Raw genomic sequence first — 142,666 nt, 5'->3', positions numbered from 1 at the left:
CTCCTCTCCCGCCACCAACCCTCCCCCGCTGACGTTGTTTACCTTTGCTGGTGGGGGACCTCAACCCCCGCCAGCCGAGGTCCACTTCCGCCTGCTTTTAAAAATAATTCTTCAGCTGGCGGGGGACCCCAACCCCCGCCAGCCGCCGAGGTCTTCAAAGTTCTTGTTCGTCGTCCTCCTCCATCCGTGGCCATGCTGTACGCTGTTGATTCGGAGTCTGACGTTGCACCACATTGTACGCACATACAACGTAGTGCGACGTCAGACTCCGAGTCCGAATTAAATACCAACTTGAAAGAGTAAGACAAAAGTACTGTGAAGCGGATAATAGGGCTAGCCACCTATTGGCTCATCGACTTAAAGTCCAGCAATCAAAAGGGAACATACTGTCCATTAGCAGTAAAGAAGGAGAGCTATTTATTTATTTGTTACATTTGTATCCCACATTTTCCCACCTATTTGCAGGCTCAATCGTGGCTTACATATTGTTTAAAGAAGCTGATATTAAAGAATGTTTTAGAGCATTTTATGAAGATCTCTACACAACAGAAAGTCAAGCAAATCCAAAGCCTATAGAAGCTTACCTAGAAAGGATCAAATTGCCTAGTTTGACAGATACAGGAATCCAGATACTTGATGCTGATATCACAGAGGAAGAGGTGTTAGGGACCATCAAGGCTTTGAAGATACTATCTCCAGGTTTGGATGGCTTTACCAGGCTTTTTTTTTTATAAAGTATTCCAGAATATGGTGGCGTCTCTACTCGTTCAGTTATCTAACTTCTTCCATACAGGAGAGACATTGCCATATTACATGAAATTGGCAGGCATCACGGTGCCACCCAAACCGGGCAAAGATCTTATGGAATGCAGAGGATACAGGCCGATATCGCTGCTGGGTATTGATACCAAGATAATGGGGTGGGTATTGGTTGAAGGTCTTGCCTAGTTCATGCCATCATTTGCTAACCCTCATCAATTAGGCTTTATTGCCAGGAGGCAGGCAGCTGATCGTATCAGAAAGGGTTCTTAATATTTTTTGGAAAGCACGTTAAGAGAAGACTCCCATGATAGCTGTGGCAGTAGACCCTGAAAAAGCGTTTGACAGAGTAGACTGGGAGTTTATGATTGGGGTCTTGAGGATGGATTGAGGGGGGGGGGGGTTCATCATCAGCTGGATAATGAATCTCTATACCCAGCCAATAACTTTGTCAGGGTAAACTGCAGCTACTCTCCCTTTTGTTCTGTGGCAGGGGTGCCTTTTGTTTCCCCTGCTGTTTGCGCTGGTTGTTGAACATCTAGCGCAGAAGCATAGGGACAGCCCTGACATCGACAGACTAGTTCTGGGGGGGGGGGGGGGGGGGGGGGTAAGGAACACAAGCTGTCCTTGTTCTCTGATGATCTCTTGATATTGACTAAGGGCACAGAAAGGTCCTTGGTGGCCTTGCAGGAGCTAATGGCAGAATATGGTGGTTTGTCCAGATTTAAAGCTAATCTTACAAAAATGGACATCTTGAATATGTCAGTTCCTATGGCATAGGAGACATATCTTAAGAACATATTCCCATTCAGATGGGTCACTGCCTCTATACAATACTTAGGGGTTCAGTTAGGGGCGGATTGGAAGACACTAAGTGGAATTATGAAGCACTCATGGCAGGCATAAATCAGGATTTGGAGAGATGGGATAAACTGATATTGTCCTGTATGGTGAGGATGGAAGTAGTGAGAATGATGATTCTTCCCAAATTTCTTTATTGATTCCAGGTGCTCCCTATTGAAATACCAAGTATAATGTTTCAAGGCTGGCACAGAGAGATTTTTCTGTTTATTTGGGGAGGTAGGAGATCCAGGGAGGCTCATGAGGCTATGTTCTAATCTAAGGGGAGTGTGGGGGGGTATGGGACCCTGTTTACTAAGCAGCATTATATAAGTACATAAGTACATAAGTAATGCCATACTGGGAAAAGACCAAGGGTCCATCGAGCCCAGCATCCTGTCCACGACAGCGGCCAATCCAGGCCGAGGGCACCTGGCAAGCTTCCCAAACGTACAAACATTCTACACATGTTATTCCTGGAATTTTGGATTTTTCCAAGTCCGTTTAGTAGCGGTTTATGGACTTGTCCTTTAGGAAACCGTCCAACCCCTTTTTAAACTCTGCTAAGCTAACCGCCTTCACCACTTTCTCCGGCAACAAATTCCAGAGTTTAATTACACGTTGGGTGAAGAAAATTTTTCTCCAATTTGTTTTAAATTTACTACACTGTAGTTTCATCGCATGCCCCCTAGTCCTAGTATTTTTGGAAAGCATGAACAGACGCTTCACATCCACCTGTTCCACTCCACTCATTATTTTATATACCTCAATCATGTCTCCCCTCAGCCGTCTCTTCTCCAAGCTGTATAGCCCTAGCCTCCTTAGTCTTTCTTCATAGGGAAGTCGTCCCATCCCCGCTATCATTTTAGTCGCCCTTCGCTGTGTTAATCTTTTTAATGCGCATAAACCATGTACGCACATTAACCATATATGTGCCTGCACAGGCATCTACATGGTTAGCACGCACACTAAGTGGAGGCGCGCTAAAAACACTAATGCACCTTAGTAAACAGAGCCTTTAGATAGCTATTACCAGGCTGTGCAAATTAAAGCATTATTAGAACGGCAGGTAGAACAGCCTAAGCAATGAGTTCTAGAGGAACAGGGGGGGTGTTGATCACAAATTGTGGTTTCTTCCTCAGCGGAGTGGAGGAGTAGCCTAGTGGTTAGTGCAGTGGACTTTGATCCTGGGGAACTGAGTTCGATTCCCACTGCAGCTCCTTGTGACTCTGGGCAAGTCACTTAACCCTCCGTTGCCCCTGGTACAAAATAAGTACCTGAATATATGTAAACCGCTTTGAATGTAGTTGCAAAAACCTCAGAAAGGTGATATATCAAGTCCCATTTCCCTTTCCCTATTTGAGATTCTACATGGAATGCTATTCCACTAGTAACATTCCATGTAGAAGCCTGCCCTTGCAGATCAGCAACGCGGTTGCACAGGCTTCTGTTTCTGTGAGTCTGACGTCCTGCACGTATGTGCAGGACGTCAGACTCACAGAAACAGAAGCCTGTGCGGTCGCGTTGCTGATCTGCAAGGGCAGGCCTCTACATGGAATGTTGCTAGTGGATGAGTAGCCCAGTGGTTAGTGCAGTGGACTCTGATTCTAAGGGAACTGGGTTCAATTCCCACTGCAGCTCCTTGTGACTGTGGGCAAGTCACTTAACCCTCCATTGCCCCTGGTCAAAATAAGTACCTGAATATATGTAAACCGCTTTGAATGTAGTTGCAAAAACCTCAGAAAGGCAGTATAGCAAGTCCAATTTCCCTTTCCTTGGGTTGCTATGACAGCCAGGGATATCCACAACATTCAAAACCCATTTATCCAGACCACTATGGGAGTGTAGTTTAAGACTCACCCTCCTTTTGCTACAGAGGAAGACATTGGCCATATTTACAACTTTTGTGATGCACAGATAAATTTCAACCTGGGCGACAATAGCAGGGTCTTATATGCTTTGGCCAATTTATAGAGAATGAACAAATTGTGCATTTTGGAACTATGCAGGACAGGTAGCAGTTAGCATCTGGTGACCTATTTCCTTACTTTCAAGTAAAGAATTTTATTCAAGTGGAATGATTTATAGCAAGAGGAGGCGGAACTAAGGCTGCTTTTGAAAAATTGGTGGGCCAGTGAGTTAATAGTGGATGTATCTCTTCAGTACTGTATAACCTCTAATATTTCCCTCATATATTGGCACCAAATTATTTTTCTTTATGTATGACTATGGTTCTGTGAAGTGCATTGCAGCTATAAGGTTCAATATTTCCTTTTGAAGAAAAGGGGAAAAAAGCCTCAGCAGAAAGCCCAACCAACCACCCAAAAACAACGCTGAAGAACGTGAGTGGAAAGAAATCAACGGGCTGTTTAATCTTCACGGGCTCCAAAACAACCCCTTCTAACTCCAAAACTGCAGTGTAAAAATGCTGACTTCACAGAACTGAGTTGAAGTGGATCCCCAAACATGGAAACAATTTCTACTTACCTTAATTATCAAGTAGAACAGGTAATGTACAAGTGGTCAGTCCATCACACCGACTTTGGCCAGAGTTTCGCAATCAGCTGTCTCAAGGCATAGAGGACCATTGATATGAGGCACATTTAGCCTTAGTATAATGGGATCACAGCCGGAGTCGAAACAACCACAGAAGGTGATCTCTCCAAGGGAGAAATGAAGAGCACCAGGTACACACAGTGGATCCAAAAAGAGTCCTCTCTCATGTGATGTCTTCCCAAACAATGTCTTTATTAAAATCAATAAAAACCCGACACGAATCGTGTTTCAGCCAAGGCAAGGGAGGTGTCTCCAGGGGTTAATCAGGAGGAGGAGGAACAGCTGAAAGACATCCTGGCCTTTTACAATTTGATTGCAATTCAGCTGTTTCACCTGTTTCAACTAAAGCTGATAAACCCCTGATGCAGGCCGGTGTGGCCGAATCACGATTCGTGTCGGGTTTTTATTGATTTTAATAAAGACATTGTTTGGGAAGACATCACATGAGAGAGGACTATTTTTGGATCACAGCCGGAGTCGCCATCTATGCATCACTCGACACATCCACACACCTGCAGCCATATAAGTTTAGGTATTTTATAACTTCCATTTTCTAATTAGAGATCCTCTGTGTTCATCTCACACTTTTTTTTAATTTTGTCACCATTTGTGTCGCTACCACCTTCTTAATGGAGACTTTCTGCATCTGTGCTGTTAAACAAGGAGGAGAAGAAGGAGGAGGAGACAGAACTCAAAGAACTTGGTGCTGAGTAGGTGAGAGGCTGGCCCAAGTGCAGCATACACTTCCACAGGAACCCTGCAAGAAAAGTCCAATGGACTTGGGGAAACTCCACTGCTTATTTCTGGGATAAGCAGCATAAAATGTTTTGTAGTTTTTTGGGATCTTGCCAGGTATTTGTGACCTGGATTGGCCACTGTTGGAAAAAGGATGCTGGGCTTGATGGACCTTTGGTCTGTCCCAGTATGGCAACACTTATGTACTTATTGTGGATATCCTAAAAACGTGACTGGCTGGGGTGCATCCAGGACCAGGTTTGGTAACCACTGCTGTAGACTAACAGCACTGCAAACCCACAAGTGGAAATACTATCAAGAAATGTGGGAGCAGTTTCCTCAGTTGGAAGGGTAAAGAGTGGGACTAGGGAAGGAGGGAGGGAGGGATGGGGAGGTACTATGAGATGGAGAGGGTTAATTATTGATTGATACTCTTAACTGAGGGTGGTTTTAGTACTTATGTTTCTGCTGTTCATGATTACCGTCTGTTATGTTTGTTTCATTTCAATAGATAGTTATAAATAAAATACTGACCACCACCCACTGAATATCGACCATTATAATCTGGAATATACTTGATCAAAAACGAAGCCCTTGCTTTCTTTCTAACATATAAATAGCAGGTTTCACTCCTCAGCTCAGGTGGAACAGAGTTCCAAAGTATTGGCAAACAACAGCTAAACATAATAGATCTTGTGGTAGACACATTGAAGCAGGGGTTCTCAACTCAGTCTTTGGGACACACCTAGGTGGTGAAGTTTTCAAGATACCCAAAATGGACATGCATGAAGTAGATTTACACGCACTGCCTCCATTCTATGCAAATCTGTCTCATGCACATTTATTTATTTGCTGCATTTATATCCCACATTTCTCACCTATTTGCAGGCTCAATGTGGCTTACAATCATATTGATGGAATAGAAAATCAGAGTATCAATATATATAAATGGCGAGTGTCGAAATCACTCGCAAATGCGCAGTAGAGACCCTCTCTGCCCCACCCCCGCGTCAATACGTGATGACGGGGGCGGAACAGAGAGGGTCTCTACTGCGCATTTGCGAGGGACACCGCTGTCGCTAACGCTCCCCCCACCCGGAGTCGCCGCCGCCACCCACCTTCCACCCAGTCGGGCCCTCGCTCCGCTATTGAAACAGAGCGGGCACGCAGCTCTGCTGAGCTGTCGTCGGCGGCCTTCCTTCTTCTTTTCTGCCTTTGTCCCGCCCTCGACGACATTACGTCACATGAGGGCGGGACACAGGCAGAGAAGAAGAAGGCCGCCATGGCAGCTCAGCAGTAGAGCTGTGTGCCCTCGCTGTTTCAATAGCGGAGCGAGGGCCCGACCGGGTGGAAGGTGGGTGGCGACGGCTCCGGGGGGGGCAACTCGGAGGGGGAGTGGCAGTGGTGAACTCGGCAGCGGGGTGGGGGGCCTTTCAACCCCCCCCCCCTTCCTATACTAGCCCGTTTCTACGGGCTGAACGGCTAGTATTTAACAGATAAGGAGGCTTATTTTCAAAGCACTTAGCCTCCCAAAGTTCCATAGAAACCTATGGAACTTAGCCTCCCAAAGTGCTTTGAAAATATGCCTCATTGTGTATAGGAATATTGTGGCAATCATATTAACGGAGAAGAATTTTAGAAATATTGCTATTAAAGTGCATACGAGAATTATGTTGAGTAAGAAGTGGAAGAATGGGTAACAATATAACATAATGATATCAGGACATCCATTCATTGTGGATATCTTGAAAAGCATGCTGACTTGGTGTATCCTGAGTACTGGGTTGATAATCTCTAGAGCAATGATTTTTGAATTGACTGTAATGTTCTTGTTGACTCCTATCTAGTCAGATGATGGGGGCATAGCCCTGATGCAAACATTTTTTTTTTGTTACATTTGTACCCTGCACTTTCCCACTCATGGCAGGCTCAATGCAGCTTACATGGGGCAATGGAGGGTTAAGTGACTTGCCCAGAGTCACAAGGAGCTGCCTGTGCCTGAAGTGGGAATCGAACTCAGTTCCTCAGTTCCCCAGGACCAAAGTCCACCACCCTAACCACTAGGCCACTCCTCTCAGAGTCTTAATTTCAATCTTTTCTCTGCTGGAAACCAATGAAGCTCATAGAGGAATGATATAACATGGTGGTTCCTTTTTGTTCCAGTTAGCAGTCTTCCTTCAGTATTCTGGAGCAATCGTAACTTAACATCTGAGGCTGGTTTCTAGTGATGCACAATACAGTGATATGTGGATTAAGAAAGCCAGGTCCCTGTGCTCTATATAAGAGCACTATTGTCTGTCTGTCATAAACAAAATGATGAAGTAACTACTGAAGAAACATATGTCACTCAGAACACTTGGAATCCAATTTGACACCTAAACCAGATACCACCCTTTGGAATAAATTAATCTCTAACACCAAAGGATGTGTTAAGTAGCAGCTTAGATCTACAGCTCCTCCAGAGAGATTTTGACTTTAAAGGGTTTAATTTTAGTCTGTCATGATCTAAGCAGCCAGAAATAGTTCCTAAACATTTGTTTAGGGTTGCCAGTTCAGAGGACTGCTATGCCACGTGGCCTATTATCTGTATGTCATCCCTGTGCTATTGTTACACATCAATGATCACAGAAGGCTAATTATAGAACCAGTAATACCAAAAATGTATGCAAACCAAAGGAGTCACTTCTGACTAAATTTTATTATGTTACTATAAACTAGTTATCCTCAAAGACTCATAGCTGTTTCTTCCTACAAAATGAGTTTCCTCCAAGAACTGAGTCAAGGGGTGTGAGGGCTTATGTATTAAAGAATTTTTGGCTTCTAATGTTTCATTACTTTTTAACCCACTTGTTTACTACTACTACTACTTGACATTTCTAAAGCGCTACTAGGGTTACGCAGCGCTGTACAATTTAACTTAGGACAGTCCCTGCTCAAAGAAGCTTACAATCTAAAGGACAAATGTACAGTCAGTGAAATAGGGGCAGTCTACATTTCCTGAAAGGTATAAAGGTTAGGTGCCGAAAGCTTCTAATGTTTCATTACTTTTTAACCCACCTGTTTACTAAGCCATGCTAGAGGCTGCTGTGTGGCAATGCCGACACAGCCCCTTCTAAGTGAATGGGCTGTGTCTGTATTAGCACAGGGCTTAGTAAACGGGGGAGGGGGTAAATGTTTCATCAACTGTTCTTGCATTTGAAAATGTAGATCAGTAATATATCTACATTAACAATAAAATTGCACATCAAAGAACTGCAGTAAATACTCCAATACAACACTCTCCGTGTGGTGCACATTAAGCCGACATCATGAGTAATCAAAAAATGTTTTTTGAAAACGTTTGTGCTCAGCATAGATATTATACTGTCTTAATAATATCTGAAATAGGTATTAGAATGTCCTACTTCAATTCTATAACTGAGTGATCATTTTGAAGCAGATGGACATCTCAAAATGGCCAAAAAAAAGTCCATCTGTCAAAAACATGCAAATCGAAATTTTCAAAAGGCAGAATTTGGACAACCTACACTGCAATTCATCCACACAGCATGGGATTGTGATTAGACCGGGACTAGGGAGGGCCCAAATTCCAACAGCGATAATTGAATGAGAAGTAACATCCAAGTAAAAAAAAGAAGGGTGTCCTACGTTAGACCTGTTTCAGTCACGTCCAGGGTATGAAGAGGTATACGGACTGAGTAGTTGACCACTGGAGGGATTAAGGCATGTTTTATTTATTTATTGGGATTTATTAACTGCCTTTATGAAGAGGTTCACCCAAGGCAGTGTACAGCAGATATAGGTTAACATAACTTACAATTTTGATAACGGCATAACAATAGTAAAATGGCCAAATATAAACAAATACAGTCAGGAAACGTCAAATTTAAACCTAACAGGACTAACATGAAACAATATCAGAAATATATACATTTAAAAACATTGTAGAATAATCATAACAGAAATTTGATAAATGTCAGTGCAAAACCGTAATAGACAGCACGGAAGAACATTCAAATAACAAAGATATAATACAATGTCAGCATGTTTAAAAAAAAGCCTGACATTGGCAAGCTAAATGTTTACTCATGCAAACTGTCTTTCTAAATCTGAAAAAGTTAATCTTTATATAATTTTGTGTTCACAATGCTCAACAGCCAACATACTACAACTGTGAAAAAAAACCTCATTTACGTTCATCTACATATTGCTTTTGCACAAAGTTTCATGCATGGAAAAGAAGAAATGGTCAGTAGGTGGCAGCAAATCCCCATCACAACCACATTTCTATGTAACATTCTTAGCACACAATAGAGCACATGGAGGAGTGCTTCCAATTGCCCATAATGCTGCAAAATCGATAAGTTCATTATACCTGTGGTCTTGACACCAGATTGAAAATATGTATGTGTACCTTTACTTTAAAAATCGAATAAACTACCTACAGCCATTTGTACCTGAAGATACTTTTTCCCATAATGCATCTAGAATTGAAAATGGAATGCATGCACATAAATTTCTCCTTCAACCTAAACATGCTCAAGAGACACCTCCTGCTAATGTGGCTACAAGTGATTTCCTGCATACATTCTTAGACAGAGGATGGACAATTTCAAGAAAGGCCCAGATGAACCATAACTATCTAGATAAATGACCTCTGAACATTTCATCCAATGGAAGTTTTACCACAATATCTAGAATCAAACAACCTGTGAATAGAGACCATGGCAGTCCTGAATTGACATGATCAAGTTTTGCAGGTGAAAGCCTCCACCAGGCCATACTGAGGACACGAGTTGAGGTTGTGGCAGGCAGGGCCACCGAAAGACTGAACCGGGCCCCCACCCAAGGATCATCACCACTGCCGCCCCCCCCCCCCCCCGGATCGTCACCACTGCAGCTCTCCCCAGGATCGTTGCCGCCGCTGGGGCCCCCCAGGATGCACTGCCCCACCCTCCCCGATTGCTGCTGCTGCCGCCTGCCCTAGGTACTTTGACTGGCGGGGATCCCAAGGCCCCTCCAGCAGAAGAGTTCTCCAGCACTGCTCTTCTTCCATCTGCCGAGTGGCCTTCCCCTGTGGCTGCTTTTTCTCTCAGGTCACGCATGCGCGGCCTGAAGGGAAAAGCAGCCGCAGGGGAAGGCAATGCAGCAGACTGGGAAGAGCAGCCTGCTGTGTCTGTTCCTCCCGGTCATAGGCGGTCGGTGGCCCAACTGTTTGGGGAGGCTAAAGGGGGCGGGTTAGGGGTGGGGCCAGGGGTGGAGCTTAAATCCATAATTGTCTGATAACACACAGAAAAAATAAAAATAAAAGTCACAATTAATACCCTTTATTAAATTTAGATATTAGATATGTATCATATGTCAAAGAATAAAGTGGTTGCTCAAAGCATATTCTAAGCACAATCGCTCAACTGCAAAACACTATGCACAACTTTGTGCAAAAACACACTCAGAATCTTACTGTACCATAAATATTACACTGGGCAGAACCTAATACACCAATATACCACCCATACGGAAAATGCAGACCGTCAACAATATGAAACAAGGGATCATATCATCACAATTCTCATGTAGAGCCACAAAACACCCTAATTAATATGGGATAAAATGCCATAAATAAGTAAATAACAAATAAACTTTTAATGTTGAGCATCTGATTCTCAAAGTGGACATATTCCAAACACTATAATGAAAATAAAATGATCTTTTCTACCTTTGTTGTCTGGTGACTTTTTCTGATCATGCTGGTCCAGTATCCGATTCTGCTGCTATCTGTCCTCAGTGCAGGTCAGGAAGTCATCCTGGTTAAATATCTCCCTGGCAACCCAGGACACCTCCAGCCAACCCCCCCCCCCCCCCCCCCTCTCCCAGCAGTAAGGTAAACAAACCATAAACCAATTTCTACAACTGATTTACAAGGCTAGAGGGCTTTCACTGCAGCTCCTGCTGTGAGGATGGAGGTAAATCAACAATTTAAACCCCTCAGAGCACAGCAGTGGAGGCTTAGCCTCTCCAAGCCTCTTATACCGGGCGCCTATGCTCCCGGTCCTCCCAAGCCTCCATGGGTGGCCCGGCGCCAGAGTTTTCTCTCTCCTGCTCCTGTCGGGACACAATCTCCCAGGTCCTGTCAGGAGCAGGAGAGAGAGAGACCCCAGTGCCGGGCCCCCCTTGGAGGCCCAGGGAATTTTGCCCCCCCCCCTCTTGGTAGCCCTTGTGGCAGGGGTGGACTGACACTGAACTGGACTCTGGGCAGTAAAGGTCATTGGATCCCCCTAGCTGCTCTCTCCCCCCCCCCCCCCCCCCACTGCGCTGACTCCCTCCACCACTAAGGTGCCCTTGCCCCCCTCCCACTGCAGCTGTCACCCACCCACCGGCCTCCTGCACACTACAGTCCCCATGCTATTGGCTACACAGTGCACAAAAGCAGACCAGCAGTATGATCTGAGTGTAATTTTCTCAGAGGTGGCTGACATTCTAGTCTTGGCACAAGATAAATTGGACTGTGGCAGCATGTTCACTGAAATCCTGTTGGAAGGAGAGGATCCTCCACCACAGAAACAATACCTAGTACCTTATCAGGCAATAAAGCCAGTAACTAAGATCGTAAAGATACTGGAAAAGAGGGGTCTGATTAGACCTACATGCAACTCGCCAGCCTGGCTGATGGGCTCCTTCAGACTCACTATAGACTTCCGGGCCCTAAATCAAGTTTCAAAATCTGTAGTAGCCTCCTACCCTGAAATGATCTCTAAATTGAACCCCAACTGTAAAAAAAAAATTCTGTCTTATTATTATTATTAGTTACATTTGTAATCAATAAGCGAATCTATTGTAACCAGATGCAGGATATCAAAAAATTAATAGAAGGGGGGAAAAGACCTCAGACAGGTGATAATCAGCCAGATTGCTGAAATTACTCATGGAGAATCACCATACTTCAATCATCGGTCACAATCCAACCTCCTCCCTTATACTGGACAAATATTTTTAAGAGAATTTTTATAAAAAGAATGCTACATTCACTGTGCAAATCAAAACTTTCAAGACATCAAAATGCAAAAACACTTAGCTTGAAGCAGTGTAAAGGATGGGCTACCCCGCCCAACAGACCCGTTTCGCTGGTGGGACTTCTTCAGGTGAAAGGACGCCCAATTGATGATCACTGCTCAAATAGCAATTAGTGATGTCTACTTGACAGTCTGGCTGGAAGCTCAAAAAGGGGCTGCTACCCCACATTTTCCCACCTATTTGCAGGCTCAATGTGGCTTACATAGTACCATGAGGCATTAGTCACCTCCGGTGATGAAACAAATACAAAGTGATGTTATTATCAGAGGTTCATATGTTACAAACACATTAGGAGAATCGTAGAGAAGAAGAGTTATAAAGTGTTCATCATGGCTTTGGTTTCATTGTGTTGCTGGGTTCAGGCACCTAAGTTGGGTCAGTAGGGTATGCCTTTTCGAACAGGTTGGTCTTTAGTGATTTCCAGAAGCTAAGGTGGTTGTATGTTGTTTTTATGGCTTTCGGTAGTGCATTCCACAGTTGCGTGCTTATATAGGAGAAGCTGGATTCATAAATTGATTTGTACTTGAGTCCTTTGCAGCTAGGGTAGTGAAGATTTAAGTATGCTTGTGATGGTCCGATTGTGTTTCTGGTTTGCAGGTCTATAAGGTCGGTCATATGTCCCGGGGCTTCGCCATAGATAATTTTGTGGAACAGGGTGCAGACTTTGAAAGTTATATGTTCCTTGATTGGGAGCCCATGCAGTTTTTCTTGGAGGGGTTTGGTGCTTTCGAATCGTGATTTTCCAAATATAAGCCTGGCTGCTGTGTTTTGAGCAGTCTGTAGTTTCTTTGAGTTGCTCTTTGCATCCTGCATAAATTCCATTGCAGTAGTCTGCATGGCTTAGTACCATTGATTGTATTAGGTTACGGAATGTTGCCCTCGGAAAGAATGGTTTCACGTGTTTGAGTTTCCACATTGAGTGGAGTATTTTCTTAATTATGGAGTTAACTTGGCTCTCGAGTGTAAGATTCCGGTCGATTATGACACCGAGGATTTTCAAGCTATCTGAAATAGGGAGGCTGTGGTCTGGGGAGGCTAAGTTTGTGGGTATGTTCATGTTATATTGAGATGAGAGGATGAGGGAGTGTGTTTTTTCTGTATTGAGTTTTAGTTGGAATGCATTTGCCCATGAGTTCATGGTGTCCAAGCCGAGGTTGATTTCGTTGGTGATTTCTGTCAGATCATGTTTGAAGGGGATGTAAATTGTAATGTCGTCTGCATAGATGATTGGGCTGAGGCCCTGGGTGGATAAAGACTTGGCTAATGGGGTCATCATCAGGTTGAACAGGATCAGTGATAGTGGTGACCCTTGAGGTACTCCGCAGTCTGCTTTCCACGGTGATGATATATTTGAGTTCGATTTCACTTGGTATGTTCTGGTGGTTAGGAAACCCTTGATCCAACTGAGTACGTTTCCACTAATCCTGAAGTAATCTAGGATTCTTAGTAGTATGTTATGGTTTACCATGTCAAATGCACTGGACATGTCGAATTGGAGGAGAAGTATGCTCCAAAACCCATTAGACTCCATTAGACATATCTAATGGCATCCAAATGCCAGTACAAGACAGCATTTCAGTGTCTGAATAAACAGTATGGATGGACTGTGCTGTCCCAGGGTTACAAAGATTCTCCATCTATTTTCCACAAATATATGCATGAAGCCCTGGCACAGGTGTCTTGTAGACAGAATATGTCATACAATATGTGGATGACATTTTAATTCAGTCCAAGAATGAAACGTCACACTGGGCACATGTAAGAGAAATTTTAAAAGCTCTCTTAGAAGCTGGTCTTAAAGTGAATCCTGCCAAAGCCCAGCTGTGTTAGCCACAAGTTTCCTTTCTAGGGGTAACCATCAGCCAGAATGGTAAGTCTGTACATTTTCAAAGAGTAAAGCTGATACAGACACTGCCACTTCCTACAGATCAGAAATCACTCAAATCCTTCTTAGAACTCATGGGGTTCTGCCGGGAATTTATGCACAGTTATGCTTAAGTGGCAGCTCCACTGTACTCCCTGCCAAAAAGTAAAGATTATGTTTGGGAGGAGGAACACACAGAGGCTGTGACTAAACTAAAACACACTGACGTCTGCCCCTGTCCTGCCCCCCCCCCCCCCCCGGATCACACACAGAATTTTTTCCTATACCTAATAGTTGGGGAAAACAGTGTGTCAGGGGCGTAGCCAGACCTCGAGGTGGGAGGGGGCCAGAGACTAAGGTGGGGGGCACATTTTGGTCTGCCACCCTGCCACTGCCCCCTTACACCACCCTGCTGCCCCACCTCCACCCTGCTGCTCTCCCCCCCACTACTGCCACTGTGCATATCTTGGTTGGCAGGGGTCCCCAACCCCCTCCAGCTGAAGCACCGCTGCCGCACATACCTCATTTCACTAAAATAAGCATGCAGGACTGTGAGGGGAAGAGACAGCAGGGCAGGCAAAGCAGTGGCGGCGCCAGAGACCAGCGCTGGATGAAGGCTTCAGCTGGCGAGGGCTGAGGACCCCTGCCCACTAAACGAGGGGCCCAGAGCAAATTTGGAGTGCCCTGGCCCCCGTGGCCCTAGTGTAGGTGCAGCCCTGACAAAGTGGCTAGGAGGTGCAGGTCGCCCAATTGCTTTCTTTTCAAGAGTTCTCACTTCTCCTGAACTGAAAATGGGAATCTGTGAAAAACATGTACTGGCTGCTTATGCGGCTATGCAAAAGTTTACGTACATCATTGGGGCGCGAACCACATCCTTATGCAGCCACCACACCCCACTTAAATCCACTGTGGAAGGCAAGTTGGCCTTTAGTAAGATTAGGACCCTGATGCTGCAGGCACGGAATGTAAAGTTTGAATTACTAAAAGAGCCTAAAGCAGCATTTCCCAAATTGTGCACCGTGGCACTCTGGTGTGACACAGCAAACTCTCAGGAGAGTCACGGCACATCTTGATCTCCCTCCACCATCCACAATCCAGCATAGCTCCCTACTTTCCCCTCCCACAGGTCCGGAATCTGCCGCTTCCTGCAGTGTTTGCAGCTTACATTTTCAGGCCGTCCACGACTCACACAGGCACTTCCCTCTGCCGTGTCCGACCCTCACAACAGGAAGTTGCATCAGAGAGGGCCGGACGCAGCAGACTGGGAAGGCCCCGGAGTCCTGCCTGTCTGAATCATGGATGGCCCGAAAATGTAAACTGCAAGCACTGCAGCGGCAGTGGGGGAAGAAGGAAGCAGCAGTGATCCTGGACCTGCAGGAAGGAAGGAAGCTAGCAATGCTGGATTTGGGGAAGGCAGAGGTGTGCCGGATTTATGGGTGGAGAGGGGCTGCAGGGAATGGTGTGCTGGACTTTCTGGGAAGAGAGGGCTTCACAGAAAGGGAGACCTATGTGGCTGGGGGGGGAGAGGTGCCATGAAAAATTGCTCGGACACTAATAGGCATATTTTCAAAGCACTTTGGGAGGCTAAGTTCCATAGGTTTCTATGGAACTTTGGGAGGCTAAGTGCTTTGAAAATATGCCTCTAAGGGTGCCATGACCCGAAAAAGTTTGGCAACCCCTGGCCTAAAGTACAGGTTGCAGCAGTCTTACTGGAGGGGCAACCACATGACTGTCAGTCCTCACCCAGTGCCCCCATTCACATAATCTTTGAAGAACTGGCACTGGACAAAATATCCCCTTTTCTTCCTACAATATATATTGATGGCAGTAGCCAGTGTGAGGAAGGCAGGTGCTTAGCAGGTTTTGCAATTGTACAACTAGACCCAGATAACAGGTGATTCGGCAGAGACAGTACTCCTGTGGATCAGCTTCAGCACAGTACTGTGAGCTGGCTGCATTTGTGGCCTGTTTACATATAATATAGTAACATATCAGAATTTTCACCCCGAGATACAGATAATTTTAGATTCCGATTATGTTTAGAAGCTTCATGGCATTACTGCCCTGGTGGTTAGGTAATAACTTTAAATCCACAGATGGTTTCACTGTGAAAAATTCATCACAACGGGCAATGGCACAAAAATTATGTGAGCAGTTTCAGAGACTGCACCTTAGTTAAAGTGAAAGCACACAGAAAGGGCCTTGAGAAAAAAAGAAACATATTAGCCGATTTACTAGCCAAAGACGCATGCCATGTAGGCCCAGCGGTGTACTAAGGGCGGGGTTGTGAGGGCGGGCCACCACGGGTGCACACCGCTGGAGGGGTGCAGAGAGCAGCCGTGTGCCTGTCAGCTCCGCTGGCTCCCTCTGCCCAGGAACAGGTTACTTCCTGTTCCGGGGCAGAAGGAGCAGGGAGCCAGCGGAGCCGAGAGCCGCGCGGCTGCTCCCAGCAGCTAAGAATGCACTGGGGAGGGGGGGGGGGGGGGGGGGTGCACATCGGCGATTCGCCCTGGGTGGCAGCCAACCTAGGAACATCACTGTGTAGGCCCTATGTGGACCTAGTATGAGCAGACTCGTATGGTGGCCATTGCCACACGTTCCACAGATTATGATCATGTGGTACCACCAGACTACTTCATCACACTGCAGAAAAATGACCCTGCGCTTTCCAACCTGAGGCAGCTAGTGCAAGACACCCTAGATAACATATACCAGCACATAACCTTTCTCACACTCACTATACTGAAAGACATGCTGTGTGTGAAGAGGGAAGAAGGCTTAATTATAGCTATCCCCAGAACTCAAGGTAAAGATTGGATGCATTGGGTTAATGGTGCACGGGGGAGTTGCATGGGAACAGAAATCTTACCCATTCTCACCCATCCCCGCTGAAATCTTACCTGACCTCACCCATCCCCACAAGAATTTAACCTATCCCCACCCAGTCCCGCAAGAATTTAATGGTACATTTAAAAAATTCTGGTCGGCTCTCTCAGTCTCTCTCTGGGTTCGAGCCGCAGCACTGCAAACAAGGAAGGAAAGGAAGTTGGAACACTCTGGTGCACACATGTAAGACTAGTCTCTGATTTACTGGCACTGTGTGCTCAGAGGTCGCCACATGCACGCGCCAGTAGGTCAGGTGACATCTGATGTTCGTGCCTTTGTCAGAACTGAGGGCTGCGCATCAGCCTGGGAGCAGAGAGGATTAATAGTAACATAGTAAATGACAGCCGATAAAACCAGAACGGTCCATCGAGTCTGCCTAATAGTCACACTCATTATCAATTCCTGATTAAGTCAACAATTAATGTATTATATACTTGATTATGGTCTTTCTGTGGAGATTCTGGGACATATATCATAGAAGTCCACCTTGTCCTATCCTTATATTCCAATTGCTAGAGTCGACCTCAAAGCCCACTCCAGCCTATTCATCTTCTCATTTGCGGGACACAAACCTTAAAAGTCTGTCCAGCAATGTCCTCATGTTCCAGCCACTAAAGTTGCTGTCTAAGCCCTTTCCAGCCCATCCTAAACCAGAATGCCATATATGAGACAAAGACCATACAAGTCTGCCTGGTATCAGCCCTATTTCATCACAGCCGGAGTCGCCATCTATGCATCACTCGACACATCCACACACATGCAGCCATTTAAGTTTAGTTGTTTTTTTTTTAATTTTTTTTATTTATAACCATTTAAATTTTTACAAGCGATAAAACAACTTGCTGGAAATACAGAAAAAATAATATGTAGGAATTATTTCAGTCAGGTAATTCTATTCTCTTCCTTAGACCACTAAATAGGGAGAGTGAAACAAGATAAGGAGATCAATTAAACAGTAAACAGAAAAAAACCCATGGTATTAACCTGATTATCCCCAGATATTACTCGTCTAATTCATTATTCCACATTGATCATCTGGTTGGCTTCTTCAAGGCCAATACGGTGTATAGTCAAATCATTTCATTGTAAACATACTTATTGTCCAATATTAGTTAGAAAAAATACATCTGATTACATTCTTTCTCTTTTAAAAACCAGAAGTTATTTAACAATACATATACTTAAGTCTCTAATTCAAATCCCACTGATTAAAGTAATCCCAGTTTTCACAGGATTCACTCCTTTTAAAGTAATAATTTGAGGAAATTAAGTTTAGGTTTTTTATAACTTCCATTTTCTAATTAGAGATCCTCTTGTGTTCATCCCACACCTTTTTGAATTTTGTCACCATTTGTGTCTCTACCACCTTCTTAATGGAGACTTTCTGCATCTGTGCTGTTAAAGCAAGGAGGAGAAGGAGGAGACAGAACTCAAAGAACTTGGTACTCAGTAGGTGAGAGGCTGGCGAAAGTGAGGCATACACTTCCACAGGAACCCCGTAGAACTGCTTCCGTCCCCACAGGAACCCCGCAGAACTGCTTCCATCCCCGCCGGATTCCCACGAACCCCGTTCCCATGCAGGTGTCTAGTGCAGGCCCTATGAGACCAGGGCCGTGCCAACACGGTAAGCGTGGTAAGCGCCGCAGGGGGGCACCTGCCTTCAAGGGCACCGCGTCGTAGTTGTATTAAAAAAAAACCTTACTCCTCCGCTCCTTTCCCGATTCCCCGGCGCTTTAAATGTACCTCGCTCCGCCTCCGACGTCTGTGCAGCGTCAGTGAAACGCTGCCTGTCTGACGTCTCTCCACCAGCCTTCCCTTCGCTCGTTCGTTCCCTCTGTGTCCCGCTCACAAGGAAATGACGTCAGAAGAAGACGGGACACAGAGGGAACGAACGAGTGAAGGGAAGGCTGGTGGACAGACGTCACCCAGGCAGCGCTTTCACTGACGCTGCGCAGGCGTCGGAGCGAGGTAAATTTAAAGTGCCGTGGAATCGGGGATGGAGCGGAGGAGTAAGGTTTTTTTTTTAATACAACTACGGCGCGGCGCCCTTGAAGGCAGGTGCCCCCCTGCGGCGCTTACCACGCTTACCGTGTAAATTTAAAGCGCCGGGGAATCGGGGCACGCGCGCTCGCCAACTGATGGGTCTGCAGGGGGGCACCAGAGACCCTAGGCACGGTCCTGTATGAGACACTCCAAAACTGATGAAATGTTGTCTATCCTGAATATGTTGGTATGGTGGCCAGAAAGTAAACACGACATACAGAATCAAGTTTCCTCCTGTGTAACCTGTGCCTCATTTGAGAGACAACCTAAAAACAGAAGGGAACAATAATGAGAGCGCCTCCATGTGGCCTTCTTCCTTTAACAGCTAGAAAAAATAGATTTTTGCTCACTGTTGTGGATTCCTTTTCTCATTGGGTAGGTGTTCCTGGTACCAGATCAAACTGCCAGGACTACAGCTGAAGTCCTAAATATGCAATTTTTTTTTACATGTTGGGGAATTCCTAAGACTATTGATTCTGATAATGACCCTCTGTGGGGAAACAATCTCGGGTCAGAGACGCTGAGCATTTCCCACCCCTGCTGCCGCCCCCACGCCGGCATTGTCAGAGGTCTCCGTTCCTCAGGGCTAAGCGTGGTATCTACCTCAGGCTGGAAAAGTGAAGCACCTCCTATCGCCCCTTCCAGCAGCGAGGAATTCATCCCCGAATTTCCTCTAGGCTCCATGAAGCGGTCCATCGGGCCCAAAGGTTTTGCAACTGTGGAGGAGATCACTCGTTGCTTCCCTCTCCATTTCAGCATTTGATCCAGGTAATAATATTAATTTAAAACAGGAACAGGCAGAGAACCACTTTAAAGTGTGTTCTTCAAGATGCCATTTTGCCTCATCCCTATGGTTATTCTTATGTTTTTATGGTTCATATTTGTATCCAATTTGCTACACAAAATTTCAATTTCTCCAGAACATTTAGCAACCGAACACTCCAGACTCACCACGGCCAAACCACACAGAATCTAAAGTTACAATCTGGGGTTTCACCAGTCTGGGTTGTACAGCCTTAAACACTTCGGTAGGCCCAGATTCACAGGTAGGAACGTCCAACAGTATCTACATCAACCTTTACAATTTCATTGGGGTAACAAGTTGTAGAGTCTCTGAAAGCACAAACAATTCCAGGTTGAATCTTTAAGGCAGTTGATGGTCCACCAAAGGAGGATATTGCTTCCCCACTTTCCACTCCAAGCAGCTGCAAGCCGACTAGCTCACCTGCATTTGGCAGTGTGCCCTGCATCAACGCAACCCTGGAACTCGGCGGGGGGGGGGGGGGGGGGGGGGGGGGGAGTGCTTTGAGCTATTGGGCTCAAAGAAGCCTCAAGCAGCATCCGAGTCATCAACTCATTTTGCAGCTCCGCATTCCCTGCTTGCTCTCCAGAAGTGGGAACAATGAAAGATGTTATCAGCTGCTGCTGCTGTTTCACTTCAGGCAAGGCAGGTTTGGAGAGATGGCTTCTAACTTTGCCTTTACGCTTCAGTCATGCCCAAAAACCAAGAGAAGAAAATCTAAGAAAAGCAAAGCACAATGGTGAGCTCTGGAGCACAGCTGAATGCGTTTGATCAGGTACATGCCATCATGAATCTCTCCGGGCATCTAGTTTTCATTTAATTATGTTATTGAAAAACATTAGAGGCTCTGGCAGACACCCATTTACGAAGTATATATTCTTCCCAATATTTCCAAATAAGCAAAGGCACTTTATTAATTTGTAAATGTTAATTAGGAAGAAAACATACTTTGTAAATGGGTCTCTGCCATTGCCTCTAATGTATTTTGACATGTAAGGGTTCAATCTAATTCTCCATTAAGAATACTTTGAACTGCATATTTAATCTGTGTTCACTCTAATTGACTGCACTTTTCACTACATCAAAATATAGAAATCTTAATGCAAGAAAGGCAGATCATACATAAAAATAAAGAAAATTCAAAATAGAAAAGTAGAAGAAAAACTATCATTACATTGTACAAATGCTTAAGAACACACCTGTACCAGAATGAACCACCAGAAAACTAAATCCTTAATCCTACAGGAAACCAGAGGAACAGTAACTATGGCAATAAAATATGTTGGCTCCTGCCAGGCTAGAACTATATGAGCACGAACAATAACCATCACCAACAGAACTTGGCACTGTCTTTGCCTTTATAAATTCATTTTACTGTTACTATTATTTTATAGATTCTTTCGTTCTTTCTTTCTGTACCACTAGCTCATATTCAGGGGTTCCATTCATTTAAATTGCTTCACTCAGTATACATGGTTAAAGTGATATGATTGTCTGTTGGTCTATTTTAAAGCACAAAAATAAACATTAATAAATGAAAAACAAGAATAAAGTGATACTTTTTTTATTGGAACTAACAATTCATATAAACACTAGCACCACTTTTCAGGGGTGGGATGATCACTGAGGGACCCACCCCACAATGGCCAGGTCCCCTGCAACCAGTCACAGAATCTATGACAAGGCAGAATTGGTGTGTAGAGCCTGAGCTCTTTCATTAAAACTTGGGGACCATGGGTCAATTTTAATAGACAATGGAAAAGGTGCAGGTACTCAGTACCCCCTCAAAAAAAGCCCTGGGTAGACCTTTTATTTAGTTAGCCTGTTATATTCAGAACAACTAAATTTCATGCTCTAGTTTGTGTAACCTATGCTTGTGGCCCCCCAGTCTGCCCTTAAGTCCACCACCAAGTCTATGCATACCATTTTATACATAACATTATTTGTAGAAGTGGCGCGAATTTAAAAAAAAAAAAAAGCGACGACTTGTGCATTCAGCACCGGTGCCAATGTTATAACTCCCAGTGCAATATTTAACACTGCTTTGGTGGCAAGCCATAGTTAACTAGCACTGCACTATACAAGTCCTCGTTTCAATAATTCAGCGCAGCCACACTGTCTCTCTGCCTAGGCTCAGGCCGATGCACCAAAGCTGAAGCTCTCACAACTGAGACACGCACGGTCCGGCAAACGACATCAGTCATCATCACCTGATCTAAGGCACGTGGTACGGCGACCTCCACGTGCAGTATGCGCCAGTAGATCAGGTGATCTCTAATACAGCTTCAGCCCAGTCAAAAAGGAAGTGCGGCCGGTCACCAAATGGCTCGTACACTCCCACTGGAACCCCGCAGGTGCTACTTCCATCCCTGGAAACCCTGTTCCTGTGCAGCTCTTTACTTCTACTTTCTTTATCTTTAAAATAAATCGCCCACTACAGACCCCAGACACCTTTTCATTCGGTGCCCGCCCACTTCTGACGTAACTTCCTGTTTTTGCAAGGCGGGGCTTATCAGAGTGTCAGAGAAGATGGGGAACTAAGAAGGAAAGGTACAGGATTGATGGCGGGGGCAGCCTTCGGCATGTGTTTGATGGTAGGATCATGGGTTGGTGGGGTTGAGGGAAAGGTGTCGGATTGCGGACAGGGAGGAGGGGGGAGATATGCTACACAGAGGCGAGCGAGAGAGACAGACCGGCCCCCGAATGTGTGCGAAAAAAGGGTGCTCGGCGTGTGAGAGCAACGTAGTGCGTGTGTCTTGCTATCTCTGGATCATCGGATCATATCGAGGAGGTTAGACTGAGAACAGGAGACGGTGCGAGGGTATCTAGCCCAGTGGTTCCCGGTCCTGGAGGCACCCCAGCCAGTCAGGTTTTCAGGCAGGGGCGTAGCCAGACAGCAGATTTTGGGTGGGCTTAGTCAAGAAGTGGGTGGGCATCAAGTGTTCTCCTACACCCCCCCCCCCCCCCCCCCAATGCGATTAGGCCAGTATCAGCAGCTTAGGAAGCTTAGACTGCTGAAGTGGAGATCAGTGTTTTCAGCACCATCAGGGGGAGGTCTTCAGCTGGCGAAGCTTGGAATCCCCACTAGCTAGCACTAAATATGTGCTGCTGTTGGGTGGGCCTGAGCCCTAAGTGGATGGGCCCCGGCCCACCCAGGCCCACCTGTGGCTACGCCACTGTTTTCAGGATACCAATAATGAATATTCATGACAGATTTGCATACACTGCTTCCACTGCATGCAAATCTATCTTATTAATATTCATTGTAGTTACCCTGAAAAGCTGGGGTGCCTCTAGAACCAGGTTTGGGGACCCACTGAAGCCTGTTATGTGGGTTGAAGCCAGTAGGCGGAGTCACAAGTACACTCAAAACAATAGTAAACGCTATTGAAAGCAATAGTAAAAGATCGTTAGAAATAATGGTCTCTGCCTATGCATGGTCCATCTGTAAAAAGTCAAGAGCTGTTCCAGTTGGATAGGCAGTGCCTTAAAAGTTGGAGGACAAAATATTTTTTAAATTTTTTACTTATTTGACAACTTTTTCATTTATTTGAAAGTGTCCCATATGTAGGTATAAATACCATAAAATCAAAACTGGATATCACTAAAACAGCTTCAAAAATTATTGTAGCAGGTGGAAGCAGCACTAAAAAAGGCTGTATTTTGTTCTCATTTTAATGCACTGTAATACATGGCCACATTTCAGTTAGGATATCCTGTTTACTGATTGGTTTACCTTTACTGTTATCTTAATCTGCCTGGGAAGCCTGGTGTTCTAAAGATTGGAAGTAAAATTAAACTCTCCTTTCATTGGGGCACATAGAATCATATCTTCACCTCATCTCTTTGTACAAATGGATTATTCTGTTTTGAGCATGTTTCAGGGGAAAGTGGTTTTCATAAGTGGAGGAGTGGCCTAGTGGTTAGGGTGGTGGACTTTGGTCCTGGGGAACTGAGTTTGATTCCTACTACTACTTAACATTTCTAAAGCACTACTAGGATTACGCAGCGCTGTACAATTTAACATGGAAGGACAGTCCCTGCTCAAGGAGCTTACAATCTAAAAGCACAGGCAGCTCCTTGTGACTCTGGGCAAGTCACTTAACCCTCCATTGCCTGCCGCATTGAGCCTGCCATGAGTGGGAAAGCGCGGGGTACAACTGTAATAAAAATAAATATTTTCTTTCATGCAGATCTCTTATTTGTTTAAACATAACTAAATGGGCTATAAGCCCCTAATGCAGTCCATTGGTTTTCTTATATTTTGTCCTTGTGATGACTTAAACTGTGCCAAAACTGAAAATACAGTGAGAGAAAAATATAATTCAGTAACATCCAAAACTTATTAATTAACATTATAATTGTGTTTGGGTAATAACTGAGAAAATGCTGTTCAAAACTGATGAAGAAGAATAATTAAATATTCATCACAGAACTGGAAAATGGCACATTTAGACTCATTCTGGACTTCTGCATGAAGGTTTTGCCCTCATTTAATATCTTTATTTTAAATAGTAGCAAATGTTCAGTGCATTTTTATAATATACCACTGCATTGGAGCAAGTTCCATCTTTCTTTTTTGATCTAAGCACATGGAAAAAAATATTTTAAATGCTCCCAGGTTTCAGCCTAATTCATGTTTAATGTGGGATATAACTACTACCAATAAGTAAATAAATAGAAACTCTGAATGTTGAGCACCTGATTCTCATACGTTTTAGTGACCAGGAGAAGAAAAAAAAATTCTGCATGAATATAACACATGCTAGGGTGTCAATTCCAAATGACACATTGATTACGATTTATAACAAATTACTACTCTACCTATGTAAAGTTATTCCGTTATTATACTTCCTCTGTGTACATCTGTATGCTGCACAAGCTGGCATGTTTGAAAATATAAGTGAGAGCAAATAATAATGCTACCAACAATAAAGAACGACAGCGTGGATGCAGCAGCTCATAGGTTTGTTTGCTTTGGGGGAGAGGAAACAGAGACTAAACTAACTGGCTTCAACTTTTTGATAAACTCCTATTCTACAGACCATATATTTTTAATATGTGGGGACCCAATATCAATACAATGCTTACAGTGTTCCTAACTATACCCTTTAGAATAGTATTATGAAATTCTTTAACTGTAGGTAATGTTTAGCATATCAGAATTTCTTCATATCAATATAGATGAATGCAATCAATTTTTTGAAGGGGATCTTCAGAGTCTACTGCAGTACACACCATACGAACATTGCGTTCTTTTGAGACAATGATTGTGGCGCAAATCGTCATTGATCCACCTAGTTTTACTTTTTAAATTTATTTTTGTGAATTTAACTTCATTTCTAGCATCATTCCAAGCTTATAACGTTAGCATATCACATATGACATCACTTAGTTTTAGCTGGCAGCAAAATTTCATCGAAGGAGAACCTCCACCAACTTGGCCAGGTTTCGAAAACTTTCCTCAGGGAAGAGGTTCTAACTGCATAAAAATCACGCTCCTGCATAGGGAGAAAAATGGCAGCCACGTTGAAGCAGGTTTGGTCTTGTCTGACACCGAAGAGGAGCACTCATGGGATTCAGAGGAGGATCCAAGGTACTTTTCCTCTGATGAGTCCTATGGAATTCCCTCTGAACCCTCCCCTCTACCTGAAAGGAGAAAGTCTCTTCCAGAGAGCCTTTCATTTCCATCTTTTGTGAAGGAAATGGCTGATGCCATTCCATTTCCTTTGGAAGTGGAGAATGAGTCCAGTGCTGAGATGGTTGAGGTCCTTAACTACACATCTTCTCCTAAGGAGGCTGTGACTGCCCCTTTCCACGAGGTACTCAGGGAAGGCCTCGTCTGGAACTGGGAGTCCCCTCTGTTAGTCCCTGTCACTTCCAAGGAGATTGACACCTAGTGTCAGATCCACAGTGCACCTGGTTTTGGTAGGCCTCAGTTGCCTTGCAATTCCATGGTGGTGGAATCTGCTCTCAAAAGAGCCAGGAGTTCCAGGGTCTATGCCTCGGCCTCTCTAGGCAGAGAAGCTAGAACAAGTGGTTCTCTCATTTCAGTAGACAAAATGTTCAGCACTCTGAATAACTTTCCTAATTTCTTTTCCTTTTCCATATCTTTAGAATGACTAGCTTTAATCCAGTATTTCTATAGTTGGCTAGCTCAGCCTGTCACAGCCCCACCCACAGGGTAGCTCAGAGCAGGTTTGCTAACCTTAGCTGTGAAAAGGAAAAGTTCGCCTGGGTTTACTTATGATCCAGGACCTCCATTTCTTCCCCACCTTAGGGGTTTCTGGTAATCTTTAGCGGTTTCCAGTTCCATGATTCAAGCTTGGCCTCCTCAGCAGCTATAGTATTTTTAGGTTATGGTGGTGGAACAGCTTCACCCCACCTATACCCCGATGCTCAGAAGCAAATGCAGGCACTACAGCCCATTAGCACCGGACTAGCACCCACGTTTCCCTGCGCACCATGCTTGAAGTCCCACACCACAGGGAATAGCGAACGTGCTGAGGGACAGTTCATCAAGCAAATGCATGTTGATGAACTAATTCCATATTTCTCCCCGATGCTTAGCAGGCAGCACGCCAAACATGGGCACTCCTCCTGCGGCAAATCCTACGCCAGCTTGGAGCTAGCGTTAGGGTTTGCCAAGGCATTGGAGCAGAATGGGGAGACTGGGAAGGGTCAGGATCACTCCCTCCACCCCCACCCCCAAAAGACGTGAGGGTCTGGTCGTCCAGTGGACGCCAGGCACCCCACCCTTAAAAATAATACCCTGGCCAACCCGGATAATAGCAGTGGCCCCCAACCCCCTCCTACCTTGGAGAAAGGAGGAGGGACTAGGACTCCCTCCTCCACCTGGCCCTGCCTGGTGCTTCCTGGGGTGCACTGTGTAGTACACCGCCATTTTGTGGAGGTGCCCAGCAGGAGGAAGAAGTCCTAGTTCCTCCTCCTTGCTTCAGAGTAGGAGGGGGTTGGGACTACTGTTGACCATCAGGGCTAGCCCTCGGGGGGAATCGTGGTCCTGACCATGGGTTGCAGTGGACCATCAGGGTGTTATTTATTTTCAGGGGGCGACCTTCAGGGGTGGGGGTGGGGCTGGAGGCCACCGGACCACCAGGGTTTTAGGTTTTGACAGGTCGGACTTTGTCTGGACATTCGCTCAAGAGCTGTGCTTATCACACAGCTCTTGAGCGCGTACCCAGGCACAATCCTTCCGCGGTTGTCCCTCGTGCTCAACGCTATTACCATGCTTAAATTTGCATGTCATTAGCGTTGAGCATAAAGGAACTGCTCGGAGTCGGTGATCGGATGTTATTTTTCTGGTGCAGTTCGGAACAGTGCCAAAGTTTTAAGCATCTGGATGCTAATCCTGGAATGCAGTCTATGGCTCCAGAACAACTGAAGCTCCTCCTCTAAGGTGATTGATTCCCTTTTAAATGCAGGGAGTGGTCTAAGTAACTGGACTTTGGAACCTCCCCCTCCCTGGTTCTGCGAGAGTCCTTTCATTTTATGCAGTTTTTTTTTCCTGCTGGGGAATTTTCCTTTTACTCTTGCTTCCTCATCACAGTGTGTAAGTGTTGTTCGCCCATGTGAACACTCACCTGTAAAGTACACGCCATCAAAGATATGCACATAATTACAGAATGGCAAGTAGCCGAACTTTTGGTGTTTATGTACAGATATGTGCACGCATATGTTCAGGTATTCCAATCTTTTGCACACGTATTTACCACACAAATGTTAGCACCTTTATAGAATTACCCTCCTTCCCCTCCCCCAAGGGTTAGGGGAGAAGGGGTCAGAAAGAGAGAAGGCACCAGGTTCGGGGAGGAGGAAGCAGCCCCATACCAAGTGCTGTATGAGCAATGCAGCTGCATAGAGTCCAAATATGGAGTGGCATAAAAATTTCCCCTCATTCCCTTCTCCTGCCCCTCATTGTTGGTGGTGAGCATGTGGTATGGGTGTACCAGTTGGTGAGTTGCGCAGGGAACAAATGTAGGCCTCGTCTACTCCTGAGGGAGAACTGGTTTTGGTGTGGGGTGGTGGGGGAGGAAATGGTTCTCATTCTTCCCCTTTCATTTGCTCTTTCTGTATGAATTTCACTTCCTTTTGGTAGCTAGTGAAATGTGTTTCCAATTTTATGAGGTCTAAAACTGTCTCCAGATGGATTTAAGTTAATAAAAGGGCATTTTCTTAGGTGTTGAGATCGTTAAGTCAGGTTAAATAATAGGTGGCTAGTTTTGTAGGCACAGCTTAGAAGTGGTTATGAGAATTACCATTGCTGGGCGCTCTTGTCATTCTAAGTTTGAATCCCTTTCTGGAATCTTTTGGGCTCATTTTCAAAGCACTTAGCCTTCCAATGTTCCATAGAACTTTGGAAGGCTAAGTGCTTTGAAAATATGCCTCTTTGTGTCACAATGATCATTCCATTCTTCATTCTCTTGTGTTGCCGTGATGTGATTGAATTTTCACCCAGTCTTGGATACATTCTCGGGGAGGCTGATTAGATCTGGGGGATTTTGAAATCTGCCCTTCTGTCCATGTATGCCTTTGCTTTGTTTTCTGGATATTTATAGTTTTAATCCTTTTTTTTTTTTTTGTTATCTTGCTAAGTTTTATTCCAGCCATGTGCTTGGAATCATAGGTGTGTCACTCTGGTACCTTTTAGCAGCAGTGAATCATGGTGTTACTGTGGGAAGCTGCTTGCTGTCGCCATTACAAAATTTTGCATTGCATTCAAGATAGGTTGTTCAGTCTATGCGTTCTTAATCTAAGCAAGAAAAGGCTGTTTTTTTTTCTCTGTGGTCAATCAAAATTATTGGAATGTGCTGCTCCCATTGTTGGAAACTCTTGGCGTTTTAATTTTTGTATCTTACACAGTGTTTCCATGGCACTGAGCCACTTACTTTGACACTGTGCTTCCAATTCTGGTGGGGGGGGGGGAGTTGTAATCAGGGGTGTGCTGGTAAATTTTTAACAGGCTCTTTCTCCGGACGTAGCCAGCTCTGTAGTTGGAAGGGCCAGGGGTGGCCGGGGGGGGGGGGGGGGGGCGGGGGAGGCAACACTTGCCTCTCTCTCCTCCCTCCCTTCATGCGGGCACGCTAGGCATACCTTTGCTGGCAGCCAATAAATGGACTGCCACCACTCCCAACGTCTTGCTCTGAGCAGCATGCTGAAGAAGTCCCAGCCTGCTGCCCAGAGCTGGAAACAAGGAGCGGGGAACAGCAGCAGTCTATTTACTTGGCTGGCAGGGCTCAGCATCCCCACCAGCAAAGTAAAAGATAATTCAGCAGGGGGCCCAAGCCCACATTTTGGGAGCCAGTTGTTAAAGTAGCCATGGAGGGCCCTACTTTAACAACCGGCTCCCAAAATTCTTAAAAACTTAACAACCGGCTCTTGCGAGCCTGTGAGAGCCTGCTCCAGCACACCACTGGTTGTAATACTTTTATGGTTGATAGTGTATAGTGAGACTATACTCCAGAAGGGCAACAAGATAAAGGGGTCATTGGTGTACTGAACAGTGGAACTGGCAGAGGTCAGGGGGTAGAGAAAGAGGAGCATAGATGTGGGGCATGTGAATTGAGGTGCTCTCCTCACAGGCATTAAACTGCACAGTAAACCTAATTTGGAGAGTGATCTGCTGTCTCACTGATGCCCCAAGACCTTGCCACAGGAAACAAAACTTCCCGATTAGCAAGCCCCTGATTGATTCTGCAAGGGGTAGAAGACAGAGGCAGACTCCCAGCTTGTGGATATGGTGACTGTAGCTCTGTCAATAAGGAGAGACTAAGCCTGTCCTGGATTTACCGTTTCTCCTCTCCTTTTCTGTCCTCAGCCCTAGTCGGCTCTCTCTGAACATCTAGATTATGGAGAATATAACATCTTGTTAGAGGGGGATTTTCTTTTCCGTTCAGAGAGCAAATATATTGTAGCTGAAATGCATCGGATTGTTTTGTGTGCATGCTGCAGTGATGACTTTTTCTCAGTTAGCCTTTTTATGTGTAAGCAGTATGTGGCTTTCTACAAGGCTTCTCCCCAAATGTCCGTAACTGCAGCCTCATCACAGAAAAGCATGGCCATGTGCATCTTTCTAAAGTGTGTTTGGCTTCTAAGATCTGACTGGTACATAACACAGCTATTGTTCTTTTTATGCCTTTTTTCCTATAACATGTAGGAGAAATATGCGTGATATCCGTGCTGCAGACTATAGTGACCTTAATGAAAACATATACAGTTGGATTGAAGGTAATGACTTTGAAGCTAACATATACAATTGGACTGGAGATAGTGACCTTGGAGCAACAGTGAACAGCTGGACCACAGAAACCAACACCAACCTTGAAACAACCATATACAGTTGGACTAAAAATAGCGACCTTGGTGCAAAAATGATTAGTTGGGCTGCAGAGACCAACACCACCAGCGGCAATGGAAGTGGTCTGGCTGTTGGCTTCATTTCTTCTACGATATCTGTCGTACTCTTTGGGTCAAACTTTGTTCCAGTCAAAAAATTTGATACTGGTGATGGTAAGGAAACTATTAAGACACTTCGCTGCTCTGTGTTGATGCTTTATCAAAAGAAAAACATCCCAAATGTTATTTAACAGTATATTAAAAAAAACATTTTAAAGGAACTTTTAATCACTTTTTTTTTTTTTTTTTTAATTTGTGAAAAAAGGGAAAGGTGTGCTTAAAACCTAGAAACTGTACAGCTTAAGGTGGGAATTCCAAGCCACCCTAGACACTTTTATTCCAGTCATCACACACCAAAACCTTTTTAACATGGCTCAAAAAGGAGCAAAAGCATAGGTTATTTAACACTTTTGGCACGTGTTGTGAACTAGGTTCCGAATGAGTAGAAAGGGAAAAGTTTTATGTGGGATTAATTGGTGGGGAGAATTGAAGTGTTTGTTTTGAACTTTCCTGATAGCTCTTGTTCATCCAGTTTTAATTGTTTGTTATACATGGTGTTTATATAAAAATATATTAGCAGTTCAGAGGGTTTTGGAAATAAGCCCTTCTAGTCCAATTTAACTAATACGGATTTAGCGAGTTTCGGAAATAAACCCTTCAATTTTACCAGTTTTACCTGGATTCAACCCTTTTAAAGCTGTCTCAAATTAGAAAACATACTTTGACATTGACTGTTCTTAACGATGCCGAGACATATAAGTGCTCGTTTTCAAAGCACATAGACTTACAAAGTTCCACAGGTTGAAAATGAGCCCCATAGAAACCTATGTAACTTTGTAAGTCTATTGGGCTGATGCTCAAAACGTTACACTGGCACTAGAGGCAATTAGTGCTGGACTAGCGCTGGCATCAGTGAGCACAGAATGCCCACAAGGTTCTAGTGTGGGAGACAATGAGGGGCATAATTGAACGAAAACATATATCTCCATGGGCGTTTATCTCCGAGAATGGGTCCGTGAAGGGGCATACCGAACCGTATTTTCGAAAAAAATAGACGTCCATGTTTTATTCGACAATTTGTGAGCTGGGCGTTTTTGTTTTTCAGTGATAATGGAAAATGAAAGCTTCCAGCTCAAAAATGAATAAATCCAAGGCATTTGTTCTTGGGAGGGGGCCAGGATTCGTAGTGCACTGGTCCCCCTCACATGCCAGGACACCAACCGGGCACCCTAGGGGGCACTTTTACAAAAACAAAAAAAAAAGGTAAAAGAGCTCCCAGGTGCATAGCACCCTTCCCTTGTGTGTTGAGCCCCCCAAAACCCACTGCCCACAAGTCTACACCATTATTATAGCCCTAAGGGGTGAAAAGGGGCACCTACATGTGGGTACAGTGGGTTTGGAGGGCTCCCATTTACCACCACAAGTGTAACAGGTGGGGGGGGGGGGATGGGCCTGGGTCCACCTGCCGGAAGTCCACTGCACCCCCTAACAACTGCTCCACGGACCTGCATACTGCTGCCAGGGAGGTGGGTATGACATTTGAGGGTGAAAATAAAAAGTTGTGAAACATCATTTTTTGTGGTGGGAGGGGGTTAGTGACCACTGGGGGAGTCAGGGAAGGTCATCCCAGATTCCCTCTGGTGGTAATCTGGTCATTTAGGGCACTTTTTGGGGCCCTATTCGTGAAAAAACAGGGTCCAGGAAAAGTGCCCTAAATTCTAGCTACAAACGCATGCTTTTCCATTATCGGCGAAAGGCGCCCATCTCTCCTCGGCTGATAACCACGCCCCAGATCCACCTTCGCCACGCCTCCGACACACCCCCGTCAACTTTGTACGCTTCCGCGGTGGAGTGCAGTTGAAAACGTCCAAAATCGGCTTTCCATTATACCGATTTATTTGTTTTTGTGAGATAAACGTCTATCTCCCGATTTGGGTCGAAATCTAGGCGTTTTTCTCTTTCAATTATAAGGTGGAATGTGCCTGCCAAAGATTAGTTCAAATAGCATTCAAATGTAGTCAACCAGATGTTAATGAGGTCACATCCTATTTCATCCCAAAGCTCTAAAGATCAGCACATAAAAAAAAAAAAGCCACCCATACCGCTGAAAACCTAACGCCACCTCAGAGTGCATAAAGGAGTCCTTTTACTAAGCTGCAGTAGTGGCGGGTGCCACGTTTTTCCCGTGCTCCAGGGCCCTTTTTACTGTAGCCGATAAAATGTCCCCCCCCCCCCCCCAAAAATAAATGGCCACATGGTAAGATAACTCTTACGTGACCATGCGATGGGGAGCACTTACCGCCACCCACTGAGGTGCGGTAACCGGACAGCACATGCGATGCCCGATTACCACCGGGTTAGCGCCACGCTAAGGAAAAAGAATTCCCAGAGCGGCTGTGTTTGGTTGGTGGTGGTAGTTTTGTTTTAGCGTGTGGTAAGCCTGCGTTGGGCTTACCGACACTTTGTAAAAGACCCCCATAATTTGAGTGCTATTTGCTTTGAGGATTGGCAAGCTAGTTTTCTGTGCTGTTCTGACGGTATGGGTTCTGCACTGTTAGCTTTACCACGGGAGTTCTGAGCATCGGGGCATATGTGCTTTGAAAATGAGCCTCATACTCAACTGTCCTGCTACAAAAAAAAATAAAATATCTCCAACAGAGACTGTAGGGGGTCTTTTACTAAAGATTAGAGCATGTTATCTGCAGCAGGACCTGTAGGAATAAAATGGGTCCTTTTTCAGATAAGTTGCACTAATTTTTAGTTAGTAATAGACCCCCCCCCCCCCCCCCCCCCATGTTTCACCCTAAATGAGCTGCTTCAGAGAGACTCAATTTGCCAGTCAGCAGAGAAGAAAATCAATTGACCGATGTACTCATACCACCCCTCTCCTCAAGTCACTTCAGTGGCTTCCGATCAGTTACCGCATACAGTTCAAGCTTCTCCTAACCTACAAATGCACTCAATCTGCAGCCCCTCCTTACCTCTCTACCCTCATCTCCCCTTACGTCCCTACCCGTAACCTCTGCTCTCAAGACAGATCCCTCCTTTCAGTACCCTTCTCCACCACTGCCAACTCTAGGCTCCGCCCTTTCTGTCTCGCCTCACCCCATGCTTGGAACAAACTCCCTGAGCCCATACTCCAGGCCCCCTCCCTACCCATCTTCAAATCATTGCTCAAAGCCCACCTCTTCAATGTCGCTTTCGACACCTAATCACAACACCTCTACTCAGGAAATCTAGATTACCCCAACTTGACATTTTAGATTGTAAGCTCTTCTGAGCAGGGACCCTCCTTAGTTATTAAATTGTACAGCGCTGCGTAACCCTAGTAGCGCTCTAGAAATGTTAAGTAGTTGTAGTAGTAGTAATTACACAGATTTGAAAAACAATAGGCGAGTGTGATTTCCAAAAGCACTCTGAGACAGGAGACCAGTTTTCACCAATCCATGAGTACAACCTTTGGAAAAGACATGTCAGGCCCTGGTTGTTTTTCCTTTAACTTTTCAGTTTCTGGGGATACACCATTCCTTGGGAGTTGGTGCTCTTCCCAGGACCTTTACTTGGGTGCATCACCTGCCTCATTTTACTGACCACCCGGGCAATTTAACAGACAGTTTTTTTAATATTATGCTGTACTCCCACTCTCCCAACTGGTTACTACTTCAAGCCACCCAGCTGGCAAAAACCTTTGGGGGAGAACACTAGGATTAACTCCATAAGTTCACCACCCTTTCCGGGAAGAAAAATGTTCTTTAGATTAGATTATTTGAATTTAATCCAGTCCACCCTCGTATCATATAATCCCTTGCTCTGGAATTTAGTTTCGTGAAAAAAAATGGGTGCCTATTGTGTTTATACCCATGAGGATATAATGGGAGCCATTTGAATACTTCTCGTCTGCTCCAGGGTATACATATTTAATTTTTAGTTTAATTTAGGCATTTATAATCCGCTTAACTATGAAGTTCAAGGCAGAGAACAATCACATTATATGCAGTTACTTACATATGTAGTTCTGCAAGCCTCACTGAAATCAACTAGTGCAAACTGCACTGTTTGTAGCCTTCCTCTGGTTTGTTCTTACTTTATAATACTTGGCACCTTAGATTTTATTTCTTGGTACAGAGTGTATTTTGTGCCTGGTCCTTCCTGAGATTTGACATACCAAACTGGAATTCTATACATCACAGTACTGTATAGCACAGTTCATTGTCCAACAGGCCTGTCCTGTTTGGTGTGTTGGGCCTTCCCTCCTTCTCGTCTTTAGAGGTGTAACATCTGGCTGGAAGGAACTTGATAAAAAACAATAATGAGCAAAGCTCTCTATTTCAGTCTAAAACTTTTAATTAGTAAATACACCACTCGATATGTTTTGCACACTTGACATGTTTCGCCAAATAAGCTGTTTCAGGAGTTAGTGTCATGTATCTTAAGTGAAAGAACAAACACATAGGGGGAGATTCTATGGATGGTGCCTAAAAAAATCGGCACAGAAATCAATGCCAACTAAGCATATTCTATAAGCAGCACCTAAATTTAGACGCGGTATATAGAATACGCTTAGTTGATATATCAGCGCCTAAAACTACGTACCTCAATTTACACCAATGAAAATGTAGTGTAAATCCTGGTGCGTAGATTTATTTATTTTATTTATTTACTAGTAAAAAAGGCCCGTTTCTGACAGAAATGAAACGGGCGCTAGCAAGGTTTTCCTCGGCGTGTGTATGTTTGAGAAAGATGGAGTGTGTGTGTTGGAGAATGAGAGAGAGAGACAGAGTGTGTGTTTGTGTGAGAGAAAGACAATGTCTGTGTGTGTGTCAGAGAGAGTGTATGTGAGAGACAGTGAGTATGTGCCCCCCCTCTCACAGGTCCCCCACCCCCTCTCTCGCAGGGCCACCCTCCCCACCCCCACCTCTCTGGTCTCAGGACCCCTTTCCCCCCCCCCCCCCCCGGCGCATCAAACCCCCTCGCCACCCGCAGCTGCCACTGGTAACGCTGTCCGGCCGCTGCTGCTTCTTCTGTTGAACAGCAGTGGCCGCTACAAAAAGAAAAAAAGCAATAAATGTTTTTAAACATCAAGCACGGCACCGAGACAGCCATCATGCATTGGCCGTCGGCTCTGCAGCCGCTCTTCCTCTCGCCTCTCACGTCGCTGCGCTCCTCCGGGGTCTTACTCCAGGGGCAGTGACGTGGAGGCGAGAGGAGGAGCGGCTGCAGAGCCGACAGCCAATGCCTGATGGCTGTCTGCAGTGCCGTGCTTGATGTTTAAAAGCATTTATGGCTTTTTTCTTTTTGTAGCGGCTGCTGCTGCTCAACAGGAGAAGCAGCAGCGGCTGGTCAGCGTTACTAGTGGCGGGGAGGGGGTGTTGATGTGCTTCAGGGGGGGGGGGGGGTGTTTGATGTGCCGGGGGGGCTTGGATGATGCACCGAAAGGGTGTTTGAGCGGCACACTCACAGCTGATTCCCAGGCAGGGGGAGGAGTAGGGAAACACGCTGAGCAACTTACCTGCAGGACGTAAGGTGTCAGAAACAGCTGATCACAGCAGGAACTTCCTTGAACGAAGGCGCTACTCCGGCGTTGAACTAAAGAAGACTCTCTGGCTGCAGCAAACGAGGTATCTGATGCGGCGGGGGAGGGTTGGTGGCGGGAGGGGGGGTTCAAGGGGATCGTCACCAGGGGGGCCAGGGCCAAATCTACGGGGGCCCAGGCCCCCTCAGGCCCCACGTAGCTACGCCACTGTATCCCGGTGCCTCACCGTAAAGTATTTTATGAATGGTCGTGCAGATTTTGAAAGTGATACGTTCTTTGATTGGTGGCCAATGCAGTTTTTCTCGGAGTGGGTTGGCACTGTCAAAACGCGGTTTTCCAAATATTAGCCTGGCTGCTGTGTTTTGGGCGGATTGAAGTTTCTTTATTATTTGGGCCTTGCATCCCGCATAGATTCCATTACAGTAGTCTACGTGGCGTATTACCATTGACTGTTTCCATATCATCATGCTGATCAATCCATAGACTGGTGGGTTGTGTCCATCTACCAGCAGGTGGAGATAGAGAGCAATCCTTTTGCCTCCCTATATGTGGTCATGTGCTGCCGGAAGCTCCAGTATGTTCTCTATCTCAGCAGGTGGTGGTCACACACAGCAGCAGCTCTGGCTAGGCCTCCAAGCCTAATTTTTAGGTTTTGTTGAGTGCCTGGGGTTGAGGGCTCTTCTTGAGCAACTGCAAACCTGGTGGCGCCAGGTCCCTCCTTTTCTCCCCCCTCCCGCTGGCTCCGTAAAAAAAAAAAAAAAATTTTGGACGTCCTTAAAGGCGTTTATTTCGACGTTTATTTAAACGTTTATTGCAGCTACTCACTGGGACACCAGGTCGTTACAGCTCGGAGCGAGAAGCAGGTAATTTTTACCTTTTTTATAGCGGGCAGGGGGTTCCCCGATTGATCTCCACGTGGCCTATGGCGTCGGAGGGCGAGGGCGCGAAGAATCGCTCCCTGGACCGCGTGTGCGCTCCTAGCGGAGATACGGGGGCGCCCTTGTTGGGTGTCAGTTCGGAGGCCGGTCAGTGTCCCGGGTCTTTCTCCGGTGCGGCAATTTTTCCCGCCATAAACGCCCATCCCCCGCTGCTCGCCTCCGCCATCTTGGCCGGCCACTCTGCTCGGACGGCTTCTTCTTGGGCCGCCCTTGATCTGGGAGACGTTCATGCCATGGCCGCCCTTGATTTGGGCGACGGCAAAAAAGCGGCTAAAGTTAAGCGCCGTTCTTCCCGCGCGGCTCCTTCACAGAGTGTCGCGCCGGACGCCACCTTGGATGCGCAGCATGTTTCTCCCCCACTCTTACGAGAGACGGTTGAGGGTGCGTCTAGGGCTGTGGCCCAGGCTGCTGAAGTGCACAGTCTGGGGGGTTTCTCCTCCGAGTTTATTTTGCTGCTGCATCAGGCCTTCCTTATGCAGAACGCTGCCCCTTCTCCCTTGTCCGATAAAGGGGTTGAGGCCCCCGGAAGTAAACGCCCTCGGGTGGATTCCCAGGCCTTAGAGGACGCTGTTTCCTCTGATGTAGATGAGGGCAGCGTATCTGAGTTCTCCCAACGGTCCTTTGGGGATTCCTTGGAGGAGACGGATTCCCGCTCGGATGGAGCGGATGACCCCTCTGCAGCACGGATCTTTCGCTCAGAGGATTTGCCCAACCTGTTAATGCAGGCCATGAGCATTTTAAAGATTTCCTCTCCGGAGGACGTCTCTCCCTCAGCCCCTGTTGGCTCCGCCATTATGCTGGGGACGAAGCGCCCGCCTAGAACCTTCCACGTACATGATGCCATGCACACCTTAATTTCGGCTCAATGGGATGTCCCGGAAGCGAGCCTGAAAGTGGCTAGGGCTATGTCCCGCCTCTATCCTTTGCCTGAAAGTGAACGTGAGGCCTTTCTTTGGCCTACCGTGGATTCTTTAATCACTGCGGTGACTAAGAAAACGGCGTTGCCGGTGGAAGGTGGCACGGCCCTAAAGGACGCCCAAGACAGAAGATTGGAGGCGGCCTTAAGGTCGTCCTTCGAGGCGGCTGCCTTAAGTTTGCAGGCCTCAGTTTGTGGCTCCTACGTGGCCAGGGCGTGCCTGACGATTGTGCAGCGGGCTTCCCCCTCGGATCCTTCCTTGAGGGCTGATTGGCCGGCCCTGAAATCGGGCTTGGCTTATTTGGCAGACTTGCTGTATGATGTCTTGAGAGCCTCGGCTAAAGGTATGGCTCAGACAGTCTCTGCGCGGCGGTGGCTTTGGCTGAAACATTGGTCTGCGGACCACGCCTCTAAGTCCCGCCTGGCTAAGTTGTCTTTTAAAGGCAAGCTGCTCTTTGGGGTCGAGCTGGACAAAATTGTGACCGATCTCGGCACGTCTAAGGGCAAGAGGTTACCAGAGGTCAGGGCTCGGGCCAGTGCTCGCCCCGGTATCTCCAGAGGACGGTTTCAGGAAGCCCATCGGTACCGCCCGGGCAAGTCGGGCTCCTCTGCCCCCTCTTCCTTCAAGAGGAATTTCTCCCCCAAGCAGCATTCCTTTCACAGAGACCGCCGTCCCGGAGGTGCGCCCTCCGGTCCTCCCCCAGGGTCTCGTACCCAATGACGGGGTCCTGGTCCATGGCCCAGTGCAAATTGGAGGACGCCTGTCCTCGTTTCTGGGCGAGTGGACCAGGGTAACTTCAGACGCTTGGGTGCTGGAAGTCATCAGAGACGGCTACAAGCTAGAGTTCTGCCGACCCTTAAGAGACTGGTTTGTACTCTCTCCCTGCAAGTCTCCGGTCAAAGCTGTGGCAGTGCAGCAGACCTTGGACAATCTGATCCGCCTGGGTGCGGTCGTTCCGGTGCCAGAAAATCAGCTTGGCAAGGGACGTTACTCCATTTACTTTGTGGTACCAAAGAAAGGAGGTTCTGTACGGCCTATCCTCGACCTCAAAGGGGTCAATCGGGCCTTGAAAGTTCGGCACTTTCGCATGGAGACCCTCCGCTCTGTTATAGCGGCAGTGAAGGCAGGGGAGTTCCTGGCATCCTTGGACCTCAAGGAAGCGTACTTGCATATTCCCATCTGGCCTCCTCATCAACGCTTTCTGCGTTTTGCAGTCCTGGGCCGACACTTCCAGTTCAGAGCCCTCCCGTTCGGGTTGGCTACTGCTCCGCGGACCTTCTCCAAAAGTAATGGTGGTCATCGCGGCCTTCCTGAGAAAGGAAGGAGTACAAGTCCATCCTTATCTGGACGACTGGTTGATCCGAGCCCCCTCTTATGCAGAGTGCGGCAAAGCTGTGGACCGGGTGATTGCTCTTTTGAGCTCCCTGGGGTGGATCATCAACTGGGAGAAAAGCCAGCTGCGCCCGACTCAGTCCCTGGAGTATCTGGGAGTTCGATTCAACACCCAATTAGGCAGAGTGTTCCTGCCGGACAATCGGATTGTCAAACTTCAGGCTCAGGTGGACCAGTTCCTAGTAGCCTCTCCGCTCCGGGCTTGGGACTATGTGCAGCTGTTGGGCTCTATGACGGCCACGATGGAAGTAGTGCCCTGGGCCAGGGCTCATATGAGACCACTACAACACTCTCTGCTGCAGCGCTGGACTCCGGTGTCGGAGGATTATGCTGTGCGCCTTCCCTTGGACCCAGCAGTGCGCAAGGCGCTGAGCTGGTGGCTGCAGACAGACAAGTTGTCTGCAGGGATGCCTCTTGTGACCCCGGAGTGGATTGTCGTCACGACGGATGCCTCTTTGACGGGCTGGGGAGCCCACTGCTTGGGAAGGACAGCGCAGGGGCTCTGGTCTCCTGCAGAGGCAAAGTGGTCTATCAACCTCCTGGAACTCAGAGCCATTCGGTTGGCGCTTTTGGAGTTCCTCCCGGTACTGGCGTTGAAGCCAGTACGGGTCCTGTCGGACAATGCCACGGCTGTGGCCTATGTCAACCGCCAGGGAGGTACCAAGAGCGCCCCTCTAGCCAAGGAGGCCATGAATCTATGCCAGTGGGTGGAAGCGAACCTGGAACAGCTGTCAGCGGCCCACATTGCCGGAGTCATGAATGTCAAGGCGGACTTTCTCAGTCGCCATACCTTGGATCCCGGAGAGTGGCAGCTATCTGCTCAGGCGTTCTTGGACATCACGAAGCGCTGGGGCCAGCCGAGCCTAGATCTGATGGCGTCATCGGCCAATTGCCAAGTGCCACGCTTTTTCAGCAGAGGACGGGACCCTCGATCCCTGGGAGTAGATGCTCTTCTCCAACAGTGGCCGACACAGGAGCTTCTCTATGTGTTCCCGCCCTGGCCCATGTTGGGCAGGGTGCTGGACCGGGTGGCAAAGCATCCGGGCCGGATAATCCTGGTGGGTCCGGACTGGCCCAGATGTCCCTGGTATGCGGACTTGATCAGGCTCTCAGTGGACGATCCTCTGCGGCTGCCAGTGGAGCAGGGCCTGTTGCATCAGGGTCCCGTGGTGATGGAGGATCCCTCCCCCTTTGGTCTTACGGCCTGGCTATTGAGCGGCAGCGTCTGAGAAAGAAGGGCTTCTCAGACAAGGTCATCGCCACTATGCTAAGAGCGAGGAAGCGCTCTACTTCTACTGCTTACACCAGGGTTTGGCGTACCTTTGCAGCATGGTGTGAAGCAGGCTCACTTTCTCCCTTCACTGCTCCAATTTCTTCAGTGTTGGCGTTCCTGCAAGAAGGTCTGGAGAAAGGCCTGTCGCTCAGTTCCCTTAAAGTCCAGGTAGCGGCTCTGGCTTGCTTCCGGGGCCGCCTGAAGGGCGCTTCCCTGGCTTCGCAGCCAGATGTGGTGCGCTTTCTCAAGGGAGTTAATCACCTGCGCCCTCCTCTGCACTCAGTGGTGCCTGCGTGGAATCTCAACCTGGTGCTAAGAGCCTTGCAGAAGCTGCCTTTTGAACCCTTGTCAAGGGCATCTCTGAAAGACCTGATGTTGAAAGCAGTCTTTTTGGTGGCTATCACTTCAGCCAGAAGAGTTTCAGAGCTCCAGGCACTCTCATGTCGAGAGCCCTTTCTGCAGTTCACTGAGGCAGGAGTGTCTATTTGCACAGTGCCTTCCTTCCTGCCCAAGGTTGTTTCTCGCTTCCATGTGAATCAGCAGCTCTGTCTCCCTTCCTTTCGTAGGGAGGACTACCCAGAGGAATACTCTGCTCTCAAATATCTGGATGTGAGACGAGTCATCATCAGATACTTGGAAGTGACCAATGATTTCCGGAAGTCGGATCATCTGTTTGTCCTGTTTGCAGGTCCTCGTAAGGGTCTGCAGGCTGCTAAGCCTACAGTGGCAAGATGGGTCAAGGATGCCATTGCAGCGGCTTATGTGGCCGCGGGGAAGGTGCCGCCTATCCAGCTGAAGGCTCACTCCACTAGAGCTCAGGCAGCCTCGATGGCAGAGGCCGGGTCTGTCTCCTTGGAGGAGATTTGCAAGGCGGCAACTTGGGCTTCGGCCCATACCTTCTCCAGGCATTACTGCTTGACTGTGGCTGCTCGGGCGGAGGCCCGGTTCGGAGCTTCAGTGTTGCGGTCAGGGATTTCTATGTCCCGCCCTGGGTGAGTACTGCTTCGGTACATCCCACCAGTCTATGGATTGATCAGCATGATGATATGGAAGGTAAAATTATGTATCATACCTGATAATTTTCTTTCCATTAATCATAGCTGATCAATCCATAGCCCCTCCCAGATATCTGTATTGTTTATATTCTGGTTGCATTTCAGGTTCAAGTTTAGTCTTCAGTTCCTGTTCAGGAGGACTTCGTGTTCAAGTTTTCAATGGATTCTTCAAGAGTTGAGACGAATTTGTGTTACAGTGAGCTGCTGCATTCCTCTCCCCTCCGTTTTACGGGGCTGGATTGAGACTTAAATTCTGCCGGCGCTCCCTCCCGCTTCGTGCGGCAGTAGGGCAGCTTTATACCCCTCCCGCTTCGGCGGTGTTAGGGTCAGTCAGCTCCTCCCACGGTTGCGGTTGCAGGATAAGCCAGATCCCCCCCGCATCGGCGGGGTGGTGTCCCTCCCCCGCTCCGCGGGGATGAGCTGGACGGATTCCCCTCCCCCACTTGTGTGGGGATGAGTTGGGTTAATTCCCCTCCCCCGTTTCGGCGGTGGTGAGCTGGGCAGAGTGTCCCTTTGTGGGTGTAATTCTCTAAGTGCTGAGTCCTGCGGATGGAGCTTGGATATCGACATACTGAGGAGTTTCCGGCAGCACATGACCACATATAGGGAGGCAAAAGGATTGCTCTCTATCTCCACCTGCTGGTAGATGGACACAACCCACCAGTCTATGGATTGATCAGCTATGATTAATGGAAAGAAAATTATCAGGTATGATACATAATTTTACCTTAGGCGCACTGGACCATATTCTATAACTACACGCACACATTTTGGAATGCCCACGAAACACCCATTTCCCTGCATATAACCACGCCCCTTTTTGCCTGCGTGCATTAGAAGTTAAGCACACTGCATTACAGAATGTGCTTAGCCAGTTGTGCTTGTAAATTCTAATTATTGTCAATTAGTGCTCATTGCTTGTTAACAGCTTTTTATTGCTTGTTAACAGCTGTTAACACCGATTAGCTTGTTAAGCCAGTTAAGTTATGCGCATTGTTATAGAATACGCTTCCATTTTGGCATGGATCTCTAGGCATGCTTTATAGAATCCGGGGGGGGGGGGGGATAGTGGCTTTCTCTTAAGAAGATACATGACACTGTAACCCCTGAAGCAGCCTGCTTCGCAAAACATGTTGGCTTTTGTATTTACTAAATAAACGTTTTTAGACTGAAACACGGAGCTCTGTTGCTTATTGGGGTTTTTTTTAGTCTGTGCGCACACTTTCATTTTATTTTATGGTGCACCTGCCTTTTGTTTTGTTTTTTAATCTTCTGGGAAGAACGTGAGTAAATAAATGCAGGATACAAACCTCTAAAGGAAATAAATTTAAATGTAATCACAGCGTGAAGTACTGCTATCAGATTTTGGTCCTAGATTATGTACTGCCAAAGAAAATCAAGCTGTGATATTGTCCTCTAAGCTACATATGTATGTATTTTCCAGGCATGTTCTTTCAGTGGGTTCTTTGTGCATCCATATGGCTGGTTTCTTTAGTGGTCAATCTTGTTCTACGGTGCCCTAAATTTTGGCCCCTTGCCATGGTTGGAGGATGTGTATGGGCTACAGGTAAGGACTGAAATAGTTTCTTCCTCAAGCTTAAAAAAAATAAAGCCTACTGTTCTTAATGGGCTGTTTCCTATCATTACATAGTTCTGGGGCCCTTTTACTAAGCCGCATAGGTGCGTATGCACGTTCTACATGCGTCAGTTTTGAACTACTGCCCGGCTACCAAGTGGCCCGGCCGGTAATTTCATTTTTTGACGCATGTCCGCTACGTGCGGCGATAACCAGGCAGTAATTGGCATTGTACGCGCTCTGACAATTACCGCTCGGTTAATGTGTGAGACCTTACCGCTAAGTCAATGGGTGGTGGTAAGGTCTCGGGCCCAAACACTCGCCAATTTTCATTTTGCCGTACGTCCATTTTCGGCCAAATACAGGCGTCTACACCAACGCAGGGCATTTTTCAGCACACCTTAGTAGAAGGACCCCTCTATTTGCTAAAAAAAATATATATTTAGGAAAAGGTCATATCAACTTGGACGTTTATACTTCTGTCTTAAGTTGTTTGTACTGCAGCAAACATCTAAAAACGGGATAGATGTAAACAGAAATAAATACATTTAGATCGCCTCTCAAAGTGGTTATCAGTATATTTTTAACAACTGAAAACATAGAACAGTGTTACAGAGACCAAGCCACACAGATCATAATGCAACATGAAGCACAGCAGGAAGGAAAATGAAAAGCACAACAAAAATTCTTCCAATAGTTGTAAAACTTAGCTGAAGAAAGTAAACATTTCTCATCTACTACTACTAATAATAATTTCTATAGTGCTACTAGACATAGAGGGCTCACAATCTAAGGGCTCCTTTTACTAAGGTGTGCTGAAAAATGGCCAGTGGGGGTGTAGTAGCAGGTTTTGGGCGCGCATAGAATCATTTTTCAGCGCACCTGTAAAAAAGGCCTTTTTAAAAATTTTTGCCGAAAATGGACGTGCAGCAAAATCAAACTGCTGCGCGTCCATTTTGGGTCTGAGACCTTTCCGCCAGCCATTGACCTAACAGTAATGACCTACGTGCGCCAAGTGCCACTTGGCGCACGTCCAATACATGCAGCAGAAAATAAAAATTATTTTTCGGACGCACGCCAAAAATGAAATTACTGCAAGAGCCACGCGTTAGCCGTGCGGTAACTCCATTTCGGCACACGTCAGGCGCATAGATGCTTATGCGGTTTAGTAAAAGGGCCCCTAAGTTTTTGTACTTGGGGCAATGGAAGGTTAAGTGACTTGCCCAAAGTCACAAGAAACTGCAGTGGGAATCGAACCCAGGTTGCCAGGATCAAGATCCACTGCACTAACCGTTAGGCTACTCTTCCCTTATGTCTGTAAAAGGCTGGTCATTTATGTATTTATTTATTTTTGCTTATGATATGTGTTTAATGTAATTAATCTGATTATTGTTTTGTTCTTATTTATCAGTTGTGAACATTTTCAGTGTACTCTATAAATTTAAAGGCTCTGTTCATTTACTAAAATTGGTACCATGGTATTGAACAGCAAAGAAGCATTCTTAATAAATCCCAAGGTTCAGTGGTCATTTGCGTTTCCACTTTCTTCACTTTTAAATTTTAAAGGACTTTTTATTGTTTCAGTATGATTTGAGTACATGTTTAAGCACCTAGTATGAGTGTTAGTGTGCTTTAGCTGTTACCACATACCTGCGCTAATGGCTACTGTACACAAAAACCAGGTAGTGCAGTAAAAATCCCATATTAGCTGTTTAGTGCGAGTAGGGGCAGGATAAGGGCAGAGACAGGTTATGGCTGGCACTGACAACTAGCATGTAAAATGGTACCACGTGTTAGCTGTCGTGACTTCCAAAAGCACTGCTGTACTTAAAAACATACAAAGAACTTCCACAACCACCATACTGGGACTCTCCCTCATCCCCAAGACTAATGCGGGGGGTCACTCTGGTAGTTTTGTGGACAGGGCAGATATGGTCTCCCTCCGCTCCTGCCCTCCAGCTGCCCTGGGGCCAAAATGATGGATGCGACCCTTAGTGGTAGTCTTGTAGTAATAGCAATTACTGTAGTCCATTAGACTACCAGGGACATGGAAGATGGGAGAAGGGTCCCTGGTTTGGTGATTGGAGGGGTCCTCTGGATGGAAGGGCTTTTGTTAAGGGAGGAGTCTGATCATGGGGAGAGGATTCGTGTGGGGGCTTGGGTACTATGGGGGAGTGCTTCTGTTTGTGGGAAGCTTTGATGGGGGGAGGGGAATGTGCACTCATCATGTGCCTCCATTCTAGCATCTTTCTTTTTCACATTTGCATCGGGGCCTGCGTCCAATGTCTCTGCTGTCTGGGCACACGCCTTCTATAATTACTGCATTTTAGGATTTAGTACTTACTGCACCTTAAGTGTAAAACTTAACTGCACTTTAGTACACTGGTCCTTTTAATGTGCTGCCAGTATTGTTAGTTGTTCTATCGATGAAAAAATGTTTTTCACAATTAATCTATTCTAAATAAATAGATTTATTGTGAAAAACATTTTTTTCCTTAAAATGTTGTTTGTTTACTTTACAGGTAACATTACTGTGGTCCCAATTGTAAAAGCCATTGGATTAGGCCTGGGTCTCATCCTATGGGCTTCTGTCAACCTGCTAACTGGCTGGGCGAGCTCAAGGTAAACACTCTGCAACCATCACGTTCACTGAAATTTCCATTGTTAAAAAAAAAAAAAAAAACCTTGTCACCATAGACAGTTGTAGCTCTGGTATCTGTGACTGTGGAGTAAGACAGTAAACATAGACTGGTAGTAAGAACATCACTACTTTGATGTCCATTTTACCATCCAATGAAAACATTGCTCATAGTAATGTTTTATTGTCATCCTCTTTACTGCAGTATGTAATGTATTTATATGGGGGGTTTTTTTGTTTTAAGCAATTTATATTGTTCCAGCTTCACACCTGTGCAAGATTTGGCACAAAATACATCCATAAAATACATTTACAAAAACATGAAAACTTGCAACTCTGAACTCATATGGTAGCCCAGATCAGGTCAAGAGCTTGAGCCAAATGGAATAACAGGGTATTAATTACAAACCCATCTCAAGAATCCAAGCAGACCTTCTAAACCTCTGCTGCCTAGTCAACAAAGATGCTACATATTTACATGATTAACTGTGTGAGTTTTTTCTGCATTGTTGAATAAAATGATTACTTGTAACAGGGCCATGTTTACAAGCCACGCTGTCGGTGTGCTAGTGCTTTTAGCAAGCTCTAACACTAGAGACACTCATATATTCCTATAGGTTTATCTAGCGTTAATGCTCGCTAAAAACGCTAGTGCACCTTAGTAAACAAGGCCCTTAATGTGCAGGTCGATATTCAAAGCGATTTCACTGACCAGAAATGGCTCCTAGCTGGTTAAATCACTTGTTCGGGGCTAACCGGTAAATTTTAGCAGCATTTAACTGCTTAATGATGCTGAAAATGTCCAGTTAGTGCTTGTTTCAAAACAAGCAATTTTAGGGGCGTTTGGGGGTGGAGTCAGCACTTGGTCAATTAAGTATTGATGTTCAGCACTTGACCGGTTAGGGTAACCACATAAATAGGACTGACTTTATGTGGTGCCCCATAGCTAGTTAAGTGCTGAATATTGCACTTTCTTCAAGGATAAGCAGGCCATATTTTCACATGTGGGTGATGTCATCCACGTCAACCTGTGCGGAGCTTAAACAAGCTACTAGAGCAGGCTTGTTCAACCTATTTTTTATTGGGGGCTGCATTTAATATTTTGTAACATTCGGGGGGCCAAGACACGTGTGTGCATGTGCAAGCACACTCATACAAACTCTCTCTCTCATGTTACCTTCCCCACCAGCCTTCACTGAATACGCTCCATGAATTAAGTGCCAAAACAAAAATCAAAATAATGCAACAGTATTCACGAAATACAGTGTAATCCGCTTAATTGCAAGGGTCTGGGACCAAAGAAATACATGCAGTTAACCGGAGCATGCACTTAACTGTTGTGACCCAAAGAAGCTTAACATCTGATAAACATATGTACATTACTGTTTATTATACGTACAGTATACAGTCTCCGTTAACTGACGTTAGGCTTGCTTGAAGTAATCAATCATAGTCCTCTGTACACTCTTGTGTCTGTGAGTTCCATAGACTGTCTGCCAGACGGTAAAAACTGTCATAGCACTGTCATCCAGTGGCCTCCAGATAGACCCGCACGGTGTTGACTCTCCAGCGCTCTTGTAAAAGTGACAGGAAGTTGTTGAATTTCGTCAGCATGTGCCTCGCTGCTCATTTCATTATCTGTTTCATCATCAGCCGTTGCCTGCATGTAGGCGCATATCTGAACATCAGTGCTGTCATCAGCTATTTGTAGATTGTAATCAACAGCTACGTACTGATGAAACTCCTCTTCAGTAACACCAGCTGGAATGTTCATCTGACGCATTTGCAACAGCTGCATCTGTTTCGTCCCTCTCCACATCCCTAACAAAGCTTGTCCGCTTGTAGCAGTTCACAATGGTTGCCTATGTAACATGATTCCAGGCTTCTTTCTGCATATGTAGGGAATCCAACAGTGATAGATTACGAGCCAGTTCAACAGCACATTTATCCTTGCCAATCTGGTCATCCATAACACTCATCAAGACGACGTAGCACAAGAGCCCGATAATGTTGTTTGAAATTGGCTATTATGCCCTGATCCATAGGTTGGATCAGAGAGGTAGTGTTTGGTGGCAGGAGGACCACCTTGACGTTAGACAGCCTGACATCATCCCTGTGTGCAGCACAATTATCACAAAACATCAAAATCTGACACTTTTGTGCCCGCATTCTAGTGTCTAACTTTAGCCACTGCTTCCAAATTTCCCCAGTCATCTATGAATTTGCATTAGCCTCGTATGACACAGGAAGTCGCTAAACATTCTTGAAGCAACGGGGCTATTTGTTCTTTCCAATGACGAGTGGTTCCAACTTCTCACTCCGATCCATATTGCAGCAAAGGAGGATCATCAGTTGGTTCTTCAATGTTTTACTTCCTCTAGTTTCGGCTTGTTTGAATGCAAATGTTCCATCAGGAATCGCTCGCCAGTGGAGACCGTTTTCGTCAGCATTGAAAATGTCACGAGGTGCAAACTCGTTCAAGATGGTAGGAAGAACTGAACAACCCAATTTTCAGCAACAAAGTCATCAGCGTCTTGTTTCTTGAAACACCATGCTGTTTCTTGAATTTTATGTTGTTCCTCTCCTTCCATCTTTCCAACCATCCAACAGTGGCTTTGAATTCAGTTATAGTCCAAGGCTTTCAGCTAGCTTTCAGGCTCTTGACAGACTAGCATCAGATGCCTTCCTCCTGCATTGGGGGACAGGTCTGCTGTATGCGTATCCTCCCATTCCTCTTGTGTGTAAAACTTTATTGAAACTCAAGCAAGACTGTGGGACCATGATCTTAGTCGCGCTTTACTTGCCTCGGCAGATCTGGTTCCCTCTTCTGGAGTTGTCCTCCGAAAAACCGTGGAGATTGGAGTATTTTTCTGACCCTTATCACGCAGAACGAGGGATCTCTTCTACATCCCAACCTTCAGTCTCTGGCCCTCATGGTCTGGATGTTGAGAGCCTAGAATTTGTTTGCCTCTGTCTGTCAGAGGGTGTCTCCCAAATCTTGCTGGCTTCCAAGAAAGATTCCACTAAGAGTTGTTGTTCTTTCAAATGGAGAAGGTTTGCCATCTGGTGCCCTAGATCCTGTTTATTGTCCTACACAGTCACTGCTTTAATACCTTCTTAATCTTTCCGAGTCTTGTCTCAAGACCAACTCAGTAAAAATTCACCTCAGATCAATTAGTGCTTATTATCAGCGTGTAGAGGGTAAGCCCATATTTGGGCAGACTCTAGTTTTTCGCTTCATGAGAGGTTTGATTTTGTTAAAGCCCCCTGTCAAACCTCCGCCTGTGTAATGGGACCTCAGTGTTATTTTCACCCAGCTGATGAGAGCTCCTTTTGAACCACTGAATTCCTGCCATCTGAAGTACTTGACCTGGAAGATCATTTTCTTGGTGGCTGTTGCTTCAGCTCGTAGGGTCAGTGAGCTCCAAGCTCTAGTAGTGGATGCACATTATACTAAGTTTCATCACAACAGAGTAGTCCTCCACATACACCCTAAGTTCCTGCCAAAGGTTGTGTTGGAGTTCCATCTGAACCAGTTGATTGTCTTGCCAACATTCTTTCCCCGACCTCATGCCCATCCTTGCGAGAGCAACTTGCACACTTTGAAGTGCAAGCGAGTATTGGCCTACTACATGGCGAGGACAAGGCCCCACAGACAGTCTACCCAACTTTTTGTTTCTTTTGATCCCAACAGGATGGGGGGGGGGGGGGGGTCACCATCAGGAAACGTACAATCTCTAATTGGCTGGCAGATTGCTTTTATTTTACTTATGCCCAGGCTGGGCTGACCCTGTTAGAGCCATGGCTTCGTCGGTAGCCCACTTGAGGTCAGCCTTCATTAAAGAAATTTGCAAGGCTACGACATGGTTTTCAGTCCACACATTCACATCTCATTACTACCGCCAGCAGGATACCCGATGTGACAGTTGGTTTGGGCATACAGTGTTGCAGAATCTGTTTGGGGTCTAGAATCCAACTCTACCCTCCAGGCCTGTTGTATTCTGTTCCAAGCTGCACTCTCACTCAGTTTGTATATAGTTTCAGGTTAATCTAAGTTACGGGGCCCAATTGACCAATATTTGTTGTTTTCGGTGAGCCTGGATGCTAGGGATACCCCACTTTGAGAATCAATGGCCTGCTTGTCCTCTGAAAAAGCGAAGATACTTAGCTGTAGCAGGTATTCTCCGAGGACAGCAGGCCTTATATTCTTGCAAGCCCTCCCACCTCCCCTAGGAGTTGTCTCCTATTTTTATTTTTCTTGCTGTAGTGTTTAACTGTGGTAATCGCGGTGGACCGGAAGGCACCCGCACATGCTCTTAAATCTTATTATACAGCCTGGACCGGGCAATGCAACAACGCGTTACTCACTTGTGAGAATATAAGTATCTTCGCTTTCCTCAGTCTGTTCGTGTTAAACTGCTCTGAATAATTTTGACATCTGCAGATTTGATCATATCACTCATTGCTTTCTTTTCCAGATGATTAATGAATAAGTAAGTGTATGCTGATCATGGTACAGATCCCTGGGGCATCGTTCTTCTTTAGAGAATCTGACGATGTAGTCTTGCTCATTGTTTATCTTTCAACCAGTTAAACCAATTTAGAATAGGACATTGGCTTCTCTCACTTGACTTCAGCTTTCTAAAAGAAGCCTTTAATGAAGGACTTTGTCAAATGCTTTTTAAAACTCTAAATGCATTATGTCAATTTGGTTCATCCTTGCCCCATACTTTTTTGCAACCCCACCCCCCCCCAAAGAATTGTAACAAATCAACACTTTTACCCTATCTTGTTCCCTTCACCTAATGGAGACTTGATCCCCTGCTGTGAGTGGCCCGCAGAAGCTCTGGGTGAAGTCCTCAGATAGGATCTGCTTCCCTGCCACGACTGGTTTCACCACGAGGTTGAGCCACACGGCACCGGCAGTTAAGACTGTTCCTATGGTATCAAGTCCCGAGAACATAGAAACTTGATACCGCAGGAAAAGCCTCAGCTTCTGGATCCTATCTGAAGCCTTCACCCGGAGCTTCTGCGGGCCAAGAAAGAGGTTGGTGGACCATGGGTTGGGCAAGCCTGTACTAGAGGTTTAAGAGCACGTGCAGTGTCCCCACCATGTGTGTGCGAGTGCCATCCCACCTGCTGCGAGAGCATGAGACCAATCTCTTCTCACCTGCAGTGAAGAGATAATGCGATTGTCCTGCACTTCTCACAGCATCTGGTGCACGAGCTTACTTTTTAGATTTTCGTGCCTGCCTTTGGGTTTCTTGCTCTGACTTGTTTTCTTTCTTCGGAAAGATCCCTCTCCCTTCCCTTTTTTTTTTTTTTCTCCCAAGTTTAGGTTTCCTTTATTTTTGGCGTGCTCAGTAGGCAGTCTTAGACCTGAGCTCCATTCGGGTATTTCTCCCTCGTTTTTTCTGGTATGTGCCCCTTTTTTAGTTATCAAGCCATTTGATTTAGCCACGGCTGTTTTCCCTTCTATGTCATCAAAGATTTCAAGTGGCTTTCAGCGCTGTAGCTGGTGCAATAGGACCATCTCTGGCAAAGACGCTCATTCTTGGTGTCTTCAGTGTTTGGGTCCTGAACGTACCCCTTTTCAGCTGTGTTCTTTGCCATCGTATGAAGAAAAGAACCCAACTGACCAGAGAAGCTGTAAGGGAAAAGATTTTTGGATCCTGGTTCAAAACCTCGGTGTCAATTTTGGCATTGATGTTGATATTGATGTCAAGAGTTACATCGGTCCGTATGACTGACAAGCCTGTCTTGGACATTGGGAGTGGATGCGGATCAAGTCTCCACCTGCCTCGACACTGGCCTCTGTGCAGGGCTCCCCAGACCAGTCTGCATTGGACCCGTCACCGAGGAGACGTGAGGATTCGACTTTGTCTTTGTCAGCACTGAGAAGCATCAATGACCAGCATCGAGCGAAGGCCGAGAAGCATCGGCATCAATCCCCCTCAGCACATGGTGCTGGGAGCTTGGGGGCGCTGAGGGATTCAGTCCCCAAGAAGCATTGTTGCCGGGAGGACCGCTCCCCCTCCATGCAGGAGGTGCTGATGCACAGGTCTCCTTGCAGCTAAGACCAGGCACCCATCTTGACCCCGGCAATTTGTCTCTGAACTGGCAACCCAGCCTTTCCCAATGATCTCTCTCGATAAGTGCATCTGGGCCATGCTCTATAAGCTGTTGTCAGGGTTTTTACAGTGGTGTGCATCTGGGGTGCTTGCACCAGCCATGCCCCTTCCTGTTGCCCCACAGGGCCCTCAACCTGCAGCTGACGGTGTGAGCACCCCCTCAACATTGGTGGAGGAAGCTTCACTGGAGTCTAGGCTGGTGCCCACTCCTCGACGCCTGTCTCGAGGCAGGCTCGGTCTCGGCCCTCCCTTGAGATTTTTGCCGACACCGATGAGAAGCGCTTAAGGGGGTCTGATGAGGATCCATGGTATTCCTCAGAGAAGGAGTCCTATGGCATCCCATCCGACCCCTCCCCTCCAGAGGAAAGAAAGAAGTCTCCACTTCCCAGGTTTTGTGCGGGAAATGGTGGCTACCATTCCCATTCATTTCTCGACAGAGGACAAGCCCAGGGCTGAGATGTTCAAGTTCCTGGACTACGAATCTCCTCCTAGAAAGGCTGTGATGGTCCCTTTTCAGCAGATCCTGAAAGATGTTCAGGTGAAGAACTGGGAGACCCCTCTGTTAATCCCGGTCCTGCCCAAGAAGATAGACATTATGTATTGGATCCAGAGTTCCCCAGGGTTTGAAAGCCTCAGTTGTCTTATCATTCCCTGGTGGTGGAATCTGCGCTCAAAATAGCCAGGATTTCTAGAGACTATGCTTCGGTGCCTCCTGGCAGAGATGTATCAGGTCTCTATTCTCATCTCCCGTATTCAATCTTACCAGTTCTACACGAGGTTGCACTTGTGGAACTTGAGCGCAGTATGTTTTTTGATTTGGCGGATTCTCTCCCACAAGAGGCCGAATCACTTGCCAGTTGGTCAAACAGCAGAAAGCACGTAGAAAGTTCTTGGCCAGGGTTGTCTATGACACCTTTGGTGTGGTGTCCAGGATCTCTGCCCAGAGTATAGCAACGCACAGACTCTCATGGCTGCATATCTCTGACTTGGACTCTGTGGTCTAGCAGAGGTTGGTGGATGCCACGTTCCAGGGAGAGAACTTTTTTGGAGAGAAGGTGGAGGAAGTCGCTGACCTCCATTAAGAAACACACTGACACCATTAACACTTTCTACCATTGGACGTCTTCTGCACCTTCCTCTTCATGTAGGAGGTTTTTGGGCAAGTCAAAGAGGGGTCCCTACTACTCTGAGATGTAGGTATGCCCCTTTTTCTTGCCAGCCTCAGCAGGCTTAGTTCCATTGCACTCGTTCTTGTCAACGGAATGCACCCAGGTCCCAGCCAGCTCCCCAGATTGGTAGGTTCTCCAAATAGTCCGTCTCATTTATGCCCTGCTTTGGCATCAATGACCACCAGATTTCCCACCGAGAGTGTCTTGCTTCAGCTGTCAGCACAAGCAGGTACTTGCAGAGGAGCTCCCTGCCCTTCTAAAGACCCATGCAGTCGAGCCTTTCTACAAGGGGAAGAAGGACTCGGATTCTATTCCAGGTACTTCCTTGTGCCCAAGAAAACAGGAGAGGGATGCGACCCATCCTAGGCCTAAGGCCTGAACAAATTCCTGGTCAAAGAAAAGTTCAGGATGGTTTCACTGGGTACCTTTCTCCCCATGATTCAAGAACAAGATTGGCTATGCTCTCTGGACATAAAAGATGCTTACATTCACATCCCAGTACTTCCAAATCATAGGAAATATCTGCAGTTTCAGCTGGGGACACATCACTTCCAGTATCGTGTGTTGCCTTTTGGCCTCATGTCGGCTCCCAGGGTTTTCACCAAATGTCTTGCAGTAGTTGCAATATTGCTGCGCAGACTGGGAGTCCATGTGTTCCCCTACCTGGGCAGTTGGGTGGTAAAGAGCACGTCGAAGGACGGTGATCAGGAGTCCATGCAGAGAACTATTCAGGTATTGGAGCTACTAGGGTTCATTTTAAACTACCCAAAATTCCATCTTCATCCCGTTCAGCAATTAGAGTTCATCGGAGCCCTGCTAGAAACTCAGCAGGCACAGGTTGAGATTGTTGGGCCACATAGCCTCCACTGTCTGTGTCATGCCAATAGCACATCTTCACATGAGATCTGCCTGGTGAACCCTAGCTTCACAGTGGTTCTAAGCCTCGGGGAGCCTAGCGGATGTCAACACCAGAGTTGACTCAGTCTCACCTTTGGTGGACAGTTTGGTCCAATTTGACTGTGGGACTTCCATTCCAAATTCCTCAGCCCCAGAAAGTGCTGATGATGGATGCATCCCTCCTGGGGTAGGAGGCTCACATAAATGGGTTTCACACCCAGTGTGCTTGCTCAACGTAGAAATCAAACCTTCAGATCAACCTCCTGGAACTACCGGTAACCTGGAATGCTCTAAAGACTTTCATAGATCGACTGTCTGGCCAAATTGTACTCATTCAAACAGACAAGCAGGGTGTACTGGATCATGTCCACTGTGTCAGGAGACCGTCTGGACATGGCAAACGGGTACTTCAGCATAGGATGCTTCTCAAGGCCACTTACCTGGTGGGCAAATCCAACAGACTGAGCAGGGTCATTCAACCGCACGAGTAGTCACTCAATATGGGCGTTGCGTGTGAGATTTTTCCAAGTGTGGGGCACCCCTTCAGTGGACCTCTTTGCCTCTTAACTCAATCACAAAGTCCTGTTCCAGGCTTCAGGCCCACAACAGACTAGCGTCAAATACCTACCCAAGTCCCACCTTCTGGTCCAGTGATTTTGGAGTACATAGGAGCCCTGTTCGATACGTTGCAGGCTCGGGCTTTTCTTCCACAAGCGAAATTGGAGACCTTGACAACACTCGCCTCGCAGGTCTGAAGCAACAAGCAGGTCACAGCTCAGGAAATGGGACCTTGGCAATCAGAAGGTTGGGCCATGACCCTGCTGCTGTGGGTTGCTGTTTTTAAATTATTAAAAAGCTGTGTTCAATGAGTAAGGTATTGGATGTGAACAAAATGGCAGGTCATGTGTGTTCATCCCCAAAAATTCACTGTAAAATTCTTTGGTCAAATATTCCAGGTTTGGCATGTTTGGAATAGACCCTGAAGAGGCCGCCAAGCCTTACCTGAATTATATTGGAGCTGGACTTTCAGCATTAAGGTAAGAACATATTTTTATTCTTGATTCTAGTTAACTAAGAACAATTTTAAGACGTTAGATTGATGCATTGAATTCACAAATGTCATTGTTTAAGTAGACCTAACTATGATGATAGGCGTGATTTTGGAAGAAGGGAAGGATACTTGAACCCCCACAAATATTTCCCCTGAAAAAGCATAAGCTAGAATTCTACCGCTACAGTATGAAGAGCTGAGTATTACTGTCAGAACCAGCCAGGGGATAATTCTACAAAACAGTTGCTCACATTTACATGATTGTGAATGATTAGAATGCTTGCATATATATGTATTGGGTGCACATACGGCATAGATGCCAAAATTCCAACTAAGCGCTGTTCTGTAAACGTGCAAACCTTAATTGGCATACCTTTTACAGGTGTGTGCATGCAGATGCAGAGTCTTGGCAGAGCAATTTTATTGATTTTTATTTATTTTTAAATGGTAACGTACCGCAGTATGGGGTCCTTTTGCTAAGCCGCGTAAGCGCCTACACACACCCAACACGCGCCAGTTTGGAGTTACCGCCTGGTTACCGTGTGGCCCTTGTGGTAATTTCATTTTTGGCAGGCGTCCGCTACATGCGTCTGAAAAATACTTTTAATTCTCTGATGCGTTCCAGCTACACTCATCAAGTGGCATTTGAAGCGCGTGAGACCTTACCGCTAAGTCAATGGCTGGCGGTAAGGTCTGAGACCCAAAATGGACGCACACCAATTTTTATTTTGCCACACATCCATTTTCTGCACAAAAGTTTTTAAAAGGCCTTTTCTACAGTCACACTGAAAAATGGATCTGCGCACTCCAAAAACCCACGCCTACACTACCACAGGCCATTTTTCAGTGAGCCTGCAAAGAGGTGGGAAAACGTGGGATACAAATGCAACGAATAAAATAAAGGACCCCTATATGAGTCTCTTGGTTCTCATCTCTTCTTTTTCAAAAGCTCGAAGGTTGAGAACACAGTTGTCATTTGACATCCCTAGTTTTAAAGATAAAAGATAGAAGGATATATTCAACTGAACCTGGGCATCCCAGGCTGCTAAGCTTTGGAAATTATTGCCAGGTAGTATACACCAAACTAAGGATTATCACCCTTTTTTAGAAAAAAAAAACTTGTAAACTTTTTTTGTATCAAATGATTTTTTTAAACTTATTGTTTTTAATTGTAGTTTTTAATTTGTATTCTTGAAAGATTTGTTTCCATTCTCTTGTATCTGTGAACCACAGTGAACTTCTTTTAGAGGTATTTTGCGGTATAGAAACATTGAATGTTATGGACAGGATGAGCATTCATATCACCAGCACTTAGGTGCACACACACATAAGTGCATACACACGGATCAGTGAAGGAGTAGTCTAATGGTTAGTGCAGTGGCCTGAGAACCAAGGGAACTGGGTTCACTTCCCACTGCAGCTAACTGTGAGACTGTTCTCGCGGCCCTAGTGAGCGAATTACACTCACATTTAGACACCTCCAGCCCCTCTGCTGTGGAGTTCCTCAGGGCTCTGTCCTCTCGCCTCTCCTTTTCTCAGCCCTCTTGTTAGTCTTATTCAGTCACACGGTATTTCAGTTCACATTTATACATATGATATTTTGTTAATTTTTCCAACCAGCCCTCATTCCCCTCTCATCCATCCTTTCCAAAACTGTCTTTCAGATGTTCATAATTGGCTTATAGAGCATAAATTGGCACTAAATCGTGGTAAAATAGGTGCTTGCTGAATTACAGAAGTAGACCACGTCCTACTGCGGCCCTGAATCTTTTTGAGACATCTGTCACTCCAGTTTTTTCCTTTCGGTATTTGGAGGTTATCTTAGACTCTCATTTATCATTCCTACTGCAGATTGTGACTGTTAGTAATACTAGTTTCGTTATCCTTAGACAATTACGTCAAGTTCGAAAATACTTTGATCACAACGCATTTCACTCATTTATTCTGTCATTAATTTCTAGACTAGATTACTGTAATAACATTTATCATTTAAGTGCCCCATGTTTGTTTATTATTTATTAGGATTTATTTACAGCCGTTTTGAAGGAATTCACTCAAGGCGGTGTAAAGCAAGAGTAAGTCAAACATAAGCAATAGACAAATACAGCAGTAAAAATATTCAAATAACAATACAAAGTATGACATAGTATACTACTTACAATGTCAACACAATACGTAATAGAACATTTTAATTGATAGCGAAGGGTAAAGCAAAGATGGAACATATGGATAGGTAAGAGAGTAAGAAGAGTTAGAGCGTAAGGTGACTGATTTAAAGAAAGTTGCACATGAGGTCAGAGAGATGGTTAAATACTATCTGAGCTAGGGTAGGAGTGTTTAAACATGGCCCGCTGCAGTATGTGCAGCCCGAGTCAATCCTTGTGTGTGTGAGTGACACTAACAAGTTAGTTACTTCTTCCGTTAAAGGCCTGATTGAAGAGCCAAGCTTTCATTTGCGTCATGAAGTAGAGATAGTCTTGTATAAAGCAGAGCCTTTCAGGCAGTGCATTCCAGAGTTTGGGGTCTACTCCGGAGAATGCTCGCTTGCGGGTATCACATCGTGTAATGTCTTTTGGAGAGGATGTGGTTAGTGATAGTCCTTGAGGGGTGCAAAAATTGCTCCCAGTTCAGCATTTCCTATCCTTGGTGGGGGTGAAGCACCCTGTGCGTCTTGTCCACCTGGCAGCCTGCCTGCAACTAGAGCTTCTTATAGACCTAAGTTGAAAGAATCGACTCCTAAAAGGTTTAAGAGTTCAATCAGGGGCACTAAAATATGAGCGCTAAACTAGTATTCTGAAACTGCAATTTTGTGCCCCAAATGTGTTATAGAATTCTAACGTAAGTTTGCATCATTTACACAACAGTATTTAAGCGGAGCCATTTAACACCGTTTCAGTAGCTGATGTAAATATGCACACCTAAATGTTGACACTTGTACACATGCACCTTGTAGTATTCTGTAAGGGGCCCTTTTACTAAGCAGCGGTAAAAAGTGGCCCGCAGTAGTGTAGGCACATGTATTGAGCGCATGCTGGGCCACTTTTTACCGCATCTACAAAAAAGTGCTTTTTTTTTTTAATGGGACAGGAAAAGGGCCTTCGGTAAAAATGAAACCAACGCGTGCCCTTAACGCCACCCATTCATCTAGCGGTAAAGACTCACGCGATACACGTGTGGTGACCAGTCGGCGTTCTCCAAGTGCCGATTACCGCTGGAACTGGCGCGGAGGGGGAAATAAATAATTCGTCCACGCATTATGGGCGCACACTAAATCTGAAATTACCGCCAGGAGGGTGCGCTGGCCTGGTGATAGTCTCATTTGGGCACGCACATAGAGCCTACTGCGGCTTAGTAAAAGGTCACCTAAGTTTTGCGCATGACTGTATGACCTGCCCATGCCCCACTCACATGCATATCCTCTTACATTTACATGCTTAAAGCACTTGGGGAGGGGGGGTCTCTTACTAAGCCATGGTAGCATTTTTAGCTCGCGGTAGAAATCTGCGGGCAGTAAACGCCAAGATGCTCATTATGAGCGTCTTGGTGTTTACTGCCAGCTGATTTCTACCTTGAGCTAAAAAATACTACTTCGGCTTAGTAAAAGATCCCCTTAGGCTCTACCTTGTAGAATAGTGCCTAAAGGGGTCTTTTACTAAACCATGGTAGAAATCAGCCGGCTTTAAACGCCAAGATGCCCATAAGAATATAATGGGCGTCTCGACGTTTACCGTCAGCTGATTTCTGCCACGGTTTAGTAAAAGACCCCCTAAGTGCAGTTTTACAGGGGTGATATGATACAGACGTTCAAATATGTGAAAGGTATAAATCCGCAAACGAACCTTTTCCGGAGATGGGAAGGCGGTAAAATGAGAGGACATGAAATGAGATTGAAGGGGGGCAGACTCAAGAAAAATGTCAGGAAGTATTTTTTCACGGAGAGAGTGGTGGATGCTTGGAATGCCCTCCCGCGGGAGGTGGTGGAGATGAAAACGGTAACGGAATTCAAAAATGTGTGGGATAAACATAAAGGAATCCTGTTCGGAAGGAAGGGATCCTCAGAAGCTTAGCCGAGATTGGGTGGCAGAGCCGGTGGGGAGAGGCGGGGCTGGTGGTTGGGAGGTGGGCCTTGTTCTGGGCAGACTTCTACAGTCTGTGCCCTGAAAATGGCAGAAACAAATCAAGGTCAGGTATACACATAAAGTAGCACATATGAGTTTAAATTGTTGGGCAGACTAGATGGACCGTGCAGGTCTTTTTCTGCCGTCATCTACTATGTTACTGCCATTTACTCCCGTTTTGGCATGTAACTTCCAATAGCACCTAAAATTACGTGACAAGTTGGCGCCTGTCTTATGGTGCACTATACGGAATGAGAGGGTTAGTGGTAAATGGGTGGGACTTCAACTAAAAGCAAAGCCTTTTGAGGGGAGCTGAGACCTTTCAAATAGGTTCTTCAACATTTTTCTGCAGAGGGGCTGGTTATTGTCACATGGATCATGACTTAAGAGGACAGGATGTGATCTGTGCATCTTCTCAGACGTTTGGTCTTTTGGCATATTTATTCTGGCAGGGGGAGGTTTAATCCCACAATTTCTTCAGATGGGAAAGTACTACTTCATTAAAATAAAACCACATTCTGAGATTATAACTTCCTAGATTTACCTGTATATTTGTGACTAGAGAGATTTGTAACTGGGAAACTTCTGATGGATTTCACCTTTCTTTGATAAATGTGCACAGATGGGTGGAATTGGCAGAGGTTTGAAATCTGTGAATAGTTAATTAGGCTCCTGTTTACTAATGCTTAATGTGTCATAATGCCAATCCGTAAGTCAATAGGGGCATCACTGTTTTTTATATCATTTGTATTATAAAGTAAGTTAGGAATAATTTTGAGAGAAACACAGCTGGACAGCAGGGGAAGTTGAAATCCTGATGACTGATGCTAATGCTCACAATTTCCAGACCTGTGCTGATTCCAGCCTTTTGTGTGCATATGTACAGTATGTGCACATGCATTTTTCTGTGTAAACTAGGAGAAGAATGAAGCTTTCCTTGTTTATGTGAACTTCAGAATGTTTTGAAAAATTCTTTAGTGAAATAACAGTGGTGCAGAGTTGACAGCTATGTCTCTCACAACTGTACCATCCTTCATTAAATACATGTATAATAAATAATGCAGATTCCTTATCATCCTCACCAAACCAGTCCAGAACCAAAGGGTTGTGCCTGTCAACAAGCAGATGGAGATAAAGTCACTTGTGACCTCTGTTCTATATAGGGTACCATGCAGACCAAGCTCGCCAGTTTTCTCTGTCTCCTGCAGATGGTGATGGGCTGACAATGCAGTTGATCTGGACTTAGTTAGCTCCTGGGCCAGTTGGTAACTGGTGACTAGTTGAGCTGAGAGGAAGGGTCTGGAATCCAGGGCTCATTAAAAAATAAAAAAATAAGAACTGAAGAAAAAGCTACAAGGGGAATATTCAGAGCAGAACACTGTTGACCCTACACACGGGCAAAGAAAACAGAACAAAAAAAAAACCCTTACTCCATAGACTGGATCCAATCCATAGGTATTGAAAGTGTGGCAGGCCAGAAAAACATGCTCTACAGGTCATAGTTTGGGAGCCCCCTGCTTTAGAAGAAAGAAGGAATGCAATGGAAGTACTGACCTGCCTTGCAGATTTTCATAAGGTATAGGAAACTCACAATTTTTACAAAAGAGGTGCTGAAACACAAAAGAACTTGATGTAACACTGAAAGGAGACAGGCTTTGAGGAAATATTTTTTGACAGAGTGTGGGGTACCTGGAATTGTCTACCAGCAGAGTGACAGAATAAAAAGCATATGTGGGACCCAGAGAAAGAACAGTGGTAAAAGCAAGAGACAGAGAAGCTGAGATGTAGTTGGGTCTGCAGTAACACAGTAGATGGAAGATACTGGCCAGATCATATGAGCTATGAGGTTCTTATCTGAAAGTGGCTGCTTCATTAATCTGCCTGAAAAGTGTCACCTTTTTCTATAGGTACAAGTATATGGACCTGAAACACTTAACTGTTCATCTTTGACAATTTGTCCCATAAAGTTTGTTTTATTTAATCATTTTTGAAAGCAACTGTCATACTGATTGTAAGCCATGCTTTTTCATTGTAGTGCTGTCATTTTTCTGTTTGTGAAAAGTGACATTAAAAGCGCTGTCCCTTCACTGGAATCCGCACCATTACTGAGAGACGGTGTAAGTAATACAATGTAGGGAACATTTGCAAGTAGTAACTATCTGACATTCAGTGGCATGAGAAAAGTTGTTTATTTAAAATAATTTGGAGACGGCTGTAACGTTCTCCACTGATAGATGGCATTGCAACAAAAGAAAAAAATTCTCATTAGTAAAGATGACAAGGGAGAAAGTTTGGTTTGCAAAACTGAAACCATTCAAGAAATGTCATTACAATTTTTATAAAATAGCTGTAGTTTTCAAATTCTAGGTAAATCCAACTGAACTGTAAAATAAAACATTTTTCTGGTCTGCTGCTATTTGTTTTAAGGTTTTCATGTTTCTTAATTTGTTGTCTCTAGGTCATTAATTCTGATTATGTTCCTGTCAATGAATCATGGGTTGACAAACTTTCTCCTTCGAAGAAGAGATTGATGTAAGTTGAAGGAAGTCGAAGCTGATTACTGCATCCTCCTCTGATCTGGGATATCAGCTGTTGGTACTCTATCTAGGTATAGAAAACAAAAGAAACCCCTGTTTTTAAAAAACAGAAGGTGACAGACACAGAATATAACTTTCTAAAATTACATTTTGTATTGAAGGAACAAAAGTGTGTGGTAAAAAAAAACGTTTATTGTATTTTTTTAGGTTGTCATGCCCTCCCCTATTACCACCATTCTTCTAGCTTGTATGCTTACATAGTAAATGACGGCAGAAAAAGACCTGCACAGTCCATCCAGTCTTCCCAACAAGATAAACTCATATGTGCTACTTTTTGTGTATACCTTACCTTGATTTGTACCTGTCCTTTTCAGGGCACAGACCGTATAAGTCTGCCCAGCACTATCCCCGCCTCCCGCCACCGGTTCTGCCACCCAATCCCGGCTAAGCTCCTTAGGATCCATTCCTTCTGAACAGGATTCCTTTGTTTATCCCACGCGTGTTTGAATTCTGTTACCGTTTTCATTTCCACCACCTCCCGCGGAAAGGGATTTTGGATTTAGCTCATGCCATTTTCAGTCATAATTCAATGCAAGCTGATTTTTCAGGAGAAACACCTAGAGGTCCTTTTACTAAGGTGCACTGAAAAATGGGCTCTGCTGGTGTAGGCGCGTGTTTTGGGCGCGCAGATCCATTTTTCAGCGCGCCTGTAAAAAAGGCTTTTTTTAAATTTTTGCCGAAAATGGACATGCGTTAAAATAAAAATTGGTGCGTGTCCATTTTGGGTCTGAGACCTCACCGCCATCTTAGCGGTAAGGTCTCACACGGTAACCATGCAGTAATCGTCTATGCATGTAGAATGATGATTACCGCCCAGTTTCCGCCATGTGCAGGAAAATAAAAATTATTTTCCGGCACACGTAGTAGCGGACGTGCATAAAAAATGAAATTACCGCCCGGGCCCTGCGGCATCCGGGCGGTAACTCCAAATTGGCATGCGTAGGATATGCGTACACACCTACTCGGCTTAGTAAAAAGGCCCCCTAGTGGAGTGCCCTTTAGAAACCTTCTATAGTAGAGGTCATGAGTACCAAATTACCATAGTGTTTGAAGGAAAATACACACTGGAAGTTTAAAAATGAACTCCTCACACACGTGTTGCCAGGACACCCCGTTACTAGTGGAAATCCTTTTCAAAAAATTACCCCTTTTGAGTTTGTTCTTACAGTCCAAGGACTCGGATTTTTTTGTGATACAGAAATATTGAAAGTACATTTTTTTTTCTGCCAGGATAGAGTTACCTGTTCAGTTTATGGTGAAAGCTGGAGTCTTAGGGATTGTCTAGTCTGGTACAGGACCAACACAAAAGATGTTGGAGCACTTGCATTTTTGGTCTCAGGTAATATACTGCAACAGACTTTTGATTGGTCCTCTAACATGTATTACAAAGACTCCCTTCTACTGCCAGGTAAATTGTCCATGTTTGAAATCTGCTGTTGCAAACCAAAGGAGAGGGCATCCAATATATGGTAGTATCAATTATATGATTAGTATAGGACATAGAGAAGACTTAATTACTTAGAATTCTAAACCATGTACTAGCAGTAATCTGGAACTTATGTTTTTTGTGTTGTTTTAAAAAAATTATACCACTCTATCTGCCGAACAGGTCAGAAGAGCAGCTTACAGTACTAACGTGTAAAAAGTAGACAAGAATGCCATTATACAGATAGAATAGCATCAATCATACAAGTTAAGATTTGTAATAAAACAAAGATAAAAGATTAAAAAAGCTTGTCATATAGGGCTGGATTCAGTAAATGGCGCTCAAAATTCAGTGTCGAAAAAAATTGGCTCTGTCTTGGGACTTCTTCTTTTCTCCATCTATACTTCTTCCCTTGGTGCTCTGATCTCATGGTTTTCAGTATCACCTTTATGCTGATGACTCCCAGATCTACCTCTCCACACCAGAAATTTCAGCAAAATATTAGCCTGCCTGTCTGACATTGCTGATGTTTGGGCCTGTTAGTGTTGAGTCTCAGAACCAAAAAACCCAACACCTCACCCATACAAAATCCCCCCAATAGGTTTCTTAGGACCACCGGCCTGATAAGTACCAAAAGCAACTATAAACAAGAGAATCTTCTCACATTACCAAAGTTTATTCTTACCCAAGAACATGAAAATTAAGAAATAATAGAAAATTAGGAGCAGCACATAAGAAACAACAGTGAAGGAACATAAACAAAAAGGGGGGAACCATGGAAACGGTCATATATTCCTCAGTCTTTTTAAAGACTGAGGAAGATTTTCATCGACACCCCCCCCCCCCCCCCCCCCCCCCCACACACACACACACACACTTTCAGAGCATGCATTTATATAGGGTTTCTCAGCCCAAAGTACAAAGAACTGTTTTTTTTTTTTCAGGAATACATCATACAGGATATGTCATTTGTTTGTTACAATTGCCAAAAGGTACATAAAAAAAATATTGCATTTCCTTAAAAGATACATTTCAGTCCTTTTGTTAAATAAGCACATCCTCAGTAAAAGAATCTTTTTCTCACTTGAAAAGGAGTCAGGATTCCCTTCTCACAGAGTCTCCACCCTTGTAATGTCATTCTCCTTTCCTGTATCACAGTATCTTGTCTCTCTCCATCTCTGTCAGTTACTTTCCCCCTTCACATGGTAATTAGTTTTGCAGCCTAAAAGTCTCCAATTAGCCTTCTTGAACACACTCATCTTAAACAGTGGTCACATGACTCATTGTCTTTCAATTACCTGGCCAGAGGAAGGGGTGGGCTATTTGCTTGTGTTGGACACCAAATGGCCTTGTTTATTTCTTTTGTAATCCACAGAAGAAAAAGGGGTCTCCACACTTCAAACGTCTGTAGATTAAGATTAGTTCTTTATATTAAATATTACCAGCACTGGAACTGCATGATCTAGGCCTTCATAAGTGCACCTCCAACAACACTGCCTGGATGTCTCACTGCCATCGGAAACTAAACATGACCAAGACTGAGCTCTCCAACCTCTCCTCTTCCCCCATTCTCTATCTCTGTGGATAACACTCTCATCCTCCCTATCTCATCAGCTCGTAACCTTGGGGTCATATTCAACTCCTCTCTCTCCTTCTCTGCACAGACTGCTAAAACCTATTGTATCTTTCTCTATAATATCACCAAAATTCGTCCTTTCCTTTCTGAGCACAGTACCAGAACCCTTATCCACACTCTGATCACCTCTTGCTTAGACTTCTGCAACTTGCTTCTCACAGGTCTCCCACTAAGCCATCTCTCTCCCTTTCAATCTGTTCAAAATTCTGCTGTACGACTTATATTCCGCCAGTGTCGCTATTCTCATATTAGCCTCTCCTCAAGTCACATCATTGGCTTCCTATCTGTTTCCGCATACAGTTCAAGCTCCTCTTATTCACTCTGCAGCTCCTCGGTACCTCTCCACTCTTATCTCTCCCTCACTCCACCCCGGGAACTCCGTTCACTGGTTAAATCTCTCTGTCTCCACTGCTAACTCCATAAAAGGACTCAGTTCCTTTTATCTTTCTGCACCATATGCCTGGAATAGACTTCCTGAGCCGGTACGTCATGCTCTATCTCTGGCCGTCTTCAAATCTAGGCTAAAAGCCCACATTTTTTATGCTGCGTTTAACTCCTAACCCCATTCACTTGTTCAGTACCCATGTTTTTCATACCTACCTTAGTAATTCTTTTATTCCTTCTTTGTCCTGTTTGTTTGTCTTAATTAGATTGTAGACTGTGTTGAGCAGAGACTGTCTCTTCATGTTCAAGCGTAGAGCGCTGTGTACGTCTACTAGTGCTATAGAAATAAGTAGTAGTATAACAGGCTTTCCGAGATGGTCACCCTTTATGGAATAGCGTGTAGTGCTGGGATCCGTGCTCAACTTTAGACGTGAAGAGTTAGACCCTAGTTCACAAAATCATTCATGGAGATGCCCCAGCCTACATGTCAGACCTGATTGACTTACCAACCAGGAATGCTAAAAAATCATCCCGCACATTCCTCAATCTTCACTTCCCCAACTGTAAAGGTCTAAAATACAAACTAACGCATGTGTCAACCTTTTCCTACTTGACCACGCAATTCTGGAACGCGCTGCCACGCAGCCTGAAAACGACCTATGAATTAACTAACTTCCGCAAACTACTGAAGACCCATCTCTTCAACAAGGCATACCATAAAGATCAACAAATGTGAACTCCTACACATAAATCCAGAATTGTCTTATAATATTTGATTGCTACACTATTATCATGTTTCATCATTATCATGTAACCCAACATCCTTATGTAATACTAAATGTATATTCTTTTATATATTTCCACCATTCATGATGTATTGTAAGCCACGTTGAGCCTGCAAAGAGGTGGGAAAATGTGGGATACAAATGCAATAAATAAAATAAATAAACTGAAACCAGGTGTAAATCCCAGCGCACAAGTAGGGCACAGATCCACACTATTCTGTAATGTTGCACACATCTTAAGTGAACAACCCTGACCCACCCATCGTTACGTCTCCTTTGCAGATCTGCATGGAAACTCTTAGACACTATTCTATAAATGGGTGCATAAGTGTGTTTTCGCACAGATCTGCCTTTTCTGCCCCGTTTCAGGTCCTTGCGTCTGTTAGAATGCTTTTCCGTTCTGCTGCCTTCTGAGGACCAGCGGGCTGGGAGCGCGACCGTTGTGCGGTGCTCTGTGGTGAGAGGCTCGGTCGCCTCGCTCTGCTCTGGGAGGGCTGGTGGGCAAGCCTCGTGTGGTCCCCCGGTGGAAGAGGTTCGGTTGCCTCTCCTGCTCCAAAGGCGGCAGTGGTGCTGCTCACCAATCCCTCACGGGCTTCTCAGGTGCTGTCAGCTGCTTGAGCCTGGCTTCGCTTTCCTCGGAGCCTGGAGCAGCAGTGCCTCTCACCGACCCCGCATGGGCTTCCCAGGTGCCGTCAGCTGCCTCTGCCTGGCTCCGTTTTGCTCGGAGCCTGGAGCTCACACAGGTGCGTCCTACTCTGTCGCCGTCCTGTTGCTGAATTAGCAGATAAGACCTAATTGCTCCTTTTCTAAAGTAATTGTGAATACATTCAATGCTGTTCTGATACTGGAGACTCATAAATATGAGAGAATTCAAACCTCATTTTCAGTCACTTTGTAGCAGTTTTCAACTTGTGTAGGCATTCTGGTGCAATGGGATTTAACTTTGATATTTTTATTCTGCTTCTGTCAAGTAAATCAAGTTTCAAGGCAGATAACAGCATCAATAAAAACAAAACCCAATTTTCAAAGGAAAAGAAAAAAGATGAACAATAATAGATCAGCAATTACTCACATAACTGCATTTTCATCTTGTCACTGTCTCACACTCTCTTGTGGTGCCTTTTGTAAAATACTCTTCACAATTTTGTTTTAAAAAGAGGCTGCAGTATGGCAGTAGTAGCTGGGATATTGTATGGATCCTGTTTCATTCCAGTCCTATACATCAAGGACCATGCTAGAAGAAATGAAAGCATGTACGCAGGAGCAAGTCAATATGGTAAGATTAGACCTACATTTTCAGCAAATGTTTTGTTTCATTTGCACAGAGACAATACTTTTGAAATGCAAATTATCCAAACTTCAGAAAATGTTTAAAAAAAAAAAAATGACATCTTTAATCACACAGAGCATGTCTCTTTTGTTGTATTGTGTTTCATTGGATAATTATCTCTACATATTTCTGCTGGTAAGGCAGTATTCCCACAGTACAATAGTGTAAAAATATAATTGTCAGTCATAAGGATTCTTATTCTGCAAAAATTTGAAGAGATGCAGAATAATATTTACAGATGAAATGGTGCTGTGATATAGAGCCAAATATTCCTCTCAACAGTCAGTGGTATCTTAGGGGTCCATTTACCAAGTTGTGGGAAAAGTTAGACTTAGGGCCCTGTTTATTAAGGTGCGTTAGTGTTTTTAACACGCCTGTAATTAGCGCGTGCACTAACCGTGTAGGCGCGTACACAGTTAACGCTTGTACATGGTTAATGCGCTTTAAAAATGCTAACGCGCCTATAACACAGCTTAGTAAACAGGGCCCTTAGTGCACCAATATTTGGGTTTTCCTATGCGCTAAGGCCATTTTTCCTGCAGCTGGGAAATGGCCAGTTTGCTATTGTCACTCATTTTGTAGGTGGTAAGGGCTCACACACTATAATCAGCACACAGTAATGTAGATGCACTGATTAGCATAGAAATACCCATTCTCCACCCCCTGCCGCACCTCCTCTACAGAAAATATAAAAATATTTTTTTAGTGTGCGGTTTCCATACACAGATTGGGATCTTGCCACAGGACGCCTGAGCATATCCCACGATAAGCATTTTTAAGCATTATTTATTTATGTATGTATTTGTGCCATTTATATCCCACATTATCACAAACAAGTTTGAGTTCAATGTGGCTTACAATAAACAGTATAGGATACATAACAAAGAATAATGCATAAGAAAGTAATTTGTTGTAAGAATCCAATTTTACAATACAGTATCATAAACATACTGGCATACATATGGATGTTTAACATTTAGAAAAGCTATTTATGAATGGGAAATTGTATATTAAGCAAAGAGAAAGTTAATGATAGAGTAATAACCAATTCAGGTAATAATTATTTGTTGGAGATATGGCTGTTCTTTGTGAGGAACGTAAACCCTAAAAAAGAACAAACACCAAATTCCAAAAGTAATGTTCATCTGTATAGTTTGTCCCCAAAACAAGGGCAGCAGAGAGGTGCAGACCATAGGGCGTATTTGCTAAAGATTTTTTCCCGTATTTTGTTTCGTTAATAAGGTCCAAACACTACAAGCACAAAAGAGTATCCTCCACTGATACAACACAGCAGGTACACAGCAGTGGAGGAGACTAAGAAAAAGTCCTCACAACAGTGGTGTCCAGAAAATTACTTTATTGAAGTCTTCAGTACAAAAATCGGTAAAAACACATCTATGCAAAATGTATCATGCACATGATAAATTTAAATAATGAAATATCAACAAAATGATAGAAACATCCAGGTAAAAAAGAAGAGAACATAAGAGTGAAAACATACTTTCTCCGAGGACAAGCAGGCTGCTTGTTCTCACGACTGGGGTGACGTCCGCGGCAGCCCCCACCAACCGGAAGAAGCTTCGCGGGACGGTCGGCACGCAGGACACGCCCACCGCGAAAACATACTGTATTCTCCTTACAATAACTGCATTTATTTAAAAAAAATCATTTAAAATGCAGTATATGACCTTCAGTTCTTAAAATGTTTGTTTTGGGGTTTTTAAGTCCTGAGACAATTATTCTGCATACGCTATTTTGTGGATACAGAAGCTTTACATACATATTATCATGTACATCTTACATTTCAAATAGATGCAGGGATTTCAGAATACAGCGGCATGCTTTTTGTGCAAGGCAAAATGGAGAGACAACGTTACCACTTTGTTTTTGAAATGACATTGGTTCCCAGTAAAGCATTGGATTCATTTTAAAATTATTACTTTGACTTTTAAGGCTGTTTATAATGGCACTCTTGATTACTTAGCTGCTTTAACAGTATCATGCACCACCCCGTCTTTTACATTCTCTTATTGACTGCAAATTAGTCCTACCGGGTCCCTCACAGGCATGATGGGAGTCCACCCTTCGTAGTGCTTCTTTTTATTTTACTCCTAGTTTATGGAATGGTTAGCCATCTGAGATTAGACAGGTAGTATCCTACGTGCAGTTTAAATCTAAACTAAAGGTGCATCTTTTTTGGGAAGCTTTTGAGGTCTTGGTGATGTGGGAGTGGAGGAGTGGCCTAGTGGTTAGGGTGGTGGACTTTGGTCCTGAGGAACTGAGTTCAATTCCCAGCACAGGCAGCTCCTTGTGACTCTGGGCAAATCACTTAACCCTCCATTGCCCCATGTAAGCCGCATTGAGCCTGCCATGAGTGGGAAAGCGCAGGGTACAAATGTAACAAAAATAAAATAGATACTATTGGAGATTCTACATGGAATGTTGCTACTATTGGAGATTCTACATGGAATGTTGCTACTATTGGAGATTCTGTTGCTACTATTGGAGATTCTACATGGAATGTTGCTATTCCACTAGCAACATTCCATGTAGAAGGCTGCGCAGGCTTCTGCTTCTGTGAGTCTGACGTCCTGCACGTACGTGCAGGACGTCAGACTCACAGAAGCAGAAGCCTGCGCGGCCACATTGGTGATCTGCAAGGGCCGACTTGTACATGGAATGTTGCCAATGGAGGAGTGGCCTAGTGGTTAGGGTGGTGGACTTTGGTCCTGAGGAACTGAGTTCAATTCCCAGCACAGGCAGCTCCTTGTGACTCTGGGCAAATCACTTAACCCTCCATTGCCCCATGTAAGCCACATTGAGACTGCCATGAGTGGGAAAGCGCAGGGTACAAATGTAACAAAAATAAAATAGATACTATTGGAGATTCTACATGGAATGTTGCTACTATTGGAGATTCTGTTGCTACTATTGGAGATTCTACATGGAATGTTGCTATTCCACTAGCAACATTCCATGTAGAAGGCTGCGCAGGCTTCTGCTTCTGTGAGTCTGACGTCCTGCACGTACGTGCAGGACGTCAGACTCACAGAAACAGAAGCCTGCGCGGCCACATTGGTGATCTGCAAGGGCCGACTTGTACATGGAATGTTGCCAATGGAGGAGTGGCCTAGTGGTTAGGGTGGTGGACTTTGGTCCTGAGGAACTGAGTTCAATTCCCAGCACAGGCAGCTCCTTGTGACTCTGGGCAAATCACTTAACCCTCCATTGCCCCATGTAAGCCGCATTGAGCCTGCCATGAGTGGGAAAGCGCAGGGTACAAATGTAACAAAAATAAAATAGATACTATTGGAGATTCTACATGGAATGTTGCTACTATTGGAGATTCTACATGGAATGTTGCTATTCCACTAGCAACATTCCATGTAGAAGGCTGCGCAGGCTTCTGCTTCTGTGAGTCTGACGTCCTGCACGTACGTGCAGGACGTCAGACTCACAGAAGCAGAAGCCTGCGCGGCCACATTGGTGATCTGCAAGGGCCGACTTGTACATGGAATGTTGCCAATGGAGGAGTGGCCTAGTGGTTAGGGTGGTGGACTTTGGTCCTGAGGAACTGAGTTCAATTCCCAGCACAGGCAGCTCCTTGTGACTCTGGGCAAATCACTTAACCCTCCATTGCCCCATGTAAGCCACATTGAGACTGCCATGAGTGGGAAAGCGCAGGGTACAAATGTAACAAAAAAAAACAAAACATCATTAACATACCTTGTTATTGTTCATATTGGATGAATGGTCTAAGCAATAAGTGCTCTTTTCTATACATTACTGGAGTTCTTTTGCTTCTTTTATATTTATTGTAATTGTTAAACCGCCTAGATTTGGCTGTGATGTAGATTGACAATCCATTAAATTAAAAAAGAAACATAAACAGGAGTTGTGTTCATGGGGAAAATAGCTAGGGAGAAACTACTCTTTTAAAAAAACATTGCTGCTCATCTTACATTTGGCAAAGAGCATCTAGATGATCAGTGAGACTTTCAAAATAACACTTGTCGGACGAATGAGTTACTTTTCCTGCCCACTAACAAACATCTTGTTGGGCAAAAACCAAACATTGTCTTCTATTCCTGTGGAGATAGCACAGTTTGGAGCTGTTTGCTGTCTCAGGACCTGGATAGATTGCCATCATCGATGGAACCATTAATTCTGCTTTATATCAGAATATTCTAAAGGAGAATATCAGGCCATCTGTCCATGAGCTGAAATTGAGCCAAAGTGGGGCTTGTGGGGAGATAATTGTAAACATTTAAAGAAATCTACTACGTAATGACTGAAAAAGAGATTTCATTATTTGCATTGGCCAAATCCAATTCCTATCCTAAACCCTGTTGAAATGAGCTCTTCATGCAAGATAGCAAGTGTCAGTGTTCTGTATGGTAGAATGGGCCAAAATTCTTCAAGGGCAATGTCAAGAGACTGATCAACAGTAGCAGTAATAATTGTTGTTGCTGCTCAAGGAGATTCCACCAGTTACTGAATACAAGAGTCTTGTATTTTTTTTTCATACAAGAATGCTTGTTGAATATCTCTTGGTTTGAATAAAAGAAATAGATCCATTGTGTCTGAGTTATTCAAAGATGTTTTCTTTGTCCGAGTTTAGATTTGGATCTAATCATATTTGGAGAATATAGAGTTTGCTAGGGCAGTTCATACACTTTCTCAGCACCCATCCATACCTGAGGAATACTGTAGGAGACAGTATTATTTGCTACAAGATACTTCCGATACTAGAAAACCCCACTTAATGCCAGTGAATTTTAGTGTATATAAGCATGGTAAGAACTTATAACCATTTCTGATGTGAAAAAACACTAACACGGAGCCCTGTTCTTCTGCATTTTAAAATGTAAATCCAATATTATTACACACTTCACTTGCCATTACTCAGAACTGTGTATAGAAGATTCCTAAAGTACTTATTTACCAAGCACCTGTGAAATGTAAGATGAATTTGTATTACTGATTTCTTGATTAACTTTAATGTTTTTTTCCAGACTTGGACTATGTGTTTGCACATTTCAGTGGCATCTTTCTGATGAGTACAGTCTACTTCCTGATCTACTGTGCAGTCATGAAAAATCATCCTAAATTATACCCAGAAGCAATATTGCCAGGTATGTGTCTTATCGATAATTCAAAATTACAAACTTGGATTTCATCTTTTGGGTTTTTTTTGTTCTTGGATTTTCATCTCTTATTTTATAATACATTATTGAGGGGAAAGAAAAAATTTCTGTTAAGCTAATATTGTGACCTAGCGGTGTCCTATTCTTCAGGTTTTTGGGTTTTGTTTTTTTTTAATACTGTACATAGTGCATCCATTGTAGTAGCATTGGTCTTTGGTTGGATACTGTGAACTAAGGGGGTCTTTTATTTTGTTTATTTGTTACATTTGTATCCCACATTTTCCCACCTATTTGCAGGCTCAATGTGGCTTACATATTACCGTATCGGCGTTCGCCAATACCGGTATGAACAAATACAAGGTGATATTGTGGAATAATAAGGTTCCTGTGTGACAGGCTCATTAGGGGATCTTAGAGGGGAAGAGTTGAGTTAAAGATTAGCTTGAGTTATCTGAAACAGGGCACATTTTATTCCTATGGGCCCTGCTGCAGATAACTCGAGCTAATCTTTAGTAAAAGACCCCCCCCCCCCCCCCCCCCCCAAGGTACTTTCTGGAACTTTACAGTCATGAGTCCCCAGCCAGCCACCAGGTGTCACTATTGTCATAGCAGGAAAAAGAAGGAAAAAATCCTAATGGAGAACAAACAGCAGTAATGGAGTGAGGTCCAGGAGAGAGAACCAAGAAGTTCAACAAATGTAAAAGTCACTTCTGTTTATTCAGAATAGTGGTAAAAAGTCGTCTACAAGGTGAACTCTTACAGCTGGAAAAACACACTTTGACATGGCAAATAAAATATGCGTGCAGGTAACTCTAACGAAAACTATTGTAGTTCAGAAAAAAAAGAATAAAGTTGAGTGGCTTTATTTGGCATCATTGACTGTGTGTGTATTTCAGTTGTCATTTGACATACGGTAATCATAGTTTTCTAGCATACTAGATTCCTGATGCAGGTATTTATGCCGAAACACTGCTGTGTCGTCTTTCTCCAGCTGCGAGAGTTCACCTTTGTAGATGACTTTCTACCTCCATTCTGAATAAATAGAAGTAACTTTTACATGTTTTGGACTCCTTGGCATCACTCCATTATTGCTGTCACTGTTGTTGTGGCATAACTGATGCTTTTCTCCTGGGGCTCAAGATGCCCCCTTGCACAGCATCCCAAGCCAAACTGGAGAACAGAAAATAAGCTGAAAGTTGAACTTGGGTTCCTTCGTATGGCAATGTACAGAACTAAAAAAAAAACAAAACCCTATACTGGAGAGCAAAAATAACATGAAATCAATTACTAAATAATTTGCTCTAATTCTTGACTTTAACCCCAGGGATGATCTATAATATAAATCTTAAAGAAAGGAAACCTCAACAGCCAGGGGCACCTACAAAGATGGTCTTCCCCTTTAAATGGCCCTTATCGTAGGTTTCAGTTGTCCTCTGAAACAAACTGCAATGGAAAATAACTCCTGTATGGAGAAAACCTTTGCAGCCAAAAAACAGGAAAATATTTAACGGTAATCTACAGGGTTAATGTCAAATCATTGTGTTCAATTCTGGTCGCCGCATCTCAAGAAAGATATAGTGGAATTGGAAAAGGTGCAGCGAAGGGCGACTAAAATGATAGCGGGGATGGGACGACTTCCCTATGAAGAAAGACTAAGGAGGCTAAGGCTTTTTAGCTTGGAGAAGAGACGGCTGAGGGGAGACATGATAGAGGTATATAAAATGAGTGGACTGGAGCAGGTGGATGTGAAGCGTCTGTTCGCACTTTCCAAAAATACTAGGACTAGGGGGCATGCGATGAAACTACAGTGTAGTAAATTTAAAACCAATCTGAGAAAATGTTTCTTCACCCAACACGTAATTAAACTCTGGAATTCGTTGCCGGAGAACGTGGTGGAGGCGGTTAGCTTGGCAGAGTTTAAAAAGGAGTTAGACGGTTTCCTAAAGGACAAGTCCATAAACCGCTACTAAATGGACTTGGGGAAAAATCCATAATTCTAGGAATAACATGTATAGAATGTTTGTACGTTTGGGAAGCTTGGCCGCTGTCGTGGACAGGATGCTGGACTCGATGGACCCTTGGTCTTTTCCCAGTGTGGCATTACTTATGTACTTATGTAATACTGAAAACTATAAACATTACTACATGTGTATAGAGAACATTTTTTCACTTAGCTTCTCCACCTGGGTGGTCACAAAAACCATTGGCTTCTACAAAACATCAAGCCGGGTCAAGTTTCAATTAATTCAACTGTAGCACAATGTAACTGCTCAACAAGGGGCTCCCTTGTTTTGTTTCTGCCTCAGGAAGAATCCACCAGAAAAAAAGTTTTTCAGTCTTTCAATGTACAGAACTGCCACTGAGCCCCTTGGTCAACCCTCTGAGGGGTCCTTTTACTCGAGTGCGCTAAAAAATGGCTTGCGGTAGTGTAGACATGTGTTTTGGGCGCGTGCAGAATCATTTTTCAGCGCACCTGCAAAAAAACGCCTTTTAAAAATTTTTGCCGAAAATGGACGTGCAGCAGAATGAAAATTGCCGCGTGTCCATTTTGGGTCTGAGACCTTACCGCCAGCCATTGACCTAGCAGTAAAGTCTTACACGGTAACTGGGTGGTCATGACCTACATGCTCCAAATGCCACTTGGCGCGCATAACTGATGTGCGCCAGAAAATAAAAAAAATATTTTTCGGGTGCGCGTAGCGGACAAGCTCCAAAAATTAAATTACACAAGGGCCACACAGTAGCCATGTGGTAGGTAACTCCATTTTGGTGTGCATCGGGCGCGCATAGACTCTTATGTTGCTTAGTAAAAGGGCCCCTTAATCTGATTAAAAGAACAAGAGAGGAAGAAATAACTGTACCAAATGTCACTTAAACTTAGAGGAGACAATTCTATTACAGGGTGCCAACATTTAGGCACCATATTTTATAAGATTGCTTAAGCACAAAAGTATTCTTGTAGAATACTAGCAATAAACGAGCATTGGTACGCATAAACGTAGGTACGCACATTTACACCAAGGACTAGATTCTGTAAATGGTGCCCAAATTTGGGCGCCGATAAAAAAAAAAAAACGCACAGTGAGTACTATTCTGTAACCAGCACTCTGAGTTGGACACCATGTATAGAATAACGCATAGTGCCGAGATCCGCACCCAACTTTTGGGAGTGAGGATTTACACCAAATCCTTGCGCGTAAATTAGGCATGGATCCCCTGAATTCTGGAATACTGCGCACATCTTTAGTTAATGAACTTGACCCACCCATTCCTCTACCATAGCCATGCCCCCTTTTCAGTTACATGCTGAAAGATTTGCATGTGCATCTTTATAGAATAGCATGTAGCAAGATGTGCATGTTAATTGGCTTATTACTCAGTTTGCACGTGCAATTTGTAGTGCTATTTATAGAATCCAGGGAAAAGTGTATGTCTGACATAAATGGGCATGCCTAAAATGCAGCATTTACACCTCTAACTTATAGCATTCTGTAAATAGTAAATAGCTAGTGCAAATATTTGCCCCAGTAGTGAAATGCCAATGCCCCATCCCTGTGAATGCTTCCCTAACAATTATGCCTAAGCTATAATTGCAGTTAGTTACATTACAGCCATCTGTGTGCGTAAGTGTACACATACGTTAATGGCAGTATTGTATAAATTTAGGCATACAAATGGCTGGTGTCTTGGAATAGACCATTGTGACATTGCATTGACATATCAACAGGCAAATCCCCCAGAGTCATAAGGAGCTGCAGTGGGAAAAAAATATATCTTTAATCGTGATTGCAAATTCAGCCCTAAAAAAATTAAAGATTAAAAAGTAATGAAGATGATAAATACAAAGTACAAACTGAAAAATTGCAAATGAAAGAATCTGAAACAGCATGCAGAATAGCTATAAACAGCCCTACAGTTTTCACAACATACTTCACAAAAGCAAACCAGGCCGGCATTAGAGGGTGGCAAACAGGGCAATTGCTCTGGGCCCCTCCACTACAACAGGCTCCCAAGCCTGCCTCATGCTGAAGGAGGCATAGGCTGAAGGCCAGATTTGGGGCTCCCTCCCTAGTTTCTGCCCTGGGCCCATGAATGTCTAACACCAGCCCTGCAAACCTAGCAGGTGTTGATTAAACCAACAAGGATTATTATATCACTGTCCGGATGGATATGAAACATCTTGATCGTCCCCATCCCCCTTATTTTGTATCCTGATGTCTCTCCTCAGTCTGACAGGTATTGTAAGAAGAGTGGCAGCGCACATGATTACATACAGTAACTTCCAGTTAAAACAGCTATCCATCCATTTAAAAACAAATATATCAAACAGCCTACCCACATTTCTGCCAGTCACAGATTAATAGCCATAAGACCGTACGTTCCCTTCCAGTACCCAGTCTTCCAGGCTTTCCATATAGGCTGAAATTACATCCTCCCAAGACCTTAGTTAAACAACACAAGTCAACTAGAACAGCATGGTTAAGAGATGACCCCTTCAGCCCCCCCCCCCCCCCCCCCCCAGGAGATGTCAGCAAAGAGGCAGGGTTCATACTGGCTTCTTGTAAGTCAGCACAGCACACAGCATAGGTCCTCCCATGCATCTCATTGAAAAAGCCAGGTAGGACTTCCAAGTGCAAGAATTTCCCAACATTACTGACACAGAAGGTATGTGTTTGTGTATGTTTGTGTGTGCTGTGCACTGGATGCTTACCACTAGTCTTCCATTGGCTCTATACACACTCATTTAAAAACACTGAAAAAAAATAACATCTGTAGTTTGGATGCCTCGTTGTGGAACTGTGTGTGTGCACTGTATGAATGCTTTCATACAGAGGTATTTCTAACCAAAGCGTTCAGTTACCAAAGCCCACCTTTGGAAAGTTAAGGGCCCAACTATAAATTTATAGTTTTGGATCTAATTGTTTACTGAATGTACTGTGGGCATAGACACAATTTTTGTAATAGAACAATGCTGTTTGTCGTTTCTAGGATTCATCTCTGGTGTTCTCTGGGGAATAGGCAATTGCTGCTGGTTCCTGGCTAATCATTACCTCAGTGCTGTTATCACATTTCCAATAATAGCTGCTGTGAGTACCAAGCTCTACAAAGTTTTGAGTGTGGTCAGGAAAGCTCCACCCAATATGTGGATTATATAGATTTAGATCATCAGTAGAAAATGTCATAGGCGGTCGGTGGCCCAGATGTTTGGGAAGGCTAAAGGAGGCAGAGTCAGAGGTGGAGTCAGAGGCCAGGGTGGGGTTTGAATACATAATTGTTTGGCATCATGCAGAAAGAAAGGCCGGTAAAATAGTTGCAAGTAATACCTTTTATAACATTTAGATATTACAGAGAGAGATGTCCCTCCTAACCAGCATCTCCCCTCTGTGTTCCTGTCCATATCCCTTCCTCCATATTCAGAATCTGCCCTCTGTGTCCCTATCATCTCTTATATTCAGCATCTCCCCTCTGTGTTCCTAACTTGACCTGTCCTGTATTTCCCCCATGTCCCTATCCTTCTTCCTGTGATCAGGATTTCCTTTGTGTCCCTATGCCCTCTCTGTCCAGCATTGCCCACTGTGTCCCTATCCCTATGCTCCCTCCATGCCCAGCATCTCTTCTGTATGTGTGACCCAACCCTTTCTCTTGCATCCCTTACTCTGGGCCAGTATCTCTCTCCATCTCAATTCCCACCACCCCTTCATAGTTCAGTGTTTTGTTTTTTTTTGCTCCTGTGTCCAGTGTCTCTTTTTTTTTTTTTTTTTTTTTTTCTTTTTTCCATCCGGCATATTTTCCCCTCTCTTCTCCTCCCCCATTCCAGTTCTCTCTCCCTCTCTGTCTCTCCCCCTGCTGGTCCACCATAACTCGTCTGTCCCCTCCCCGTACTCTGGAGCCAGTATCTCTTCCTCTTCCCACCCCCCAGGATCCAGTGTCTCCTGTCTTCCATTCTGTTTAGCATCTTTCTCTGTCTTTTTTCTTCTCCCCCCCCCCCCCCCCCCCCCCGATGGTCTACATCTATAACTCCCCGTCCCTTTCTTCATCTTTTCCCTGTCTGTCTGTTCCTTCTGGTCCATCAGAGCAGCACCTGCATTTCTCTCTGTGTCTGTGACCATTCCATCCAGCATCTTTCTCTATACAATAGAAATCTTATATCCCGCTAAGTCCCACGAGAGCTCCATGCAGTTCACAATAAGAAAAACGCTGGGCATTTCCAGAGAGCTACAATACAAATTCAGCTTGACAACAGATCATTACTCATTAAGCAACTGAAAAGAGAGTGGAGGAGTGGCCTAGTGGTTAGAGTGGTGGACTTGGGTCCTGGGGAACTGGGTTCGATTCCCACTGCAGGCACAGGCAGCTCCCTGTGACTCTGAGCAAGTCACTTAACCCTCCATTGCCCCAGGTACAAATAAGTACCTGTATATAATATGTAAGCCGCATTGAACCTGCTATGAGTGGGGAAAGTGCGGGATACAAATGTAAGAAAAAAAAAAAGATGTGTTTTAAGAGCCTTCCAAAATGATCTATATTGAATAATTGTTCTGATTTTCAAAGGAAAAGTGTTCCACCATTTGACTGACTGAAAAGAAAAAAAGCTATTAAACACACTTCTGTAAATTACCCTTTTGGGAGATGTTGCAATAGCAGTGGAAGCCTATCAGGTAAAACTCTGTTTTTTCGTGTAAGAGTTACAAGATCTGGAAAGTATTCCAGAACAAATCCATACAAAATAAGAGAGGTTTAGCACACAATTAAAAAACAATTTGGGCCCTAACAGGGGGCTAATGAAGGCTTAACTATAATGGAGAAACTGGTTCAAACTTTCTAGCCACTGTATTTTGAAAAGTCTGTAATTTGTTTTTTTTTTTAACAGGCTTTCAGATAAGCCCACAAAGATAGCACTGCAGTAATCCATCTGCAATAAAAGTAGGGATTGTGCCATTAATATAAAAGCATTAAATTAAAAATATGATCTTATCCTTCTTAACTTTTTCATAGTACAAAATCCCTTTTTTTATCACCTTAAAAAAAAAGGCCTCCCCCCCCCCCCCTCCCTGAAAATGGACATACAGCAAAATGAAAATTGCCGCATGTCCATTTTGGGTCTGAGACCTTACTGCTTACTACTTATTACTACTTATCATTTCTAAAGCGCTACTAGACGTACGTAGCACTGTACACTTGAACATGAAGAGACGGTCCCTGCTCGACAGAGCTTACAATCTAATTAGGACAGACAAGCAGGACAAACAAGAGATAAGGGAATATTAAAGTGAGGATGATAAAATAAGGGTTCTGAACAAGTGAATAAGGGTTAGGAGTTAAAAACAGCATCAAAAAGGTGGGCTTTTAGCTTAGATTTGAAGACGGCCAGATATGGAGCTTTACGTACTGGCTTAGGAAGTCTATTCCAGGCAGCCATAGTCCTAGCGGTAAAGAATTTGGGTGGTAATGACCTACACACATCAGATGCCACTTGACGCGTGTCCACTATGCGCGCCAGAAAATAAAAAAATATTTTTCAGACGCACGTAGCGGATGTGCACCAAAATTGAAATTACCGCAAGAGCCATTCGGTAACTGGGCGGTAACTCCAATTTGGCACGTGTTAGGCGCACATAGGTGCCTATGCTGCTTAGTAAAAGGGGTCCTTTGTTTTTTCAATATTTAATTTAAGCCGTGTAGCCATTAAGGGTACCAATCCCATTTTCTATTTGTTGAGCAATTTCTGATAAAAGAGTTAATAAAAGGGATTACAGTAACATTGTCAGCGTACATATGTCTAGAAGCCTCTCTCTTCTCTGCCCACAGACCCAGTCCAGCCTATCTCACTCTCTCCCTTCCCCCTTCAAATCCACATCTATAACACATCTCCCACTCCAGGGTACTGCATCTTTCCCTCCTATCTGCCTGCCTGCCATCTGTCTGTCCCCTCCCCACCCCACCCAGGACCATTAGAGCTACACCTTCAGCTCTCTCTCTCACCATTGGGTAGGTTCAGCAAGCATCTCTTTCCCCTCCTTGTAGTCGGACATTTGCCTTCTTGAAGTAGATGAGTCTGTCTGCTGCCATTAGCGGTGTTCACTCTAGCAATTATAGCAGGCCTGCCTCGGGGACTCAGCCTTTCCCCGTGGCGCATCCCTCATGGAAGCAGGAAGTTGCGTCGGAGGAGGCAGGACGTGTCATAGGGGAAGGCCTAGTCCCCAAGGTAGGCCTGCTGTAATTGAGGAGAGGGAGAATGGGAGTCCCATCCATCACCACTGCAGAAATGGAAAATTCTTTGATGCTGCCTTACTTTTGGGTGGGCCCTTTGTGTGTTGTATTGGGCTGCTTGGTGCTGTGGCTACCATCAGCTTTTTACTTGGGGAGTCTTATCGGGTCCAACTTGCGGCAAGCCTTCCCAAGCCTCTTATACCAGATAGAACAGATAAAGGATTATATTGGCTCTTATGTAAGGTGATTGTGTGATAAAGGGTTTCCCCCATTTCCCCTACTGCCTGTCCAAAATTCTGCAAGATGAGGTCACAATTTTTTAGTTTGTATGTTTGTGAATGAAAGTTTGTTTTCACTGCATGGGATTTCTATTACAACAATCTTATAAAATCAAGTCAAATGCCTGAAATATGCACGGTGCAAGCTGACATGTATTGGTACAGTAGGCATGTTCTGGGGGAGCATGGGCAAAGTTACGGCTTCTGCGCATATTATAAAATATGCATGATTGCACATATTGTACATGTGTACATTTATACCTGTTGAGCAGGTGTAATGTCCACGCCATCATCCACGTATGGTTTTCTGCAGAATTTATGCTTGTATTTTGTAACGATGCACAAAAGAAATCAGGTGAGTGTTTAGCAAATAACAGGGTGACTTTATAAAGACACGAAAGATGCCCTTACTAAACTGTCTTAAGCAGCCAGTGTGGATTTTGCTGTGCAGTAGATGATTACATGGATCCACACTAATGGCTACTACGTATTAAAACCAGCCAGTGCAGTTAAAACAAACAAAAAAATTCTCTAGCTGCTTAACATACCACATTATTTTGTTCTTTCAGATTTTACTGACAAATGTATTTGTTGGGGTTGGTGCTAGATTGACAGCACCAGTTAATGTTGGTCTTCTGTGTATTCACAGACCTACTGCAGCTCAGGAAAGATGTATGTGTGTGTCTTGTACACTTGGCAGTATACACAAAAGCCAACACACATTTGAAATTATTGAGCAGTAGTGCCAGTCATCAAGATCTGAGCCCTAACTGTTCATTCGTGCACTTGTCTTACGTATTCATGTATTCTGAGCACATGTATAAATACTAAGCTGTGTCAGTACAGGTAAACTTTAAAAACAAAATATGTGCATACTTCCATTTTGAAAATTACCTCGGGGAATTATGCATTTGCATTTATACCTCTGCTCTTTGGCACATATATTTTCTAGGTAGATTTATGCCCTTACTTGTATATTTTAGAAAGTATGTACATAAATTGAAAATCTGACCCTGGAAGGGCCTCTGTTATGGCATATAGAAGTTTTATGCTCATAATTTTACATGCATACCATATTTGCAGTTTTAAAAGCACCTATTTCTGCACATTAAACCTTGCGTTATCTGCTGAAATGGCTTTTAAAATTGTCATCCCTGTGATTCCATCCCATGACTGCATGTCTGTCTGGGTGGTGGGTTTTTGGTTTTTTTATTTTTAGTTGTTAAACGCAAAGGAATCCTGTTTAGAAGGAATGGTTCTGCGGAATCTTAGCAGAGATTGGGTGGCGACGCTGGTAATTGGTAAACAAAACGGGAGCTGGGCAGACTTCTACGGTCTATGCCCTGATCGTGACAATAGATAGGGGTGGGCTGGAGTGTAAATTTTAAGGGGCTTCGACGTTCGCTTCAGAACTTAGTACAAGAACAGTGCTGGGCAGACTTCTACAGTCTGTGCCCTGAGAAAGGCAAGGACAAATCAAACTTGGGAATACATATAAAGTATCTTGTTGGGCAGACTGGATGGACCGTACAGGTCTTTATCTGCCTTCATTTACTATGTGGGGCATAATCGAATGGTGCCGGCAAAATAGATCGCTGGCGATCTATTTTGGCGGCGATGCAACAGCTGGCCGTAACCGTATTATCAAAAAAGATGGCCGGCCATCTTTTTTTTTTTTTTCAATAATACGGTTTGGCCCGGCCAAATGCCAGAGTTCGCCGGGTTTGAGATCGCCGGTTTTGTATTTTAGCGATAATGGAAAAAAATGCCAGCCATCTCAAACCTGGCAAAATCCGAGGCATTTGGTCATGGTAGGAGCCAACATTTTGTAGTGCACTGGTCCCCCTGACATGCCAGGACACCCTAGGGGACACTTCTAAAAATTAAAAAAAAAAAACACAAATAGCTCCCTTACCTTGGGTGCTGAGCCCCCCCCCCCAAATCCTCCCCAAACCCACTCCCCACAACTCTGCACCATTACCATAGCCCTTATGGGTGAAGGGGGCACCTACATGTGGGTACAGTGTGTTTTGGGGGGGGGGGGCGGGTTGGAGGGCTCAACACTTAGCACCACAAGTGTAACAGGTAGGGGGGGATGGACCTGGGTCTGCCTGCCTGAAGTGCACCCATTAAAAACTGCTCCAGGGACTTGCATACTGCTGACAGGGAGCTGGGTATGACATTTGAGGCTGGCATACAGGCTGGCAAAAAAGGTTTTTATTTTTATTTTTTTAGTGTGGGAGGGGGTTGGTGACCATTCCCTCCGGTGGTCATCTGGTGAGTTGGGGCACCTTTTTGAGGCTTTGTTGTGAAAATAAAAGGACCAAGTAAACTCTGCGAAATACTGATTAACGCCGCTTTTTTTTTCCATTATCCGCGAAAGCTGGCCATCTGGTAGCCACGCCCATGCCCGCCCATGTCCCACCTTCGCTACGCCGCCGACATGCCCCCTTGAACTTTCGCCAGCTCGGCGACGGGAAAGCAGTGATGGTGTCAAAAAAGCAGCTTTCGATTATACGGATTTCGCCGCTTTTGAGAGATCACCGGCCATCTCCCGATTTATGTTGGAAGATGCCCGGCGATCACTTTCGAAAATAAGCCTGTATGATAAAATGATAGTCCTTTGGTTAGGCCCTTCTCCTGGGACTTCTTCAAGCGACCTTCCTTCAATAAGCATTCAAAAGGGTACTGGGGACAACATTGGATTTGACACTTACTATGGAGCCTCATATCAGCCTTTTCGGTGAAAAGGTATTTTTTAAATTGAGAAAGCTTAGATGTATTAGGAAGTATGTTTTATTTGATCTGTGTAAGTTAGTGGCTCAGGCTTCTATATTATATAAGTACATAAGTAGTGCCATACTGGGAAAGACCAAAGGTCCATCTAGCCCAGCATCCTGTCACCGACAGTGGCCAATCCAGGTCAAGGGCACCTGGCACGCTCCCCAAACGTAAAAACATTCCAGACAAGTTATACCTAAAAATGCGGAATTTTTCCAAGTCCATTTAATAGCGGTCTATGGACTTGTCCTTTAGGAATCTATCTAACCCCTTTTTAAACTCCGTCAAGCTAACCGCCCGTACCACGTTCTCCGGCAACGAATTCCAGAGTCTAATTACACGTTGGGTGAAGAAAAATTTTCTCCGATTCGTTTTAAATTTACCACACTGTAGCTTCAACTCATGCCCTCTAGTCCTAGTATTTTTGGATAGCGTGAACAGTCGCTTCACATCCACCCGATCCATTCCACTCATTATTTTATACACTTCTATCATATCTCCCCTCAGCCGTCTCTTCTCCAAGCTGAAAAGCCCTAGCCTTCTCAGCCTCTCTTCATAGGAAAGTCGTCCCATCCCCACTATCATTTTCGTCGCCCTTCGCTGTACCTTTTCCAATTCTACTATATCTTTTTTGAGATACGGAGACCAGTACTGAACACAATACTCCAGGTGCGGTCGCACCATGGAGCGATACAACGGCATTATAACATCCGCACACCTGGACTCCATACCCTTCCTAATAACACCCAACATTCTATTCGCTTTCCTAGCCGCAGCAGCACACTGAGCAGAAGGTTTCAGCGTATCATCGACGACGACACCCAGATCCCTTTCTTGATCCGTAACTCCTAACGCGGAACCTTGCAAGACTTAGCTATAATTCGGGTTCCTCTTACCCACATGCATCACTTTGCACTTGTCAACATTGAACTTCATCTGCCACTTGCACGCCCATTCTCCCAGTCTCGCAAGGTCCTCCTGTAATCGTTCACATTCCTCCTGCGACTTGACGACCCTGAATAATTTTGTGTCATCGGCGAATTTAATTACCTCACTAGTTATTCCCATCTCTAGGTCATTTATAAATACATTAAAAAGCAACGGACCCAGCACAGACCCCTGCGGGACCCCACTAACTACCCTCCTCCACTGAGAATACTGGCCACGCAATATTATCACACAGATTATTGTAATCTCCTTTATGCCGGCTGCCTCACTAATGTGAGGCATGGAATGTTGCCATGATTTGGGTTTCTGCCAGGTACTTTGTGACCTGGCTTCGCCACTCTTGGAAACAGGATACTGGGCTAGATGGACCATTGGTCTGACCCAGTATGGCTATTCTTTTGTCTTATGTCCTAAAGGCACGCTAGCGGTTTTAGCGGTTTTATATATACCATGATCTGCTTCATATATGTTATGCTCCTTATGTCACCTTGTATGTATGCACCTTAACGTAATACCATATGTAACTCAGTTACTCGGAAATGGCAATCGCCATTACGGCAAATGGTAAGCCACATTGAGCCTGCAAATAGCTGGGAAAATGTGGGATACAAATGCTACAAATAATAATAATAATAGTGTGCGCTGATGATTAGCGCGTGCTAAACGCTAGAGACGCCCATGGATATGTATGGGTGTCTCGAACGTTTAGCACATGCTTATTTTAAGCGCATGCTAAGAATGCTAGTGTGCCTTTGTAAAAGGACCCCTAAACTATTGAAGCAATTGCAAACCCTGCAAAATATAGTAGCAAAATGAGTGTGGCTTGTTAAATTACATTGGGGCTCATTTTCAAAGCACTTAGCCTTCCAAAGTTCCATAGTGGCTCTCAGAAGAAACCTGTATAATTTCCAAGTTTTCTACTCTGGTTTTTAAAATTTTTCATGGCCTTATTCAAGATTATCTATGTAACCTTATAATACCCTTCACAGCTTATAGATTATTGCATAATCTTCAATAATTAATTTTATATTTATCTTTAGGAAAAGGTATGAAGTATGAAAAGACCTTCAATGCTGTGTTTACATATCAAGCTATGTTACTATGGAATTCATTATCATTGATAATTAGATTACATGCAATTTAGGAAGAATTTAAAAACTCAATTTTTAAGGTATTATTAGATGGGTCAATTTCTTATTTGTAGTTCCTAGCAACTGACTAGTTTTATTTATTATAGTCTCGGTATACATTTTTTTTGTGTGGAAACTGCAGAATATAAGCATGTGTATTAATATATCATCTTCGTCTTCATCCATCATAAACCAACTCTCTCAGGCCCATTTCCTTCGATTCCAGGCTCCCTTCCAAAAACAACAACAAAAACAACAAAAGGCTTGTTGCCACAGAAAATTAAAATAGGTGTCTGCCTGTTTCACTGCCTTTAGTTATATTATTCCCCCTCTCAAGTTAGCAGCCTGTAGCTAGTTGGTCTCATGTTGTGAGGACTTGCTATGCTGCTTGTCCTTGGAGAAAACCAAGTTTCTTATCTGTTGCAGATGTTTTCTGTAGACAGCAGGATGCTTGTTTTCACATACTTTCCTACCTCCTGTGGAGTTATAAGCTGTAAAACTAGAATAGAAACATAGAATCATGACTGCAGATAAAGGCCCATCCAGTCTGCCCATCCTCTGTAACCCCCCAACCCATAGGAGCCAACTTTTCAAAATGATTGGGGGGTGCTGACATTTTTTTTTAACAGGTAGTGCGTTCCCCCCTCTTGTCCCCGCATCCCCCTCCCCCCTCATATCCTGTTTCTGCAAGGGCGGGACCAGAGCTGAGAGAGAAGGGCCCTGCATGCATTTCACCACTGCTGCCGGCCGCCGTAACCCGTCCCCGACGAGATAAGTCAAGACAAGTCAAGAGATGACTTTTAAAATTCGGAGGGAGGGAGGGGGCCTGGAACTCGAAGGAAGGGGGGAGGGAGAGACGATGACCCTGGAACTCTGAGGGAGGGTACGAACTACTTTCGGTGGGTGGAATATTGGGGGTGCTCGAGCACCCACGGAGTCAGCGCCTATGCCCCAACCCCTCCTCTTCCTAAGGGATCCCACGTGCTTATCCCATGCTTTCTTAAACTCTGACACAGTCCTCAACTCCACAACCTCCACCGGGAGGCCATTCCACACTTCCACCACCCTTTCGTGTGACAGTGGCATGTGGGAAGTAGTGTGTATGCATGATGTACCTACTCAAGCTAGATTAGTTTCCTACACCCAACTCCTTCGATGATATCGCCCATCTTGTCAGGACTTGTATCCAGCTGTTTATGGAGAACACCTGCTACAGGTAAATAACTTGGTCATTTGTTTCAAGGTCATTATGATATGGAGATCCTTGTGTATGTATCCTTATGGTTTCCTTGTAAAACTATTCAAATTAGTACATATTACTGATCTGGAATTGTATGTGAGAGAATTGTTGTCTTGAAAAAAATAGAAATTCCAGTCAAAAACAAACAAGTACAATTTGGACTTTTTCTTTAGGGTCCTGGGTTTATTGCTGCTCTGTGGGGAGTTCTGGTATTCAAAGAAATACAGGTATGTATAAGTCCTGATGAGATACTTTATTAATATGTTTGCCTACATCCTGTGTGTGCTTATATATGCAGAGCTTATTTGATCAAAGTGAATGTACTTAACACTTCCTACTACACCTTTCTGACCTCATTTGCAAAACCGAACGCTTTTTATTGGACTGCTTCATGTACTTTATCACTAATGAACTTTAACGCAATACCACTTTTATTTTTATTCTGTAAATGATGTCTCTCTACTTGATTGCTTAATTTACTCTGCCACCTTTGAACTTTAATGCAATACCACTTTGTATTTTCATTCTGGTAATGGCGATTGCCACTACGGAACAATGTAAGCCACATTGAGCCTGCAAATAGGTGGGAAAATGTGGGATACAAATACAACAAATCAATAAGTCGAGAAAAGCCCTTTCTCCAGTAGTAAATTGGGGTTCTCTTTTCAGAGAGAACACTGTGTAGTTAAGAACTGCATTTTATTATCGTTTTCAGCATACTTTGTTTAAATCTTTTTATCAAATACTAGTAAAAAAGGCCCGTTTCTGACACAAATGAAACGGGCGCTAGCAAGGTTTTCCTCAGAGTGTGTATGTTTGGGAGAGTGTATGTGAAAGTGGCTGTTTGAGAGTCAGAGTGAAAGTGTGTGTGTGTGAGAGAGAGAGTGAGTCTGGGTGTGAGTGTGTTTGTGAGAGAGTGTGTGTGTGAGAATGAGAGTGTGTGCAAGTGTGTGTGTGAGACACAGTGCGAGAGAGAGAGTGTGTGTGAGACACAGATTCTCTGTGAGAGTGAGTGTATGAGACCAAGCAAGTGTGTGAGTGACTGTGTGGCACATAGAGAGTGAATGTGATACAGTGTGAGAGAGAGTGAGTGAGAGTCAGAAAGACATTGTATATGAGAGAGAGAGAGAGTGTGAGCCCTGCCCTCCCAATCCGTGCCCATCTGTCCCCTGCCCCCTCCATTCATCCTTTTCCAGCAATTCCCCTCTCTCCCTGAGCCCTGCCCTCCCAATCCATGCCCATCCATGCTCCTCTGTCACCTGTCCCCTCCATTCATCCCTATCCAGCAATTCCCCTCTCTCCCTGAGCCCTGCCCTGCAATCCATATCCATCCATGCCCATCTGTCCCCTCCATTCATCCCTATCCAGCAATTCCCCTCTCCCTGAGCCCTGCCCTCCCAATCCATGCCCATCCATGCTCCTCTGTCACCTGCCCCCTCCATTCATCCCTATCCAGCAATTCCCCTCTCTCCCTGAGCCCTGCCCTGCAATCCATATCCATCCATGCCCATCTGTCCCCTCCATTCATCCCTATCCAGCAATTCCCCTCTCTCCCTGAGCCCTGCCCTCCCAATCCATGCCCATCCATGCTCCTCTGTCCCCTCCATTCATCCCTTTCCAGCAATTCCCCTCTCTCCCTGAGCCCTGCCCTCCCAATCCATGCCCATCCATGCTCCTCTGTCACCTGCCCCTCCATTCATCCCTATCCAGCAATTCCCCTCTCTCCCTGAGCCCTGCCCTGCAATCCATATCCATCCATGCCCATCTGTCCCCTCCATTCATCCCTATCCAGCAATTCCCCTCTCTCCCTGAGCCCTGCCCTCCCATTCCATGCTCCTCTGTCTCCTGCCCCTCCATTCATCTCTTTCCAGCAATTCCCCTCTCTCCCTGAGCCCTGCCCTCCCAATCCATGCCCATCCATGCTCCTCTGTCCCCTGCTGCCTCCATTCAACCTTTTCCAGCAAGTCCCCTCTCTCCCTTCCATGACCCCCCTCGCATCCATGCTCCTCTCTCTCCCATGTCCCAGCCTGGCCCGCCCTCTTATCCCCCCCCCCCCTTCTCATGCATGCCCCCCCTTCGCATCCATGCTGTCGTTTCTCCCCTGCCCTCCCGCTCCCATTGTTCAACTTACTGGCCACCCTCTTCTCTCCCCCCAACTTCCTTTTTTTTTTTTTTTTTTCTTCTTCTTTTTAAATTTACCTCCGTGGCGGTTCCGGCAGCGAAGCGTCAGGGAAGGAGGCGGCGCTCCCGACTTCTAGCCTTCCCTTCGCTGTGTTCCGCCTTCTTCTGACGTCATCCTTGACGTCAGAAGAAGGCGGAACACAGCGAAGGGAAGTCTAGAGACGTCGGGAGCGCCGCCTCCTTCCCTGACGCTGCGCTGCCGGAATTTTGTTTTTTTTTCCGCCCTCGACGTCATGACGTTTGACGCGAGGGCGGGGCAGAGACGGCTGGCTGGCTTGAAGGCTTCACACCACGAATCCACGAACCCTTCAGCCTGGGAGTGACGTCAGATGGCTTCAGAACGTTGTCCTCAGAACGTTGAGGGTGCGTTTTATTATATTAGATGTAAACATGACCAACCATGGCAAAATATATTGCATCATGGTTCTTTTAACTTTACAGTTTTCTTTCTAATCCTTCCATCTCAATCCTATGAGGAACCATCCCTCAGTCGAACCCTCCAAAGTTTCTAGGCACAAAGCAATAAAATGGCCAACATGGGTTGGGAACATGATGAATCTTCATGCCCTCGTTCCCCACCTCCCACCTGGGGACTAACATAAACCATAAGAAAGAGGAGATGAGAGAGGAAAAGGAACAAGAACAGCATTCCAGCACCCCACCCCCCACAACATAAATGTAGGCTTGCAGTGGGCATGTTTGAACATTGTTTCTGATCGGCAGTTTTGGACTCAAGTTAGTAAGTTTATGGCACGTGTGTTAGGCCAAGAAGTGGTGGTCACAGCAGCAGAGGTTCTTTTAAATTAACCCTTGTGTCTGGAGGTACAAGGGGGAGGGGCTAGGCTCCTTATTTGGAAAATGTTTTTGTTAGAGAAAAAGAGGTCTTGTTGGAATGGATGACCGCAGTCCCCTAGATTTCTGGCAGTGGTGGAATGTCTTGCATCATTTGATGCAGATGGAGAAGCTTTCAGTGATGGGTAGCTCTGGGAGTAAGTTAAGGTTCATGTTTTTAGAATCTGTAGGTCTGGTCTCCCAGGGCACATAGCAACGTGGTCAGTTTAGGGTGAGTATCAGTAAGTGGGATGGGGGGAGCAGTATTCTTGGGTTGCAAGTTCTCTGGTGGGAAGGTGGGTATGAACTGCAGTTGCAGCATACTTTAAAGTGTCAGTTACTAGATGTAAGCCATTTCTGATATGACCTATATACATTATGCATTACTATTACATGCTTAGAACCATGGTTATCTTTTGGCCCAGTATTCATTATTTTAGGAGAAACCTCATATGATACTCGCTCTTCATTATGGTTTGTTTTTATTTTTAACTCTACAGGGTCGAAAAAACTATGTGCTGCTCGGCTTGGCATTTTGTATCATTTTGGTTGGGTCTCTCTGCACAGCGTTTTCAAAACTGTGAAGGCTTAAGGAAGACTGGCATGCAGTTCACTTGATCCAGGCAACATTGATTTATAGAGCTTGCGTGTCAAGAGTTTCCATGTCTATGAATGTCTTCATTTTAAGAAGAAACCCTGGACATAAGGTTCCATGAAATGCGAAGAATGAGCGTCAGTTCTCCAGATTAAGTTAAAATTTGAATTACTATAGAATAACACATTTGCACGAACGTATATCTTGCTGTGTTCACTAGATTTGTTTTCATGCTAACCTTTTATTACCGATGATACTGAAATATGCTGCATGGCAGAACATATTTCTAGCTATTAATATTAACGGATGTTAATACAAGCTGTTTCAAGATAGTTTTGCATATCACAATCACTTGCACTGAATGTTCCATTGGATATTTCCAAAAATTATAAAAAAACGAATCAAGTTGTTGGGGTTTTCTTTTCACTGCATCCCACAGCACTTTCTTAGACTGCAGCACTATCTAAATGGACCAAGAATGTACCTTTGAAGGAGTTTCTTAAAATGGGCCTTTTTTCAACGACAGATTAAATTTCCCATGTTTTGTTGCTTGCAGCAGGACATTCTTGTCAGGTTGTTCCCTATCCAGATTAACAAAGTTCAAGTTCAGTTATGCTAGATCTGGAAGAGTACCTGAACGTAGTTCTCACAAAAGTAAACGTATAGTAGTTGGTCAGCCAAAATAATGATTTGGATTTCTAGATTTAATCACCTTTTCCAAATCCAAGGTTAAGGCGAGTTGCTAATCAGGTATGATAGGTATTTCCCTGTCCTGAAAGCCTTAAAGCTGAGGGCCAAATTGATGAACCTGCTTTGTTGCACTTCAGTATGCATTATTAGTAAGCTCCATTGATGAAAACAGTTTAGTAAATCTAGCCCTGAGTTTGTATTTGTGGCACTGGAGGGTTAAGTGTCTTGCCCAGGGTTATGGGGAGCATCAGTGGGAGGTGGGGAAGCAACAGACCCTTAACCCTTGATTCTCTGGTTTGCAGCTGGCTGTTCTAAGCCACTCCACTGCTTCCATTATTCAGGATGATTGTGAAATAAAGAAAAGATGATGTGGGAGACAGGTTAAGTTTGATCACTTCATGGCTAGAGTTTATCCCGTATGCCATATCTTTTAGAAATGTCTCAAATAAGTTGTAATTTTATTGAGAGCTGAGTTCTGATAAAGTAACTGGAGACTGGTCAAAATGGCTTTTGCCGGTAAAAGCAGATTGTCATTTTAATAATGGACATTTTTATATGTCTTAAAATTGCCATTTGCTATAGTTATGATGCCACTAATGAACTATTTATAAGTCCTTTCCCTTGCTTCTGAAAAGTCCCATCACAGATCTTAGCAAAAACTGACTCTTTGTTAATGCATACAGAATATACCTAAACATACATAATCTTTGGTTTTCATCTTATATCACTGTCAGTATCAAAAATAATTAATTGCAAATTTACTAATCTCTTGAATAAAATATCAAAAAGGTAAAAAATTTTTTAGCATGAATGAAAAATTAAGCTAATTATAATGATACCAGTGTTTTAAGTGTTCCATGCAGAGTTTAGTGTTAGGTTGAATGGGAAAGCAGTTCTTTCTTGGCTGTACAGCATTGGACAAAATACTTTTTCGTTGGAAAGTGGTTAAAATGTAACAGGTCTAGGGCTGTACATCAGTTAACAATTTTAATAACTTGATTAATTGCATAAACTGGCCAATAAAAGGTTCTATTTTGTGGTAAACCACTATAGTAATTCTGATGTTTGTTTATTAAAACTTTCTTGATTGCTTTTTTTTAACAAGTAAATTAAATCGATGTGAAGTCATAATTAATAGCAGACAATTAAAGAAATGAATACCATTGGTTAATAAGGAAAAACACAATCATAATCAAATCAAGGACATTCACACCAAGTCCTAACACTGTACCCTGAAATGCTAAGGGGCCCACCTGCCTTTCCCAGTAAATCCTCAGCTGGCAGTATAAGCCTTAATAGAAAGGTGGGTTTTTAACATAGTCTTAAGTAGAGAGGTGTGGTAGCCGTGTTAGTCCACTCTTAAAGGTTATCAATAGAAATCAAACAAAATAAAACATGGAAAAGAAAATAAGATGATACCTTTTTTATTGGCCATAACTTAATACATTTCTTGATTAGCTTTCGAAGGTTGCCCTTCTTCGTCAGATCGGAAATAAGCAAATGAGGTAGCAGATAGTATATATAAGAGAAACATCAAAGCATTACTTTGACAGTCTGACAGAGTGGGAGGGTGAGGGTATGCAAGGGGACATCAAAGCATTTAATTGATATTCTAACAGGATGGGTGTTGGTAGGTGAGAGGAGGGTAATAAACAGAGAAATACAGCTTTATGGTTTATAATGGGTTAGAAAACCCAGATCCTTATTTGTTAGGTGTCAAAATATTCAATCATTCTTATTTCAAAGGTCTTACGTTCCTGTATTGTTTTAAAATTACCTTTCAGTATTCTTACTGTGAAATCACTGGTGCAGTGTTCTGGTCTTGTAAAGTGTTGGCCCACAGGGGTGGGGGCTTGACTGGCACCGGCTATTTTCATGTGATGTCTGTGCAGATTGAATCTTGGAGACATTTTTAACCTACAAAGGGCAAAACAATTTTTCAAGACCAAGGAGATCTGAGCAGTAAATGTAAGATTTGAATCTAAAACAACTCCTAAATATTTGAATTGCGTAACTGGCTCAATTGGTATACTGCATAAAACTGGGGTAACTGATAAATGGGGACGTGACCCGTAATCCAACAAGTAGTTGTCTTCTGGGTGTTTAGAACCATAGAATGATTTAAAAACCATTCCAATACATTATTAAGACTTCTGAAGAAGGGAAAAATCTGGGTTAAAATTAGTAATATAATGGACAATCAAAATATCATCAGCGTAGAGATATGTTCTAAGGCCAAATGACTGAATGAGTGCTGCTAAGGGATGAAGATAGATATTAAAAAGAATTGGAGAGAATCGATCCCTGCGGAACTCCACAAGACAGTGCAAAAGAACCAGTTTGTCTCTCTGGAGTAAGGACTTTAATTGTCAAATCTCGAAGTAAAGTGGCAAACCAATCGTGGACTATACCAGTTATCATCCTACTACTACTACTATTTAGCATTTCTATAGCGATACAAGGCGTACGCAGCGCTGCACAAACATAGAAGAAACACAGTCCCTGCTCAAAGAGCTTACAATCTAATAGACAAAAAATAAAGTAAGCAAATCAATTAATGTGTACAGGAAAATAAAAAATAAAGTAAATCAATTAATATGTACAGGAAGGAGGAGAGGAGGGTAGGTGGAGGCGAGTGGTTACAAGTGTTACGAGTCAAAAGCAATGTTAAAGAGGTGGGCTTTCAGTCTAGCTTTAAAGGTGGCCAAGGACGGGGCAAGACGTAGGGGCTCAGGAAGTTTATTCCAGGCGTGCAGCGAGACAGAAGGCGTGAAGTCTGGAGTTGGCAGTAGTGGAGAAAGGAACAGATAAGAAGGATTTATCCATGGAGCGGAGTGCACGGGAAGGGGTATAGGGAAGGACGAGTGTGGAGAGATACTGGGGAGCAGCAGAGTGAGTACATTTATAGGTTAGTAGAAGAAGTTTGAACAGGATGTGAAAATGGATAAGGAGCCAGTGAAGCAACTTGAGGAGAGGGGTAGTATGAGTAAAGCGACCCTGGCAGAAGACGAGACGGACAGCAGAGTTTTGAACCGAATGGAGAGGGGAGAGGTGACTAAGTGGGAGGCCAGCAAGAAGCAGATTGCAGTAGTCTAAACGAGAGGTGACAAGGGTGTGGATGAGGGTTTTGGTAGAGTGCTCAGAAAGAAAGGGGCGGATTTTACTGATGTTGTAAAGAAAGAAACGACAGGTCTTGGCAATCTGCTGGATATGAGCAGAGAAGGAGAGAGAAGAGTCAAAGATGACCCCAAGGTTTCGAGCTGAGGAGACAGGGAAAGTGAGAGAGCCATCAACAGAAATAGAAAATGGGGGGAGTGGAGCGGTCGGTTTGGGGGAGGGGGGAATGAGAAGTTTGGTTTTGGTCATGTTTAATTTCAGGTGGCGTTGGGACATCCAGACAGCAATGTCAGACAAGAACGCTGAAACTTTGGTTTGGATGCAAGGTGAGGTATCAGGGGTAGAAAGGTAGATTTGGGAGTCATCAGCATAGAGATGGTAGGAAAAGCCATGGGATGAGATTAATGAACCAAGGGAAGAAGTGTAGATAGAAAAGAGGAGGGGACCAAGAACAGAACCCTGAGGTACGCCGACAGGCAGAGGGATAGAAGTAGAAGAGGATCCACCAGAGTGAACACTAAAGGTGCGGAGGGAGAGGTAGGAAGAGAACCAGGAAAGGACAGAGCCCTGGAATCCAAGTGAGGACAGGGTATCGAGGAGTATGCTGTGATCGACAGTGTCAAAAGCAGCGGAAAGATCAAGAAGAAGAAATCCCGATAGAAGAAAGACATTGTGGAAGAAGATCATAGTCGATAACATCAAATGTTGCAGATAAATCAAGAGATACAGCTACAGAAATGTACCCTTCATCAAGTTTTTGATATGTTTCACTCAGTACTGATGTCAGGACAGTTTCCATACTGAAACCAATACGGAAGCTGGACTGAAGTGGATGAAGTATAAGTGATGACTAAGTGTAATTGCAATTGTAGAAAGACCAAGTTTTCTATAATCTTGGCAAAGAAAGGCAAATTTGAAATGGGTCGATAACTCGCTGGTATTGATGAGTCTAGAGAAGGATTTTTTAAGATTGATCGAACTATTGCTTGAAGGAATTGGGCACATAGTTTGAAATGTCTATATGCGAATGCCAGGAGCCTAAGAAATAAGATGGGGGAGTTAGAATATATTGCACTAAATGAAAAATTAGATATAATAGGCATCTCTGAGACCTGGTGGAAGGAGGAAAACCAGTGGGACACTGTCATACCGGGGTACAAATTATATCGTAATGATAGGGTGAATCGGATTGGTGGAGGGGTAGCATTGTATATTAACGAGAGCCTTGAATCAAATAGATTGAAAATTCTGCAGGAAGCAAAACACTCCTTGGAATCACTGTGGATTGAAATTCCATGTGCAAAGGGGAAAAGGATAGTGATAGGAGTGTACTACCGTCCGCCTGGCCAGGACGAACAGACGGATGCGGAAATGTTAAAGGAAATCAGGGACGCAAACAAACTGGGCAACACAATAATAATGGGGGATTTCAATTACCCGCATATAGACTGGGTTAATGTAACATCTGTACACGTAAGGGACATAAGATTTCTTGATGAAATCAAGGACAGCTTCATGGAACAGCTAGTTCAGGAGCCGACAAGAGAAGGAAAAATACTAGACTTAGTCCTTAGTGGTGCTCATGATCTAGTGCAGGGGGTAACGATACGAGGGCCGCTTGATAACAGTGATCATAATATGATCGGTTTTGATATTGGCATTGAAGGAAGTGAAACTAGGAAATCAAGTACGCTAGCGTTTAACTATAGAAAAGGTGATTACGACAAAATGAGAAAAATGGTGAAAAAAAGACTGAAAGGAGCAGCTCGCAGAGTAAAAAACTTGCATCAGGCGTGGATGCTGTTTAAAAACACCATCCTGGAGGTTCAGGACAAATATATTCCACGTATTAGAAAAAAGGGAAAAAAGACTAAACGTCAGCCGGCGTGGCTAAACAGTAAGATAAAGGAAATCATTAGAGCCAAAAAACAATCCTTCAGAAAGTGGAGAAGAGAACCAACTGAAAGTAACAGGATAGATCATAAGGAATGCCAAGCCAAATGCAAAGCGGAGATAAGGAGGGCAAAAAAGGACTTTGAGAAGAAATTAGCGTTGGAAGCAAAAATACATAGTAAAAACTTTTTTAGATACATTAAAAGCAGGAAACCGGCCAAAGAGTCGGTTGGGCCGCTGGACGAAAATGGTGTTAAAGGGGCGATCAAGGAGGACAAAGCCGTAGCGGAGAAATTAAATGAATTCTTTGCTTCGGTCTTCACCGAGGAGGATTTGGGGGGGACACCGGTGCCGGAAAGAATATTTGAAGCGGGGGAGTCGGAGAAACTAAACAAATTCTCTGTAACCTTGGAGGATGTAATGGGTCAGTTCAGCAAGCTGAAGAGTAGTAAATCACCGGGACCTGATGGTATTCATCCCAGAGTATTAATAGAACTAAAAAATGAACTTGCGGAGCTACTGTTAGAAATATGCAATCTGTCCCTAAAATCGAGTGTAATACCGGAAGACTGGAGGGTAGCCAATGTTACTCCGATTTTTAAGAAAGGTTCCAGAGGAGATCTGGGAAATTATAGACCGGTGAGTCTGACGTCGGTGCCGGGCAAGATGGTGGAGGCTATTATTAAGAATAAAATTGCAGAGCATATACAAAAACATGGACTGATGAGACAAAGTCAGCACGGATTTAGTGAAGGGAAGTCTTGCCTCACCAATCTAATGCATTTTTTTGAGGGGGTAAGCAAACATGTGGACAATGGGGAGCCGGTTGATATTGTATATCTGGATTTTCAGAAGGCGTTTGACAAAGTGCCGCACGAAAGACTCCTGAAGAAATTGCAGAGTCATGGAATCGGAGGTAGGGTATTATTATGGATTAAGAACTGGTTGAAAGATAGGAAGCAGAGAGTAGGATTGCGTGGCCAGTATTCTCAGTGGAGGAGGGTAGTTAGTGGGGTCCCGCAGGGGTCTGTGCTGGGTCCGTTGCTTTTTAATGTATTTATAAATGACCTAGAGATGGGAATAACTAGTGAGGTAATTAAATTCGCCGATGACACAAAATTATTCAGGGTCGTCAAGTCGCAGGAGGAATGTGAACGATTACAGGAGGACCTTGCGAGACTGGGAGAATGGGCGTGCAAGTGGCAGATGAAGTTCAATATTGACAAGTGCAAAGTGATGCATGTGGGTAAGAGGAACCCGAATTATAGCTACGTCTTGCAAGGTTCCGCGTTAGGAGTTACGGATCAAGAAAGGGATCTGGGTGTCGTCGTCGATGATACGCTGAAACCTTCTGCTCAGTGTGCTGCTGCGGCTAGGAAAGCGAATAGAATGTTGGGTGTTATTAGGAAGGGTATGGAGTCCAGGTGTGCGGATGTTATAATGCCGTTGTATCGCTCCATGGTGCGACCGCACCTGGAGTATTGTGTTCAGTACTGGTCTCCGTATCTCAAAAAAGATATAGTAGAATTGGAAAAGGTACAGCGAAGGGCGACGAAAATGATAGTGGGGATGGGACGACTTTCCTATGAAGAGAGGCTGAGAAGGCTAGGGCTTTTCAGCTTGGAGAAGAGACGGCTGAGGGGAGATATGATAGAAGTGTATAAAATAATGAGTGGAATGGATCGGGTGGATGTGAAGCGACTGTTCACGCTATCCAAAAATACTAGGACTAGAGGGCATGAGTTGAAGCTACAGTGTGGTAAATTTAAAACGAATCGGAGAAAATTTTTCTTCACCCAACGTGTAATTAGACTCTGGAATTCATTGCCGGAGAACGTGGTACGGGCGGTTAGCTTGACGGAGTTTAAAAAGGGGTTAGATAGATTCCTAAAGGACAAGTCCATAGACCGCTATTAAATGGACTTGGAAAAATTCCGCATTTTTAGGTATAACTTGTCTGGAATGTTTTTACGTTTGGGGAGCGTGCCAGGTGCCCTTGACCTGGATTGGCCACTGTCGGTGACAGGATGCTGGGCTAGATGGACCTTTGGTCTCTCCCAGTATGGCACTACTTATGTACTTATGTACTTATCCCTCAGATAGGGATCTAGAAATACATTGCTTGACAATTGGGAGAAGATCTAGGGAAGAGACCTTAAGCCAAGAAGATGGAACAGGATCTAATGTAATGAGCTCAAGAGAGGGAAAACTAAAGATGACTAATGTGCACCAGTAGTATCCAGCGTAGAGGGCACCAAATTCTCTATTTAATATATTAAAGACTGCTGAAAAAGGACCAAGGATAGATGCACGGAGGGCAGCAACTTTGTCCACAAAGAATTGTGGTGAAATGTCCGGAGGTGGAAAAGACTGAATTTCTGAATGCTGATCGGGACACGTAAGTGTAGAGAAAAGACAGAACAACTTTTAATTAGAGTTACCAGCCTCTAAAATTTGTTTTCAATAATAAGCTTTTTTTGCTAGTTTAATTTGTTGAGCATAGTAATGTTGTTGGTGTCTACAAATTCATTGGTTTTCTAAGTTTTTTTATTCTTTCACCAGATATGCTCCGCATGCCATACCTGTTGTTTTGCAAATACCCTTGGATGAAACCAAGGTTTATGACGTTTTGGACCAAACCATTTTTTGGGACTGAAGAGGAGCTAATTCGTCTAACTTAGGATATAATTCCACACATCAATTTGATCGTCTAGGAAAAGCTCTGAAAAGTCAGCAAGGAAGAGGTCATGTGAAAAGATCTCTTCACCCCCCCCCCCCCTCCCCGGTCATGCAGCATCTCCTCTCTCTCTCCCCCCATCCAATATTGTCCCTCTGTATCTGTTTCTCCACCCCCCTCAAAAAAAAATATCATCCAGTATCGCCCTGTCTCTCCTCCCCCCCCTTCCTGCCACCACTATCCAGTATTGCTCCATCTGTGTGTCTCTACCTATCCCCTTCCAGCATGACCCTGTCCCCTCCACCCCCTCCATCATTGCCTCAAGTCACCCCCATTACTCTCCCCCTCCTGCTGACTTGCCCACTGACTCTTCTGCCATGCCCGCTATTTCCCCAGGTCCATATAGCAATGGCTGCCACAAGAGCAAATAGGCAGGTAGGAGGGCCTTGGCACCATGTATGCCACTAATGGCTCTATTAGTCACACCCCTCTGGTGTAGTTTCCTGTTTTGAATGGGCATGACTGGTAGAACCAGCAGTGGCACACAGCGCATGCTAAGCATTAGCGCGTGGTAACCGTGTAGATGCACATAATATTCCTATGGGTGTCTACACGGTTAGCACGTGCTAAAAATGCTAGCACACCTTAGTAAACAGGGCCCTAAATGTGCATCCATAAACAAAACCTTTAGCTTGAAGCTTAAATGATCCCTTCTTGATAGGTCAATATCAAATCATTTCATTGATAATTCCCATTCCCTGAAGAATAGTGTTATTACAGATTGCATAGACACATTTATCATAAATGATTCATTCCTTTGTATCATTTGGTATTGGGGAAATTCATCCGGATGATTTAACTCTTAGTTGTGAACATATGTAGGAATAACTGACTAGGATTTCTTCCGTACTAAAGTTAACTTCCAAAAAATATATAATTTGTTACATTACATTACAGTTAATGCTTCTAGGCTGCACATACCAAAAAATTCAGATCAGTGCGGCTTACATAAGTAGGGCAAACCCTAGATCCTAACAGATAACCATCAGTCAGGAAGATACAAATTTCTGATAAAGCCAGGTTTTTAACATTTTCTAAAAAATCAAATAATTGTTTTCATGGTGTACATGTGGTGGTAACATATTCCACCACTTGGCTGCTTGATAAGCAAACAAATTGGAAAATTCTGATTTATAAATAACACCATTAGGTAAAGAAAAGAAAAAGAGAATGTCTGGAATCTTTAACATAGTTCTTCCTACACGGTATAATTAAAGATGACATATACTGTGGAGCCTGTCCATATAGTATCATGAAAACAAAAGAACACATCTTGAAAATTGACCGACCTTTAGTTGGTAGCCATTGGATGACACGACCAGCAATTGTCTGTTTTACTTTCCAAATTGCAATCACATTTTCAGTTAGAATACATATATATTTTCAAAGCACTTAGCCTTCCAAAGTTCCATAGAAACCTATGGAACTTTGGAAGGTTAAGTGCTTTGAAAATGAGCCTAGTACATTTTGACAAATAAATCCGGCATGGTCAATCCAGTCTGCACAACAAGGTGGTCAGAGCCATTGAATGTGATATAAAATATGCATATTTGTTCTTGATCTGTCCTTGCTTTTTCGGGTTGTAGACTGTAGAACTGCTGGAGTTGCCGCTAAAGCCCACTCTAGCCCATCCATATCTATATCTCCGTAACTGGGACACCAACCATAGAAGTTTGCCATGTTTTGCCGTTTGTGGCACACAGTTCTTAGAAGACTGCCCAGCACTGGCCTTATTTCCCAACTATTGGTGGTGCCATCTAAACACCCATAAGTTGTGGGTTTTTTTTTTTTTTAATATTCTATCCTCTTTCCATATAGGGATTCTTTGTTTATTCCATGTGTTTTCGAATTTCATCACCATTTTTGTCTCTACCATCTCCCCCGTGAGGGCACTCCAGGTATCCACCACCCTTTTTGTGATAAAAGTAACATCAAGAAGTAAGTCGACACCCCTTTAACCTCTATTCATGGTCTCTAGTTCTACCGCTTTCCATCTCTGGAAAAGATTTGTTTGTATATTACTGTCTTTCAAGTATTTAAATGTCTGTATCTTATCTTTCCTATTCCTTCCCCTCTAAGGTGTACACATTCAGGTCATCATGTCTCTTCTCATATAATTTTTTGGCAAAAACCCCATACTATTTTTTGGTCTCTGGACCACTTTATGTCTTTTTATGTCCTTAGGTAGATGTGGCCTCCAAAACTGAACATAGTACTCCAAATGGAAAGGACCATGCTATGTGGGATGAGCACCAGGTAACTTTTTCTTCATGGTCTGCTGTTGTGTTATAGGGACATATTTTACACCGGCACTAACTGATGTTACCATCTACCACCATCTCTCAAAAACCCATTCTGATTTTTCTTAGCATTCTGTTTGACATCCTGCAGACCAGCAGAGTCCTTCGGTGTGCCTTGCCACTTCCGTTTTTCTGCTGGTTATACACCTTTGCAGCCTTGCATTCTTCTGGCTGTGGCCACCACCTTGTCATATTTCATCACCTTGAGATCCTCGGACACTATCACTCCAAGGTCTTTCTCCTGAACTGTGCTTATCAGTTTCTCGCCCCGCTCTTTTGCTATGTTGTGGTTTGTTATTTTACACCAGGAGTTCTATTCCACCTTTTCCTTTCAGTTTGAGGCAGATTACATCCAAAGAGACTGTTGTGTTTCAGAATATCCAGGAAATTATAATACAAACAAATAACTTGTACATCTCTTTTTGATTTCTACATCCCAAGTGCATCATTCTGCACTTCTTAACATCAAGACCATTCTTCTAAATTTTGCAGATCCCTTCTCGTGTTTTCCGTTTCCTTTGTGTTGTCCACTCTGCATTTCTTCATGTCATCCACAAAAAGACAAACCTTTCCGGGAATCTGTCCCAGTATCAATCCCTGAGGCACTCCGCTACTCGCCTTTCTTTCCTCTGAACAAACTCCATTCACCACCATCCTCTGTCATCAGTCAGCCAACCAGTTTGTAATCCAGATCACCACTTGGTTTTGTAATTTCAGCCCACTCAGTTTATTCAGGAGCCTCCTGTGTGGAACCGTAGGAAAGGTTTTGCTGGAATCCAAGTAGATTACATCTAGTTCATGTCCTTTATCTGGTTCTCTGGTCACCCAGTCAAAGCAATCCATCATATTCGTTTGGCAGGATTTTCCTTTGGTAAACTGTTGCCTCAGATTTTGGAACCCATTGGATTCTAAGAAGTTCACTATCCTTTCCTTCAGCATTTTTTAAAATTAAAATGCATTACCCCTATGAGGTGTTGTAAGTTTACTTTTTAAAGTGACAGGCTGGTGGTTGAAATGTAAAATTGGTGGGTGGGGGGAAGCAAAAGAGCCTCCACTTTCACCAACAGGAAGTGTCATGTTCACAAGAAAAATTTCCTTTTCCTTTAAAGAGTCTTTAAACGGATGTTCAGACGTTCTGATTTTTGCAATCATTTGATTCTTCACTGGTAAGTGGGATTCTCAAAGGGTCACCATCCCCTTTATTCATAGTTTTAGCAATATTCTTCTCTTTGTTTTGCTTGCACTGTATGTGATGGACTGGGTATAGAACATAGGACATCAGGTTTGTGAAGTACACACCTGAACACAGATTTCTTGGGCTTTCTCTCACTGTTCTTTTACTTCTAGAAGTTGTTTCTCTTCTTTTAGCATTGTAGCAGGTTGCCACACAGCTGGCAAGATGTCGACAGCACATGTATCCAGCTGCAGAACTCAGAGGTCACAGCACAGTGACATGGTGGCTAGTACACATTTACAGTGCTCACATTCAGTACAGCGCAGCTGCCATGTGCACTGTGGCAATGATGGCCACAACAATACCACATGCACCTGACAAAGCCACCTACCTGGACCTGCTCTGGACAGCTGCCCACAGAGTACAGGCCACCACGCCACATTGCTATCATCCCCCCGACCCAAACAATTACAGTGTTGTGAGAGAAGATGACGGCTTGCTCTGAGAGATGCCTTTCATATGAATGCAAACATCACCCCAAACCCCAGATATGCTGCCATAAGTATGTCATTCATGGGCTTCATGCCCCAGCAGCAGCAGGGAGCCTCATCCCATAATGCACACAGCCATAGCCCCATGTAGCACCAACCAACCAAAGGATCTGGGAGATACCTCAGCAGCTGGTGTAGGAGGTGTTGCCCAGATTTCAGGGACAACACTGGAATAAAGCTTTTGCCATCTCCCTCCTATCTTACAGAATCTTTGGCATCATTAGAGATGTGGAGGCGCTCAAAAGCCATTGCAGTGCCATCTGATCAACCAACCCCCTTTTGCCACTGTGCATCAGGTGTCGGTTGCAACTGTGAGTGGTATGTATGGCCACATCTGGGATAAGCAGCTACACTGGGAATGACAGCCTTACACAGCAGTCATGCACCACCGAATGTTCTGTGTGGCATACACATAATCACAAGCCGGCCCACATGTACCATCTACTCAAGTAGGCAGTGTTACCTTGTAAATGGGATAATCTGTTAGAATTGCACTGCAACTGTCAGAGGTGCACGGCTGGTGTTGGCCACTAGTACCTAGGACATGGGCAGCTAGTCTGGGGACTCAGATTTCAGTGATGTGACTGATGTAGCACGTCTCAAAAGAGAACAAGTAGGGGATAGACCAAATGTGTATCCAAACAGTGGGTTTATTAAAAATATACGAAAAGTAAAAAAGACTCCGAGTGAGCTATGATTGGTCTCTTATCTCTAAAACAGTTGTGGCCTTGCAAAATATGTTAGTGTTTGTGGATAGTTTTGCATATGTCTTTTGATAGATGGGAGTACCTTGAGGTACACCAAAATCTGGAGTACCCTTATTTTCCTTTTGTGTAAGCAAATCATCTCTATTGGTATTGCTTGCTTTATGATGTCCTTCTGTGATATATTTAGCAGGATATCCTCTCAGTTTTGAAACGTGAAGCTATGCTAACAGCTTGTACCTCAAAATCTAGGGGACTACTACATATTCTTAGATGTAGAAATTGGCATAAAGGGAGGTTACGTTTTAAATTTCTATTATGAAAACTGGAGTAATGTAGATAGGTATTATGATCTGTGGGGTTTCTGTAAATAAATGTTTCAATAATGTTACCAGACTTTTTTTTTTTACCAAAATGTCTAAAAAATTAGTTTCATCTCTATCAAATAACATCTTAAACCAAAGATTTGGATTTCTGTTATTCAGCCATTCATGAAATAAATGTAGCCTTTCTGTATCTCCCTTCCATATAATAAACATGTCATCTATATATCGTTTATATAGACATATCTCATTTTTAAATGGATGATCTCTGAAGTAAGTCGTCTCAAATGATGCAATGTAGAGATTTGCCAAATCGGAGGTCATCATTGCCCCCCAAGGCAGTGCCTTTTATCTGTTGATAATATTGATCTAAAAACCGGAAATAATTTTTGGTGAGTGCAGTAGTGGCAAATCTGATAATCAGAAAATTGGGTATTCTGCAGTAAGTAGTCCTGTCCTTTCTAATTTTCATTTTCAGTTGATTTAGTTCAGCTGAGTACTATGCCTTCAGCTCCTCCACAACTGTACCTCCCCTGTGGTATTTTAGTATGAGACCTTCCAGGTATCTAGTGTGCCACATTATTCCCAAACATTTTTGAAATTAGGAGTCCTTTTTACAATAAAGTTGTGCCAGGAGTAGCCTAGTGGTTAGCGCAGTGGACTTTGATCCTGGGGAACTGAGTTTGATTCCCACTGCAGCTCCTTGTGACTCTGGGCAAGTCACTTAACCCTCCATTGTCCCTGGTACAAAATAAGTACCTGAATATATGTAAACCACTTTGAATGTAGTTGCAAAAAAAAAAAAACTCAGAAAGGCAGTATATTTATTTTATTTTATTTATTGCACTTGTATCTCACATTTTCCCACCTATTTGCAGGCTCAATGTAATAGATACAGTTGGTATTACAAAAGATAAAGGATGACAAAGGGATCTAATCCTACAATTATAGAAAAAAGACTTTCAGGGAAGGTAGAGTGAAGGAGTGTTATACTCAAGCTATCAAGTCCCATTTCCCTTCCCTTCCCTTCCCCTCCCCATTACCACATGTAATTGCCATGGCTCTGTATTGTTGGATGTTTACCATGTTTACGTGCTTTGACAATATAGTTACACTTTCTGCCTCTTATTGAGGTAGCATTAAGTGATCTGTGGGAAAAATCCACAATCCCAGAATAACATGTATAGAATGTTTGTACGTTGGGAAGCTTGGCCGCTGTCGTGGAGAGGATGCTGGGCTCGATGGACCCTTGGTCTTTTCCCAGTATGGCATTACTTATGTGCTGTCTGCAATGGTAACAATTAATTCATAGTAAGTTACCTTGCACTAACTGGAAATGGTGCATGCCCATTTCCTGTTCTGTTCCATACTATGCATTTAGCAAGTGAGTTTGTGCTAAGTGTCATGCCAGCTAAGTAACTATAGTGGCTGCCATTCAGTACGTTTTTTTTTGTTTGTTTTTTTTGTCTCCCAGTGCTAAAGGTATGGAATTTGCAATTCAGAAAACAGTATGTTTTTAATGCTGCAAGCTAACTCGGCATTTGTGCTCCCAAGATGTGGCCTATTTATTCAGCATCAATCACTCTGTAGTCAGCATTGATGTTTTTCATTATTAGCAGAACAATTATGTTTATAAAGAAAGAGGGAAATTGTAAAACTTCCTCCAAGGCACATGAAAGGGATTAATGGAGAACCTTCTACACCCTTTGTGAATTTTTGTTTTTACAGTTTGGGCCAGAAACGGGGTCGATCGTGTAAACTAAGACTTGAGTGTGGGGAGTGAGAGTGGTGTAGCACTATATATAAATTATCAGCCCTGGCTGTAGCATGCTTGCTTTTTCTAAACGTGTAAAACATTAAATAAAAGAGAGACCGTAGTGGCATGATACACTGGTTTGTGTGTGCCCCATGTATCCTTGAACCCAGGTCCTTTTCAGAGCTGAGCCGCATTCTTGTGAGATCAGGAGCAACCTAATATTAAAACCAGCCTTTATTGACCTTGTATTTGACTGATATCAGTCTTGGCCTCCAAAGGGGCTTTACTTGAAGTCTACTTTTTAGATAATACATTTTGAAATGACAGGTATATGATGTGCTGCTTGAATAAATGAACAAGATTTAGGGGACAGATTTTTTGCCAGTACTCTGATTCTAGGACAAGTATATCATTATGTCACTAACAGTAAAACTAATGTACCGTCTGGATAAATTGGATTCCAGTGTGCAGTTGTCTAGAATTATCTAGTGTGCTTAAACAATTAGGATTCCCTACTTTTTATGTAGTTCTATTTTACACTATGTACCATGTAAACAAACAAAATGTGATGTAGTATAGAGAGTATAGTATAATTCATTTTTGCCTGTCTTTTATTAATGTGATATGATACCATTGATGTAAACTGTGTATACAAAGATATGATTGTTGCTAAAAAAAAAAAAAAAATGAAGTGTACGAAGAGAAATTGATGGTAAAATTCTTTTGTTTATGCAGAAATAAAGACCGTAATGTATTAGAGTTCTTGCAGTCATTCATCCACTTTTGGGACTTAATTCCTAACATATAATGTTCAACAAATCATGTTTTACATAGAGCCTCTGGGTTGTTGATGTATCTTTGGAAAACTCATTTAAACCCCCCTTAATGCAATGTTTTAGGACAGATCCTGCTTTAAACAATATATTCCACTATCAGTCTTATTTCACTATTCATGCATTGTCTCATACAATATAAGATATTACTTAATCCTGACAGTTTACATTGGGTCCGATCTTCAGCCAATGGTGGTTAGCATTTTGCTGACCACCACCATTATTATCCCTGGAAACTGAAGTTCTGGGTATACGGAGCCAGGAAAAACATAGCCGGTTAAGTTCGGTATTCAGCACTTAACCGGCCGTGGTAAATCACATAAATACAGGACTGACTTTTATACAGTTATATTTGTGCAGTTACTTTGGCTGATTAGGTGCTGACTCCACCCCCAAAATAACCAGTTAGTTCGGGTTGGGCAGTAACTGGACTTTTTCAAGTATACACTTCTGGCCTGTTAAATTGCTGTGAATATCGACACCTTTGTATTGCCTTTGCTCACTTCTTAGAAGCAAAGAATGCCAAAATTGAATGTTTCTCTCACAGACCTCACTTATCTTTCTATCACTTCTACTTTAGACAGCTTCCCACCTACCTTGAAATAATTCACTAGCCTTGGCTGAAGTCCTCACTTTATCTGCTTCTTGCAGGTACTGTACCTCAGCTTCAACAGGCTTATATACTAGCCAGGGCAGACAGAAACTGAGAAAAGCACAGTGAGCAGAGACACCTGATAGCTAGAGTCAGTATATTTAGAGTGTATCAGACAAAAACAGACATTGATAACAGCAGTGAGTAAGAATAACATTAAAAGCCGCATTTACAGCAGATATCCATCATCACCTAGAGACACACAATAGGGAGGTACAATATCACTTGAAACATTTAATTTCATGCTTGCCTCACAATGTAACAAAGAAGCTCATTGCCTCATACCTACCTTGCAGTTTCCATCCCTTACAACCTGAGTACATATGTTTTCAAAAACAAACACATGCCAACACAGAAAGCTACACTAAAAAAAATGTATATATATACCAGTTTTGGGGAGAAGGGAGCAGGACACCTCTTTGAGAGAAACTTCACTGGCTCCCCATCAGAGAAAGAATTAACTTTAAAGTCCACACAATGATTTACAGGATATTACACGGAGAAGCCCCAACCTACATGAATCATCTTATTGACCTCTCAACCAGGAGCAGTTTGACGTCTTCCCGTACTTACCTCAATCTACACCTCCACAACTAAAAGGTATTAAGTACAAATCCATCTATGCATCCAATTTTTCCTTTTTAGGTAGCCAGCTTTGGAATGCTCTACCAAGATCTATCCGTACCATTAACGGCCTTCTGCCCTTCAGAAAAGCACTGAAGACCCATCTCTTCAAGATAGCCTACCCTAACTTACCCATACGATTCTTATTGACAATAGTTATATTCTGACCATGTCCCCCATTATCCTTACTGCTACCCCATATCCATTCCTTTCCATCTTTCTACGCCTTCCTCCCAACGCTCTTTTCCTTTTGAACCCAATTCCTCCTATGTTTAACTTACTTTCCGTTAACCTCATTAGTTTTGCGTTTACCACAAACTGTATATTCACACACACACCAAGTGTCCTGCTCCCTTCTCCCCAAAACTGGTATAGAAAAGGTAAGTAATTAGGGAAAGGATATATACTAAAAGGTGCTATCATGTACTAACATGCAGCAATGTCAATTTTTTACTGCAGGTCCCATTTTATGCAGTGGGACCTGTTTATTAATGAGGGTTAACATAGCATGCATTAATTTTGTAGCGCATTTTCATTTCATTTAAGTATTTATATACTGCTTAGGCCTAAGCAGTTTACAGTTTTATTTTACAGGTACTGGGGCTGTCCCTAGTGGGCTCACAATCTAAGTAGTACATTGTACTACTGTTGTACCTGGGGCAATGGAGGGTTAAGTGACTTGCCCAGGATCACATGGAGCTGCAGAGGGAATTGATCCTGATTCCTCAGGATCTCAACCCACTGCTGACCATCAGGCAGGTCTACAACCCGCTACACTAACCATTAGGCCATGCCACACCACTAAATTTTAGTAAATCTAGTTCCAAAACAAGGAAACTTATGAGGGAAAGGGGTTGGGATTTGATATACTGAATTGGGACTCAAACCCGGTTCCTCCGTTTTTCAGGCTGCTGCACTAAGCATTAAGTGGCTGCTCCACTCCTGAGTAAGCTGCAAACAGAAAAACAACTTTTTAATTGCTGGTCCAAAAATGTCATTTCTTTATGGCTTCAAAAATTACTCAGAAATGAAAAATGTGTGGGGAAAAGTCTTCCATAAAGCATCAATTTTGAAATCCAAAACATCAATTAATTGTCAGTCACCATATATATCTCTATATATAAAAGGCACCACCAACGTTCTAAATGACGCCTCCAGCCGGAAGTGTGAAGGGGTAGAGATATCCGGTTTCCCCATGAGTGTCTGCCCCGCCCTCGCTCTCTCTGTAACACAAACAGTGAAGGAAAACACAGCAAAGTACGAAATCAAATTGCTCTCTGTAACAGTGAAGGACTCAGAGGGGGGAGGGGAGAGAGGGCAGAAGCCCTCACTATCTCTGTAACACAAACACAGCACAGCAAGAAACTTAACACTGAAGGACTCGACTCCGAGGGAGGAGGGGACAGACAGCACAGGGGAAGGGAGAGAGGGCAGGGACACACACACTCCCACATGCACACAGAAGAAAACCTTGCTAGCCCCCGTTTCATTTGCATCAGAAACGGGGCTTTTTTACTAGTTGATAATATTTCCCAGAAGAAGAAAGTTGTTTTATTTGTATGGGAGCCTAATAGTGGAAGATATCAGGGTGACCTTTCTCCATCACACTGGCTGAGTTGTCTCCAATCTGTAAACTCAAGTTGTTATACTGGTGTAAACATTGAATCATTAGGAATATCTCTTAGCTTCTGACAGGGCCATGTTGACTGTGCCTTCTGTCCGCAGTATTTGACTGCAGACTGTTCTTGCACAAATATTTTCCTTTGCTGGACCTAATTGTGGAATGTTTTACCACTTTGTGTATGGCAATTGTCCTCTTTAGCGGTATTTAAGAAACAGCGATATTTGAAGCATAATCGGTGGGAGGTTTGGGCTTCAGGATTAAGGTTCTGTTTATGTTTATTGAGTTTGTTGATGGTGTTTTATGTGATTTGATTGTTTGTTTTATAGTACTCTGCCAAGATTTTTGAATGGGTGGACTATAAGGTTTTCTAAACAAATACAGTACAAGAGGAAGCATGCACAACATTTAAAGCCCTATCAGTCACTTTCAGATTCTTATGGGGTTACATAAGATTAGGTAAGAGTGGGTATATAAGTGTTTGCCTTGGCTATTTCAGGCTCTGTGTTAAACTTTATCAAATTTCAGGGTTCTTTTTCCTCCCGGGGGGGGGGGCTCCTTTAAGGTAGTCTTCTTTTGGGCTGGGGTTAGTTTTGGGTAGTTTGGTTTTTGGTGTCCGTTTAATTGTTATTCATAAGAGGGAAAGAGAGTTTTTCATCCCATTCGTTTTTCTCATGTAGCATGAGTTTTTGCGTCTGGGTTTTTTTCTCTTTTTCCTTTTTAATAGGAACCCATGATATTAACCTACTCCTGTTTATACAAGGCATTATGAATACTTCAGTATTGTTCCTTGTCAGGAGGTTTGAGGTTCCATTTGTGAGATATATATTCTTTATATGGGTTGGAAAATTTTTTACCATCAGTTTAAAGGGACACCTCCAAACTAACTTTATATATATATTTATATATATATAAATCAAACTCCTTTTACCAGATTGTTAAATTAGCCATACTGGGTCAGACCAATGGTCCATCTAGCCCAGTATCCTGCTTCCAGCAGTAGCCAATCCAGGTCACAAGCACCTGGCAGAAACCCAATTAGTAACAGCATTCCATGCTACCAAACCCAGGGCAAGCAGTGGCTTCCCCCATGTCCATCTCAATAACAGGCTGTGGACATTTCCTCCAGGAACTTGCCCAAACCTTTTTTAAACCCAGATACACCAATCACCATTACCACATCCTCCAGCAATGAGTTCCAGAGCTTAACTACTTTTTGAGTGAAAAAAATATTTCTTCCTATTTGTTTTAAAAGTATTTCCGTGCAATTGAGTGTCCCCTGGTCTTTGAATTTTTGAATGCGTGAAAAATCAATTCACCTCCACCCGCTCCACACCCTTCAGGATTTTGTAGACCTGAATCATATCTCCCCTTCAGCCATCTCTTTTCCAAGTTGAAGAGCCCTAACCTCTTTAGCCTTTCCTCATATGGGAGCAGTTCTATCTCCTCTGTCATTTTGGTCGCTCTTCTTTTGAACCTTTTCTAATTCCGCCATATCTTTTTTGAGATACGATGACCAGAATTGACACAGTGCTCAAGGTGTGAGCAGACTGAATGATTAAGGAAATATATTTCTGAGCAGTTTGGTCAAGAAGTTTAGAGCTACTCTGTAAGTCAATGGTCAAAAGGATTAGGTCAACAAAGGCATGCACTTTTGGCACTCTACTTATGTGATTCCAAGGTAAATACATTTAGCTGAGAACATCATGGTTTTCAGGTGCCAAGTAAAGACAGCGGCGCCAATATTCAATGGCACTACTCTAGTTAGTGATACTGCTAACCAGATAAGTACTGATAGGAGGCATATTCAGTGGTACTAACACAATAGTGCCACTGAATAATTTCTTTGACCACCTCGGCACTATCTGGACAGTGCCAGGCTGGTCTTTGGGCAGAGCTTGGGCAAGCGGTAGGTTATCCTGTTAGCAGTGATATTCAGAACACTAACCAGATAGTGATCTGGATGAAGTTAGGATAGTACAAAGACTGTCCTAACTTTATCCAGTTAGAGGTCTGAATATCACTGCTAACCAGATACCACCATCAGTCAGTGCTGATTTTGGATATCCAGTACCAGCCACCATCCAGATACTGATTCTGGGAATATGTAGTGTATCTTAATAGTGGCAGCCGGCATTTAGAGATATTGTTGACTGCCATGGCTCAATATTATCCCCTTGGTTATTTCAAGATTGGGATGGGGGCAAATTATGACATTTTTGTCATTAAGGGGGTCTTTTACTAAAGCTTAGTTCGAGTTATCTGCAGCAGGACCTGTTTTATTCCTATGGGTCCTGCTGCAGATAATTCGGGCTAAGATTTTGTAAAAGACTCCTAAATTATCTAATTTAATTAGTAGGGTATCTGGCCTTCTGTCCTTTCCATCATCATGAAAAGCCTGATGATATGGGCCTTTAATGAGATATACACTTACAGAGCACGCCTTACATCATTAATAGTTTTTAAATTATTTATTAAATCACGTATGTGCTCATAAATACTGCATTCCTCGGAACTCACAATCACTCGCACCATTCACTCATAGCATGCCATACTCTACACAATAATGACAGATTTGTAAAATTGTCTTGTATACTGAATTAATTCAAGGTAACACTGTATCTTATGTACAATGAGCGCTTGTTTTAGGACTCATTTTTCTATAGTTCATAACCAACTATCCATGAAACCTCATGGTAGTATATTGAATATTATAACGTTTTAGTCCAATATCTACTGGTTCAAATTATAGTCCTTGAACACAAATTCATGTATCTTGTAGAAGCATCTGTGGCTCACCGCTCCCATACACAATGTTCTATGGGGAACTTCAACTTGCTCAGTGAAGGCTACCGAGGTGCCGTATACAAAACCAATCACTTCAGCTGAAAAGCTCTTAAAGTCATCTAAATCCTCAATGTATCATCCTGGTCCTCTATGCGAGACCGCATTTCAACATTTTCCTTCATCAGGAGAATACAAAGAATACAGAATACTGCAGCACGTATGATTTGTAGGGCCCGGAGGGATGACAGAGTAACACCTTTGCTACATCAACTGCACTGGCTTCCGGTTGAAGCAAAAGTTAAGTTTAAAGCTTTAGTTTTGACCCATAAGGCTTTTTATACACTAAATCCTGACTATCTGTCAAATCTAACTATTCCTTATACTGCCACACGAACCCTTAGATCCCTGACAGACAACAGGTTAGTGATTCCTCCTCTCACTAGGGCTAGATGGGAATCTACACGGAATTCGGCTTTTTTCTATTTGTCTCCCTCTCTTTGGAATGGCCTTCCAAAAGAGATCAGACTTGAGAAATCTTACTTTCATTTTCGGAAACTTTTGAAAACCTTCTACTTTATCGAGTATGTAGATCAGAATTTAGAATAATGGAAGAAAGGTTATAAATTGGGCATCTGTAATATATACTAAGTCAAAACTGTATTATCTGTCTGTGTAGATTATATTATGTATTTAATTTTGTATTTGCGGTGTTCTCCTGTGTACTAATCATGAGTTATATTGTTCTCATCTTATGTAGCTAGTTTGTGGGTTTGCTGTGCTTTCCTGTAATGATTGGAGTTCTAATGTTTGTCCAATTTGTACTTATTGTATTGCTTCTTTTTATAAATTGTAAACCGTTCTGTCTTGCAGTAGCAATAAGATACGGTATATAAATTGACGTAAATAAAAAAATAAATAAAAAAAACCAAAACATCGGAATCAACTGGACTTCATTTCAAGGCAGGGTTGTGTCACCCACTCATAGACGCCATCACTGATCACGTTGAAGTTCCCCATAGAACATTGCATATGGGAGCGGTGAGCTTTATTGCTATTGTAATTGTGTACCTTCAGGTACAGTAAGTTTTTTTTCTTTTTCTGTTCTTGGAGGGCTCACAATAACATATAAAGGAATTAAGGTGGATTTGTACCTGGGTCCCATTGTTTAAAGTCCACTGCAGTGACCACTAGTCTGCCCCTCTGCTCTGCAGGGACATCAGGGTGACCATTTTTCTACAAATGATGCCAGACAAATGTTTTTGTGCCTGCTTTTTTGCAGTTCATATTTTGGACATTTCATTTTGAAAAAATGGTTGCTTATTTTGGATGTTGTTACCACAAGAATGTTCTTTTCAAAGCACTCAGACTTACAAAGTTCTATAGGTTACACGTAATTTTTAAGTCTAAGTGCTTTGAAAATATGCCTCCACTGCTCTTCAGCTTGGAGAAGAGACAGCTGAGGGGTGATATGATGGAGGTCTATAATATGCTGAGTGAAGTGGAACAGGTAGATGTGGATCTCTTGTTTACTCTTTCCAAAAATACAAGAAGTAGGGGGCACACAATGGAACTCCTAAGTAGTAAATTTAAAACAAATTGGAGAGAATATGTTGTCACTCAATGTGTAATTAAATGCTGGAATACAATGCCAGAGAAAGTGGTAAAAGCAATCAACTTAGCAGAGTTTAAAAAAAAGGTCTAGACAAGTTCCTAAAAGAAAAGTCCATAAGCCATTATTAAGGTGAACTTTGGAAATTCCACTGTTTATTCCTGGGATAAGCAGCGCAAAATCTGTTTTACTCTTTTGGGATCTTGCCAAGTGTGACCTGGATTGACCACTGCTAGAAACAGGGTATTGGGCTTGATGGACCTTTGGTCTATCCCAGTATGGTAATACTTATGACCAATAGAGCCTATCTGAAAGGAGCTTCTGCCAGGTTGGCCCTAGATCCAGGGGCACCTCAGAAGATAATTGGACATGGAGAGTGTTACATAAATAATTGGAGGAGTGGCCTAGTGGTTAGGGTGGTGGACTTTGGTCCTGAGGAACTGAGTTTGATTCCCGGCACAGGCAACTCCTTGTGATTCTGGGCAAGTCACTTAACCCTCCATTGCCTGCCACATTGAGCCTGCCATGAGTGGGAAAGCGTGGGGTACAAATGTAACAAAAAATAAATAAATAAATAGATCAGGGCACAAGAGAAGAAGAAGAAGAGAGATCATAGGATACAAGGGACAGGATGAAGGAAGGGAAGGGAGAAACAAAAGAGAGCTCAGGAGGTGGAGGAAGAAGAGAGACAGAAGCTAGACTGAGTGAGAGATGGGCCAGGAGAGATGAGTGAGAAATGGTGTGCTCATGGGTGTTGGAACAGTACCTTGAGTTGATCAGGAAGAAACATAGATGGAACATGGAAGGCTCTTGTCCCTGGGAAATTCCTGAAGAGCCCCAGAGAGGGAAAGAACTACTACTACTACTACTTAACATTCCTAGAGCGCTACTAGGGTTACGCAGCGCTGTACAAAATACACAAAGAAGGACGGTCCCTGCTCAAAGGAGCTTACAATCTAAAGAATGAAATGTCAAGTTGGGGCAGTCAAGATTTCCTGGGTAGAGGTGTAGAGGTTAGGTGCCGAAGGCGACATTGAAGAGGTGGGCTTTAAGCAGGGATTTGAAGATGGGCAGGGAGGGGGCCTGGCGTATGGGCTCGGGGAGTTTGTTCCACGCGTGGGGTGAGGCGAGGCAGAAAGGGCGGAGCCTGGAGTTGGCGGTGGTGGAGAAGGGTACTGAAAGGAGGGATTTGTCTTGAGAGCGGAGGTTACGGGAAAGAAGAAGCTCAGTCTCTTGTCCCTGTGTGGAGTTAAGTGCTAGAGAGGAGAGAAACTGTTTTTCTAGAGTTCTTTGAGGAATACAGAGGACCCTGAAGAGGAGTCATGTTGGGGAACTTCTGAAAGTCTAAAGAAACAGTGATTTGAGGAATTTCAGTGTAGAAGGGAAGGAGAAAGGAATAAAATTACCCATCTTGTTCTTGATCCAGAGGTCCAGTGGATTCCATAGAAAAAGAGGAGTTGCAGAGGAAAGACCAAAGCATTAGAATGTAAGGTACTGTAAGGGTCCTTGGAACTTGGTGAGCCTAGAAAAAGTTTAGAGGGAGCCCAAGTCCATAGTCAGGAAAGGAGGATGTCCCAGAGGTGCTGCAGAAGGAATCTAAGCCTTATCCTGCATTGTATGTTGTTTATTTATTTAGTTTACTATTCTGTCTTGGTAGATGAGAAAGGTGTCATAGCTATTCTTCAGATTATATATCTTTCTGAGCATTCATCAATATGCTGATAGATTACACATATCATACAGTTCTGGGCACAGTGCATTAAGGTATGACAGACACATTTGTTCTATTTTTATGGTTGTTCCTCTTTCGGTCAGAAAATTAATATTTCTCATTTTTATTTCTAAGTTGATCATTCTTTTGACGTGTTTAATTCCATTTGTATTTATTACCTCTATTATGCACATTTCTGTAACAACTTCTTGGTTTTCATACCCACCATATCAGTTGTCTATATATATATATATTGTGAAGCAACCTTTATGTTTTCAATTATTTATTATATACACACTTATTTTAATAATCAATGTATATCTATATATATATTTATATATCTCTATCTATTTTTCTTCTATCTTTCTTGCGTTCAATTTTGGTCGCTGTATCTCAAAAAAGATATAGTGGAATTAGAAAAGGTTCAAAGAAAAGAGACCAAAATGAGAAGAGAGGATGGAACTGCTCCCATATGAGGAAAGGCTAAAGAGGTTAGGGCTCTTCAGCTTGGAAAAGAGATGGCTGAGAGGGGATATGATTGAGGTCTACAAAATCTTGAGTGGTGTGCAGCGGGAGGAGGTGAATTGATTTTTCACTTATTCCAAAAATACAAAGACCAGGATACACTCTGAAACTGAATGGAAATACTTTTAAAACAAATAAGAGGAAATATTTTTTACTCAAATAGTTATGCTCTGGAACTCGTTGCCAGATGTGGTAATGGTGGTTAGCGTATCAGGGTTTTAAAAAGGTTTGGACAAGTTCCTGGAGAAAAAGTCCATAGTCTGTTATTGAGATGGAGGTAGGGGAAGCCACTGCTCGCCCTGGGATTGGTAGCATGGAATGTTGCTATTAATTGGGTTTCTGCCAGGTACTTGTGACCTGGATTGGCTGCTGTTGGAAGCTAGAAACTGGGCTAGATGGACCATTGGCCTGACCCAGTATGGCTATTCTTATGTTCTCTCTCTCTCTCTCTCTCTCTCTTTATATAGGTAGATAGATACAAATATATAGATATTATGTTAGTGTGTAATTAGGTATTTTCTTTGTTAGGACCCCTGACGTAGGCACATGTCGAAACATCGCTGTGTCAGGTCATATCAATAAACTGGTTCCTATAGTATAGCTCCATAACATCCTTACCTTTTGGCCAACTCTGCCTGTAGAAAAGTTGTCCATCCAAGGAAGGAAGTAGCTTTTGTGACTGATTCTGTGGGTGCTAGGATCTTGTATCAAGCTCGTAAGTGCTCAGATACTTTCCACTGGTGTGTACTGCAGCAGTAAATTACGACTAGTTTGATTCCTTGCAATTCCTGTTATGTCCTTCTGAGCAGAGCCTATGAACCCCACACTTGTTTAAGCTTTGACAATTGGAACTACTGTAAAAGATACAGCTAATTACAGCAACAAATATTCACTAATATCAGACGAACTATTGAGATTCATATAGAGGAAAAAGCCTCGGCAAACTGAGAGCACATTTCAGCATGGTCTCTATTGGGCCTAGTTGCAATCATGGCTTTAAAAAACCTCCAGGGGCACAATATTAGCTCTTTACTCCATCTTCAATTCATATTTTCCATTTTTTAATTTTTAAATAATGAAAAAGCTCTTAGCCCACCTTCACAGCAGCATTAATAACACAGGGTCTGTCTAGTGTTAGAGGTCACTTTATTGTTGTGTGCTGCGAGTGAGAGTGCTGTGCACCTCAGGGGGGAAGGAAGATATCTTGATTGATATGTTCAATACTGTCAGCGATATTTGGGGATAATATGGAGGAGTGGCCTAGTGGTTAGGGTGGTGGACTTTGGTCCTGGGGAACTGAGGAACTGAGTTTGATTCCCACTTCAGGCACAGGCAGCTCCTTGTGACTCTGGGCAAGTCACTTAACCCTCCATTGCCCAATGCAAGCTGCATTGAGCCTGCCATGAGTGGGAAAGCACAGGGTACAAATGTAACAAAAAAAAATGTGGTTATAACCAAGACTCCATCATGTTTGGCACCTATATGGTTGGTATGATGGAGACCTAACAACCAGCATTTAAGCATGGGTGACTGGGGCTACACAGAGTGGTGGGCGCATCTTTGGCCAACTTGTTTGGTGACTAGATGGACCATGCAGGTCTTTTATCTGCTGTCATTTACTGTGTTACTGTGTATTTGAAGATTTCTCTGTGGCTTCAATACAACTAGAATGTTCATCATCACCTAATTTGATATTTTGTCAAAACACTTTAATCTTTTAATAGAAATGCTAAAAGATGTTTTCAGTCTTAGACTTATAAAACTTTGTTGCTGATGCTTCTGTCTAGATAAGTCAATTCCAAAATGTGTCTTCTAGACAGCACCCTGCCTCCCAGATCTCCATGTGGCTGACAGCTTGTTTCAAACTAGGTCAGAAAACCTTGCAGTTGTTTCCTCTGTTCGGATGTACCAATGACTGTTAATTTGTACTTTGCTTCTCTGCTATATTCAGAAAGATGACTATATTTAAAGGAATGTTGTTGTGAAAGTTACCAAATAAGCAAGCATTGCAGGATAATCTGGACTAGTATAGTAAGAGTGGGCACAAGGTAGCACAAGAATACCTTTGTCTTAAAGCAAAGGTTTCCAAATCTGTCCCAGAGATCCCAGCCAGTCACGTTTTCAGAATATTTGCATGCACGTTTCTCTCGTACATATTCATTATGGATATCCTAAAAAACATGGATAGGTTTGGAAAACCACTGTCCTAAAGCATGCTAATGCAAGCTTTTTACACTTTAATGCATGCCTTAGTTAATCCTAAACTGTATATTTTGTTCTGTTAGAATACATGACCTAAAGAAAAAAAATGTGTTAAGCTATGTAGCATGTTAATGCATGGAAATTTTCTTCTATATAATTAATTCACAAATTAGCACGTTAACTGTCATGTGTTTGTGCTTTTTTGTGCCATGCCTCCAGAGTCTAATCACGGCTGGGCACTACTCACATAAATGCAATCCCCTCGACCCCAGTACCTTAAAAGAACCAGACAACTGGTAGCACTATTTAGACTGCAACAAAGACAAAAAGAGACCAAGGAAGCGCTTCCTGGGGTTAACACAGGTTTATTTAATTATCCAGAGATTAGGATAAAAAAATAAGAAAATATTCAAGTATAGTCTAGTATAGAAAAGAGGAGAGAAAACATGAAAGGACAATGGAAATGATCAGGTCAGGCTCTCCATCCCCTGGCATGGGGCAGAGTGCACTAGACACTGACCAACTTCTTATCTGGCAAAGACATAATATATAGAGTTTCTTTTCCCTTACAAGACAAAAAGGGAGCACAAGGGGAAGGGGTTGTCACACCCCCTTAGTTAGCACCTTACAGTCAGTCAGGATCTCTAGTATCAATAAAATACACAGCATCTGTTTATATTTCCTTTTGAAGATGCATTTGGTCTGTTGTCCAAATGTTTTGGGCACACATTTCTCAAACCTTTAATTTAATATCTCCCCTATTCTAAAAGAGGAGACAAAAGTTTACTGCTTCCAGTTGCTATAGAGGTGTTAGGTTTCTCTTGTCAATAGAACTATTGCTTTTGACTCCAGGGACCAGGGAGATAGTGTTTGAATTGTTCTAGGCAGAGAAGGAAATAAGGTGTTACCTGATTGTGGTTGTAAAAGGGTAATTCTGTCCTGGATAGTAGCCTTACTTCATGGGAAAGAATTCTGTCTCTTGGCCATATTCAAAGGGAGAGATTCTCCCCCTTCTGCAATAATGTTTTCTTATCCAGTCCTTATTACAGGATTTCTATCTCTCTCTCCTCTGTCAGCCCTGCCCCCTACACCTGGAACTTCCTTTGATCTGCATCCTAAAAGTCTCTCAAAGGCTAATACACACATTCATGTGAACAGCAAATGGACAACAAATGGCAGGAGCTCATTGTCTTTCACTTGCTTGGTCAGAGGAAGGTGGGGGAAAGAGGTGGGGGGTACTTGCTCCACCTGGCCTGCTTAATATCATTGTAATTTACAGAAAAAAGAGAAATTTCCACTTCTCATCGTCTGTACATTAATTCTTAGATATTAGATACTTAGCAGCACTGAAACTGCTTGGTTCAGGCCTTCATAAGTACAATGTACACCTCCTCCAACACATGCCACCACTGGTTAACAGTTACCCCTCTTGTGCACAAATTTGTGTTATATAAAAGGCAGTTAAATAGGGGCATGCCTACATGGTAGCATCAAAACTGCATGTATTCTGTAAAAGGCACACGGGCACATCCTTCACAGAATAGGCATGTATACTGTAACAAGTGGTGGTGTGTCCAATTATTTGTGTGCAGTGTTGCATGTGCTCACACGTGTATGCAACATATGTGTTAATGTTGCAGGTGTGAGAATACTCTCAAAATGGTTGCTGGCACCCGACTGCCCAATTTTGCACCTGCAGACACACTCCTGGCCAAGGGAACACAAATTATTCCTTGATCCTGGCCAGAGGAGTAAGTGAAAACGGGGAGCACCTGAGAGAGGCGGAGGAACTGATTCAATAGGGAAGCATTATTCCTCAGTGAGGTAAGTAGCAAAAGAGGGGCGGAGCTGGGAGGTAAGCAGTAGATAGGGAAATGTAAAGGAAATACATGGGCTAGAAACTGAATCCATGCAAAACATTGGCACACATGGGTTTGATTGGCAGGTGTGCCAGACATATGACCAGCAAATACTCAAATCAGGATAGGACTGGGAAATAGAAAGAGGGATAGGGATGTCTCATGTGAACAGGGTGGATATGACCCAGTAGCACTCACAAGGACACACCCCACTTCATCAGTCCAAATTTAATTTAATCTAGGCATTTATAATCCACTTAACCATCAAAGGCGGAGAACTTTCCCTGGCTTGAAATCTAATTTTGTACCTGAGGCAATGGAAGGTTAAGTGACTTATAAGGAGCTGCAGTGGGAATTGCACTCAGGATGCCAAGATGAAAGCTACTACTACTACTTATCATTTCTAAAGCACTACTAGATGTACGCAGTGCTGTACACTTGAACATGAAAAGACAGTCCCTGCTCGACAGAGTTTACAATCTAATTAAGACAGACAGAACAAACAAGAGATAAGGGAATATTAAAGTGAGGATGATAAAATAAGGGTTCTGAAAAAAGTGAATAAGGGTTAGGAGTTAAAAGCAGCATCAAAAAGGTGGGCTTTTAGCTTAGATTTGAAGACGGCCAGAGATGGAGCTTGACGTGCATTAACCACTCCTCCACAAGTCCCCACATGTACATACTCCAGCACTTTTATTTATTTATTTAGATTTTGCTCACACCTTTTCAGTAGTAGCACATGGTGAGTTATATTCAGGTACACTGGGTATTTCTCTGTCCCTGGAGGGCTCACAATCTAATTTTGTACCTGAGGCAATAGAGGGTTAAGTGACTTGCCCAAAATCACAAGCATCAGCAGTGGAATTTGAACCAGCCATCTCTGGATATCAAGACAGGTGCTTTAACCACTAGACCACTCCTGTACACATGTAGCCCTAGGTGAAGGGAGGAAAGCAAGAACCCAGGGGATACTGTCTAGATGTCTGATATTCCCCTGTTCCACTAGCCTGAGTGTAGAATGAATAAAAGTGAATTGATTTTGTAATCTTTCAAAAAGTAGAAAGACTAGGGGATACTCAATGAAGTTGCATGAAAACACTTTTAAAGCAAATAGGAAGAAATATTTTTTCACTCAAAGAATAATTAAGCTCTGGAACTCTTTGCTGGAGGATGTAGTAACAGTGGTTAGTGTATCTGGGTTTTAAAAAGGTTTGGACAGGTTCCTGGAGGAAAAGTCCACAGTCTGCTATTGAGACAGACATGGGGAAGCCACTGTTTGCCCTGGAATTGTGTCACGCGTGATGGCGGAAACTGGAAATGGGCCATTGTGCCGTTAGTAGAAGATAGATAAAGACAGCTGACGAAGCCCCAGGGGTCTTCACCTGAACCAACCATTATTCCCCGAGAGTTGAGCTCTCAGGTTTAGGTAGCCAACAGGACTTAGGCGTCCTCAGAAGGGCTGCAGATGGGCATAGATTAGGTCAGGCAGAGAGCAATACAAATCCAGGTACAGACACAAGTAAGGACAGGCAGTGTGCAAGGCGAATCCAGGTCCAGGCTGGGGCCAAGCGTTGTAGGCCGGGCAGACCAAGTGACGTACTGAAATGCCACTGCTGCCCAGGACAGACTGTAGGGTGCTGTAAGAGAATGGGTTCTGGGCACAGGGGCAGAGAGACGGTGGAGCGAGTGAAGGTGGAAGGTAGGTCACAGCAGAAGCCGTGGCTGTCACGTCTGTGGTCGTGACCACCCTCAGACTTACCCTATTTCTGGGAATCAGTGTCTGTGCTGGTTTCTGTCTACTTCTGAGTTGGCTCTGTTTCTGTCTCTGGATGCTGGCCACTTCCAGCATGGCGCTGATTGCCTCAGTATACTGCACCTGTGTGGGTTTAACCTCTCTGTGCTTCAGTATGCTGTTCCTGAGTTAGCTCTATCTCTGTCTCTGTGGGCTGGCTGCTCTAATTGCTTCACTACTCTACACTTGTGTGTATTGGGCCTCTCTGTACTTCAGTGGGCTGTTCCTGAGGTAGCTCTGTCTCAGGCTGGGTGGGCTGGCTGCTTCCAGCCTGACACTAATTACCTCACTAGACTACACCTGTGTGGGTTAGGCCTCTCTGGGCTTCTGTATGCTCCCTGCCTGTGGCCTGAAGGGGTGACCTCATCTGTCAGGGCCTTCTTAAGGAACTGGTGTTCTAGTCTTCAGTGCCTTTGCATTGCCAATGCCTCCGCAGTGCCTTAGGTCCCGAGGTTAGTGTGCTGTTTGCACAGTTAGCTTTCCTTGTCTTTTCTTGTGGACTTTCAGCCCTTCTGCTTTGCTAGTTACTATCACCTGTGGGCCTTGCTTTCTGGCTCAGGGTATTATTGCTCATAGGCTTTCTGCCTAGTCTACTATTTACCTGTGGGCTTCTTGCTTTCCTGCTCAGGGTATTATTGCTCTGTGGGCTTTCAGCTCTTCTGTGTCTATTGCTCTGTGGGCTTCCATCTCTTCTTTGTCTATTGCTCTGTGGGCTTCCATCTCTTCTGTGTCTATTGCTCTGTGGGCTTCCAGCTCTTCTGTGTCCTTTGCTCTGAGGGCCTCCAGTCTATCTGTGTATATCACTCTTATCTGTGGGCTTCTAGGCCTTCTGGGTGTATTACTGCGCTCTGGGGGTTTCCAGCCCTTCTGTGGGCTTCTAGCCTTTCTGGGTGTATCTCTCTGACCTGTAGGCTTTCAGCCTTTCTGTGTATATTATTCTCTGTGGGCTTCTTGCCTTTCTGTTATCCCTGTGCAGTGGCTCTGCTCCCTGTCTGAGGTTGGTTAGCGGCTGTGCTGCAGCCATTTCTCTCCTTTCTATCTGTTAGCTACTATAGCTCCAGTCTATCCCTTCCTCTGGCAAGCGTATTTGTCATTCCCATTCCCTTGAGCTTAGCTTGTATGTAGCTCCTGTGTCCTCTTTCCTGCCAAGCTAGGCTTCCATGGACACCCTGCCTGCCTAGTGTTTGGGTGAACCCGGATCCAGTCTAGCTGTGCCAGTTTCCCGAATCCTACATAAGTACATAAGTAGTGCCATACTGGGAAAGACCAAAGGTCCATCTAGCCCAGCATCCTGTCACCGACAGTGGCCAATCCAGGTCAAGGGCACCTGGCACGCTCCCCAAACGTAAAAACATTCCAGACAAGTTATACCTAAAAATGCGGAATTTTTCCAAGTCCATTTAATAGCGGTCTATGGACTTGTCCTTTAGGAATCTATCTAACCCCTTTTTAAACTCCGTCAAGCTAACCGCCCGTACCACGTTCTCCGGCAACGAATTCCAGAGTCTAATTACACGTTGGGTGAAGAAAAATTTTCTCCGATTCGTTTTAAATTTACCACACTGTAGCTTCAACTCATGCCCTCTAGTCCTAGTATTTTTGGATAGCGTGAACAGTCGCTTCACATCCACCCGATCCATTCCACTCATTATTTTATACACTTCTATCATATCTCCCCTCAGCCGTCTCTTCTCCAAGCTGAAAAGCCCTAGCCTTCTCAGCCTCTCTTCATAGGAAAGTCGTCCCATCCCCACTATCATTTTCGTCGCCCTTCGCTGTACCTTTTCCAATTCTACTATATCTTTTTTGAGATACGGAGACCAGTACTGAACACAATACTCCAGGTGCGGTCGCACCATGGAGCGATACAACGGCATTATAACATCCGCACACCTGGACTCCATACCCTTCCTAATAACACCCAACATTCTATTCGCTTTCCTAGCCGCAGCAGCACACTGAGCAGAAGGTTTCAGCGTATCATCGACGACGACACCCAGATCCCTTTCTTGATCCGTAACTCCTAACGCGGAACCTTGCAAGACGTAGCTATAATTCGGGTTCCTCTTACCCACATGCATCACTTTGCACTTGTCAACATTGAACTTCATCTGCCACTTGCACGCCCATTCTCCCAGTCTCGCAAGGTCCTCCTGTAATCGTTCACATTCCTCCTGCGACTTGACGACCCTGAATAATTTTGTGTCATCGGCGAATTTAATTACCTCACTAGTTATTCCCATCTCTAGGTCATTTATAAATACATTAAAAAGCAACGGACCCAGCACAGACCCCTGCGGGACCCCACTAACTACCCTCCTCCACTGAGAATACTGGCCACGCAATCCTACTCTCTGCTTCCTATCTTTCAACCAGTTCTTAATCCATAATAATACCCTACCTCCGCATGACTCTGCAATTTCTTCAGGAGTCTTTCGTGCGGCACTTTGTCAAATGCCTTCTGAAAATCCAGATATACAATATCAACCGGCTCCCCATTGTCCACATGTTTGCTTACCCCCTCAAAAAAATGCATTAGATTGGTGAGGCAAGACTTCCCTTCACTAAATCCGTGCTGACTTTGTCTCATCAGTCCATGTTTTTGTATATGCTCTGCAATTTTATTCTTAATAATAGCCTCCACCATCTTGCCCGGCACCGACGTCAGACTCACCGGTCTATAATTTCCCGGATCTCCTCTGGAACCCTTCTTAAAAATCGGAGTAACATTGGCTACCCTCCAGTCTGTGGGAGAAGCCTGTATTGAGTATCCTGTATCCTGCTTCTCAAGCCTGAACCCTGCTGTAGGATGTTGTTCCTGGATTCCTTGTTGCTTTCCTCTTCAGCTCCAGCCAGTCACTCCAATCCTGTCTACTTCAGCCCATCTTAGGGTTGCCTGTCTCCTTTTGGGTGGTTTTGCCTGCTGCTGACACCTCCGTGACAGCGGCCCAAGGACTCACATTTCCCCGAGAGACCTGACAGTGGCAGATTGGTAGCATGGAATGTTGCTATTATTTGGATTTCTGCAACGTACTTGTGACCTGGATTGGCCACTGTTGGAAACAGGCTCCTCGGCTAGATGGACCATTGGTCTGACCCAGTATGGCTATTCTTATGTTCTTATGTCTTATGATTAAGTCAAAATAAATAGATATTCAGTGTCGGTTCTGTACAGGTGTATGCGCATACTTCACAACCAAACATTTATGGCTGTTCTTCAGCAAGCATAAATATCCACAACTTTAGTCTAGGCCAGGGGCGTAGCTGCTATGGGGCCACGGGGGCCTGGGCCCCCTGCCAATGACCCTCTCAACTCCCCTCCCCTCCCGCCGCCAACCCGCCGCCTGCTACCTTTGCTGGCAGATTGCAAGGCTTCGTTCTGTTTCTGTGAGTCTGACGTCCTGCACGTTGTACATGCAGGATGTCAGACTCAGTCAGAAGAAACCAAATGAAGGAAGAAGACTTCGACTGGCGGGGGTTGGGGTCCCCCACCAGCTGGCGGGCAGGGGGTCGGTGTCGGCGGCACTGGGGGGGGCTAAAATGTGCCCCCTCACCTCGGCTCTGGACCCCCCTACCATTGAAGTCTGGCTATGCGCCTGGTCTAGGCACAATTTCTGCTGCTTTGCCCCTAGTATTTTATAAAGACAAATGGAGGGGCATTTGCGAAAGAATGACCAAGTCAGATTTGAGATGTCCTGCTTATAACATCCAAAACAAAACTCCTGTCTATCTTAAAGTCATTTTCGAACAAGAAAAACAGAACTTCCTGTTCAAAAATACATGAGAAGGACATTCTTGTGGTAACAACATCCAAAATGAGCAACTATTTTTTCAAAATGAAATGTCCAAAATATGAACTCCAAAAAAACAAGCACAAAAACATTTGTCTGGCATCATTTGTACAAAAATGGTCACCCTGATGTCCCTGCAGAGCAGAGGGGCAGCCTAGTGGTCACTGCAGTGGACTTTAAACAATGGGACCCAGGTACAAATCCACCTTAATTCCTTTATATGTTATTGTGAGCCCTCCAAGAACAGAAAAAACTTACTGTACCTGAAGGTACACAATTACAATAGCCATTATGCTTGCAGGTGTCTTATAAATTCAGGTATAGTAGATATTTCTATGTGCCAGAAGGGCTCACATATTTGTACAGAAATAAAAATTAAACTGGGAATTACACCTGGGTCCCATTGTTCAAAACTCCATGTATTAAAAAAGGAAGAAGGAAGACCAAACGACAACTGACATGGTTAAAAAGTGAATGAAGGAAGCTATTAGAGCTAAAAGAAAATCCTTCAGAAAATGTAAGAAGGATCCAACTGAAAATAATAAGAAACAGCATAAGGAATGCTAAGTCAAATGCGAAGTATTGATAAGGAAGGCAAAGAGAGACTTTGAAAAAAAAAGATTGCATTGGAGGCAAAAACACATAGAGGGGCATAATCGAACGGGGCGCCCAACTTTTCCTGAAGATGTCCTTGCGAAGGGGCAGATCGAAACAAGATGGGTGTCCATCTTTTGTTTTGATAATACGGTTGGGGACGCCCAAATCTCAACATTTACGTTGACCTTAGAGATGGTCGTCCCCGGTTTTCAGCGATAATGGAAACCGAGGACGCCCATCTCAGAAATGACCAAATCTAAGCAATTTGGTCGTGGGAGGAGCCAGCATTCGTAGTGCACTGGTCCCCCTGACATGCCAGGACACCAACCGGGCACCCTAGGGGGCACTGCAGTGGACTTCACAAATTGCTGAGCCCCCCCAACCCCCCCAAACCCCACCCCCACAGTGCTAGAACACTACCATAGCCCTAAGGGGTGAAGGGGGGCACCTACATGTGGGTACAGTGGGTTTCTGGTGGGTTTTGAAGGGCTCACATTTACCGCAAGTGTAACAGGTGGGGGGGGGGGGGGAATGGACCTGGGTCCGCCTGCCTGAAGTGCACTGCACCCACTAAAACTGCTCCAGGGACCTACATACTGCTGTCAGGGAGCTAGGTATGACATTTGAGGCTGGCAAAAAATATTTTAAAAGTTTTTTTTACGGTGGGAGGGGGTTAGTGACCACTAGGGGAGTAAGGGGAGGTCATCCCCGATTCCCTCCAGTGGTCATCTGGTCAGTTCGGGCACCTTTTAGAGGCTTGGTTGTAAGAAAAAATGGACCAAGTAAAGTCGCCCAAGTGCTCATCAGGGTTGCCCTTCTTTTTTCCATTATCAGCCGATGATGCCCATGTGTTAAGCACGCCCCAGTCCCACCTTTGCTATCCTTCCAACACGCCCCCATGAACTTTGGTCATCCCCGCAATGGAAAGCAGTTGAGGACACCCAAAATTGGCTTATGATTATGCCGATTTGGGCGACTCTGGGACAAGGATGCCCATCTTGCGATTTGTGTCAAAAGATGGGCGCCCTTTTTTTTTTTTTCGAAAATAAGCCTGATAGTAAAAACTTGTTTAGGTATATTAAAAGCAAGAAGCCAGCAAAAGAATCAGTTGGTCCGCTAGATGACAGAGGGGTAAAAGGGGCACTCAGGGAAGACAAAGTCATAGCGGAGAGATTAAATGAATTCTTTGCCTCAGTCTTCATCGAGGAAGATTTGGAAGAGATATCAGTGCCAGAGGTGGTATTCAAAGCTGAAGAATCAGAGAAACTAAATGAAATCTCTATAAACCTGGATGATGTAATGGCGTAAACACCTGGACTGGATGGTATTCATCCCAGAGTACTGATAGAATTGAAAAATTAACATGCAGAACTATTGTTAGTAATATGTAGTTTATCTTTAAAATCAAGCATGGTAACGGAAGATTGGAGGGTCGTCAATGTAATGCCAATATTTTTAAAAGGTTCCAGAGGTGATCCGGAAAATTATAGACAGGTGAGCCTGACGTTGATGCCGGGCAAAATGATAGAGCCTATTATAAAGAACAAAATTACAGATCATATTGAAAAGCATGGATTAATGAGACAAAGCCAACATGGATTTAGTGAAGGAAAATCTTGCCTCACCAATCTACTACATTTCTTTGAAGGGGTGAACAAACATGGATAAAGGCGAGTGGGTTGATATTGTGTATCTGGATTTTCAAAAGGCATTTGACAAAGTACCTCATGAAAGACTCCAGAGGAAATTGGACAGTCTTGAGATAGGAGGTAGTGTTCTATTGTGGATTAAAAACTGGTTAAAGGATAGAAAACAGAGTAGGGTTAAATGGTCAGTATTCTCAATGGAGAAGGGTAGATAGTGGAGTTCCCCAGGGGTCTGTCCTGGGACCGCTGCTTTTTATCATACTTATAAATAATCTAGAGATGAGAGTAACTAGTTAGGTAATTAAATTTGCTGACAACACAAAGTTATTCAAAGTTGTTAAATCGCAAGAGGATTGTGAAAAATTACAAGAGACTGGGCATCCAAATGGCAGATGACTTTTAATGTAAGCAAGTACAAAGTGATGCATGTGGGACAGGAACCTGAACTACATGATGCAATGTTCCACATTAGGAGTCACCGACCAGGAAAGGGATCTAGGTGTCATCTTTGATGATACATTGAAACCCTCAGCTCAGTGGAGGTCTTTTACAGAGGCGGGCTAGCAGTTTTAGGGTGTGCTAATCATTATTGCACGCTACACACTAGCGACACCCATAGAAATACACGGGTGATTCTAATGTTTGGTGTGTGCTTACTTTTAGTGCAAGCTAAAAACAGTAGCACGCCTTTGTAAAAGGACCCCAGTGTGCAGCGACGGCTAAGAAAGCAAATGGAATGTTAGGTATTATTAGGAAAGGAATGGAAAAATGAGGATCTTATAATGCCTTTGAATTGCTCCATGGTGCGACTGAACCTTGAATACTGTGTGCAATTCTGGTCACCGCATCTCAAAAAAGATATAGTAGAATTAGAAAAAGTACAGACAAGGTCGATGAAAATTATAAAAAGGATGGGACAACTTCCCTATGAAGAAAGGCTAAAGTGGCTAGGGCTCTTCAGCATGGAGAAAAGATGGCTAAGGGCAGAAATGATAGAGGTCTATAAAATAATGAGAGGAGTGGAATGGGTATACTGAATTGCTTGTTTACTCTTTCCAAAAATACTAGGAGTAGAGGACACACAATGAAGCTACAAAGTAGTAAATTTAAAGCTAATCGGAGAAAATATTTTTTCACTGAATGTGTAATTAAACTCTGGAATTTGTTGCCAGGGCATGTGGTAAAAGCAGTTAGCTTAGCAGTGTTTTAAAAAAGGTTTGGATAGCTTCCTAAAAAAGAAGTCCATAAGCCATTATTAAAATGGATTTGGGGAAAATCCACTGCTTATTTCTAGGATTAGCAGCATAAAATGTATTGTACTGTTTTGGGATCTTGCCAGGTACTTGTAACCTGGACTGGCCACTGCTGGAAACAAGATGCTGGACTTGATGGACCTTCGGTCTATTCCAAGACATTTCTTCCCATTCCATTATCGCTGAAAGATGTCCTAATTGTGGGACCACCCTAGTCCCAACCAAAACATGCCTCTAGCATGCCCCCTTGCTTTTTGGATAAACCGCAGTGTAAAACATCCAAATTCTGATTTTCAAGAATTGCAATTTGGCCATTTTTGGCAGATGGACTTTTTTGGTCATTTTGAAATGTCCATCTACTTCAAAAATGAGTACCATATTTATTTTATTTATTTATTAGGATTTATTTACCGCCTTTTTGAAGGAATTCACTCAAGGAGGTGTACAGTAAGAATAGATCAAACATGAGCAGGAGGCAATTAGAGCAGTAAAAATATTCGAACAACAGTACAAAGTATGGCATGGTATACTACTTGCAATGACAACACAATATGTACTAGAACATTATAATTGGTAGTGAAGGGGAAGGCAACGTTGTAACATATAGATGAGTAAGGAAGTAGGAAGAATTAGAAAGTAAGGTGATTGATTTGAAGAAAGTTGCACATGAGGTCAGAGAGATGGTTAAATATAATCTCAGCTAGGGTAGGAGTGGATAAACATGTCCCGTTGCAGTATGTGCAGCCCGAGTCAATCCTTGTGTGTCTGAGTGAGACTAACAAGTTAGTTACTTTTTCCGTTAAAGGCTTGGTTGAAGAGCCGAGCTTTCACCTGCTTCCTGAAGTAGAGGTAGTCTTGTGTTAAGTGGAGCCTTTCAGGCAATGCATTCCAGGGTGTGGGGGCTACTCCAGAGAAGGCTTACTTGTAAGTATCACATCGTGTAATGTCTTTTGGAGAGGGTGTAGTTAGTGAAAGTCCTTGGGAGGACCTTAGTGTCGTTGACGGTTTGTGGAAGATCCAGTGGCATACCAAGGGGGGGGCGGTGGGGGCGGTCCGCCCCGGGTGCACGCCGCTGGGGGGTGCCACAGCGCGCGCCTGCTGCGAGAGTTTGCTAACTTCTCTCGTTCGCTGCAGCTCCCTCTGCCCCGGAACAGGTTACTTCCTGTTCCGGGGCAGAGGGAGCTGCAGCGAACGAGCAAAGTTAGTAAACTCGCAGCAGGCATGAGCTGCGGCACCCCCCCCCCCCCCCAGAAGCATGCACCCGAGGGGGGGCTCTTTCACGGGGGGGGGGGGTCTTTCACCGGAGGGGGGGGTCTGCCCTCTAGGAACGCCACTGGGAAGATCATCCTATTCTTCTGATACTCGGGGCCATTTCCTTTCAGGGCCTTGAAGATCAGACATAGAGTTTTAAACCATAGGGTTTAAAATCTCATCTTCAGGATTTGCTCAAGCCAAAAATTGTTGTGTTGGTTAGTTTTTGAAGTTTATACAAATCTTCATTTTGTTCTGCTTTTTTCAACTTTTGTCTTTTTTTTTGGGGGGGGGGGGGGGGGGGGGGAAGGGCAGGCGAGCAGGCAATGTCATAATTAGTGCATACTCTTTCCAAAGAGTGTGCATTCTTTTTAAATAAAGCTGCAAATGATAGAAAAGGACATGGGAAAATGTTGTTTCAAATGAATTCACATGGTTACTTTAGTCCTATTTTTCACAGATGCAGGAGACCTCTAGAGTTTACTGCAAGAATCTTGTCAATGTACAGGGATTTCATTCATTTTAATATGTCCATGGAAGAAATTATAATAGGTGTTACATTAGTAAAGTACTTAAATCATATAAAAAACACTATTTATTTATTTTTATTACATTTGTACCCCGTGCTTTCCCACTCATGGCAGGCTCAATGGAGGGTTAAGTGACTTGCCCAGAGTCACAAGGAGCTGCCTGTGCCTGTAGTGGGAATTGAAGCCAGTTCCCCAGGACTAAAGTCCACCACTCTAACCACTAGGCCACTCCTCCACTACACACTTCTGCTTCAAATACATTTTAAAATATGTGAAATTTTAGTGTATTAAATTCTTACTGTGTTTGGTGCTGTGATCAGACAATAGAACAACAGTGTTTTGCTGGTTAATCAAGAAATATTACCAAGCAGAAGGAGGTTAGCAACTGAATCCATTTTTTTAAGACAGGTTGAGCTGGTCTTGGGTTTACCCTGCCACAGTCATGAATTTGTGGCCTAGTTTTCTTAGGAAAATCACTTGCCAAGCCCATGCCTGCAGCGAGGCCAAAGCAGAACTGAATTAGCCAGTCATGGCAAAACAGAGCTAACTGGTAAGCCAGTATGGAAGCATTACAACATGGAGGATTTCAACCCCTGTTTTTCAAATAGGGGTCAGTGACTTGGAGAAACCATTTCAGTGGGGTGCACCTTTGCTACCTAGAACACACATTTTTTGGAAGGCAAGAAAAGAAACAGTTTGATTTTTTTCTGATGGTCACATGGTGTTACCAGCTTCCTTAGGCAAAGTCTCACAGAAATGAAGTGCAGTTTGAAATAACCTGTATGTGTCAGATTTAAGAGTCAGAGGAAATCCACCTAGGTGGAAGAACACTATATAACTCTCCTTCTCTGCTATTCCCAAAATGTCTGTAACATATGAACCTTATTAGACTACAACATCACTTTGTATTTGTTTTCTCTACCGGAGTTGGCGAACGCCTTCACGGTACTATGTAAGCCACATTGAGCCTGCAAATAGGTGGGAAAATGTGGGATACAAATGTAACAAATAAAAGAAACACTGGTGGATTTCCACGAATGATGTACAGAGAAGGAAGAACAATGGGAAGTAGAGCATGGACTCAAGAGTCAAGGACAATGGTCTAACTCTTCTCAGAAAGTCTTTAGTGGTTGGAGACTCGACATAGTACTGTGTATCGGCTACAGGCATGCTTCAGGAGTCTTCTGAACCTTATTGGATATACAAAATTTGTGGTGTACACTGTGCTGGAGTGACAATAGAAATGCCTGGCCTTTAAAAAGTCCTGGGTGCATGTATAAGCGATACCAATGGAAATCGTAGTGGTGCCTTGTCTCGAGTCCATAGTCTATTTCCCACTGTTCTTCCCTCTCTGTTTCAGGTTTTGCAGCGATTATACTCAAAAAATAGTAAGGGGCTCTTTTACTAAGCCATGTAGGCACCTATGTGCGCCCAGCGTACGTCAATTTTGAGTTACTGCCGGCTACCGCATGGCTCTTGTGGCAATTTCATTTTTGATGCGCATCCACTATGCGCACCGGAAAACAATTTTTATTTTCTGGCGCTTGGCAAAAACCGGGCAGTAATCATCATTCTATGTGCTTAGACGATTACCGCACCACATGAGACTGCTAAGTCAATGGCTGGTGGTAAGGTCTCAGACCCAAAATGGACGCGCAGCAATTTTTATTTTGCCGCATGTCCATTTTCAGCAAAAATTTTAAAAAGGCCTTTTTTACTGGCACACTGAAAAATGGATCTGCACGCGCCCAAAACACACGCCTACACTAGCGCAGCCTATTTTTCAGTGCAACTTAGTAAAAGGGCCTCTAATTTACCAAACACAACATGCAGTGTGCATGTTTTTTGTAAATTACCATTTTTTATTTTAGCATAATCGCTGCAAAGTAAAAAGAAAATAGAAAGGCATTGTTGGGAGGTTTTTGGCCGGTGATGAAGTTAATGTCTACTTAGTGCTTGTGATGTGTCTACGGAAGTTCCACCATAGCACGATGGAGTTTTGATGTCTTTTTCTCCATTAAAATTTATTTTTTAATAAGATGTGAAATAAAGTTAAAAGCATAGAGTTTATATCCATAATTGAAGTGATTCTATAGGTCTTTGGAAGGCTTCAGATTTAGAAGTGATCTTTATCATTCCTATAAGCCATGTATTGACAGGTACTTGTACCATAGGGTGGGTCACCCTGTATATGTGGGCACACAAGACCACCCAGTTTCCCGGTTAAGCTTAAGCATGTATGGATGAGCAAATCTGTCTTCCCATAATGTTCAGCCTGATCCTGCTGGATCCAACTTAGATTCACGGGCTGGAAGGCAGAGCATACAAGGGTACCCTGTCTTGAGCATTATGGGGAATTTTCCCAAACACCCAACAAGAAATTATGTTGAACACCTTGGCTATGGCCTTCAGGATCACCTTCAAGATCTGTACCCTAATCCACAAAATCCTTCATGGAGAAGCCCCAGGTTACATGAACAACCTAATCAATCTTCCACCCAGGAATACATCAAGCACATGCCGTTCATTCCTAAATCTCCATTACCCCACCTGTAACTTGTTTCAATCACATCCAGGGTAAAAAGAAAAAAAAAAAGGTGCCGTGATTGAGCAGCTGGCCATCAGGTCATGAAGGCATGACCCCTCATTCATCTCCCAGTGGTTACTGACCTCCTCCCACCCCCCTAAGAAATGAAAGTGACAGTGGATACCAGACTCTATGACAGTTTCAGATATTATGGCCATTTCTAATAGACCAGCAAGCAAGTGTAATCCACTTACGCTTCCTCTTTTTCGTTTATCAGCACCCAATTATGGAATGCGTTGCCAAAATTTGTCAAAACTACTCAAAACCATCTCAACTTTAGGAAATTACTTAAGACCAACCTATTCCGGAAGGACTACCCTCTGGATCCAACATAAAACCTAAAGTACTGCAAAATAGCACATAAATGGACCACTATGGACTCTCTTACCTTTACCCCCTTCCCCTTTACACCCTATTCTTTCTATCTTCACAGACTACTACAATCTATTGTATTTGTTTCACTACTGGATTGGCGACTAAGACGCGTAGGCACCTACACGCATCCAATGCTTGCCATATTGGAACTACCACCCCGCTACCATGTGCCAGGGTGGTAATTACATTTTTGACACGCATCCAAAACATGCGGTGGAAAATATTTTCTATTTTCTACCGCATGGCAGTTACCCGGCGGTAACGTAGGTTTATGCGCACTGGCTGCTTACTGCCCGGTTAGTACGTGAGACCTTACCGCTAAGTCAATGGGTGGTGGTAAGGTCTCAAGCTGAATATGGACACGTGCTGGTTTTAATTTTGCCGCACGTCCATTTTCGGCCACAAAAAAAGGCTATTTTTTTTTTCAAGCGCACTGAAAATCGACCTGCACGCATCCCAAACACGTGCCTACACCAGCGCAGGCCACTTTTAGGCCCACCTTAGTAAAAAGGCCCCATAGTGAAACGATTACAGTGCAAGAATGCACAATAGTGGTAATAAGGTAAAATAGTAAGTTCAGTAACTATGGGCTCTAAGTAGTCTTGTAATCCTTAGTCCCTCCAATTCTTCAAATAGCTGCAATACCCACTGACAGTTCAAGTAAGACAATTCCATCACTTCTTCCTTGTAAACCTAATGTACAAATCTCCAGTAGGGGTCACTGTCCACAGTTGTTGTAGTGGCGGCACCTTTCTATAGTGTGAGAGGTGTATCCAAGAGGTAATCCCTTCATACTTGATAGGGTCCCTTTCGGTGAGGATCCAATGCGGTTTTCCTCTGGAATTTCCGGAGAAGCACCCAATCTCCTGCTTGCAAATAATGGCCTTGTTCCACAGGTTGTGTCACAGCCTGTTGCCTAGAAGAGACTACAGAAAGAAAGCTCATCAGGTGCTAATATTTGAGGATTGTGAGGCAGCAAAGGCATTTCAGTAACCACACCAGTATGGAAAGGGGTATAAGGGTGTCCTGCAACTATTTCATAGGGAGTGAGACCACGTCTCATATTTTGCAGGCTCTTAAGTGCCAATGGAAGAGCCTGAACCCAGGTTAATATAGTTCTAGCGTTAATCTTAGCCAATTTTGGTTTCAATAACCCATTCATGCTGGTCAGAACTCTGAAGGTGGTATGGTGCATGAAAGGTTTCCTGTATCCCCATTCTCTTACATGCCAGTTTCAGCCCTTTCCCTGTGAATGGCTGCCTTGGTCAGAGGACCACACTTGAGGCACTCCCCAAACAGGTATGAAATGTGTCAACAGATTTTTCGGCACAATGGATTTACGGGGATACACTTCTACCCAACCAGAAAACATACACACCGCCACTAGGCAATGCTCAAACCCTTGTTCCTTTGGCATGTGTATGAAGTCCATTTGAAGTTCCAAGAATAGTCGCTCAGGTCAGGGTAGATGCCTTGGTGCTGCTTTACCAGGATTGTGGTGTTGACAAATTAGACAAGTATCAACAATGCTATCTGCATAAAAATAAAAGTGTGGGTTATTAATCAAATTACACTGGCTTCCCATCAAAACGAGAATCATGTTTGAATTATATATCTATACCAGAATATACTAGATTCCGCAAAATCCTCAAATCATTCCTATTCAAACAAACCCTCACAAAGAACAACCATATCTCAAACAATTACTACCTGAATTGGTTATTACTCTAGCTACCGTTAACTTTCTCTTTGCTTCATGTACAATTTCTCATTCATAATAGATTTTCTAAATGTTAAACATCCATAGTTGGTGGTTGGGAGGCAGGGATAGTGCTGGGCAGACTTATACGGTCTGTGCCAGAGCTGGGGGTTGGGAGGCGGGGCTGGTGGTTGGGAGGTGGGGATAGTACTGGGCAGACTTATACGGTCTGTGCCAGAGCTGGTGGTTGGGAGGCGGGGCTGGTGGTTGGGAGGCGGGGATAGTGTGTCGCGTCTCTCGCGCTTGCCGCGCTCTCGAGGACCTTGGTATACCTTCAGGCTTCTTCCCCGGGAGCGCGGGGTTTGTGAGTCCATAGGCCACTACCGTGGAGCGGCAGTGGCAGGCAAGATCACCTTCCAGGTGGAGATGGGACAACCCTGGACAGGAACCCCGGACTGGAGTTCTACACAGGGATACTCGGAACTGGAACGCACCGGACGGGTGCGCACTGGAGTGGGGCCCACTGGACTGGACACACTGGAGTGGCCCCACTGGACTGGAACATACAGGAGTGAAACCCGCTGGACTGGAACACTGGAGCGGAACCCGCGGAACTGGAACACCCTGGACCTAGGCTTCACCTACACTTGACTGCCTTTCCCCGAGGGTTGAGCCCTCAGGTTCTGGCAGCCGGTAGGACTTACAGGAACAGCAGGAATGAAGATCCAGGAGTGCCCCCTGGCACCTAGGCGAAGGCAAGGCAGACAAGCAGGGACTGTCCGGGTTCTGGCAGTTGGCAGGATTCAACACAATGACTAGTACACTGTACCCAGGCTAATAGGAACGCTATACCCAGGCAGACCAGTCATACACAGGAACATACACAGAGCAAACTCAGGAGACTTGGAAGGCTATATACCAGCTAACCACTAAGCTGTGCCCACGCTAACAAGTCATGCACTGGAAACAAACGCAGAACACTAGCAAAGCTTTACACAGGCTACAAGCCAGACGGTGCCTAAGCTGGCTAGTCTGTCACTAGGAACCAACACAGAGAACTAGCAGAGCTATGCACAGGCTACAAGCCCGACAGTGCCTAAGGCTGGCTAGTCTGCACTAGGAACAAACACAGAGAACTAGCAGAGCTATGCACAGGCTACAAGCCAGACGGTGCCTAAGCTGGCTAGTCTACACTAGGAACAAACACAGTCTTGGGAAAGTGGCTAGCAAGGGCGGCTAGTCTAACATTAGGAACAAACACAGTCTTGGGATAATGGCTAGCAAGGGCGGCTAGTCTAACATTAGGAACAAACACAGTCTTGGGATAATGGCTAGCAAGGGCGGCTAGTCTAACATTAGGAACAAACACAGTCTTGGGATAGTGGCTAGCAAGGGCGGCTAGTCTAACATTAGGAACAAGCACAGAGAACTAGCAGAGCTAGGCACAGGCTACAAGCCAGACGGTGCCTAAGCTAACTAGCCATGTACTGGAAACACACACAGAGAACTAGCAGAGCTAGGCACAGGCTACAAGCCAGACGGTGCCTAAGCTAACTAGCCATGCACTGGAAACACACACAGAGAACTAGCAGAGCTATGCACAGGCTACACGCCAGACGGTGCCTAAGCTAGCTAGTCTAAACAAACATAGAACACTAGCAAAGCTATACACAGGCTACAAGCCACACGGTGCCTAAGCTAGCTAGTCTAAACAAACATAGAAACTCACACAGAGCAAACACTGAAACTGTGTACAGAGCACTCTATACACCAGGACCTTTAGATGAGATGCAAAGGCCAGGACTGTAGTCTCCAAGTGACTAATAAAGCCCATCAACACCAGAGCCACAGCTGCAGCAATCACCTTGTGACCAAACAGAGGCTTGACACTCAGAGCAGTCAGCCCATAGGAAGGAACAGCGGGAGCCATCTTGGATACTGGCAAAGAGGAGGAGGAGGCGGCGGCAGCCATCTTGGAAGAGGCAAAGCCCACACAGGTGAGGTTCAGTAAGGCAATCAGCACACAGAGCCAGAGAGAACCTAAGACAGACACAGACACAGAGACAAGCAGAAGCCAGCACAGACACTGATTCCCAGAAACAGGGTAAGTCTGAGGGTTGTCACGGCCACGGACGGGACATAGTGCTGGGCAGACTTATATGGTCTGTGCCAGAGCTGGTGGTTGGGAGGCGGGGATAGTGCTGGGCAGACTTATACGGTCTGTGCCCTGAAGAGCACAGGTACAAAGCAAAGTAGGGTATACACAAAAAGTAGCACATATGAGTTGTCTTGTTGGGCAGACTGGATGGACCGTACTGGTCTTTTTCTGCCGTCATCTACTATGTTACTATAGTTATCCTAGTATGTTTATGATACTGTATTGTAAAATTGAATTCTTACAACAAATTACTTTCTTATGCATTATTCTTTGTTATGTATCCTATACTGTTTATTGCAAGCCACATTGAACTGAAGCTTGTTTGGGATAATGTGGAATATAAATATCACAAATAAATAAATACCATAACTCATTGAACATTATTATCATAGCCCCATTTCCCTCATGAGTCTTTCCATGGCACAGCTCTGCTAAATGAGGTAGCAGTGCTTCAGGTGCCATGGGTATTCCCTGAGCAGTGATCCAAATCCCAGCATCTGTCTGTCGACATCCAGAACCTTCCCACACTTCCTGTTCCTTTTGTGTTGATGCGTTCTGTGCTTTAGCAACCTTCTGTAGTATGGGGACCTGTAGGAATATAAATTTAATTACTGATTGTAATTGAGGTAACATCCTTTGAGACAGAGCAGCCTCCTGGGCTGCTGCATCTGCTCTTGCATTTCCCTTAGCTTATGAAGAATTAGATTTATCATGTCCTTTACATTTCATTACAGTAAGCTGGCTAGGTAACTCAACACATTCTAACAATGTATGTACATATTCAGCATTAGCTACTGGCGTGTTTCCTGAGGTCAGGTAACCCCCTTGTTTTCCAAATAGCCCCAAAATCCCATACCAATTGTATGTATGTTTTTCTGTCACCCGCTTTGGGTAAAGGCAGAATATACATCCTATATAATAATTCTCACCTCCAACGTTCTGTGCCTGGGACCGTAGCTCCCTAGGCTGGAGGTGGTCTGCTAGGCAGACACACACTGACGTCACTGACGTCACTGACGTCATGACAGCTGATTCCAAGGCAAGGGGAGGAGTAGGGAAACACACGCAGCGTGTTTCCCTACTCCTCCCCCTACCTCGGAATCATCTGTCACCCCCCGCGCTACGGCCCCCTTGACCCCCCCTCTGCAAACCTGTCGCCCCCCCAGACCGCCGAAAACCGCCCCCGCCGCCGTTGTGTACAACCTGTGCTGACGGGGGACCCAAACTCCCAACAGCCGAAGTGTTGTTGTGCCCTTCGCGTTCCTTCCTCATCTTCTCTGGAAGTTCCTCTGCGTGCATCTGACGTCAGACACACGCAGAGGAACTTCCAGAGAAGATGAGGAAGGAACGCGAAGAGCACAACAACACTTCGGCTGACGGGGGTTTGGGTCCCCCGTCAGCATAGGTAATACACAACGGCGGCGGGGGGCAGTTTTCGGCGGTCCGGGGGGGGCAACGGGTTTGCCGAAGGGGGGGCGAGGGGGCCGTAGCGCGGGGGGGGGGGGGGAGGAATTGCCTGCCTAGGGCCCGTTTCCTTGCCTTCAGAAACGGGCCTTTTTTACTAGTAAATAAATAAATTCCATACCCATATCTTGAATCAGTATAAATATTTACAGAATGACCTTTGGCTAAAGTACAAGCCCGAATAAGGGCAACAAGTTCAGCTATCACGTACTTTTAACATGTGGCAAATACTGTGTCTCAATAACATCATGTACTGTACATACTGCATATCCAGCTACCAATTCCCTATTCTGGTCTCTGAGGCAGGATCCAGCTACAAAAAATTAAAAGTCAGTATTATTTTGAGGGACAGCCCTTAGGTCTTGTCGTGCCTGGGTTTGAGATTCCACCGTCAGTACACAGTCATGTGGCTCCCCATCGTCTGGTAGTGGCAGGGTTTAGGACAGAACGCCGCTTGACCTGGATGTGACTTTCAGATAACAAGGCCAGTTCATAGGGAGCATTCTTTTGTACTGTGAAATGCTGTGCTGCAGCAGAGTTCAAAAGAATCTCAATAGCATGGTGCACAAATAGGGTGAGAGTGTGCTGTAACTCTATTTACCATCAACTGTCTCGCTGCTTCGTGTACAATTTCTCATTCATAATAGATTTTCTAAATGTTAAACATCCATAGCTATCCCAGTATATTTATGATACTGTATTGTAAAATTGGATTCTTACAACAAATTACTTTCTTATGCATTATTCTTAGTTATGTATCCAATACTGTTTATTGTAAGCCGCACTGAACTCAAACTTGTTTGAGGTAATGTGGGATATAAATGTCACAAATAAATAAATAAATAACACCAGAGTAGTAGTAAGTTCTACCATTGTAGCAGTGGTGACACTTTTGAGACAAGCAGGCATGGCAGCTGCAACGGGGTCCAATTTGGAGCTGTAGTAAGCTATGGGGCGCTGTTTGTCTCCTGCCGGCTGAGTGAGGACCCCAGTGGCCACTCCTTGATTCTCATGGCAGTAAAGGTGAAAAGGCAGCATGCAGTTTGGCACTAGAAAGAGCTTGTTTAAGGGACATAAAAACAGTGTCTTTGGGTCCCCAAGGCAAGGGTTTCTCAGAAACCTGCCCCCCTCAACAACATTTGCAGAGGCATGCTTATCAGAGCATAATCTAAAATCCATTGTTGACAGTAATTACAAATTTCCAGGAACTTTCTTAACTGTTTCTTAGTGATAGGACGGGGATAGGAGAGTACCACTTGCTTTCTTTGTGGCAGAAGCTCTCTGGAGCCTTGTATCAGTACACTACCCCAAAATATTACCTTTTTCTGACATACCTGGAGTTTCTTATGGTTCACCTTCAGACCTACAGTAAAAGGAATGTCAACAGTGTGAGGGAATCCTCCAGATCACAGCTTTTCCCTATAAAATAGATTAGCAAATCATCAACATACTGTATCAGCACGGATTGACAAGGGAAAGAAAAGTCTGACAATACTTGCTTTAGGGCCCTGAAAAAGTAGGAAGGGCTCTTCGTATACACTTGGCTTGAGGTTTGCCAGGTGTATTGCTGTCCTCTGTACATAAATGCAAAATATTTTTGACTGGAAATCTCGGGCAGCACAGAAAAGAATGCCGTGCTTACATCTATAACAGTAAAATAATCAGTATCAGGTGGCACATCCTATATAATAATTCTCACCTCCAACGTACTGAGGTTGCCTGGGACCGTGGCTTCTGCTGGAGGTGGTCTGCTTCATGGAGTAGTTCAAAGTGACGTCAGCAGCAAACAGCGACCCAGGCAGGGGGAGGAGTAACAGCCAGGGGGAGGAGTAGGCAGCAGCAAACAGCGACCCAGGCAGGGGGAGGAGTAGCAGCCAGGGGAAAGGAGTAGGGAAACACACGGAGCATGTTTCCCTACTCCTCCCCCTGCCTAGGAATCGCACCAGACTGGCTGCCAACCTCCCGAACCACACGCGTGCACTAACCGCCCTCAAAAAACCACCGCTGCCCTCCCTCTCCTCTCCAAGTCAAGATTCGGACTGTCAGAGAGGACGAAGAGGGAGGGCGGGGAGATGGCAAGCGAGAGGCTGCGCCGACTGTCCAATGTGGAGGAGGCGGGTGAGGGATCAGAGTGGGGGTCGGGGTCCACTCGGAAGAGGGGGGAGGGAAAGACCAGCGGGTCCGACTCCCGCGCATCCGTCATCCCCGTTCACTCACAACAAAGCAAGCAAACCTATGAGATGCTGCAGGATGTTTAATAGACAGGAGTGGAAGAGAGCACAGCAAGTCTACGGTAAGTAAGGAAGCCCATTGGTTAATCTCTGTTTCCACTCCCCTACGCAGCCCTCATTGGCATACACTCAAAAACAAGCAAACCTAGGAGCTGCTGCTGCACATTGTCGTTTTAAAATTATTGATAGACAGTGCCTTAAAAAGTCAAGGACAAAAGGAGGGGGAAGACAGACAGACACTGCAACTTGGAGGGAGGAAGAAAGGGGGAGGGGGCAGGGGGGAAACAGGGAGGACCCTGCAATGGGGAAACAGGGAGGAAGGAAAGAAGGAAGGGGGGAGGGAGGGGGGACCCTGCAACTGGGAAAAAGGGAGGGAGGGGGACCCCCATGCAACTGGGAGGCGGGGGGGACCCCCCCTACAACTGGGAGACAGACCGGGGGGGCATGATGACCCTGGAACTGGGAGGGAGGGTGGACCCTGGCACAGACTCTCATTCTTACACACACACTCGCACCCAGTCTCACTCTCTCTCTCTGTCACACACACACACATACACACACACTCGCACATTCACTCTCTCTCACACAGTCACTCTCACACACACTCATTCAAACATACACACCCCCAGGAAAACCTTGCTAGCGCCCGTTTCCTTTAAAATAGAAACGGGCCTTTTTTACTAGTTATTCCAGATTTCAGTTGGGTTGCAACAACAACAAATGAGTCAACTACCACCCAATTTATGGCTCTCAAATCTTGAGCAAACTTCTAAGAGGTCTTATCTGCCTTTTGTACTGGAAAAGTTGGGGTATATACCTTGAAACAGTGGGATAGATCACCCTTTGTTGTAACAGTTCATCTAATACAGGTTTGATGCCTGCTTCAGCTTTAGGACTCAGGAGATACTGCGCTTGTATTGGCTCAGGCTTGGTTGGATCTAGGGTAATTTTCACAGGCTTTACACATAGATGTCCCACTTCATTATTAGACTTAACTCACAGTTCATTAAGCACACAGAAAAGGTATTTTGTCATTTCTTCTTCACCTTGAGTATTGCGTTCAGTTCTGGTCGCCGTATCTCAAAAAAGATATAGCGGAATTAGAAAAGGTTCCAAGAAGAGCAACCAAAATGATAAAGGAGATGGAACTCCTCTCATATGAGGAAATGCTAAAGAGGTTAGGGCTTTCAGCTTGGAAAACAGACAGATGAGGGAAGATATGATTGAGGTCTATAAAATTCTGAGTGGTGTAGAATGAGTAGAAGTAAATACATTTTTTACTCGTTCCAAAAGTACAAAGACTAGGGGACACTCGAGGAAGCTGCATGGAAATGCTTTTAAAACAAATAGAAGAAATATTTTTTTCACTCAATGAATAGTTATGTTCTGGAGCTCTTTGCCAGAGGATGTAGTAACAGTAGTTAGTGTATCAGGGTTTAAAAAAGGTTCGGACAAGTTCCTGGAGGA

General features: G+C 44.1%; 1 protein-coding gene across 2 annotated transcripts; it reads left to right on the top strand.

Moving 5' to 3' along the window:
- The first annotated feature begins 22,005 nt into the window (after nucleotides 1–22,005).
- Nucleotides 22,006–91,891, top strand: TMEM144 (transmembrane protein 144). 2 transcript variants are annotated; one of them, XM_030191605.1, is made up of 12 exons: nucleotides 22,006–22,106; nucleotides 29,731–30,083; nucleotides 42,522–42,644; nucleotides 45,176–45,275; nucleotides 54,445–54,525; nucleotides 60,693–60,774; nucleotides 61,116–61,189; nucleotides 66,643–66,761; nucleotides 71,831–71,950; nucleotides 76,952–77,049; nucleotides 86,724–86,777; nucleotides 90,063–91,891. In XM_030191605.1, the coding sequence occupies exons 2-12, from the start codon at nucleotides 29,738–29,740 to the stop codon at nucleotides 90,144–90,146; spliced, it is 1,281 nt and encodes a 426-aa protein (XP_030047465.1). In that variant the 5' UTR covers nucleotides 22,006–22,106; nucleotides 29,731–29,737; the 3' UTR covers nucleotides 90,147–91,891. The 2 variants fall into 2 exon arrangements, with proteins under 2 accessions (XP_030047465.1, XP_030047466.1); XM_030191606.1 differs by having other exon boundaries at nucleotides 22,040–22,150.
- The last annotated feature ends 50,775 nt before the right edge of the window (nucleotides 91,892–142,666 follow it).

The sequence above is a fragment of the Microcaecilia unicolor genome, chromosome 2 (assembly GCF_901765095.1).
Source record: "Microcaecilia unicolor chromosome 2, aMicUni1.1, whole genome shotgun sequence".
In the NCBI taxonomy this organism is placed as follows: Eukaryota; Metazoa; Chordata; class Amphibia; order Gymnophiona; family Siphonopidae; genus Microcaecilia; species Microcaecilia unicolor.
This window is presented reverse-complemented; position numbering and strand designations above follow the sequence as displayed.

Coding starts and splice junctions, on each gene's coding strand:
- TMEM144 (XM_030191605.1), top strand. CDS start 29,738: ATGCGTGATATCCGTGCTGCAGACTATAGTGACCTTAATGAAAACATA. Junction 45,276..54,444: donor ACTGGCTGGGCGAGCTCAAG/GTAAACACTCTG, acceptor CAAATATTCCAG/GTTTGGCATGTTTGGAATAG. Junction 60,775..61,115: donor CACCATTACTGAGAGACGGT/GTAAGTAATACA, acceptor TGTTGTCTCTAG/GTCATTAATTCTGATTATGT.